We start from the raw sequence: 107,224 nt of genomic DNA, 5'->3' as shown, positions 1-107,224 counted from the left end.
ATTTTCAACGAAATTTGAATGTGAAAGGCATGAATTAGTATCCCGTTACCTACGCTACCTATTGATTGAGCTAAATTCTAAATACATTTTGATATTTTCCCTTTAAACCTTAAGTGAATTAAGTTATATTAGGGATATTTCTTACCAGCATAAGAAATGTATGAAATAAAACGATGAAATATAAACGATAGAACTGAGCTCACCTTCTAAATGTTTTCCAGTTCTTCTTCATTAGTTTTACTCTCCCACTCATCCGAGTCTTGTGTCTACCGATGAAGCTGTGTCCGTGTCTGAATCGGCTTCACCAAGTCTAATTATCAGTTCATCTACACGCTCGTCCATAAGTCCACCTCTTTCAAAGTAAGAATCTTGCAGCCAAGAGTAAAGAGCATGAACATTTCAATGCTTTAGAAAAGAACACAGGCAAGCGTGTTATCAGATTGCCTTCCCGTGGTGATTGTTGTACGATAAACAAACAAACCACCACACCACTCGGTTAAAAAAACTGGACACTGCTCGATGTCGCATTCAGAAAATGAAGTCATTCGCCCTGTAGTTTCTCTTAGTTATAAACCTTAACGCACGTGCGTAATACTACAGTTTACGATCGGCACACCGCACGCATTTTCAAAGGCCGGATTAAATAAAATGAACCACTGATATAATAGGAGCCTGCATGCACCGTCACGCTAAACAATGAAAATTGTTTGTCATATTTGTTTTAGCTTAATTTTGCTGAGTTGGCACCACTGGTACTCTCAACGCCAGACCAGTGAGTAGAAGAGTGGTGGGGAGGATGACGTAATACGAAGTGCTCCGCAGTGATCTGCGCATATCGGGACTTAACTTGTAGGCTATAGAACTGATCTCCAGGGAGGGAGGGGGGGCTTTGTAAACCAAGTCCATATTTCGTCGGGGGTCATTAAGTTAATTTAAAATATAAAATTTAGAAATATCATACAAATACTAGTTTTGACACACCATCCCTTACTACACACTTCATACTGTTTTTCAGGATACAAATATTTATAATGTACAATATTCACTTCAATCATAGGCACTACTGTACTCCGGCCAAAGCAATAAAACTCTTCTTCATTTCCAAAACTTTGGATCTGTTGACATTTGAGGCAGATGTGGAAGGAATGTGCATGATGACATCAAAGTCACAGATTTCTGTCATACGGGAAGCTGCAGCAGGAGCAGTGAAGGTACAGATAAAGAAGGCCCCATATGGAAGAACTTTCTAAAGTCTAGATAATATTGTAAACACTTGCCGCTACTTAGACTTCTGCTCATAAACAAGATGAACAAACGAAGTTGTGAACAAAATAATATATGCTGTCTACATTTACACTCTTCACCTCAAACAAAGTAGAATGCAAACTAGTTTTACCTAATGTCAAAGGGGCTGGCGGCAGTGCCAGAGGGGGGGGGGGGGCTGGTGCCCCCTGCCTGGCTCAGGCTGGGATTCGAACCCGGGACTCCTGGCGTTGTAGTGTGATGTACTACCTACTCCACCACGAGGGCAGGCTAGAGATAACACGAAACATTACGTGCATGGTTTTTGGTCACCCCATCAAATACCAATCAACTTTTAGTAGGCTGCTCTCATAGGTGCCGCCCGGAATTTTGGCAGCAGAAAAGGGGGAGGGGGGTAAAATCATGGAAAAGAAGGTGTGTTTCATTTACAACACACTAAACACAAAGCTAAATATTTTGAACGCATTATAAAAGCATGAACAATTACCACCAAGATTTACATGACAATGCTCCTTCATATGATATAGTCAAATGCTGGGTACAAGAATTAAAGTGGAGCAGGGAGACTGTTGAAGATGAGTGGAGGTCCTGGAGACCAGCAACTGCCACTACCAAAGAAAACATTGACCTTGTTCTGGACATGATCATACAAGATCGCCGATTGTCAACACATAAAGTAGTGGACAGATTGGGCATCTCACAGGAACAAACCGATTGCATTTTGAAGAAAGAGTTTGGCTTCTCAAAAGTTTCTACTCGATGGGTCCCACGTCTTTAGACTCCTGAGTTGAAGCATACTGAGCACAAGATGTCAAGGGACAATTTTCTTGCTAGATTCGTGACTATGGATGAATGTTTGGTCCACCAATATCAGTCTGTAAGAGAATAACAATAGAAGCAATGGAAGCATGCATCTACTACACTGAAGAACGCCAAGATCACTCTGTCAGCCCATAAGGCAATGGCATTTGGGTTATTTGGGATTCCCGAGGTGTTATGCTAAATGATTGCCTTGAAAGGGATCACACCATCAGTGGAAAGTATTACTCTGACCTACTAAAATGTCTCAGAATACATGTGTGAGAAAAGAGGCCAGGTATGCTAATCAGAGGAGTCCTCTTCCACCAAGACAATGCTCCCGCACACAACTCAGCGATTGCCATGGCTGCAGATTCTAACTTGTTTCTCACCCCCCTATTCGCAGGACCTTGCCCCTTCAGACTTACATCTGTTCACAAACGACTAACCTTTTACCCACAATACTCCAATTTCCGCATTTTCAACAAATCCCTGAACTTTCTTCACTTAAGATCCTGCAATAAAAAAACTAAAACGTTTCAAACATAAACATGAGACATCACACTAATGAAGAATGGTACATTATCAAAAATATAATTTGGTTTTGCCTAGCTACCTGTTTTCTGTACTATGCTCAAAACTTTTCAGTCACCCCTCGTGTTTCACATATTTCTACGAGTGTTCAACATCCAGAGGGTGACCATCATGAGGACAAACCTCACCTTTACCCTTCACAAGACTTGGTGCATCTTACGACTTCATACATTGAGTAGTCTTGAGAGGAGGGGGTGTTAGCAACAACAAAATATACTTACAGGGGGGTCTGTGGTAGCATAAAAAATTAAGAAGTATGGTAGAAAATGACAATGATCAGTACAAGACTGCTAATTATTGTCACTCCAACTTCAGTATTCAACACCGCACACTACACAAATGCTCTGATGTAAGGCTTAACACTAATAACCCTCTTCCAATTGTAATACTCAATGCACCCATCAGAATTTCTATGTTAATTTTAGGCTTACTGTAGATATTCCAGAGCTGGATATTGCCTTCTCAAATCACACACCAGATTCCTTCATGTAGGAAGTGAGGAACTTCCTTAAGTTAATTTAAGTTCCAATTCTGTACTTTTTAGGAGTTTAACGTGTTATAAAATTTGAGCACAGTGTACATACATTCACTACTGTCAATAGTGAGCTGCTATTGCTTGCTCGAGCTGCCACCCAAAGACAATGCAGCCTTTGCTACCACTGAGATGGGTGATGAGTGAAAGGGACAGTGCAGGGGAGGAGGGAAGGTTGTGCAGTTAAAACGTTCAGCAAGGAAGCAGGAAGAGTTTTATGCATCAGCGATGTCAACCCTCGGAAAATGGTGCTAAACCTAGCACAATTTGATCTTAGTTGATACCTAGCACTCTGCTTTTGCCATAATGGTAATAGCATAATCTGCAAACGCGAGTCACTGGGAGAGGGAATACAAATTCAAAGGAATATGAGGAAATAAAAATAGTATGTCTAAATCTTATTTCTACTTCACCAGTGGAAATGTTCCAAACAAAAGGAAATATGCTGACACAGCAATAAGCTTTTTACAACCATGCCCGAGCCTGATTAAGTTCATGAGGACATTTTATGGCAGGAAATCAGTAGAAAGTTGGGATAGAGGGTCACAAATAAATCAAGTGGGCCATTGTTCTTAACCGTTGAATTCTCATATCTTTTCAAGTTCTATGTTGAACCCATTTCGTTTGTTCAGCCATTTTGTCGGGAAAATTAAAAATAGTACATAACTGTAGTGAATAATAAGTAACAAGTTCAAAACTCCAAAGCATATGTAAAATATAATTGAACTTAAAACTACAGTTATCCGAAAATAAAAAAAAAATATTATTAATAATAACAAATCCCAGCACAGTTTAGAAGCAGTTCAAGCACTTTTTATTATTGAGAGGGTGACGACAGGCAAGGCGGACAAAATCGAAATTCTTGCAAAATTTGAAATATCGTCAAGGTTATTTTCGTAGGTGTTTATAGGTTCACATTTAAATATTTCATGGGTTTACTATAACTTCCTACACCCCCAAAAAGCCACGAGTCACCACTGCTCCACAATATTCTTCTCATATTACACTTGTAGACAATTTTCTGTGGGGATACACTATGGACAAAGAGTACAGTTCACCAGTTCCACATACTGAAACATTGAAGGCGAAGATAACAGAAGTGTTAGAAACGGTGAGTAAGGATATGTTGTCTAGCACATGGAGAAAAATTGAGTATTGTTAACACATTCTCCATGAAGCAAATGGTGCATGTGTTGAAGTTTATGAATAAAACAATTAATTCATAATTGGGAAAAGAGAGACGTGGTAGTATATAAATAAGGAGAAACTAGTACTCACTTTTATCTGCGAAGCTGTCTTTTCTTTTTCAATTAATTTCAGTGGCCACTGCCACCATCCTCGTTGGAACTTGCTGTACTGTTGCTTGGCATGCGTCAAAAAAGAAAAAACAGCTTCGCGGATAAAAGTCAGTACTAGTTTCTCCGTATTTAAAATAATTAACTTGTGATTTGGGGAACATTTAGAAAACACATGTCTGGGCCTAACGTAACAAAACTTTTGAGTTTTGGTGTCATTTCTAAAAAAAAAACAAAAAAACATGTCTCTAGCTAGCGTACTTTTTGTGTAATAAATGTCTGAAATCAGGGAAAGACTCAACCTGTATATTCATTGGAAATTTACCGATCCAAAATAAAATTGCCACGTTTCGATGAAGAATATAAATGGCTAATTTAAACCAAGTGACTGCAATGACTATATTTAAATAGAAAATAAGTACTTAGACCAATGGTTCCCAAAGTGTGTGCTGCCCATGGCTGGCGTACAGGGGCACTGCAAAACGTTCCAATATTTTCACTGAAATTCAATCAATGATATGATTGTTCCAAATTTGTGCTTATTTAGTACTTTTTACACACAAAATGTTTCTGATTTAAAAATATATATATATATATATATATATATATATATGTTTATTTTATAACTTAAGGCAAGCAACCTAACTGCACTGAGCATTGCAAGGTTAGATAGACCTTCATTCCGAATGGGGTGCCGTGGAAAAAACTTGAAACACTAAGGGTGCCATGAAATGAAAAATTTTGAGAACTCATGACACATACATTTGTTCATAATATTCATAAAAATACTAACAAAATAGCAGAGATTTACGCTGTTACAGACCATTTATGGATATATCAGATTGGTAAGGTTAAACTTATATAGGTTCGTTATTCTGAAAATTGGACCTGGTTTACTGCAACAATTCTTATTTACTGTATGCCAGATGGTCCAGAAGTCCAGGAACGGTCACATATCGTGAGAAATACACATCGAATCGGAAAACGAAAAAATACGTGTTGAAGAAGTGAAAGAAAGCTATTCAATGATATCACACTTGATTCCCCACCCCCGCCCCCTGGGGGTGAGGTGGGGGCAACTGTGAAATTTTAAATGGAAACCCCCATTTTGTATTGTAGAATTTGAAAGAGAACTTCATTCCAAGTCCAACGAGCTATCAACCATCCTCCTAGCTCAATTAGGAACGGAGCAAAAATAATAATAATAATAACAATCAAAGGGACGTATCTCCGTTCCTAATTGAGCTAAGAGGATGGTTGATAGCTCGTTGGACTCGGAATGAAGTCCTCTTTCCGAATCTACAATACAAAATGGGGGTTTCCATTTAAATTTTTACACTTGCCCCCTGCCCCACCCCCAGGGGGCAGGGGTGGGGAATCAAGTGTGATATCATTGAATAGCTTTCTTTCACTTATTAAACACTTATTTTTTCGTTTTCCGATGTGTATTTTCCACGATATGTGACCGTTCCGGAACTTTTGGACCACCTGGTATATTTATTACATAGTAATGATATACAATAGAAATAAAACACCAATGTTGGCATGTAAGTAAAACAGAAACAGCAGTCCAACAACTTAAAACTTTTTCTGCAATTTCTATATATATGGGGAAAAAAACAGATAACATGGAAGAATATGCCACTGATAGAGCACCAAGCAATGAGCAGACTCATCCTTGTTAGGATGTTCATTACAGACTTTGGCAAATATAATATTTCATTGTTCATTAATTATAATCTGTTTTAAAAATAGATAGAATACAATAAATAAATTACAAATTGCTTTTCATTTCAACTTTATATATTTTTAAAAAAATATACAGCATTTTGGTATTTACAAAAAAATAAATACAAAATACAACCATAATTTTCAACATTACAATATCGTACAAAATGTAACAAAAATAATTTGTACAAATACAATGTTCAAAATTACACAATTGACATTACAATTTCAAGGAACATAATATCTTCACAGGGATCAAGACCTGTAAATAAAAAAAAGAAAATTATTTGCATAAAATAGAACAACAATTTATGCTATTTATAGTTATAAATGTTAGAATATCAATATTATATTGCAACTATTCATCAAAATACTAAGAGTTTGGTCCAGAACTATTCATAATTTCAGTAATGAGATAATCAAAATATAAAAATAACTAATTCAATCATGGAATTAGGATGGAATTAATGCTCACACAATGCCTGGAATTCTGTGATTCAATTTAAACCAAATACTTTAACAAGCAGCACATTTTATACCTTTTAAAAAAAATACTAAAAATTAAAAAAATATTAGGTATACTTTTTGTGTAACTTTACAACAGGCAATTAATGTACCACAGACAATCCATACATGTGCAAAAGCATACAATAACAATCAAAACAACAAAAGGCCTGAAAGAGAATTTTATTGTTATCTTTCCTTTTATGCAAAATTTCCTACATGTTAATACAAAATGTACAGAAATGTTTCACTTTTGTACATTTTTTCATCAGGTGTCTGAAGAGTTCGAATGAATGTTGATTTGATGTGGGATGGGACAGATTAATCGGTATACTCTGCCAGTATCCCAATATAGGCAATATTACCAATTCTTTTTATCTTAACACCTTAACACTTCACAAATACATGCAAACTGGACACCAGCTATCTGGATATTGAAACACTGACGCGTCCAGTTGCGAGTCAGCATACAGCTGTGGTCCAAATGCTGTCAGTTGGCCTCGCTCATCAAACAGCATGCTGGCTGCCCCTCTGCAGACAAGTCACCCATGAGACTCACTGTGTTTAACAAGTACTTCAAGGTTCAAAGCATAAGCCACACGTCCCATTTTTAAAACTCTTATTTTCATATTTAACCCTGCAACACTAGGATGGGTGAAAATTCACCCAGTAATATTTTATAATGGATGCCACTAGATAGCAGCACTTCACTTCTGCTTTCAGGTATTCTCAAAAGGTTCAGGGCAGAGCAAGCATATGTGAAAAAAATCAGTGTTGTAGTGTTGGCTGTGCTTGGTGTTGGTGGGTGAATTTTCACCCATCCTAGTAATAGTGCAAGTAATATGGCACTTAGCACATTTATTGAATTACATTTCAAATAATTTTCTTTCATAGCTTTTGATTATCATATATAAATATAGTAAATTTAATTACATAAAACATATTGACGCATTCTTCAATGATTAATGAAAATGTTAAAATGATGAAAAGTGTCCTAAAAAGAAGTTGATAATAAAAATACATTTTGACAGTAAAATGTTGTAATTTTACCCTGACAAAAAATTGTGTGATATAAAACTGTTTCTCAAATGCCTACAATTTTTAAAAAAAAGTTTTAGAGTTCAAATACACTAAAAAAAATCACACAGGTGAAAATTCACCCATTCTAGTAATAGTAGGCAATTAACACATCCTAGTGTTCAAGGGTTAAGGTTGTTTCTGACAAAATATATCACTTCATGTTGGATAAGACATGGGCCTTGAAAGATTTTTTTTTTCGAAAAGGACACCTGCAGATGGGGGCAGTGATACAATTGGTATCTGTTTACACCAATAGACTAATCTACAGAGCATTCCCTGACATTCGCTATGAGACTCGGCAGCAAGCGGCCCAGCATCAGTGCTTGTCTTTCCTGGTGAACGGGTCCGTGACAGTCGGTAGAGTCAGCTATTAAAATTACAGTTTTCATATTGTGTACTAACCTTGACTACAGAAGGTGTTGAAAATGATGTCACTCTTCTGGAACACATTCCTGGCATCTCCAAAGGAAATTGCCATTTACACGTGCAAGTTCCTCTATTGTAATTCTCCCGATTTCTCGTACAATACTCTCTTTTAACTCACGGATGGTGTGAGGATTGTCTTTGTATACTTTATTTTTTAGATTTCCCCATTTTTCTTTCCACTTTTATTCAGAACTGACACTGTTACTCTAAACTTTTTTACGAGGTTTAATATAGTGGTCCTATGTGGAACGGGAACACTAGGAAATTTCATTGCAAAACGTCGTCGCACTTCTCCACAATTCCTCTTTCCGAAGTAACACTCGACAAGATAAATCCTTTGTTGTAATGTAAACTTTTGTGCTGCCATATTAAGCTACAATCTTCAATCTTCAAAACACGGACACGACAGAACACAACTTCCGAGGGAAGATTATATTGGCGTCAGTCTGCAACGTCAACAGAAAGGGAAAGAGAGCGAAAAAAAACAGGCTGTAGCGTATGACTGTCACGGACCCGTTCACCGGGAAAGACAAGCGCTGATGCCGGGCCGCTTGCCGCCGAGTCTCGTAGCGAATGTCAGGGAATGCTCTGTAGTATTTACTAAAAAAAACTAGACAGAACCTTGCTCTTGCACCATTAAAATACACTTGTCCATACACATGTATAGACACCGACAATAAAAATGGGACACACAGATCCTGAAATATTCACTTCATTGCCAGCCACTATGTGTCTTGCCTAACTCTACAGTGTGGTAGAACTTGCCATTGAAAATTTACTATTAAAATGCATATGTTGGCTGCAGAATTAGGCAACATATAACGCATTGTGAGGAAGAGAGTTTTTCAGGATATAGGTTTCCCATTTTTATTGGCGGTGACTCTACCTGCTCATGAAGTGATACCCTTGCAATAATAAGTGTCATTTGCAAAGCATTAGCAAAATCCAAAACTTTTACTTTGAGGCTGTAAGAACTTTTGTTTTCTTTGCCTGTGAATACAGGCATTGGATCAGGGTGGCTACTCTAGGATCATGATAAAATTCAAGTATAATTCCTGGTTTTCAAGGCAAACTTTCCAAAAATTCAAGCAGATGTTTTCTCTATTTCAACTTTACCGCCACTCAACATCCACACACAAATATCTTAATAATACAGCGTGTCCGGCTTAAAAGTATAATAAAAGAAAAATTAATAACTTGAGAAGAAATTGAGATATTTATTGGTGGTTTGCTTCTACAAGTATGTTAACTCAAAATGTTTTTTTTACGTATGCTTGCGGCAGTTGGTATCGCGTGCGCATGCGCGTAACTGCTTTGTTCACGTAAACGCGCACGTTAGTAGAGTAGCCATGTGGACTCAACAGCAGAAGGTGTTTGTTCTGTGTGCTTTCTCTCGCGGAACTAAGGTCTGTTACACTGGTACACCGTCGTTTTCGGTGTGAATATGGACTGCGACCAACCGACAATGTTCCCAGTTACATTTCAATCAAGAAGTGGGACAAGCAGCTTCGGAAAACTGGAAGTTTGCTTTCGATGTCGGGCCACCATACCAAGCATGCAGTTTCAGAGGCTACTGTAGAATTAATCCGAGCGACCTTCCAGCAGAGCCCTCGTAAGTCAATCCGACAAACAAGTAGGCAGGTACAGTTACCTCGTTGGACAGTACACGATGTTGTCCATAAAAGGTTGCACCTACGGCCGTACAAAATGCAGCTTCGTCACAAAATCAAGCCCAAGGACAGGTCACGACGGAAGAACTTCGCGGAGACAATTCTGGAAAAAATTGATGAAAACGAGGCATTCCTCGATTTCATGTTTCTCGGACGAGGCTACATTTCACACTTCCGGCAAGGTAAACACGCACAATTGCAGCATATGGGGAAGTGAGAACCCCCACGTAGTGATGGAGTGGGAACGTGACTCTCCGAAAGTGACTGTGTGGTGTGGATTGTTGAAGGACAGGGTTATGGGCCCATTCTTCTTCGCGGAGCCTACAGTTCATGCAAGAACGTACATCGACATGTTGGAGCTGTATGTTGTGCCACAACTTCCTCGTGAAGTGAACTTTCAACAAGATGGCGCACCATGCCATTTTGCAAACATTGTGAGGGATTTCTTGGATCATGAGTTCCCAGATCGCTGGATTGGGAGATGAAGTCCATGGATTGCTTGGCCCCCTAGAAGCCCAGACATTACTCCACTTGATTTTTTTCTGTGGGGGTTTATCAAGAATCAAGTGTACCAGACACCAGTTCGTGATCTACCAGATCTACATCATCGCATTCGTGCAGCTATCGCTAATGTTATGCCTGCAATGCTGCAAAACACTTGGAGAGAAGTGGAATACAGATTAGATGTCTGTCGCGCCACTAATGGTGCACATATCAAGGTGTATTAGGTATGTAAAAAAACATTTTGAGTTAACATACTTGTAGAAGCACTGCCAATAAATATCCCAATTACTTCTCAATATTAATTTTTCTTTTATTATACTTTTAAGCTGGACACCCTGTATAAAGGGTCTATGTGATTCAAACATTCAAAAAAATCTATTTCAATTTAAGGTGCTGAGTTTCTATTTACAATCAGAGGCGCAACCACGAATTTTTGTTTGGGCGGTGGGGGGCAAGTGCCAGGATAAATGTACTAATAATATAACAGTGTTAATAATAATGTCATTATTATAACATCATTATAATTACCGATTTGTTTTATTTTACTTCACTTCTTGTGCCACTTTTGGCTAATTTGCGAAGATGGGGATAAGTGATATGATAAAATTGATGAATGGACACTCACAAACATCCATGCCCAAGCTGGGATTTGAACCTGGGACCAACATTGTTATTATTATTATTAGTAGTAGTAGTAGTAGTAGTAGTAGTATCAAAGACGTTATTATCCTCGTAAATTATGCAAAAAAGGGGTAGAAGTTGGTGCTAAAGCATTCGTGTTCGAACAACCGATTTGAATTATTTTTTCAACACGTTCAATTTCACATTAATAATGGAAAACAAGCACACAAACTATTTTTGAGACTGAAAATGCTTGATAAATGCATTCCAAATATAATTATTTTTTACATTTACATGTATAAATTTCATGTACGATATACGTTTCACATATATGCAACATGGAGCGACGTGGACACAAAATCGTGTACGTATTCAAAGTTTCTTTAATACATATTATTTAAATACATTACACAACCAATTCATCCATCTCACAATAAACCAACAGCAAAAACTACATAAACTGTCTCTCAAATGTGCACACTCCCTTTCCTCAAGACAATTGTTCATGCATTTAAAACAAAATCAATTTAAGACAAGTCTTATTCCTCGGTCTGATAATTTATAATACAATACATTACGGAGAACAATGTAAGAATGCGAGTGAAGCGAGCATAAAATTTTTGGATCTAATTTATTGCAGGCTGAAAATAATATTGATGCATTCTCTCTTTTACCACTCTTTTGCCTCCCTGATAGTGTAGTGGTAACATCGTTGCCTTGTGATCAAGGGGTCCCAGGTTCCATACCCGGTCGGTGAAGGTACATGTCACAATGGTTCAGGTCCAACTTTAAACTGTAGGTCCAGTCCCGATTAGCCTTTCTGTGCATAAAGTGGACTCAAAACCGCAAATCAATAAATCAATTTTTGCAATTTTTTCATTTAGATCGTTTGGTGCCCAGGCCCAACTCCCGCCGCTATCTAGCTACAGTTATAAACTTGATAAGACTAAGAATAGTATGAATTGTGATTGAAGCGAGCAAGAAAATTTTACGAAAATAATTTTTATTTGCATAAAATGTGAAGTTGTGGGTGGTAATTGCCCCCCCCCCCCCCCTTTGCAGCTACACTTGGCTGTCAATGTTTGTCCCCTTTGAACCCCTAAAACTCATTTCCGTCCAAGGTTGGGTGGCAATGCTCCCTAACCCCCCCCCCCCCTGTGGTTGTGCCACTGTTTACAATTTCACATAATCAGACTTGAAATGCCTCAGGGCATTTATAAATACATGTATAATATCAATAGGATTTGGATTAACAAAAGTTGTAATTTTTCACGTCTACGGAGAAAAATTCAAGTAGAATTCATGCATAATTCCCGGAGCCAATAATTCACGCATAATTCCCGGAATTCAAGTAATTCCCGGTGAGTAGCCACCCTGTGGATACATTTAGCACATTTTACCACCCAAACTTTTCATTCCATATCTTAAATTTCAAGAGTTTAGTGACAAGCAAGCAAAATATAAAAATAAAAACATACCTGGATAAATATTCATATACAGCCTTTATAAAAACAGTCACGTGGTCTTGTCACTAGTAACCTCCTATCTTCGTATAAGGTACACATGTTGCTCGTGAAATTACAAGTACAAAAAAGCATTAGTGTACAACATAATTGCAATTCTGTTGCATAGTTAACACTAATTAAATTGGAAATTGAGACGTATAACAAATACGTTAGAGACAGGCTATTGAATTAAGTCTTGAAGCTTTCCTGGCGACAAATGAGAGAAAATTTTTCATCAGGCTATTGAATGTTTTGATGAATTTTCACCTTTGAAAAACAAAAACAGTACATTATAAATCACCCCTATTCATCCTGTGATCCACAACTTCTCCAAGGCAGAACTATGAATAAGAAAATGTTCAACAAATACAATGTTGAATTACACAACAATAATAAAATACTACAGAGCATTCCCTGACATTCGCTACGAGACTCGGCGGCAAGCGGCCCGGCATCTGCGCTTATCTATCCTGGTGAACGGTCGCATGCTACAGTCAGTTTCTTTCGCTCTCCCTGCCTTCGCTTTCTTTCCCTTTCTGTTGACGTTGCAGACTGATGCCAGTATAATCCTCCCTCGGAAGTTGTGTTGTGTCGTGTCCGTGTGTTGAAGATTGAAGATTGTGGCTTAATATGGCACCACAAAAGTTTACATTACAACAAAGGATTTATCTTGTCGAGTGTTACTTCGGAAAGAGGAATTGTGGAGAAGTTCGACGATGTTTTGCAACGAAATTTCCTGGTGTTCCAGTTCCACATAGGACCACTATATTAAACCTCGTAAAAAAGTTTAGAGTAACAGGGTCAGTTCTGAATAAAAATGAAAAGAAAAACCCACGTGTACTTACCGAGGAAATACTCGATGAGATAGGACAAAGGTTAGAACAGTCTCCTCGGAAATGTATCCACCGCCTCTAACAAGAAACGGGTGTTTCAAAAACCACAGCATTTAGAGCCGCTAAAATTCTTAATCGGGAGAATTACAGTACACGAACTTGCACGTGTAAATGTCAATTTCCTTCGGAGATGCCAGGAATGTGTTCCAGCAGAGGGACATCATTTTCAACACCTTCTGTAGTCAAGGTTAGTACACAATATGAAAACTGTAATTTTAATAGCAGACTCTAGCAACTGTCGCGGACCCCATTCAACGGGAAAGACAAGTGCTGATGTCGGGCTGCTTGCCACCGAGTCTCGTTCGAATGTCAGGGAATGCTCTGTATTATTATTCAATTATATAATAATAGTAAATTATCCAGCATCTAGCTTAAATTACATTTAAGGTTTGTGGAGTTAGAAACATGATTAAGATTTTCTTGAATGTTTGCATAACCACCATTCCAAAATAATAATAAAAAAAAAAAATTCCCAAACTTCCTACTTTCACCTTTCCCTTCTTGTTTTAACCCATTTGGGGTCTTTTTCTTTTTGTTTTAAACGACTGGGAATACCTGAAGAATGCCATGGAAATTAGACTGAAACGCCAAATGAAATTGTGAACAGGAACCACTTGTATCCTTTTCATTCTATAAATTATATTTATTACCCCAAAAAATATGCAATGCAAAATATTTCTAGAAAATGTGGGCAGCTTGTTACTGGTAGAAATGTCACTGTAGGTTAAAAACTGGACATACACCCGCCGCAAAATGACTTCGGACCTCATAACAAAAGAACAAAAAATACAGAAAATTCATGTGAAAAGCTATTATTTCAGATTCCGTAAAAAAAAATCATTCCATGTCCAATATTTAGGCTTCGTTTCCATGGAAACCTTTCTAACAATGGAAAGTTCAATCTCACTTTTAGCCATTGTTGTTGTTTCCATGGAGATGATTTGAAATAAACAATTACCTAATATCAAACGCACATATCTCCGTTGCTAATTAAAATAGAGAAATGATTTTACGTGCAATGGATTCAGCTCGATGCCTTCTATCAGATTCCTTAGAAAATTTCATTCCATGTCCAATATTTAGGCTTCGTTTCCATGGAAACCTTTCTAACAATGAAAAGTTGAATCTCATTTTTAGCCATAGTTGTTGTTTCCATGGAGATGATTTGAAATAAACAATTACCTAATATCAAACGCCCGTATCTCCGTTACTAATTAACATAGAGAAATGATTTTACGTACAATGGACTCAGCTCGATGCCTTCTATCGGATTCCATAGAAAATTTCATTCCATGTCCAATATTTAGGCTTCGTTTCCATGGAAACCTTTCTAACAATGGAAAGTTGAATCTCATTTTCAGCCATTGTTGTTGTTTCCATGGAGATGATTTGAAATAAACAATTACCTAATATCAAACGCCCATATCTCCGTTGATAATTAACATAGAGAAATGATTTTACGTACAATGGATTCAGCTCGATGCCTTCTATCGGATTCCGTAGAAAATTTCATTCCATGTCCAATATTTAGGCTTCGTTTCCATGGAAACCTAACAATGGGAAGTTGAATCTCATTTTTAGGACTCTAATTACTTCCGAAGTCTTAGTGATTCCATGCCCAAGCGCATACAAATGGTTCTCAAAACTAAAAGCAACATGGCTCCGTATGAATTTTTGCTGTATCTAATAGCTTAATAATAGCTTTTCACATGAATTTTCTGTATTTTTTGTGCTTTTTTTATGAGGTCCGAAGTCATTTTGCAGCTGGTGTATATATATATAATTAATTATCTTAACCTGAAAGATATTGCTTGTTTAAATCAGCTCTAAAAACAGAAACAAAAAGTAAAAGCTCTGTTGGCCATTCCACTGCTTCCCATAGGATGAGCATGATGCTATAATGCAAGTGTAATGTCAATAGACAGGCATAAGATGTGAGTCACTCATCATGCAATTTTCTCTTCTGCACAGAATCTTCATTTTGATTCTAAAAAAATCATAAAGATAAATATAGTCCATGTTAATTTGATGCACACCTGAAGAAGAAGAATCATGTCAAAATTTAAAACACAAGCGTATAATTTACCTGAAGGCATTTTAGTGAGATTTCAGGCCGAAGCAACATTCGGCACATGCAGGTCAAGAACAAACAAACCAACAGCAACACTTCACACCATATCTGCATGTCAGGCCACACAAGACTATTTGTTTGGTGAAATCAAGTGACACCTGTCACTTCAGTGAGAAACCTCCCATAAACTTTCGTCAACAGTGCAAAAAAAAGTTCTATGGCTTTATCCAAACATGCAAAACACGAAAGGAAACAGGTTATATCATAACCATAAAAGTGCTTGAGGGGAGAGAGGTTGAAAGGTATGTTAACTTTAAAGTTTCCCATGCACATACCAGGTGTAGAAGTATGAAACCAGAATTTGTTTGCAAGAAGTAAACGGCTGGTGTTTGCAACTGAGAAACAATATTTTATTCAAAGTAAGCTCCATTGCTAGTTACACATTTCTCCCACCTTTCTGGCAGGTTATGAATGCCACGCCAAAAAAAACGTTCTTCTTTTGAAGCGAACCAGTCCGCGAGCCATGTTCGTACATCTTCATACGACTTGAAGCGCTGTTCTGCAAGAGCGTGTCCCAGTGAGGCAAATAGATGATAATCTGAAGGAGCTCAGTCGGGAGAATATGCCGCATGCCCTAGTATCTCCCATTTGAACGCCTCGATCGTTTCCCGGACCCGTTTTGCTGTGTGTGGTGAGGCATTGTCATGGAGCAGGATGACCTTGTGTTGCCTTGATTCATATTCCAGCCGTTTGTCACGTAATGCTCGATGTAAATTGATCATTTGCTGTTGGTAGCGATCTACGTTAACGGTTTCACCGGGTTTTAGCAGCTCATAATAGATGACGCCCCGCTGATCCCACCAAACACAGAGCAGTGTCTTTTTTCCAAAGCGATTTGGTCTTGCAGTGGATGTCGATGGTTCACCTGCATTCACCCACGATTTACGACGCTTAAGATTCTCCAAATATATCCATTTCTCATCGCCGGTCACTATGCGATGGAGAAACGACTTACTTTTGTATCTGGCGAGCAGCATTTGACAAGTGGTCTTGCGGGATCCTTGCTGTTTTTCATTCAGTTCATGCGGAATCCATTTGCCCGCTTTCTGCACCTTTCCCATAGCTTTCAACCGAAGAGAAATGCCTTTCTGCGTCACATTCAATTGTTCCGCGAGCTCCTGCTGCGTTTGGCTATCATCTTCATCCAATAAGGCTTGCAATTCGTTGTCTTCAAACTTTTTCGGAGGTTTCCCACGTTCCTCGTTTCGCAAGTCAAAATCACCACTTTTGAATTTCTTGAACCATTCGAAACACCATTCGAGCATGTTCGCCGTAAGCTTTGACGAGCATTCGATGCGATTCTGCGGCGGTTTTCTTCACATGATAACAGAACACCAATGCTGTCCGCAAATCGTAGTTCGTAGGCACAAAACTTGACATTTCCAGGTGTGCAACACCTTCCTCTGTCTGGCACTCGGGTTACTGTGTTCCGATATAACGTCCTCGGGAGTGGTGGGCAGCAGCTGGCGCTGCTTACGCGATCTTCCGTGCCCTCCATTGCCGGCTAGCACCATCTATCGGCCAATTCCGGTTTCATACTTCTACACCTGGTAAAACCATGCCATGAAGGCACATGGGGGGGATTGTTAAGGTAGGATCCCACACATTCTCAATCACGGCCATTTTTTCAAGGTGATGTGATCAGCACCACACTTTGGCATCCCTTACCCTCAGGTACCCAATTATTTGAGGATGGGTCAACCCCAAAGCTGCTTTATGCAGGGACAAGACCATACATATTACAAGCTTAGATCACCCATCCTGGGAATCGAACCTAGGTTCTATGTCCTACCAACTAGGCCACTAGACAGGATGAATCTAGTGATAGAATTAAATCTCAAAGAAAAAGAATGTTCAGAATTATCACACATTTACACTATATGCCCATTGGAGGTCTCTTAATCAGCTAGACATTCTTCTACTGCTTATAAGGAATGGGGGATTGGGTATACAGGGAGGAGCACACACATTGGGACGATTTAAATTTGACACCATATCAACATCTTTGTAGGTGGCGTGGTGATGAAACGCACATTCCTACATAGAGAGGTTTAAAGCCTTCAGTTGTCATGCAGTGTTGGTCTGGAGAGCATCAGCGTTTGCTGTGGAACGTTCTTTAGAAACAATGACTGCTACTGAAACACAGGGTGTTTTCAACTACATTTTGATATTTGAAGGAACTGAAGGTTTTAACACTTCAGAACTACTGAGTCCATTGTCAGCAAGAAGCCTCCTGGTCTCCATCCTTTCCAATGTCAAAATGTCTTCGAAATACATGCTGCATTACAGTAGCAGTGATTGTTTCTGAAGAATATTTCCACAGCAAACATTCGATACTCTTCCGACCAACGCTGCATGACAACTGAAGGCTTTAAACTGCTCTACTCAGGAATGTGTGTTTCACCACGACAGAGCAGAGAATCCCATTTGAAAGCATTTACCATTTTGCAGTCACTTTGCAAGAATCTTACAGCAACAAGATGGGGAAAATATTAATTTGATTAATTTGCTTCATATTACTTCGCTTTTTGTGCCAATTTTGGCTAATTTGCAAAGATGGGGATGAGTGATGATATGATAAAATTGATGAATGGATACTCACAAGCATCCGTGGCCAGGCTGGGATTCAAACTCGGGACCCCTGGCGTAGTAGCGTGATGTGCTAACAACTATGCCACGGGGGCTAGCAAGAAGGCTGGGGGAAGTTTCCATGGGTCATAAGGTTTTAAAAACTCTTCCCTCGTGAAATCTTAATCAGTATATTTTAATTCTTTTTAACACAGTGAAACCTAGATTTTTACGTTTTCATAACATTTTGCACTATTAAGACCATGAGGATTGAGTGTACAAATGTAAAATTGGGTTTCCACTGTATCATTGGGCCCTTCCAGTACGTTCAACCTTGGATAATTGATCAGAGAGTTCACAAAAAACATATCAATCTCGCTGAAAAATGGGTAAAGTGCATGTGCAAAATACACTGCTCAAAATAATAATGGCAGAGTGGAAAGCGAGAGGTCACAGGTTCAATCCCTAGTTAAGGTACAGCAGAGATGATTGGTTCATTTTCCTTTGCATTTCTGCCACTTTTGGATAATCGCGAAGACGAGGATGGGTGATAATATGATGAAACTGACGGAGGGACACTCACAAAGCCATTCATGCCTAGGCAAGGATTTGAACCTGTGACCAGATGTTTGTTTTTTTCCGTAAAATAAACATACTAGGGCTGAGCCGATACCTCTTTGAACCGATGCCCACCAATACCTGATACTTGAAAACTGCAATAATTAAAAATTTGGTCAAAATATTGCTGTGCAAATATTCTTCTGCAATTATATGTATCCAATCTTGCTGTGTAAATATTCTTCTGAAATTAAATTATCAAATTACCAAGAAATTTGCTTTAGAATATTCAAGAATTACATCAGAATATGAAAATAGATATTATGTGATATGTACCATTACAATTATAGTTTTCGTGCAAAATTGGTGCAAAATAAATAGAAAGTTTGAATTTTGCATAATTTTCGGGACAGTGCTTGGTGCCAGCTCTGAAAATCAGCCGCCAGGAAACCACCTACTAGTAATTGTGCATACTATAAGAAGCTGAGCATTACCATATTCAAAACATCGCTAAATCGTGTGAGAATCTGGAAAATCGGGGGTTGGGGGACAAAGAGTAAGAAATTGTTACTGATTCTATGGAATGTTCACAATGTTGATAAAAAAAACATTTGTTAATTTACGCTGTACTGCAATTTGAACTTAGCATCTTCAAAATTTTGTACATGCAAAATTGAAAAACGACAATATTATAGCAAAAGATCACAGTCGCCAGGCTGAAATTTTTAGTCGCCATGGCGACCTGGCAACCGGGATTTTTTGAGCCCTGTTTCAGGATAATTAAATTCCGTGAAAGTGTCACGCAGAATTTTTGCAGACCTGTGAAAGACCAATATACCGGAAAAGTATTGGCTGGTATCGGCCAATGCAGTCAGCTCAGCCCTAAAAAATACCAAAAATAGAAAGATAGAAATGGAAGAAAGTGGAAAGAGAATGTAGTTCTTGCAATTAAAAACAGTGCAGAACCATAAGGGAAAAAATTATTGCAGTAACAAAAGAAGGGAAACGCACACATAAAAATGAATTCATTCTCACTTACAACACAGGAGAATATGAAGCATTCAAGGCAGTGACATCCGGTTATTTTTTCTCATTCACTGCCCTTTTTTCTTTTAAGCAGTGTATATAATCTACTACTAACGTAACATTGAAAATACTGACCTAGTCAATTGTAGTCTTCATTTTTGAGGCCACTTCCAGTTCACCATAATAAAAATTAAATCATCACTTCGGAAGGGAAAACATATATGTACACACAACGAAAGATAGAATAGAAAGCATCACATACTTAATAAAAGTAAAAGGAACAACAAATTCATGCTACATCGTCACAAACTAGGAAAGAAAATAAGCTCTTGCACAGACTTAAGCAGAATTCAAAAGAAATCTTTAAAAAAAAGAATAAAAGAAAACATGCATTCTTTCAACTCCTTACATAGAAACAGACATAAGAAAACTTGAAATAAGAAACTGAGATCAAGAAATGATCAACATGAGTTAATGAACATAAAGTAGTTTTCATATACAGTAATTGACTAAGAATGGTGTAGAAACTCAATTGCCAATAATATATTACATTTGGGATATTCCACTTAATCCTTCAACTACTACTTCAAAATGACCTGTTCGATTACTCTATCTTCCTTAACAATTTCAGATGTGTTTTAAAGTTGCCAATTTATACCACCAAATAAACTCTCTATATTATTAGTAGCTAATATATTAGGCTATTAGCAAGGTATAACAGAATTATATATCTTATTCATAAAATAATAATATCAACACATGAAGACTACGTAGAATGATGTTGAAAAAAAAGTGCATTGTTCATTAATGTTATAACATATTACCTTATAAAATCTTTTACCTCTTGACACACTTCAGTTCGTCAAATATACCACCATCCTCTTTTTCACATATAAGGAAAAACTCTTTCCGAGTCCAAACTCAGCATGAATAACTTTATTTACTTTTCACATGCATGTATGTATGCATGTTATTTATTACTCTTAAATAGAGTTCGAGTATTAATTCACTTTCCTTCTTGTACGAACTAGTATTTAAAGATCTGAAGATAGAAATACAAAAGAAGTGCATGATCACATTTATTTAGAATGAACAGGTTCATCAACATGATACTATTTTAATAATTCCTGGAAAATTATTTTCAATTATTGAAAATCTCAAGGAACATATTCAGTAGTATATAGGAAGTGAAATATTGGATAGCCATCAGCATATATTCTTGAGCATGAATAAAGAAATTTCAAGATATATTTAGTACAACATTGGCAGATTCTTTGATTAAATTGCTATTTCATTCAGAGAACACCTAGTTTGCTTGTTAATGGTTTGGGTTGATCGTTTCAGTCGAATATAAATCTTATTACAAAACCTTTTGTTATGAGCAGAAATGATGATGTACATTTGGTTTTAATGTATTGACTTTTTTTTTTGGCACCGCTTCTCTGCCACTATCGAAACGATGAGTGATATGATGAAATTGGCGATGGGACACTCACAAAGAACATGCATGCTCAGACCAGGATTTGAACCTGGGACTCCTGGCACCGTAGTGCGCTGTGCTAACCACTCTGCCACAGGTGTCACTAAGGCTTTGTGTGTTTAAGCATAATAAACCCCACATCGACCACACAATATTGCATTACTTGAAATTTGATGCGTGTGAAAGTGATATATCTGTCATTCAATTTGAAATAGCTAGGCCTACAGGGTATATAGCATTTTTATTTGGTTATGGTTACTCTTAGGCAATTCATGATAATGAGCATGTACAGTGATTAGATGACAATGATGCAGGGACGAACACACACACCCACAGAGGATTATACTGGTTGTGGGTCCTGGCACCAGAACCTGGTTTGCCTACAAGAATGCAGTTTTCAGGGTGAAAGGGTTAGTGTGAAATAGACATATATATATGAAATTCTGACTCAAGTGACCCACATGATCATAATGAGCACATCACCATAGATGCTACTGATGGTCTGACAATATGCTTATATATTTGATGAGAAAAAGAATAGTTGTGAAAAGTGGAATACAAATAAAAGATGAATAAGAACAGCGATGGAGTAAAAGACACTCACTAATGAGAAAAGGCACCTTCATACTTTTAACTGACCTCACAAGAGCAGTCAATATACAACCAGTAAAATTGACAATGCTGTACCAAGACCAAGGAAAATATTTGTTGCTCCTTCCTGATACAAAAGCTCTGAGAATAGTCTCCACACAAAGGAAAATCCTGTTACTAATATGATGTGATAGCTAAAATTATACAAAAAATTATATTTCGTGACTGAGCAACACTGAATCAAATCATCATTATGTATGAAACGTTAGTAGAAGAAAAAAATAACACCAAATTTATCCATAAAAGTAGGCAACGAAAATATCAGAAAAGTGGATTATAACCAAGGCTTGGCTGATACTAACGTTCATGTGTCGGTTGGAAATTATTTACCGATACTAGCCAGTAATTTTCCAGGATTTTGGTCCTTCATAAGGTCCAAAAAAAAGCCATGCGATGCTTTTGCAGAGCCCAGATATCCTAAAAATTATGCAAAATTTAAGGTTTCAACTTATTTTACACCAGCATTGTGATAAAATGGATTTTGTGATTACATAACATGTACATATAAAAGCAAAACTCTGGTAAATTGGCGTATATACTCACACTAACTACCCTTTCATTGGGTATTACATGGAGTTTTATTAATAAGTACCGCTGGATGAATGAAAATGAGCCAGAATAATGCATGATGCAAAAATGATCTATATGGAAGATCATGACATGCACAACTGCAAGTTTTACATTTAAGATGAATAATCAACAATCAAAAATATGTGTATCACATTCCATGAAATATTACACATTAATTTCAAAACTTACTATTTATAAATCCCCTTAAAGCACTGCAAATATGCACACTCATATCTTGTGATATCATGGTAGTAAAATAAACATTATGCATATGACAAATACAAGACAAAGTTATTCATGCTGTTTAAAACGCTATTACTACTTCTATTATTTCTGGATTTTCTGGTGTCAGGCTATAATGTAATCACCTCTAATTTAAACACATAATTTTTTTGAATAAAATAACAACAATCAAATTTTTTGTTATTTTTGCATAGAGGTAATTCTACTCTTTAAAATAGTAATGTCTATAAAAATGTGTAAACTCTGAATTTCATCCAAAGTATTAATTCATAAGTTACACAGTTAAAAGGAAAACTGAATTTCCTCCACTAAGATATTTTTAAAAAGTAAGTCATTGATTTTTACATACTAGTTCATTACATTATTAAATCAAGAAAATTTCACATATTTTTGGTCTATGTTAATCAACAATTAGTATATAAAATCACATATATAAAATCATTAGGGCAAAAGTTAAGGCACTGATGTTTCGTTACTATAATCAAATTACTTCTTTTCTTCATATTCAACACTGTAATTTAAAAATTATGTAATTATAGTTAATGCTTACGGATTATTTTCTCATTCGTATACTTACACACTGTATTGTAATTGAAAAAAAGGCTTGTTGAAGGATTAAGTTTACCTGTACCCTGCTTCTCATAGCAAAATTATATTATTTTAAGGCACAGGAAAGAGATATTTGCTAATTCTAGCATGAACTTACTTGTAAATTCAAGTATGGCAATTAAAAATTCACAACACACTTGAAGTAAGTCTTTTTCCAAAAGTGTAATTTTTGGGCTTTTTCTACGTAATTTATCACATTATTGTATTTCCAATAAGGAATTTTAACAATAATTGAGCTAAGTATGTAAATACCAGGTGGTTATAATTAAAGTGACGGTGTTCAGAGTGTTACAGCACGGACTGTAATGAGAGTAGCAGTCTGAAACTTCGTAGATATGCTAATGAAGCAATGCGCTCGCGAATCATGCAAGAAAAAAAAATAGTTCCAATTCTCACCACCAGGATAAAAAATGGCGCTGTAAGCAGTCAAAACGTGGAATTTTCCGTAACTCTGACGTCAAAGTCGGTGACATTGCCTAACCATTGTGTGAGCTCCCTGGTTGTTCTTGGTGACGCTTGTTGCTTTTTCCTTTAGTAGTGTTCATGTAATTCGAATAGTGAAATTGTAGCGATATTTGATTACAAAGAGTATTGTTTTCTGCGATTTATAGTGTTTTTCCTGTAACTATGCCAAGTTTTGACTGCTTACAGTGCCATTTTTTACCCTGGTGGCGAGAATTGGAACTTTTCTTTTTTTGCATAATTCGCGAGCGCATTGCTACATTAGCATATCTACGAAGTTTCAGACTGCTACTCTCATTACAGCCCGTGCTGTACCACTCTGAACACCGTCACTTTAATTAAAACCACCTGGTATATAATAATAATGTACACAGCCTAATAAATGTGACAGCCACATTAGTTTGTTCGATAACAAATTTTTCAAAACCACCCTGAGAGTATACTGGCGATCAGCAGCTTTAAAAATAATAATAATAATAAAATACAAATTTAAAATGGGCAGATGAATGATGTATTATCTATTAGTTTTCCACAGTCACATAACCATTATTGGTTTCACATATTTCTACTTGAAAATATCGTAAAAATGTTAATTTTCTTATTTTTCTTTTCGTAGCAATATTTTATTCTTTCTTATTAATTCTTTAAGTGGTTTGTATGAAAATAAAAATATATGCAAGTCATATAATTGGTTTCTACTATATTTTCTCCATTATATGATCATTGTTGATTTTGTACTTAATTTGACTAGACATCTCAATCACAATTTTCACTTCTACCTTTGATTTTTCGGTTTGAATTTGTTTCCTCAACTGCAGACAGATGTCACTAGCAGTAGCTAATGACAATAGGAAGCTGCACTGTATCTATTATTAGCAAAAACTTATGTAGAGATCTTCACTGAGGCAATTGCCATGAGGTAAATAGGTTGACTTAGTAACAAGCTAGTACATTGCTGGGAGTACAGTAAGAGTATGAAGTTCGAGCCTCGTACATACATTTCTAATGGTGATCACATTAAAAAAAATACTTGTTTGATCGAAAGAATAGCTTTTAGTACGTCTATAAAGGCAAATGCTTTACAAAAGTAAAACTCTGGTTGATATTAGTAAACGTTAATGGCTAAAATGAAGAACTCACAATATAACTTGAGAGCAATTTGCAATACAACTAAAATAGTTTGCTAAAACCAAACAATGCATATTTAAGGACTAAAATATTTTAATATATGTATAATTAAAATATCAGATGAAGACGGCACACCAAGCAGAAAATAAATGATGATTAATCACGCAATAATTGCAGTCACCATTAATATAAAACTGTTAATAGTATTTTAATTGCCATACCTCACATTTGCACTTATACCTTATAAAATCCAAGTTATGTAAAGTCTGGAATAGTACATCTTGTAAAATATTAGTTCAGAAGTTCATGATACAAAATTGACTAGTATAAATACCCATACTTAAATGTAATGGTACAAAATTTGTAAAAAAAAAAGAGGAGTTTAGCATAATAATGTTTTATAAGGAGCATTCCTCTTACATATGAAAACATGATTCATAATTATATAATTTATTATTCCATCTGTAGATAACACTAGTTTTATATATATGTATATCTATAGTATATATATTTGTGTAAATAATGTGATGGCTCTACAATGGCTCATCACATAAGTGTTATAATTATTTCACTTTATAACTTCAAACTTATCTTCACGTAAATTCTATCTGAATAGTCTCTAAATCAACAGCTTCATTTTTATTTGTACCAGATGTACAAACCAGCAGGTACGACAAGAAATTCATTAATTGTTAATAAAAAATAAATTTGGTCAACTGAAAAAAAAATGGGGATATCTATAGTTGGCTGATTGAAATATAGTGATATGTTTGTTGATTACGCAAATGTCCAATGTAGTTCTGTGACACTTCACTTTTCTGGTCATGTCATTTTCGCAATTTCTTTAATCACATATTATTCTGAAACTCCTCCAAAAGTATCAAGTTGAACCAATATCATATTTCTTATGCATACTAGTGAATAACTTAAATAAGAAAAGGAACAGTTGTGTTCACGTATTATAAGAATTGGAGAAAAAAGTAGTGGGTCTATTATAATGCAGATGATTACTATGGCGTAAATCAGAGTTTTCAAATTCATTCCAATATCTTTATCATTCCCCGGCTGCCAAATTTTCAATTAAAAAAAAACTATTTCTAGGAACAATTTGTATTTGCTTTATGAGTAAAATTTTGAAGTTTTGTAGGAATAGCAACAAACATGCAAAGTTATTATATTTACCACTACTTGTGAAGTAAAATGATTCTAACAAAACATATCCAATTATTGTGCTGACAAGTAGAAATGATTGTTCATGATACTTTCTAAATAAAGAATTAGGTTTTTGTATACAAAATAGACCAGTTTTGATTTCATGAAGAACAGATTTTAGGCAATAATATGAAGAATAACCATGACACAATGTAAAAATCACACCTCAAAAATCCCTGATTAAAACTGCAGGATGATGACATATATCAATTATTTGCATCTCCTGCTTTCTCAATTTTTAAGACTTACGATTAACGAAGATCAATTGCAAAATCAATACTCCAGAATTGTATAAAGACTAGGCCTAATTTTCAAAATGATTTCCTGCATTAAATGCACAAAGCAGGTCAACATTAATTACAACAAATTAATTTATGAATCTGCCCATATACCTGCTGCCTATAGACAAAAACAAAGGGGGAAAGATACAGACATCTATGGTTGTCAAAAATGGTCATAAACAATCTATTGTTTTGTCGCACATCTGCTGGTTTGTCAATTCAATGTGTCTTACAGGACACCTGTTTTTGAATTTTTACATAATATGTATGCATCATATTTGTATGGTAAATGTAAAGAATACATTCAAGATGTGTGTGCATATGCATGTTCAATGAAAACACAAGTGTCACCCTTGTGTAAAACAGATATGAAGATACATTTATAGATGTTCAGAAAGTGCATTTTCTGCTCTTTTTGCACTATTTCAAGCATTCAGCATCATATAATTCTAAAACACTAATCCTCAATTACAACAGTAATTCCAGCCATTTATCTTCTAAACAATTCTTCGCGGTAGCATTTCAAAATTATATCGATCTCTTGCATCTTGAATGTTCCATTACTGCCTCTGCTCAACCGCAATGATCTCGGGCTGAACATAGTTTTCATGACTAATGACTTTGTCATTACTGACATATTCTGGAATCATCTCTGCAAACACAGTCATTACCCAATAAACAAAACCATCTTCCTTCACTGGGTAACGTATTTGACAGATATCATGGACAAATCTACAATCTTCCGTTGATATCGCTGGTAAAATGCTGCTGCAGTGTTGGTATTGGTGAACTTTACTATGGCTCGACGTTGATTTGTAATCATCTGAAAGCTCTGAAATGATAATGGTGACACCATTAATCTCGGAAAAATAACAAATGCAAAAAAAAAAACATGCAGTGTATGCTAAAATACTAGCTGCAGGCACAAGAGTATTCACACAAGCATGTGTATATTAATTCCATACACTGTATTAAGTGAAGATGTAATAATTCAAACTTGATTTTACATTTTTTCAGGGAACTCTGCTTATATAATTTGTTTTTAAAGTTACATTAGAAAGTTGTAATAAAATATCGAAATAAAACATACACAAACATGTGGATGTAGAAATGTAATATATGTTTAATCCATATTTTTCTTTGCGGAAAGTTTTAAAAAAAAAGAAAAAGCAAGACGTCCTCTTTTTTGCTTTACAAAGTTTGGTAACCTTGAATCAAGGGTCCCCAGGATCGATGGCAGGTGGAAGCACATAGCAGCTTGGATCCCACTTCCACTCAAGTCTCGATTAGTCTATTTGTGCATAACGTGGACCTAGACTCAATAATATTTGGAGCTGGCCAGATTGAAAAGTAGACATTTCTGTGCATTTTGGTATTGAATGGCCCATACTACGACTTTCATGCATATGCATTTGTATTATTCTTGTTTTACATGCAGATATGTAATCTGGTGGAGGCACATATTGGTTCAGATAACACTTTAAACTGTAGATCCAGTCCCGATTAGACTTCATGCATAAAGTGGACTTAAAAACAAAACTCAACTTATTTTACATAACTTCCCTCCCTCTTTAAGATATTTATGATGATAAGGTAAAGCTATCCGCTGTGTATTGCACCATCCCATGAAGGTACATGGGTGTGGATGCAGGGTTCTGCACATTTTCGAGCTTGGCCACAGTGGGGGATGGGGGTGTACTCTGCACCATGCTCCAACAGAATTTACTCATAGGTATCCATCCGCTGATTAGAGAGTCTAGGGGAACACCAGAGCAATTTTATGCAGAGACAATGTCATTAATCGTGACGACGAAGATGAGTAATTCATCGTGTGAGAACCAGAGGGACTTAACTCCAATTTACCACTTACAGGAGAGAGTAAATAATGTATTCTTACTAATATATCTGACTTAAAAAGAGTCAGTACATTGAAGATACGTGACTCCAAACCGAGAGTTAAACAAAACCGAAAAAAATCTTTTTGGAAGTTACGTTCCTCTGGTTCTCATACAACGAATTATAGTGTGTTTAGGAGTCCTGCAGGATTCTAAAAACTTACAACTTTTAAAGTAATAGGTTTATTACAATAAAATATTGTTTGTTACACAGAGGAAACTTTAAAATTAATGTTTCATGTGGTTTTCATCACCAGATCTTCAGCTGGGGACCATTCACATTCAAACACACTTGTAATCTTCATTAGAATCCGAGAATGTGTTCTGACGGTGCTCATCCCGAATATTGTGAATCATATCACGTATCTTGAACTTCAGGTCGTCAAGATCTTTCGGTTTCTGTGCATACACCTGGGTCTTGACATGTCTTCACAGCCAGCAATCACACGGTGCAAGGTCTGGTGAACTTGCAGGCCAAGGTGTGGGCTTTTTCCTGCATTGATGCCATCTTGTAAACATGTGATTACATGATCACCTGCACCCACGCAATTCAGCAGTGTGGGCAGAACAAAATTTTAAAATTTCCTCTGTGTAATAAACCTATTACTTTAAAGTTATAGTTTTTTATAATCCTGTAGGACTATTAAAACACACTGTAAGATAAAAATGGTGAAAGGATTCTCACAAAGGAACACAAATGGTCAGTCCGGGATTCAAACAAGGAACCTTTGGTAGCAGAATTGTGGGAAAACCTCTTGATGCAAGTATAGGCAAAAGAAAGAAAGCATTTCTGAAAAAAAAAATGCAAGGTTAGGTAGAAACACTTACCAGGTAAAAGCATGTCTAAGAATTGCAGCAGGAGTTTGGGTATAAAACAAGCAAGAAACATCACCCAATAAAAAAAAATGCATGCACATATTCAGTCAAAAGAAAAAGCAAGTTCACGACTGCCACAACCACTGATTAAGCAGCAACAGAAAGAATTCATTGCATGCAGCAAATTGCAACCATGCACTTGTCAAAACGTCACCATCCGGTATGCACTCACTTCGACTGGGCCAACTCCTTGACACATTTTCCGCAGCTGAGATTCAGACGTACTTGCAGCTAGGTTCTCTATCACTATTGTGTTCGACTTGGGCACATTTAGTGCTGCACACTGTCCCGACGACGCACCTTGGTATCCACTATTCACTGCAGTAGCAACAACTTTCCGGACCACTTGCTGAGTCTGGGAGAATATTATTACAATTAATGTGATACAATTCAATATAATAATAAAAAATAACTATGACAGTGGAATCCCGATTTTACATATTCCCATTTCAAGTTTTCTCACCTGGTCCTTAAAGTGGACTTAAAACACCAAATCAATCAATCAATCAACCTGGGCCTGTGAAAATTGTAAAGTCGAGGTTCCAATGCACTGTTCTTTTCTTAGAGTACAATGAGCATAGCAGCCCACTCTTACTGACAATTGGTACAAATAGCAGTAGACAATCGTAGAGATGATACAAAAATAAGCAGTACTATACAGCGATTTTGCAAAACTGGACAGAACCAGTTATTATGAAATGGGGTAATGCAACTCCTGCCATTTCACAGCCTAGACTTTGCATTAAGTTGTATTGGAGTTACGGAACAGTGTGTGAGGGGACATTTGCTGTGAAAGGTAATTATAAAAACAAGGACAGTTATGTGTGCATTTAGTGGGGTTTCACCTGCATTTCACAATTCCATCAAATTATCCATAGCCTTCCAACCATGCAATGCTAATGGAATTTTCATGGAAAGGGTTCTACAGGGTGTCATATATCAATATGGCTACACGTTTGAAGTGAATGTAGTGTGTTACTGTACATTGTCGAGGGAAATGGTGAATGGAATATTAAACTTGAAACTTCATTTTATCATTTTAGATAAGTGTCACACACCTGAGATTATGTAATTAGCCAAGATGGCACTGAACATGCAGCAGCAAGTTACATTTGCAGCATGGGCAATTCTATACCAGAATAATCATGAGGTTGGCGAGACGTGATTTTAACATAACATTGTTGGCATCGACTGTGGGAAAGTGGAGAAAACGACTGCTTACATTCAATGGTTGTTTAGTTTAAGTCCATTGCTGTGCTCACAGCTCCCATGATCATTCTGGTATGCAATTGCCCAATGCTGCAACTGTAACTTGCTGCTGCATGTTCAGCGCCATCTTGGCTAATGACGTAAGCTCGGGCACGAGACTTATCTGAAATGAACTAATGAAGTTTCAAGTTTAATGTACCATTCACCATTTTCCTCTACATTGTACAGTAACACACTATATATACTTCAAACATGCAGCCATATTTCTGGCCCATCCTGTATATTGGAGAAAAGAGGTGTTAATATACAAAGTGTGATTACATCAGAAACATTGCCAGGGAAGTTTTTCAAATAAATCCTTGTCTTTCAGTGCACAGCATTACTTGGCATTCCTGATTATACTGTGCAGAGAAATATTTCTCATACCACAGCAATGTATTCTTTGTCAATGTGCTTTCCATCAAGAATAAAAAAATAGTACAAAATTCATTACACGTTCTAATTACAGGCCATCCTCTGTAGTTCTACAGTATCATCATCATCCTTTGCAGTTTCCTGCCTCTGGCTGGGTCGGCGTAGAAGTCAAGCTTCTCCATTTTTTCCTGGTCTTCCACCACTCCTCTCTTTCCACATAGTTCCAATCTTGTCCTCTTCTCCTAACACTCTCTGCTATCTGCTCTTTCCACCGACATCTTGGTCTCCCCTTGGCCTTATTCCCACTCCTTGTGCATTGTAAGCTCTTCCTGGTAGTCTTTCTGCATCCACCCTCTTCATGTGTCCGAACCATCTCATCTGTGCCTGATCTATCCTGTCCTGAAGCCTCACCACACCCACTGTCTGTCGGATCTCCTCATTCCTTATTCTATCCCTTCTAGTCTTCCCCAATATACTCCTTAAAAAGTTTCATCTCCACTGCTTGCATCTTTCTTTTGTCTCTCTCCGTCATTGTCCAAGTCTCTGCTCTGTACGTAATTATTGGCACATAGTATGTGTTCTATATTACCTTCTTGCACTTCATAGGTACATCCCTGTTCCATATTAATCTTCGAACACTTTGATATAGTCCACCACCCATTTATCCTCTTCTGTTTACCTCTTCACCTATTCTTCCACTTCTCTCAATTATGCTTCCTAGATATTTGAAGCTCTCCACTACCCTCAACTCTTCTGTGTCCATCTTTATTCTTGGTTCATTTCTAGCTCTGTTTCTTGTTGCTATTAGCACCTCGCTCTTTTCTGTACTGAATTTCATTCCTGCTCTTCTGATTTCCTCATTCCGACTATCAAGCTGTCTCTGTACTTCTTCCCTGTTCTCCACCTCTTTGTTAATTGCATCCATTGTAATTATGAAGAGCAGTGGAGAAAGAGCACTTCCCCGTTTAAGTCCATTACTTATACTGAACCACACTGTTCTTCCCACTGGTGTCTTCACACAGCTCTGGTTCGCCTTGTATGTGCTCTGCACTTTGCACTATCTCTTCCTTGACTCCTTTCTCTCTTAGAGCCTTCCAAATGTTTGTTCTGTCCATGCTATTGTATGCCCTTTCTATATCTACGAATGACAAACTAACTAACTCTCTAGCCTTCTTAAACACGAAGGTTCATGGCTGCAGCAACACAGGCCTTCCACCTGTCCCTATCTTGAGCAAGATCTATATACTCTTTTCCATCTCTACTGATTTATTTTAGGTCCATCTCAACGTTATCCCTCCATCTTCGTCTTGGTCTCTTACCATCAGGTTTCCCAACAAAAATCCTGTAAACTCTTCTCTCCTCTCCCATTCGTGCCACATGGCCTGCCCATGTCTTCTTGATTTAATCATTCTAATAATATTTGGACATGAATACAAATTATGTAGTTCTAAATTATGTAACCTTCTCCACTCACCTGTCTCCTCATCCCTTTTAGGTCCAAAGATTTTCCTAAGGATCTTATTTTCAAATACTCTCAATTTATGTCCTCTTTCAATGTAAGGGACCAAGTTTCACATCCATATGATACTACAGGCAAAATTACTGTTTTGTATATTTTAACTTTTAGTTTCTTACATATTAAGCGAGAAGACAAAAGTTTATGAAAAGAAAAGTAACGCATTTCCTGAATTAAGCCTGGTTTTTATTTCCTCTTTAATATCATTTTCATTTGTTAGTATTACTCCTATCTACGAATGTCATAATCAAATCATTTCCATACTCGTAGTGCCTTCCCTGTAATTGCCTTATGGTGAATATCAGACCTACTGTTCATCTTTCTCTTCTAAATCCATACTACTCCTCTCTTATGTTCAGCTCTGTCACTTCCCTTATCCTATTCTCTAATATTTTCTCATACACGCTCGCTGAGTGGCATATTACTGTTATTCTTCTATAGTTTTTACATTCCTTTCTGTCACCCTTCTTGAATATGGCACTTCTCTCTCTTGCCACTCTGTTTTCAACACTCTGTATAGCCACTGCACACCAATCACACCTGCTCCTAGTAATTTTCACTTCACTTCTCTTCAGTGCTTCCTCCACTTCTTTCCATGCGAGATTCATTTCTTGCTTTGCTTGTTCATTTCCTTTTTTCCCGTTCAGCAACTTCTCGAAATGATTTCTCCACATTTTCCTTACTTCTTCATCCTCTTCTACAACGTTTCCCCTTTCATCCCTTAGCTTACAGCTCTCCCCTTTTTCTCTTCTTCTTTCTCTCGCTAATACATACAATGATTTCTGGTTTCCATCTACATCTTCTAGCACTTTGGCTCATTCTTCAATCCACCTTCTTCACTCCTCCTTTACTACTGTTCTTGCCTCTTTCTTATTTTGCATGTCCTCTTTTCGTGCATTTTGTGATTTAACTTTAAACCATTTTCTAAATGCATCATTTTTATTTTTCACTGCCTCTCTAGTTCTTTCATTCCACCATGCTGTATCTTTCTTCTTTCTTTGGCATGAAGCCCACAAAGTCTTCATGTGTGGCCCTCGAATAACTTTATTTAATTTCTTAGTTTGCTGCCAAAGATATTGATTTTGCAGTCCTCAATGAATATAAAAGGTAAAAAAGGTAAAGTGTTCCCCTGTGCTTAGCACCATGCCATGAAGGCGTATAGGGGGTGTGGGGGTAACGCCCCACACTTTCCTGATCCGGTCATGAGTGGGGGTGATGTGATCAGCATCACGCCCCTGACTGCCTTTACCCCCCAGGTTCTCCCCCAGGTACCCATGTTATCCGACGCTGGGTGGGCGCTGGAGCCGCTTCCAACGTTAGAAAAGTTCCCGTATTTGAACCGGCCGGGGATCGAACCCGGGACCTTGAGCATGGTAGTCAGACGCGTTACCGACTGAGCCACCGTGGCCTCAATGAATATAACAATCAATAATTAAACATTATCATATTATGTTCCATCTTTTTTAACAGTAGTTTATTATAATAAGTGTAATCTTGGAGAGGGACAAGGCCAGGCCTTTGCAATTTTTAAGTTGTATGCTGCAGCTCCATAGCACAAGGAAGTTGGCAACACTGACCTATATCACCCCAGGGGAAAAGACAAAGTCCCTCTCCCCTTTTCAACCTACACATCTTTCCTATACAGGATACCTGAAGTACAGGTTTCAGTAAACACCAAAAATAAGATCCTGGATACAATACTAACTATCAATGTACACGCGAACCACGTATAACACATGGTTTCACACACATTACACTTAAAATGGCTAAATTAATACTTACCGCATGTTGTTGAGGCCTAACGATAACTTTCTTTACTGTGCCATCTGGCAATTTTATTAGCCTTGTAGCTTGTTTTACTATTCTTTGTGGGTTCTGACCAGCAACTGTTTTCGCAACGCTTGTAGATGAGACGGTGATTGTCCGATTCTTTGAAATATTACTTGGTGCCACTTCCACAACTTGTCTATTGACAACAGTAGCAGCATTCTGAGTTGTTACCACTCGCCGAACCGGTGTCTGCAATGGAAAAATAGGTAATTTGTGTATTGGTAAAATTACAAATATTTTTGCCAATATGATTTATCTATAAATAGCTTTTGATTTATTAAAAAATTATACAATATGGTTATATTTTTATGATCATAAATGTATAACTATGTAGTTTCATTTGATTTGGTGTTTAAGTCCACTCTATGCACAGTAAGGCTAATCGGGACTGGACCTACAGTTTAAAGTGGGATCTGAACCACTATGTGCCTCCACCAGGTATCGAACCCAGGACCCCTTGATTACAAGGCGATGACGCTACCACTGCACCATCGGAGAGGCCACAAACTATGTAGTTCTTCTTTCAAAGAGAAAACTCGTTGCAGTCACTGGTTACGTAGATTAATTAACCATTATCTTTAAGTAACATTTACAAATTTTACATCACGTAGGAAGAATAATGATGATAAGTATTTCTGTACTTGATTGAAGCCAAAAATTTTACATGCGGCTATCCCTACTATGCATTAAGAGCAATCACTTATTTTATTCTTGGCTTCATAACTATTACAAGCACAATAACAAAACAAATTATAACATTTCTTGAAGCTTCCTGGTAGCAAATGATGATGAGGTTTTCTCTGGATATCAACCAGGTGATAAGATAAGAGAACTTTCCTTGCATACATTTGTACTTTGGAGGGTGGATAATGGATATTTTTGGATGCACCCAAAAATTTAAACTCATCATCACATTTGAGATCAAATTTTCCTATCTTCAACTATAATTTCACAACTTGAAATGTAACTTACAAAAGTTACATGGAAAGTGAGTTATAAAACAAAACACACGCACACATAAAAAAAAAACACAAATAGAACATGTACATGAAAGACAATAACTTCCTTACCAGCATATTGCCAGCTCCAGCTTGCACAACTGCTGTTCTTTGACCCTGAACTTGGGTTAGAGGCTTCACCACTCGTTTTGCAACAAAGGTTTGTCCGGAACTTCCCAAGACAGCCTTAACAGATAAAAAACAATTCACAAGGTTACATAATAGGTTAATAAAATTTACAAATACAAGGTTACAAGTACAAGGTTAATTTTACAAATTCAAATACAATATGTATTTCTATTTCTCTCTCTCTCTCAAGAGAATTAAGAATTAATAATAAAGTAAAGTGCTCCCCTGTGCTTTGCACCACGCCATGAAGGTGTATAGGGGATGTATAGTTAGGGCCCCACACTTTCTTGATCACAGCCTGAAGTGATCAGCACCATGCACCTGGTTACCTTTATCCCCTGGAGTTTCCTCCAGGTACCCACTTTATAAGACACTGAGTGGGTGCCGGAGCCGCATGACAGATGGAAAAAAAATCCCAGTTCTCCCCTCCAGGGATTGAACCCAGGTGTCTCGCATGGTAGTCAGACGTCTTAGCGACTGAGCTAATGCAGTTCTTAATAAGATAAATTACTATTAGTTTACAAAACAAACATGTTCCAGAAACAATAAAAAAATAAGTGGATACTAATTACTTTTATTATTAATAATGCTGGCACATGATGTAAGCTATGTTTTAAATGAAAGGGATATTGTTTTGCTTGGTTGGGGAATGTTATTGTATAGAGTTAGCAACACTCCTTACCTTCCTCTGTACTGTGTTGAACTTCCCTGCTTGGCATGCTTGAACTTGCTGTTGCGGAACAACCAGATTGAGACACTGGATGTATTCCTGCTGCGGGGGTTCGCCAAGCAGCGAGCCCTGACCTGGTACAGGTAACCTTGCAGCAAAGGGAGGTCTGCCGAGGATAGATTCCTGATTTTGCACTTTTTGAGCGAACAGTCTTTTCTTTACCGGCACTCTAGGTTTTTGCTGTCCTAGCTGGTGGTTTCCATGCTGCTGAAACACCTGCTTCACAGGTCTATGAGTTGGTTGCACTGTGTTTCTATTAACAATTGTTGCTATGGCATTTCCTTGCTGGTGCTCACTGCCAACATCCCCAACTGGTGCATCACCTTGAATACATTTGGGAGATATAATATGGAAAAGAATTATTGCATAATTACTAGGGGCATGCATATTTCGATTTTAACGAAAACATGAAACGTGAAATAACAGATTGTAATGCTAATTTTTAATGTTTCTGAAAGGTGTGAAGTGCATTTTCCTACCCTGTTTTGTCATGAAATGTTGCAAATTGAACTGCAAAATGCTGAATAGACTCTTAAACACGAAATTTAGAGTTTATTTACCAGTTTGAATTATCCTCTGAGTTATGCAATTCACGGAAAATTAATTAATTCTGCTGCAAATACTTGAGATGTAAGAATGGACCCCTTTACACAGGAACAAACCTAATACTCTGGTAACTACAGAAATGTGCTATTAGAAGTGTTATGTTTATTTTGTAATAAGTGCACTTTTTAAATCAAATTTTTGATTATGTTCACAATTTTAAAACCAAAATGTAATTTTATATACTGCTTTGATCAGTTTCTTCACCACTATAACACAGAAATGTTATTTACCAAAAATATGTGCCTCTAATAATTATATATGTAAAATAATTCCAATGTAATTTAAGGATACGTGTATACACAAGGTCCGCCAGTGAATCTGACAATTTGGCAAGTGTTCTCTACTTTTAGGAAGGGAACAATGAAGAAACAAGGCCAGGTGATGTGGCCTTGAATAGCATTTAGTTTGAAATGGAGTCGTGGACTGGTGCACAGCATCCATTTGCCACAAAAGCGTTTTATAAGAACAATGATAGCTACGTTGCCACCCAACGTGAATTTACAAAAGTAGAGTGCCGTCAGTTCATGCTTTAAAATGTGCGTAAACAACTTTGAAGCTTTGAGGAGACTGGCTCAAATGTTAACAAGAAATGTGGTAGTGTTAAAACTGTTCGCACCCCACAGATGTTACGAAGGACTATGAGTAGTGTTCTCAATCAGCTTGCTGAGGGAGGGCATCTTGAGGATGTAATATTTAAGGAATATTTTCAGTGGAAGGATGTGTTATGTTTTGTTTCTGCAAATGCTAACGCATGTACTTCCTAATAAATGTAACTGTATCATGATATCCAATACATTTAATTTTGTGTTAACACTTAAAAATCACCCGATTCACTGGCGGACCCTCTATATATAGGGTTGAGCTCATATTCATGGCAATGTATTAATATTGGCCGATACAAGTGGTATCCATATCAGGAACGGTTGGATTTTATTTGCCGATACCTTTCTGACTTGATAATCGTTCACAGGATTCACAAAAATGCAGTATGACACTTTTGCAGTCTAATTATACTGAAAGTTATGCAACACTCAAAGCTTCCATTGATTACACTAGGGAACAAATTTCAGCTCTTTTTCTGTATCCTGGATGAAATAACATGTTCTTTACTAATTTTGGTGCGAGGAATTCAGAGAAAGTCTCAAAATTTGTGTATCATGTCACATTTCCGAGATATACAGGGTGTCCCAAAAGTCACACCACCGAGACTGAACGTACTTAACTTTTGTACAAAAAACGATAGAGACATGAACCTTGTATTAGTTATTAACTTTATCTATAAACATATTCCTTAAACATTAAACATGAAAATAATTTTCTGTATGAACGTTCAGTATGGAATAAAAGCTTGTAAGGTGTAAAAAAAAAAAAATTGTACGAAGGAAAGAAAAACATGGGTAAAAGACAGATATGGAGACCCTTGCAATAATTTTCGGTGTGTGTCGATGGTCTCAATGGATATTTATAGAATTCATAAAAGAATGATACATTTTCATGCATGCTATGCATAAAAGTTTAAAAAAAGGCAAAGTTCACTATGCATATAGCACCATGCCATGAAGGCACATTAGTGGGTATCAGAGTAATTCTATGCATTGCAGACGATTTATGGAGTTAATCATGCCATATTCATAAAAAAGTAAGTATTTTTAAAATTACGAAGTGCACTGGCTACATTAGTTGTGTCAGAATGCAGTACCAGGTGCACCGACATCTGGAGATGTTATTCAATTAATTTCCAGATGAAATAGAAGATTTGAAATTTATTGTGCAAAAAATAACCTATATTTTATCTTTTATATTCAAAAGAACGTTCCTGGTCACGAGAAATGTTCAGTTCCACTATAGGGAATGGTGATTTATTTAGGAATTGGGAATCCCTCACTATGAGGTACCGACTAATCTCCGGAGGGCACATATGCATATGCTTTTACTCTTCAAGAAATAGCCACGCATTATGGTGCAGCACAAATAACAATCTGCTATGTGGCCCCTTGGTTCAAGCCATATCATACACACATCAAAATGCATTGAGTGAATACCATTCAACCATTCTCCTAGTTCGGTTCACAATCTTTACACAATCTGTGATGTCTTTACATTGCAATTTTGAAGTGCATTATTCAGAAATGTAGCAGAATGTGTTAGGATGATATACACAGCTAAGGGGTTCCATCAGTCGAATTAGTTTATCACAGCACAGTATGACCAATCAAGGATTGGCCATACATTCCCAAATACAAACAAAACACCACACTACTCCATTCAAGTGCAAGGCTCAATGCTACCATGCTAAAATATCATGGGAAGCCATTTTGTGTAGTATCAATATTAGCGGAAATTAAGAGTAATGCCTAAAAACCCTAATAAACAGCTTAAAATCATGTTAAAGCCACAATCCAGAACAAAATAAGTTGTTATCAACATACTTAAGCCATTTTGCATACAAAGCACCATGTCCTATAACTTGTATATCATACAAAATTTTTATTTACTCACGTATTTTCAAGCGAACATTTGTGTAGGTTCAGAATAACCCCCTTTCCTTGAAAATACCATTCATTTACCCCAGTTATAATAACTGTGCTTAAAAAACATCGATGTTTTTTGGAATCAGACAATCAAACAGTTGAAAAACTCCATCCTAGTCTGACACCTGGTGGCCAGACTTGGAACTGCTTGAACCAAGCTACCCATGACTTGAGACAGCCAATGACGTTATGGCCTGGATGGAAAACTTCCTTTATTATGAGTGTAGGAAGCCATCTTAGATAATATTCTGTACCAGTTTTCAAGGAATAAAGATCGTGTCCAAGTAGCGTGTTGTGTAGAAGCATAGTGAGTGAGCACAATGACCCTGAAATAATTGGGAACCCGATATAGTGATTCAGAGTCCCTCAAAAGCCTAGTATGGGCTCAAATGGCAGATAACAGCCAGAAAAGTTATCCATGCCAATAGTCGGGATTTGGGCATGCTAAAAAGTGATAGAAACGGAAAATGCTGATTTTCCTTGTCACGAACATTTCGCGCGTGGCCACGTGGCTGTATAAGATGAACAATCAGATACATAGAGACAGGAATCCATCTCAATCGGAGAATGGAATAACCATCCATCATCACCAGTACCCTCAATAGCTTGAAGAGGCTACAGGAAGCATGGGATTGTGTGTTTTTGTGCCAACAAATTAGGTTTCCCCCCAAGAAATAGAGCCATTATAGTTCAAAAGTGTGTGTGTAACAAAGGGCCCCAAGTCTACTAAAACGTGCTTGTCCATGCCAAAGATGAGTTCCAGATATTGTAAGTAGAATGTTATCTTATCCAAGTGCTGTGAGTGTGAACATGTACATAAATGTTTGTTTTTGCCTGTGATAATTCAAGATACTTGTCCTAAGGCCAAATGACCAATACATTTGTCATTCCAACGAGTTGTATCTAATTTCATCCCTGAGTGTGAAATACTGCGAGTGCTCCTCTAATAACCGTTTAAATTTTAGGCTGAAAGTTCCTACAGATACCAACGAGTCTTCTTCCGAACACTCGCTGCTAACTGGGAACACCACACATCGCACATGGGAGATGTGTGGCTGCGTAGAGTAGCTTAGGGAGATATATTTCTAGGTTCATTTGTACCCTTCTTGCTATTGAAGATAAGTAGATAACCAAATCAACTTCAAAATCTAGAAGTATAGCTCCTGACCCCATTGTAACAGTCCACTGTGTCACTGCACAAATCAAATGCTGTAAATTGCATTTTGTTGATGATGCACCTCAAAATGTATCTCTGAAAATTATCCCAGCCATTGTGCATTAAAAAAAAAAGCCATGGAACCAATGCTGTACATGCAGTATTTGATGGAAATACCAATTAGTAGTCATGGACTCTTATGTCTCATGACTCTGAATGGATCGTTACAACTTAGAAGTGTCTGTGACTGTACAGAATATGTACCAACCTGTAAAACAAGTGTTGTCTTCCTTTAATATTTTAAATCATGGGGTCCCGGAATTGATATCCAGTGGAGGCACATGGCACAGTGATTCAGATCACACTTTGAACTATAGGTCACGTCCCGATTAGCCTCTCTGTGTATAAAGTGGACTTAAAACAACAATTCGATCATGTTTTAAACTTCTTGGAAAGTATGAAGACCTGGATTTTTTTTTATTGTTGTTTTAAGTAAACTTTAAGTATGGATCCAAACCACTGTACAATGTGCTTCCACCAGAATATCAAACTCAGAACCCCTTGATTACATGACAACGACGTTACCACTATTCCATCAGGAAGGCCCTAAGACCTTTAAATTGAGATTGACACAGTATATTACAATGTTAAGTACCTTTGGTATCAGTTCGTTATATCGGAGACACTTTAAAATCGGATATTTTGTGTTTCGTATGGTTCGTACTTACCAATTGTGTATTGCGGAACATATTTGAAGGTGCCATTAAGGTTTTCACATGATTAGAAACATTTTTTACACTAAAATAAGCCATTTCTCGAAGTGTTACGGAACGCACATCATGGTGTGAGCCCCACAAACCATTCACGGATAGCCCCATAAACCATTCAAGCATAGCCCCAAAAACCATTTAGGATCGTATAACCATCCACGAATAGCCCCAAAAACCATTCCCGGATAGCCCCACGGACCATTCACAGAAGGTTAGGTTAGGTTCAGTTAGGTTAGGCAAACATAGTTAAAAAATGGCGTGGTAACATTTTCGCTTAAATTGAAGCAACGGGAATTGATTTCCGGCTGAAATAGATTGAAAGATGAAAGAAAATACCTCAAAGAACTTCAACAATACTACAGAAACTGATTTCCGTAAGTAGTTTCTCGTGTAAATTTGAAGAAAAGTGTCTCCGATATAACGAACTGTTACCGTACCTTTTAACATATTTTTCTTAGAATTTTTGCTATTTTATAATAAATATTCTCACTTCCCAGGAAAGTAAGCCCCTCCCCTATAAAAAAAATGGCCCCTACATTTACCTCCACCCTGGAAAGCCACAGAAGTATCAGTCTTCTTCTGCTGCAATTCTCTCTGCTTCTTCATTGCAGCCAATTTCCTTCTCTGCTCTTTCTGCTGAAGTATTTTCTCTCTCAACCTCTTTTGCTCTTCGATACGTTTCCTGTATTCTCTTGTCTCATCATCCTCGTCCTCAGCCTAAAAAGGGGGGATCATAAAAGACAATGACTTTGAAATTACGAAACAGATGTTTTCACGGAGAAGTATGCATGCTCAGAGAAAAGGGTAAAGAATTCATACATAAAAATACATTAAAAAGGACCTTTATGGTAATACACACAACAAAATAATAATAATAATGATAATTAAAATCCATACAAGACATCCCACCTAAATTAATAAAACTAATAACAAACTAAATCAAGCTGTCTACAATTTTGTAGAAACAAAATTCCCTGACTTTTACAAGTTTTTCCAGATCATGTCATTAGGACAACTCATGTATTTAAACACGTGCATAAAAAGGTACTACTTTTTAACTGAACACCAGACTTAGAATTCCACTTAAGCAAGTTCTTAGAATATTTACTTCATATATTAAAAGTAATAACAAGATGGGAAACTTGAACAGAACATTATTTCCTTATAAGCAAATCATTTCAGTACGTAACAAGTACAATGAAACATCGAGTTTATGTTTTTCAGGGGACCAAGCTGAAAAAACTGAAAATGTAAAATCGAGGAAAACTTTATAACATTTGCTATGTTGGGATTACAAGTATTGAAGGTATAATGCGGGAAATGTAAAATCGGGGTTCCACTGTAGTAGTGTTGTAATGAGGCAAGAAATTTACAGATTTTGATGTACTGGCTGATAACTTTTTGAATACATTCTCATGAAAATATTTAATTGATTCCAAATTGTATTATTACAGTGAACCTGTGGTAGCTCAGTCGTTAGGGCATCTGACTACCATGTGAGAGACCTGGGTTCAATCCCTAGTGGGGGGAGAACCGGTATTTTTGTCACCTATTTAAGCAGGTCCAGCACCCACCCAGCATTGTGTAAAGTGGGTACCTGGAAGAAACTCTGGGGGGCATGGACGTCCGCAGGGAGGGGCAAGGAAGGTATTTTTTTCCAGGGGGGGGGGCAAACGAAGGCAAAATTTCCCCCAAAATAGTGTTGTTCCCTAAAAAACATTGCTTAAATTTGAATTTATGGTGTTCATGCAATAATTAACACAAATTATTGTGGCTAAAATGAAATTATACGTGTGAAATACATATTTTTTGGTTGACTTTCATTTTCCAAGGGGGCCATAGCCCCCCCTTGCCCCCCTTCCGGACGCCCATGCTGGGGGGTAAAGGCAACCTTGTATTTGTATCTTTGTATTTTTATGTCCCTTTTATACCACTTTTGCTTCATTGCAATGATGAAGGTGAGTAAAGATTAGATGAAATTGGTGAAAGATACAAAGAATACTCATGCTGATGTCACAACCCAAACTTCGGAACTTTGGTGGCTAGATTGAAAGACGAGCACTTAACATGCTTGGACACGGAACAAAGGTTTGTGTGTCAATTAACAGTCATATTCTTAAATTTTTAAGTTGTAAACAACCTTTATAGCCAGCCTACACAATGCAATTAACAGCATATTTCTGTGACTCAATAAAACACATGTACCTACCTCAGGTTTTGTGTTCCCATCTGTTGTTGTGTCTGGTAGTGTATCTACAGGTATTACCTCATGGAGATTACTATGAACAGGTTGCTGTTTCCACTGTGAAACAGAAAAAAAAATTGAGCAAGCTTTGTTCATTAAGGACATCAGAACAAGTGCAGTTGGCACATGCACACTTCTGTCCATGGTTTCGGCTAAGGCAGCCGTACTGTACCTCTATAAAAAATAAAAATACCCACAAAATGGTAGACTTTTGCAATAAGTTGTATATCATTTACAGGCATATCAGATCGGTAAAATCACTGAAAATTGTATTGATCCGATACCCTGATAGCCTACATGGAACGATACAGGTAAGTTTTGATTAATCTGTTTCATCTCTAATTTCATGTATTTTTTTTATGGTTTGGTTTGAGTTGGTGTTTTAAGTCCACTTTATGCACAGACAGGCTAATTGGGACTGGACCTACTGTTTGAAGTGGGATCCGAACCACTTTGTGCCTCCACAAGATATCGAACCCGGGACCTCTTGATTACAAGGCGACAAGGATACCACTGCACCATCAGGGAGGCCCTTTTATGGGTGGCAGCCTTTTTCTTCTATTGTGCGTGTCAGTTTTTAGATATTTCAGAAGATGTATGTACAGGCTGCACACATTTTGTACCATTTGAGGAAATTTTGGATTTTTTTTTTAATAACAAAAGTTGAAACAATTTACGAATCTCCTGGAGTTGATACATGTTCGATTGCTGCAAGACAGCACAATATGAAGGCTTCTCGTGGTGAATTTAAGATTGTTTGATTTGCTTTATTTTACTTCGCTCTTTGTGCCACTTTTGGCTAATTTGCAAAGATAAGTGATAACATGATAAATGGACACTCACAAACATCTATGGCTAGGCTAGGATTCGAACCTGGGACCCCTGGCATCGTAGTGCGATGTGCGCTAACCACTCCGCCACGGGGGCCAGTGGTGAATTTAAGAGAATTTAAGGCTGGGCAAGGGAATTAGAGGACATGATCTTGAAATTATGAATCTCAATGGCAAGGCAACTTCCTGAAAGAACAGGAAATATCATTAGGACACAAATGAAGATATTGACTACACCAGTATTTTTTACAAGGCAGGAACAGCCAAATAAGAATAAATTTTTTACAAGGCAGGAACAGCCAAATAAGAATAAATTCTTTCAAAATTAGTTGTTTCGAATATATGCCACACTCGATTTTACTCTAATTTTAGGTTTAAAAAAAATTGCCTATACACACATAAATACAGTAAGGAATTTCAATTTCACCTTTGTTTTCCAGAGGGTTACTCCCTCTGTAATTTTAACATTTGGAGAGACATTTACCAAGACCTAAAAAAAAAGCATGTTTCTTTCACAAATTCTCTAACCACACACCAGAGATAGAAATGTGCACAATTAAATTAATTATTCTGAAGAACTGCACACAAAGGTGACTTTACAATTCCTGAATCATCTACATTTCTGAGAAAAGGAGTTTTCAATTTATTACAGTACAGCAAAAATTTATATATTCTATGTGATCAAAAGTATCCGGACACACTGCAAAATGTGTTTATCATAGAGGGCAAGAAAGGACTGTCATCTACCACGTGGAACACATGGTCAGCGATCTCAGTAGTCTGCAGACAGCACGAGACAGCAGAATGGGATGGTCGGAGGAACTCACGGATTTCCAACGTTGGATGCCACTTGTGTAAGAAGGCTGTGCGTGAGATTTCCACCCTCCTAAACATCCCTAGGTCCACTGTTTTCGATCTTATAGTGAAGTGGAAACATGATGGGATGTGCACAACCCAAAAGCGTGCAGACTGACCTCCAGAAACTGTCAAGAGTGTTGAAGAGGGTTGTACAGCGTAATCGTCAATCATCCATCGCCACCATCACACGGGAATTCCATGTGGCAAATGCCTGGTAAATGACAAGGCTTGACCCCCTTGTTGCTTTTCGTGGCAATGTCACGGCCCAAGCTTACGTTGACATTTTAACTGCTTTCATGCTGCTTACCGTTGAAGACCAGTTCTGGGATAACCTATGTGTCTTTCAACACGACCGAGCACCCGTCCATACTGCAGGGCTCGTGGGGGAATAGTTTGACGACAAGAACGTCCCACTAATGGTCTGGCCTGAGCAGTCCTGATTTGAATACCATAGAACATCTCTGGGATGTTTTGGTTGATTGATTGATATGGTATTTTAAGTCCGCTTTATGCACAGTAAGGCTAATTGGAACTGGACCTACAGTTTAAAGTGGAATTCGAACCACTATGTGCCTCCACCGAGTATCGAAGCCGGGACCCCTTGGGATGTTTTGGAACACCGACTTCGTGCTACATCAAACCGACACCTAGAGTGCTGCAATGAGCGTTTTTCGCTCGAGCTGCAACACTAGATGGCACACAGAATTGATGGTTCTTCTGCTTGAAAGAAATACACTCGAACTCTCGAACCCTATCAGTAGATGTATTACCGTAATTTGTCTATAGTAGTGGGCCCTCAAATATGATCATGAAGTAAAAGACTAAGTGAAATTGAAAAATAAGTTAACATAGTCATCATCTTCATGATAAAATGCAGTTTTGTATATCTTACCGAGATATGTGAAAATGAAATAGATGATTATGGGCTGAAACTACCTAGACTGACATTTTATGTTTCTACGATTATTTTCACTTTGAAATGATGTTTGATTGAACGTTATAGCTGGATTTTATAATTTCGCAGACTATGAAGATCCTTTTCGGTAAGTGAACAATGATGTCCACATACTTCTTGCACTGTGATACGATATTTGAAATTGCTTCGACAGGTCTGTGAGCATTTGTATCAATTTTACGTTTCGGTCTGTAGATATTGCATACTTTCATATATATTGTATATTGTATTTGAGTCTTACATAATAATATATGGAATTATTATTGAGAATTGTAATTGCATAGTGTGGATTCCTTCCATGTATGGGTTTCATTTTGACAGTACTGCTTATTAGGCTCTGAAATACGGGACCAATCATTCCACTATGAGTGTGGTACGTTCGAGTGTAGCATGCTCGAGCGTAGGAAATTTGAACAAGTTTGAGTGAGCGAAAGTGGTCCGATGCAGTACTCTACCGACACCTCTTCTCATTTCGGCACTCCATGAGGATTGGGCTGCCATTCCCCAGGAAACCTTCCGCCATCTGACTGAAAGTATGCCTGCGAGAGTGAAGGCTGTCATCAAGGCTAAGGGTGGGCCAACACCGTATTGACTGCCAGTGTTCCCGATGGAGAGCAGCCCAAACTTGTGCTTCATTTTCAGGTGGGTGTACGGATACTTCTGATCACATACAGTACATATGCTAATTAACAAATGAATTCTTTAAGAATATCAATAAGACCCATTACCAAAGCGATAAGAGAAATTGAAAATTTAGTAAAATTTTATTCTGGTTTTCAATTATTTTTTTTACACACACACATACCAATTTCTTCCTCTTCCCACCATCCAAACGATTCATCCTGTTTCCTTGAGCATTCCCTTGGTTTTCAAAAGGTCTCTTTGGCCTAAAACCCCTTTGCTGCTGATGCATGTCCCCAGGAGAACCTTTCCTTTGACCAGGTCCTAGCTGTTGCCTCATGCCTGGGACATTATGCCTGACTGTTCGCTGCATTGGACCTGCAAAGGAACATTAAGAAGATTATACTTGATATTGGGAATGGACCACTATACAATACTTGCTGATACCTATAAGTAGAGGCATGCATATTTCGTATGACGAAAACACGAAATGTGAAACAACACATTGTATTGATAATTTTTCACGTTTCTGAGAGGTATGAGGTGCATTTTCCTACCTTGTTTTGTCACGAAATGATGCGAAATGAACTGCAAAATGCGAAATAGACTCTTTCTGAAGTCTGAAGTATCCTGTGAGTTATGCAATTCACGGAAAATTGATTAATTCTGCTGCAAACATTTGAGAAGCAAAAATGGACCCCTTTATACAGGATTTGGTGTTTTAAGTCCACTTTATGCACAGTAAGGCTAATCGGGTCTGGACCTACAGTTTAAAGTGGGATCCGAACCACTATGTGCCTCAACAGGGTATCGAACCCGGGACCCCTTGATTACAAGGCGATGATGCTACCCTTTATATAGGAATAAACATAATATTCTGGTAATGATTTAATGTGCTATTAGAAGGGATATGTTTATTTTGTGTAATAAGTGCAATTTTAAAATCAAATTTGAGATTATATTCACATCTTTAAAACCAAAATGTCATTTTATATGTCACTTTTTCATCGCTATAACAGTGAAATTTCATTTCATTTACAGCTTTTGAACCCGAAATTGACTCTGTTTTTGTACCGAAATTTTGCTTTTTTATTTACCAAAAATCCGCGATGGCTCAGTCGGTAACGCGTCTAACTACCATACTAAAGGTCCGGGTTCGATCCCTGGCCGGTTCAAATCTGGGAACTTTTCTAACGTTGGAAGCGGCCCCGGTGCCCACCCAGCGTCGAATAACATGGGTACCTGGGGGAAACCCTGGGGGGTAAAGGTGGTCAGGGGCATGGTGCTGATCACATCACCCCCACTAACAACCGAATCAAGAAAGTGTGGGGCGTTACCTCCGCACCCCCTATACGCCTTCATGGCATGGTGCTAAACACAGGAGAACACTTTTACTTTACCAAAAATATGTGGCTCTACCGATAAGATACGATTTACCAATATTGAGTTGCTTCACCACTTGATGTAATGGTAACACCATTGCTTTGCAATCGATACCTGGTGGAGGCACATAGTGGTTCAGATTCCACTTTAAACTGTAGGTCCAGTCCCAATTAGTTCTGTGCATAAAGTGTATATTAAACAAAAACTCAATAACCAATATTCTAGAATTCTGATAAATGTTGCTTGAAGAACATGAACAGTCCATTAACCTTCTTCATGAAGATATTTACTCTGCAAAACCATGATATGAATTATATGTTTATTGATTTGACTGATTTACTTTATTTTACTTTTCATTTTTACCACTTATAGCTATTCGTGAAGGTGAGGATGAATTGTGATACGATGAATGGATGAAAGGACAATTACAAACACAAATTGACAGCACACAACACAAGTCCCACACAGAATTATACTGGTTGTGGATCCCGATGCCAGAGCCTTATCGGTCTGCAGTATCACAGTTACTGGGTGTACTGAAGTAATTATATGTTTATATTTGTAAAAATAAAAACTATATATTGGCTTTGCTGCCTGATACTGATAGGGTACTGATTAATTTTCTCCTTTCCCTACTTTTCAGAAGGGCATGCAGAAAAGTAATGCCTCCTATATTTTGGTTACAGTGTAAACACATTTTGGATTTTCAGCAACCATGCATTGGACTCATCACTTTCCTGCTTCCCCATTGAAGGTTTCAAACTTCAATCACCAGGGGGTACTGAACTATAGCGAGGAAAATTGCAGCATGTAATCATACTGTCATTGTGCCTGAAGCAGAGTGTGGTGATAGAGTTTCTAACCACAGAAAATGTCCCTCCATTGACATTCATTAGAGAATGAAGGCTTTTTATGGGGACGAATGTGTAGACGTAAGTACTACATGACACTGGGCTGTTATTGCTTGTAATGAAAACCCCAGAAGAAGAATTCTCAACACGTGTGACAAAGAACGAAGTGGGATGCCACATAATACATCTGATGAAGGTAATCGGAACAGTGTCGATGAACTCATTACAGACAACAGTCGCATAACCCAGGCACAACTTGCATTTTAAGTGTGGCTTATCACGGGAGCAACTACAGGTGATAATCGCAGATCTGGGATACCGAAAACTTTGTGCACGTTGTGTGCCTTGGAAGCACACTCCTGACATAAAACAAAAGAGACTGGACATTAGCCGACAGTTGCTTCAGCGCTACGAACTTGAAGATGAAGCATTCTTAAACAACACTTGAGAGGAGTTCACTTTGATTCTGATGATGTAGTGCAAACAGAAGTGAAGCTGTGGCTCCTTGAGATCAACAATTCTACGGTGACGGCATTAAGAAACTGGTCTCTCATTTGCAGACATACACTGGTCACCAGGGTGATTATGTGGAAAAGTAATTGTATGGACAACAAAAGTTCTAGAAAGTTTTCTGCATTTCTTTTATTCACATAAATTCAACTGTTTTCCAATAAAAAAAATAGGAGACATCACTTTTCAGCACACCCTTGTATAATGTGACAGATTACTTGTTTTATTGACAATTTTATCTCGATTCAGCAGAGAACTAACTATCTTTATAATGACAATGTGATTGTGATGCATAACAAATGTGACGAGTATGAGGACATGCAACAACAATGAGTTATTAATGAATTGTTATGGTATACATGGGTATCCCAATTCATCTCTTTGTACATACCTAACATTCCCCTGATGGAAATTATGTCATTAACACAGGAAATATTTTGAAAATCAACTTACATGAAAATGGTGGCATCTGTCCAAAATTTTGAGGAACGGGAGGACGGTTAAACCTTCCTGGTCCACCTTGATGCGGAAACATTGGCTGTTGAGGAAAAAGTCAGTTTACATATCTAATAATCCATCAATGGAAAATTTATAAATCCACAATCAAACTTTTTAAAAAGTTTTGCCTCATATATAAAGTTAATAGAAACAGTATTAAGACTGAAAGTTGAGCACATCTACTGACTTAGAAACTTAAGGCCCTTTGTAAAAGAAAAATTAAAATATACTCAACCTTGGTTTACATAAAAAATAATGTGCAATTCACAATGTGAAATCATTGTTGAAAACAATTACCTGTGGATGCCCAACTTCTTGTGCTCTGATTTCCGATCGATATGGTGGAGGAAAATTCTGCTGCGGTGGGGGAAGCTGCATGTTGCCACCACCAGGGGGCTGCTGCCAGGGAGCTATCTATAGTAGGGGAAAAAATAAACACCATGAAAAAATGTTAATTACTGAGAAAGTATCATGAGTCAGGAATTAAAAACACACACATTTCCATGTAGTGTAGGATCAAGATTAAATATAGATTAGGAAAGATGTGATTTACAGGCCAATATAAATAAATTACCAATACAATGGGACGTTTCTCAGGGGACCAAGACCAAAAAACGTAAAATGCAGGAAAATGGAAAATCTAGGAAAATTTTATAACATTTTGGGACCATCAAGATTGAATGTATAATGCGGGAAAATGTAAAATCCGGGACATAAAATTGGGGTTCCACTGTATTAAGTTTCAGCAGACGGAGCCTTGCATGAGTGGATAGCCCCTCCAGACAGGGAACTTTTTCAAGCACATACTTTTCAAACTTGCCGCAATGTACAAAAAACATTGTAGCTCAAGACATAATAGTATCATTTTCTTTCCTGAAATTTCAGTGCTTTTAGCAGAGGTGAAATTTAAGCATTGTACCTCTCAATAATAAAAGTTAAAGGTAAAAAGAAGAAAATCGATAGTTTTCAAAAAGTGAATGAAAAAATGTACCTAGTCTGGCCATAAATACTGTTACAAACTTTCAGCTTCGACTGTACATCCGGTAGTCATGCTCATGAACCATGCTTGTGCTGAAGTTCACTCCTGACCATTGTGTGTTCAGCTTGAAAGAGAAAGCGTGTATCTTCTTCTGCTTAGCATGGAGTGGGGCGAATATGAAAACAGAGTAGCCATAATTGCTCTGCATGTGGTTGGGAAGTCACTCACTGAGATTTTCCAGTCCCTAAAAATCCTGAAGATCAGCAAAAGGTTTGTGTATCAGACAATCCAGAGATTCACTGATACTGGTAGCATGAAAGATCGCCCAAGAGTTGGTCGACTTCACACCGTATGAACAGCAGTGGCTGTTAAAGCAGTGGTGGGTCGCATCCACCGAAATCCCATCCGGAAGCAAGTGATAATGGCACAGGAGCTGAACATTTCACAACAATCAATGTTCAGGGTACTTAAGGAAGACCTTGGAATTGGAGCTTACCAGTGGAGTACTGGAAATTTCCTGACGACTCAAGTGTAGAAGCAGAGGGAACTGAAATCGAGATGGCTCCTGCAGCGGTACGTTGCCACAATGGGCATTGCAGGATTCTCTTCACTGACAAGAAATTGTTCACCACTGAATGAAGTTTTAACCACCAAAATGAAAGGGTGTATGCTTCAAACTTTTGAGAAGTTTGTGAGAGAGTTCCCAGAAATCAGAGATGCCACCAGCCCTCCTCAGTCATGGTTTGGTGGGAGGTGAGCTAAGAGTGTTCCACCAGGCCTCATTTTTTGAGAAAAGGGCTTAAAAGTCGTTCGAAAGTGTACGTGAAAAGTGTCCTGGACCCTCTCGTGACACTGTTGAACCAAACAATGTTTCACAATGAATCCTGGATGTTCAAGAAATATTCTGTCCCAGCTCATAAGGCAAGGATGACACGACGGTGACTGGAGACCAGTGTACTCGATTTCATTTCCACTTTTGATTGGCCATCTGAAAGCCATGATCTCAGTACCTTGGACTACAAACTGTGCCCAGAGCTAGAGGGCACAGTCTGCAAGAAGATGCACCCTATAATTGAAAGTTTACAGCGCTCCTTGATAACAGCAGGGGCGGACTTTCCCATCAAGACCATGCATGCTACAATAGATGTCTGGCCAGGGAGACTTCGAGCCTGTGTGATGGCAAAAAGAGGGCATTTTGAAAACTGATTGGTGCTATTTGCATGTAATATATGTAAGTGTAACATACTAAAATAATATTTCAAAATCTGAAACCATATTCAATTTATTCACAAAATAGTGTGTAACAGTATTTATGGCCAGACTAGGTAGTATGTAGCAGTGGTACATTCCCACAACCAGGCAAAGTTTCGTTCAAAATACACTGATACTTCTTGGGGGAAAAAGAGAATAATGTATAAGATTGGCAGTGTTGCAGGCTTAAGAAAAGAATTTCCGGATTTTTGTTTTTAGCATCAGCCCTATGGAAACTGGATGAATCAATTTTGTTCATTTTCAAAACCTATGTTATACATCTAAGGGACTTTTTTTAACTCCCCTTGTTAATAATAGTAACAATGGATATATTATTTTGTAATTCGAGCACGACATACCTTCAAATGTACACAAATGAACAAAAAGGACAGAATTGAAATATCATGTGTAGTTTTCAAGAAGTGGTGCATTAATTGTTGCCACATGTTGCTGGGAAGTCTGCTAAAATCTGAAGGTTTTATTTAATGATACCAATAACCAATATAATACTGATCGATTTGAAATATCTTGTGAACAATCTCAAGAGTTTATTCCCTCACTGGTAGAGCACAAATTAATCTATTTCATCTCCAATGTAAATAATCTCCAGGATCTTTAAAACAATAGCATATTTAAACAATGACAAATCATACCTGTCTCGGCATGTGTGGTTCCTGCATAAGTGGAGATATTGGGTTCATGGGTGGCCCCATCGAATGGGGTTGGAAATGTGAACCAGGCATGCGTGGCCGTGGCCCTTGGTGCATCGGATGATGGCCCATCATCGGTGGGTTTCCTGACATCTGCTGGTGCGGCGGCTGCTGATGGAATGGTGGTCTTGGACCTTGGGAGAACACGGGAGACTGATTAGGACCTGACCCACCATACATCGGGGGCTCCTGATTTTCCCACTGATCATGGTGTGCTGGATACTGATCCTAGTTAAGAGGGGGAAACAGTTACTAGTTAAGAACAGCATTAATTCTAGAAATACTCATGACAATAACAACATAAGGAGGTAACTGGATACAGGAGAAACAAAACAAGGTGTGATTTGAATTTAAAGCACTAGTAGGATTAACCCTTCAACAATGGAGCACGTTTGCCAGTGAACCCGTGAACTACAGACGTGTATTCAGCAGGAAATATAAACTTCCAGATGCTATAAAATAAAATTATATATCTCTGGAACTAAACATGCTACAGTTACAAATTATGACTCGTTTTGTTCAGTACACATTGGGCTATAAACCTGTAGCAGAAAAAACAAATTTTCCATAATCAGTTGGAAGAATAATAACAAAAACTACTTTTTCATGAAATTTTAAATTCATTGGCCCCCCAACGCAGGCAATGCCGGGACGTGAAAGTACAAAATGGTAACTGACTATTACCTGATTGGTTTCCCATTACTGTGGAAAAAAATTGTGCACTTATTGCATTCTCTTGGTAAAAGTGTGTTTCGCAAAACCAGAATTAAGAAAAGAGAAATGTTGGCAAAAACAAAAGAAAGAAAAAATTGCACATAATTCTGATGACCCCCCCCTTTCCTGCCTCAAAATATAGCAAGAATGAAATTAAACTTCAATTAAACATTGTAGTGTTAGTTTTCCATGTTTTTGAAAGGTGTAAGATGCATTTTGCTACCATGTTTTGTCACGAAATAATGCGAAATGAACTGCAAAATGCGAAATAAACTCTTAAACATGAAATTTAGGGTTTATTTTCTGACGCGACATCTTCTGGGATCTGAATTATCCTGTGTGTTATGCAATTCACGAAAAATGGATTAATTCTGCTGTTAATATTGTAGAAGCAAAAATGGACTCCTTTACACAGAAATAAACTTAATACTCCGATAACTACATAAATGTGCTTTTAGAAGTAAAATGTTAATTTTGTGTAATAAGTATAGTTTTTAAATCAAATTTAGGATTATATTCACAATTTTAAAACCAAAATGTATTTTTTTATACAACTTTTCATCCAATTTTTCACCGCTATAACACAGATTTTTTATTTTATTTACCACTTTTGAACCTGAAATTGACTACGTTTTTGTACTGAAATTTTGCTTTTTTATTTACCAAAATTATGTGCCTCTACTAATTATATATCTCAAGACTCATGCAGAACTCAAAACATTTATCTCCGACCATTATCCGAGTCACAGTATTATATTACACATTATTTTGTAAAAATATCCTATGGTTTCATTAAACACCAATAATCCAACAATGTTGTAGAGTTGAGTTGGTGTTTTAAGTCCACTTTATGCACAGTAAGGCTAATCGGGACTGGACTAACAGTTTAAAGTGGGATCCGAACCTCAATGTGCCTCCACCGGGTATCAAACCCAGGAGCCCTTGATTACAAGGCGACGACGCTGCCACTATGTCATCCGCGAGGCCCTCCCAACAATGTTGTGGTCACTTATTTACACACATAAGGAAAGCTGCCATTTCAGGGAGAACTGGCATGCATTACCTCATATCGGTCTTGATGGAACTCTTGTGGAGGTCCTCTGAATTCACCATTGGGTGGCGACATCATCTGATACTGTGGATGTGGCGGTCTCTGTGGAGGTTCACTGAAGTTCTGGTACAGTGGAGGAAATTGCTGACTAGAATCTGGAAAGGTAAAAACAACATGAAATCTGTGACCACCTTTCTCACTGCAATATGTGAAAAAGATTGCTCGCAATTTTCTAGGCACCTGTTGGGAGAATTTTAGTTATGTAGAGAATCCTGTGACTGGCTGGTGGGGCCTTTACATTATGACTCTCCTTCAGGATTCCCACTAATTTTGCTTAACCAAATTTCCTGACTTTGCCAGATTTTCTACGTATTTTCAGATAACTTCTTCCGTGACAATTGAAAAATTGACTTTCAATCTTTTCCAGGTTTCAAGTCCTGACACGGACCTGCTTGTTACTTATGAGGGTCCCATCTACATCCCATCTAATCATCAATTATCCTGATCATCATGATCAGGTAACAGATTTATATGTAAATACATATTTATGTATGAAGCTGAAATCAGTTATATTTTGTATCATCTTTGCGCATCATGGCATGTAGATTTGAAAACTTCAGTTTATGTCATGGAAACGGTAAACGTGGTTTGAGAATTACTTACTTAATGGTTATTTCAGATGAATTTCGAAGACTCTGTCTTCATTCACTAAAGGTACGGATAAGAAGAAGCCGTACCCTTAGTGAATGAAGACAGATAGTCATCGAAATTATCTGAAATAACCATTAAATTGTGCAACATGGAAATACGAAATTCACGTTAAGTAATTCATAGGGGCATGCATATTTCGTTTTTGCCGAAAAAACAAAAAGTGTCAAAAAACACATTGTAGTGTTAATTTTTCATGGTTGTGAAAGGTGAGAGTTGCATTTTGCTACCGTGTTTTGTCACGAAATAATGCGAAATGAACTGCAAAATGCGAAATAAACTTTTAAACTACAAAATGTAGGGTTTATTCACCGACGCGACACCTTCTGAGGTCTGAATTATCCTGCGAGTTATGCAATTCACGGAAAATTGATTAATTCTGCTGTTAATATTAGAGAAGCTAAAATGTACTCATTTACACAGGAATAAACTTAATACTCTGATAATTACATAAATGTGCTATTAGAAGTGAAATGTTAATTTTGCGTAATAAGTGTAGTTTTTAAATCAAATTTAGGATTATATTCACAATTTTAAAATCAAAATGTCTTTTTATATACCACTTTTCACCGCAATAACACCAAAATTTTATTTTATTTACCGCTTTTAAACCTGAAATTGACTCTGTTTTTGTACCGAAATTTTTGCTTTCTTATTTACCAAAATTATGTTATGTACCTCTAGTAATTAATTTTTTATTTTCCATATTTTTACATATTTCAGAACATTTCTCAAAATATACTCCATATCCGTGCAATAACTACACGTCCCCATGTGACTGAAAGAGTTTGGTGCATTACTTGCAAATAACTGACAACCGTCTGAAGCGACGTTAACAAACTAAAGTTTACAACCCTTTTTTATACCCTCCAATTGCTTAATTACAAGTATTCTGTCATCTGAATAATAAAGCTATTTTTACACACACACACACACACCTCCTAACTGATTGTTTTTGCTATTATAAAAATTCAAATTCCTGTTAATTTACAATTGGTGTCAGGAATAGAGAATGAAGGCTCAAGCATTCACTCCTTGTTCTTACAAACAATATTTTGGCAATGTTGGAAGAGTCTCCCAAATTGAGCAGCCCATTACTAACCCTACCTTCGCTACTAGTTGCATGCCCAACAGCAGCACCAGAAACAACGATTTGTGACACACATACAGGATTAGCTTTTGGTTTCTTTTCAAGACAGTCAAGCCAAGACTGTATTTTATGTAGGTCATGTAGTGTGTCATATTATTAAAAAGGTAAAATTTTAGAACTAAGTCCATGTTAAACTCCATATTTTGGTGAAAATAACAAATATATATTTACATATTTAGCAGTTTTACTACATATAAATCTGTTCCCTGCTCATGATTTACCAAAGTGGCAGAAACGAGACTTAATATCATACAAATACATACAAATTTATCATTAAATATCTAAGAATATCATAAAAAACAGCTAAATTTCATGTTCACTGAGATTGCAAATAGTAAATTGATATATTTTTGCTGTGGTTCGTTTATGAAGCAACTGTATATTTTGCACTTTCATCAGATATCTGCGAACAAAAAAACATTGGGGTCTTATCTTCAATATTTATCACCTGAATTAAATGTCAAACTTAAAAGGTCACTACTCACATCCTGAGAAATTAAACATCCCCATTCTCATACATAAACTGTAGCAATAATAAACCAACTTACATTCAGGGTGCTGTGGTGCCGATCCACGAAAATGTGGGTTGATGAGAATCTTCTGTGGAGAGTTTGGTTCTCTTGCAGGAGCAACTGGTGGTCCACGAGGAAACTGGGGAAACACTCTTGCGATTGACCCTTGGTTCCGACCTCTGCCGCCACCTTGACCACCTCGTCCTCCAATGCCTTGGGGACCTCCACGACCACCCCTGCCTCCCCTTCCTCCACGTTTACCCTGCTTCTCAAAAGTGGGCTTTGGTACCTTTTCTGGGGCAATCACCTTATCTGAAAAATATTGAAAGTCTTGATGAAGGAACGAAAACCGTATCCCAGAACAATTATAGACAAAAGAACATTATACTTATCGCAGGCCCCTCCTGTCCCTCGATCATCTTCGAGGGTGTGTGCCTCCATGGCTGTCAAGAACCTCAGTTGTGAAGTAAAAGCTGTAGGTGTAACATCACTATTCCATTTCAATGTTGCCAAGCGTACGTCTCTTTATGTCAGTTGTTTTTATTAGCTTGTAATGTTTGGGTGTTTTGTGTACTAATTTTCTGTGCTTTGTGAAGTAATGTACAATTTTTATCCAGTAAAGGAGATGATCAACTCTATTCCCAATCTACAGTACGATTGGCAACATACTGTGTATCCGATGCTCATTTGTTTCATCCCACCAGCAACTTTCAGTGCTTTGCGACATGTCAGTCGAAGAGAATTCAACTGATACCCGATTTGATGTTACCCAGTCGCCAGTTGGAAATACGACCAGTAGAGATACAAAAAAATAAAAACTATCAGAAATACACAGCAGCGAGTTTTATGTATTTGTTTTTCTTGTATGTATGCATTGCTTGCATTATAGAATTATTTTCTTGTAGTTTACTGTTATTACAAGCATAAGAAAAACTGTTTTCTTATGCTTGTAATAACCGTAAACTACAAGAAAATAATTTGATGTATTTGGCCACCAAAAACAGAGTAAATATATCGTTAAGGCACACAGGTAATGGTTAACTTTGACATGTACTTCTACTTCCGTCAAGCTTTAGTTGCCAACATATGACACAACATATCAAGTTTTTATATCTTATATCCCATCTTAACCATGTTTTAACTTTTTCCTATGCTTCATTCTTTCTTCCATCCCTGGTGAAGGATGATGAATCTGAAAATTAGCACGACAAAGCAAGATATATATATGCTTGCCTCAGTAGTTTCTAATACGTTGACAGCACATGGTGTGAAATACTGCCTAAAAAAAAATGTTTCAAAACTTGTTCAGACTTCTGACGAAGCAATGCAATGTGGTGAAAGCCACAGGGAAGTTGATATGAGTGCCGAAAGTAGCCATTACTTGGGTAAAATGGTGGCATGTGATGTGAATTATGCCTATGCAAATTCCATGCACGGTCTGAATGATTACTGGTAATTAACTTATTTTGTGAGAAAGCAAACCACATATGAAATTTACAAAACTAGGTAGAGAAATTCAACACTTATAACCATATATAGGTAAAATTACCATTAAAATATGTACTGATAATTCTCCCCCATCTTCATTATAATTTAAACATTAGATGACACTAGGGATGGTACCGATTAATCGGTACTCTATCGGTATTGGTCGATATAGGCATATCAGTGTATCGGTTTATCGGTAAATTTACCGATTATTTTACCGATCCGATATATCGAAAAATATCTCATAATTTAGTGCAAAATTATGCCATTTTGTTGTAATTTATATGGATAATCTCGATGCCCTACTTTCTAAAAAAAAAGTAATTGTCTAAATATTCAACTTCTTTTGCACTGCAGTCACCTCGAAACACACATTTATTAAGGAGATCAATGATCATTTCAGGTTCTTCAAGGACCATTTCTAATTTTATATTGGATCGGTAGAATATCGGTTATCGGTATCCGTAAATTTTATATCGGTACTTTATCGGTATCAGCCAAAATTTGATATCGGCCCATCCCTAGATGACACATTAACTACATTAACATTATAATTCAACGTAAGCCACAAAAGAAAACACTTAAGTTTCAACAAAATAACTCAAACTATACAACACTGATGCTAAACAAAAAATAGTGACACATTACAATGACAGTATTACCACTGCACACATTTGTGGCCTGCGGTTCAATTTACAGACCTGATTTTACACAGGTAAAAACATTTTATGATAATATGAAACCAAATTAAAGGGAAATGTCCTTTTTTGGCAATATGGCCACAGATTATTATTATATCAAGAAAACTTGGTCAAAATGGAAGAGGGTTATGACACCTAACCAACCCATCCCTCCTGTGTATGTCACTGACATAGCTCATGAAATAAGCAAGCAGTATAAAACAATGCCACCATTACCTAAAGTATCTGGGATGTTTCCATAAAGCTTCGTTGGTTTCAGAGAAATTATATTCGGCCTTTCTGTCTTGAAGCGGTCCCTGCTTCCTTCCTGATCGTCATCATCTTCTTCAGATTCGTCATTCTTTATGGCTGATGTGTCTAGAATAAGGGTGCTGCTGCTGCCATGAGAAGTATCCGGCTCTGAAATAGCATAACCACAAGAATGTCAGTACATTGCAAATCACAATAGAATCGCATGATAATGGTATAGATCAACCACAAGGAATAGAACCTTCGGCTAAAAGTCACTGTGCACCTTTCCCTCCATCAGTTCAACTCAGTCCATGAGGAAGCATGCTTCACTCTGACCCTCCCCTACATGCAGGAGTACGATGCACAGGAGTAGAAGGTCAGCACAGGTTCTTTTGCCTGTGGTTCTACTATACATATGTCCAGGGCTCGAAAAATCAGAGTCGCCATGGCCACTGAAAATTTCAGCCTGGCGACTTTGATGTTTTGCTGTAATATTGCCATTTTTAAATATGTATGTACGAAAATTTTGATAATTCTAATTTCAAATTGCAGTACATTGGAAGGTAACAAATGATTTCTTATTTAATCAATGTTGTACACATCATGTAGAATCAATAACAATTTCTTACTCTTTGCCCCCAACCCCCCCTTCCTGCTTTCACATGGCAAGCACTTCGTAATAAAAGCTCACGTGATTTGTGTATTTTACTGACAAAACTACAAGGCATGTGTATGGCCACAAGAGAAACATTGCCGTTGTGTAGAAAGGGGTTCACAAATGTGACATTGGGGAATCCACTTGACTGCACGTGATCTGTGACTTTTTGTAAATAGTGAAATTGTAAATGACTTGTATATACAGTTGGGATCAACATTTTCTTTACACTATGTGCTGTGAATATATCAGCGTGACTCCATGTGTGCTCAAGAAAAAAAATGATAAATTGAGCATATTTCTTCACCAAACGTTAGTGGAGAGCCTCTCAACCCAAAGGTAAGTTTACATCTTTTTAATTGCAATTTAAAGCTAAAAACATGTACGCATGTACATGATGCATTTGTATTTTCATTAGCCATTGATTTTTTTTTTCTGGCGCCTGATTTTCAGAGCTGGCGCCTGTCTCTGAAAATGATTTTTCGAGCACTGCATATGTCATTCAAATGCAGGAAACTGAAATGCAATAACAAAAAGCCAGGAATGTATTTCTTAAGGTTAATTGAGATGAGGATGTAAATAAATGAATGGATACAGCCAAGAAAGATACATAGAAAGGAGATTGGGGATTGAGCATGATGGAGTAGAAATTTACTGGGGGAGGGCAAGATCAAGATGTGTCAGTTGTTGACCTGAAAAAAAATGACAGCTGATAGACAAACATTATTATGGTGATAAAAGAAAATGTGTTATTTTAACCATTTTTTAACCATTTGCTAAGATGAGGATGAGTGATGATATGATGGTATTGATGAAGGTTGGTTGATTGATTTGGTTTATTTTAGTTCGCTTTCCTGCCACTTTTGGCTAATCGTGAAGATGAGGATGATATGATGAAATTGATCAAGGGGCACTCATAAAGAACACCCATGTCCAAGTTGGGATTCAAACACCCAGGCCCAATGGCATCATAGCATGCTGTGCTAACCACTCTGCCACAGGGGTCAGCAACAATGATGAAGGGTTACTCACAAAGAACACTCATGCCCAGGGAAGGATTCAAACCTGGGACCTATGGTGGCTTACCGTGCTGTGCTAACCACTGCACCGCAGAAGTTTGCAGTTCAGTATTATGTTAACTTCTCCACTGACCTATTGTTTCACCTTGTTTAGGTTAAAAACCCTTGTTTCTCCTTCTTGCACGGAAAAGTGCAAAATTTTGCAACTATACTTCACACTGAATATATATTATACGCGAAGAATGAGCAGTCTTTAACACAATTTTAAAATTAATTTTCAAGTACTTACGTTGCAAGAATTAAACAACACAACTCAACTTACTAAATATTATTTCACTTTAAATCATTCGATACAAACTCATTTTGCTATTTTTGACACAAGACACTTTAAGTCAATCTTCTTACATATAACAAAAACGAATCTAAATCAACAACTTAAAACAAATAAAAACATTGATACAGCGTTCTTAATCTGAATGGTTCCCTGTTAATTTTATAAACTTGTACACAATAGAAATGAAGTAAATATTAGTGACTTGTGAATGCAGAAGACAGCCACAATTTTAATCTTGCATTTGGGTAATTGAAATATTTTAGCCTTTCCAAAAAAGAACCACTTGTAATACTCTTTCGTTCTTGTTGAGATCAGTGCTTATTCACGAAAGTATGGTGACCTTCCATATGTCGTAAAAGTGTTAAACTAAGAGAAGAATCAAATCATACCTTCCTGATATGTTGCTTCATTCCTTGAGTCTGTTTTATCAACTTTCAAAACTGCTGTTCTCTGTGAAACTGTGTCTGGTGTTTTAAACTGGCGGGTTTCAATTTTCAAGTCACTCTGAAAAAAATTTAATACTCACATGTATACTTGAAAACAAGTGTATCAAAGCTGTAGCAACAACTCTACTCAGAACATTATCAAAATATATTCTGTAGCACATATAAAGATTGCCTCAAAAAAAAAAAAAAAGGGGGCAAGGAATTTTGTAAGACACGGTCAAATTTGGATTTTTTTCTCCAGATATTCTTGTTGATTGGATTTCAGAAATTCGATAATAGTTTTAAAACAATACAAAAGTTTTAAGTGTGAAATTTCAGTTTCACTAAGAAAGCTTCAAGAGCTTAAACGAGTTTTTACAATTATCATGATGAAAGTTTCATAAATAAAGATGAAATGTCATTACTTAATACTGACTAAAATTATGAAAATACCAAAAAAACCTACCAAATACTGACTAATTTAAAAACAGACAAACGAATTAGATTTTTAAAAGTGAAAATTGGATTCCATTTGAAAAATTATTAGCTGGCATGCCCATAACAGGGTTTACTGATTCTAAAACTAATATTCCTGTGAAAATAATAATATTTTAGTGTTTCACTATAAAAAAAATTAAGATTAATGCATAGAACATAATGACCTTGTGATTAACATAGGGAGGAAGCAAAAAAGAAAACACAGCCTTGAATAGTGATATTTAAACTTTTTCAGCAATTAAGGGAAGCCACTGTTCAAGAGGCCTCCCATGTAGTCAAATATTCAGCACTCTCGACTTCTGTGCAATCAGTATTTCAGTGTTGGCCCAGAAACTTGAGGAGCTACTTGAAAAGAACAAGTAGCAAGCTCCAGTCTCAAAAGCCACTGAGCAGGCCAAGGCTATCATAGGCCTGATGCTCAATGCTCGAAGAAACATTTTCACAATGTAATAGTCGTTACAAGATTAGTAATTACTGACCATTTTTCATCCTAAATGAGATAGAATACCCTGCACCGTAGTCGTGCAGTCTAAGGTGTAATGCTTTGGGTTGTGGCTACTGGTTTGCGTCTCCTGGGTGAAAGCATAACAACTTTTCTCCTGAGATTTTCATCTGTGTATGGGACCGGTGGCTACCTACTATTGTGAGAGAATTGGGGAGCTAGGAATGAGTAGTGTAACACGGTCATGGAAACATACAACAACAACTGGGGGTTTGTCGTGCTGACCACACATCACCCCGTAACTGGTTGAGGTCAGCAGTCAGTATCTAGGCCCTGGCCCTCACAGGTTATTTATTATTATCGTATCAATCCCTGAGATTATATGTTTATTTTATTAAGTCTCTCTGAACGCTTCACGTTGACCAGGGCATTCACTTGTTTTTCTAATAATTGTCGCTGAAGGCGCCTAGTTAATATTGGGCTACATTTAAATTTGGGGGCGGAACTTGCAGTTGGACCGCTGACATCTAAATTAAAACTTGTAGTTCCACCTACTGCTCTGCTAAACATCTCTTCTCTCAACTCCAATCCCAAAAGTCAGTCCCCTCTCAGCTTGTCTCACCTCTATATCACTAGGCCATCGAGCTCTTCCTCTATGCCGAATCGTGTTATTAATTGCCACTATGCAAACCGCTGACTCCATAAACAGAAGGAACTACCTGTTTTCCTGAATGCTCAGGAGGTTTGCATAGCGCAACACTGTGCATTATAAACATGCCTCAGAGGCTTGAGACAACTGAGAAACGAATTTTAAAGTTTGTGGGATTTTATGAGTATTTAGAATGTTAAATAATTAATTAATGGGTGATGTATGTTATTTATTATTTATTTTTTGATGAGAGCATTTGTTTTTAATTGTATGATGAGTTAATGTTTGGCTATGCGAAAGGTATAAAATTATATTAAGGAATTAAATTATAGAAAAGATAATGGTTATTTGTTGGGTTTTGTGAATTGTTGAATTTGAATTATGGTTGGGTGTTAGGATAATTATTTGTTTATTTGAAGTATTAAGTTGAATAGAATATGCGAAGTTTTTTGTTAGTTTTTTTAATTTGTTGATTAAAGTGTAGTTTTATTTTTGATTTATTGTTTTACTAAATATTTTTTTTTTAATTTTAATTTTAAAAGTTAGTTTTTTTTAGTTTGTTTTATTTTTATATTATTAGGCTATTGAGGTTTTTTTATGTTGAATTGTGTTATTAATTGCTACTATGCAAATTGTTGATTTTATAAATAGAAGGAATTTTTTTTTTGACGCAATCTAGATTTATCCACCCCGACATTCTCGAAACTATCCAGTTTCAAGGTAACATTCACGAGGATGTATTAAAATTCATTGATAAATTTGAAAGTTTAGCTATTCTTAATGAGTGGAATGACTTAAAGAAAAGGCAAATGCTACCGGCACTTTTGGGTGATTCAGCATTGGAATGGTTCAATACTTGGAGTTGAACTCAGGAAGCACAGGATATAGATTTTGTAACTTTAAAAACTAAAATTGTGGAAGAAATTACGGAACCGGGGGACATTTTTCAATTAGAAGAACAAATCAGATTACGCTTCCATCAGGAAAATGAACCTGTTTCAAAATATGTAAGAGAAAAACAGTTATTGTTATTAAAATTAGATCCTGCCATGGACATTAGTGAGCAAATTAAGCAAATAAGCGGGGGTTTACAACCTAACTTTATGAAAGAAGTTTATAACAGGGAATATGATTCAGTGCATGAAATGTTACGAGACCTGAAACATGTTGAACAATTCAAATATCTTGTGCAAAAACGTAAAATTCTAGAAACTGAATGTGAGACAATGAAAGCTCTGTCGTGTTCTGAATCGAGTCGAGCCTACATGCCGAGTCAGCAAGCTATCACGTTGCAGCGCACAGTCAATGGACATGTTGACATAAGTTATTCTCAGGCTAATCGGGAGATCGAGGAAAGATTAAATGCACTACAACAAGACCTTGATCAATTACAGTCGAACACGGGACTCCAGTCTCATGAGTCAGATTTAGTTTCACAATTTCAGAATCTTGAGGCTAAAGTAAATGCACTTGCAGAACATCGGAAAAAACATTCATTCACTGAGTCATCATTCTCATATCCAGTTAGAGAATATGAACATAGAGACAGAAACAATAGGAGAACCTATTATCATAATAGTAATCATAGAGCTCAGAATAGAAATACTTGGCATAACAACCACAATAATCATCTCGACACACAGTCGCAACGTTCGCATAGGGGGCGATGGTGCAATGGCGATAACCCTCGATTTCAGCGTTCGCACTTTTCATCTTCATCGCCGCGAACATTTTTGGAGCAACAACAGGGGCGCGAAGATCCAAATAACCATACTAATCAGGTTGTAAATACAAATCATTCTACTTTTCATCATAACAGAAGCAATTTTAAACGAGTAAGACCTGCAAATGATGGGGACCTAGGTGCAGGGCCTACGGGGAAAACTCTAACGGTCTCTACTTTTCCTTCTGAAGATCTGATTTACATCAATGTGAAAGTAGATGGGGAAATTCGACAGTTCATCCTGGATAGTGGAAGTCAAATTTCGGTAACGGGAGATAAGAACATACCAGTCAATGCCAAGCGATTTAATATAAATACTGCGATTAGAGGGGTCACTAATAGTCAACTGACGGTTAAGGAAATTGTGTTACTACAATTTTCTATACATAACCAAACATTTGTTCATCCATTTAGAATCGTTAAGGATTTTAATCAAGTTATTATATTAGGAAATGATTTCTTGATGGGACAAAAGGCTAAGTTAGATTTTGAGGAAAATAAGCTTACATTGCATAGATTTGGCACACCTCCTAGAAACCAAATTAAAAATGAGAATAAGAAAGCTTTTGACGTGTCAATCAAAGTTTCCCATTTGTTACAGCATGTTTTGCAACCAGAATTTGTAGCTGCTAAAAAGATAAAAGTGAAACCTAGGACACATTTATGCATTCCACTGAAATTGGCTAATTCATATGACAAAGATAGGACACTCTTGGAACCGGACCTACAGTTTCAAGAGAAAACGGGATTGATGGTTGCCAGAGCAATTATTAATGCAGATTCGAATCTTATTTGGATCACAAATCCTTTAAATTATAATGTTACAATGCAATGTTGACATTGCAGCAATAAATTCGTTACTTCTTACTGATTAACTTCATGTTAATTTTAGTACAGTAGGTAATAACTAGCAATTTGTATTTCTATTTTAAAATATTGCATAACTATTCTCGATCTATTTTGTTTAGACAAACCTACGGGATTGACGCACCGAGTTGTTAAATTTCTTTTGTTTAAAGAAAATTTGGAATTGAGAAAGTTTTTTGTGTTTAAAATTTGAATTTCACTTTTTTAATTCCCTGATGCTATATTTGTTACCACCTGGAGTATCAACGAAAGTCAGAAGTAGCATTTACTGAATTTTTTGTTTTACATTGCCACGGCAAATTGCACTGGCCTATCATTTATTAGGAGGCCATTAGAGGCTTGCCAAAGCAATCTCTTAGGACACTAATAGCTTGCTTTGCGCAACTCAAATTTTATATATAGATTTTTTTTAAGGGTTCACAACATAATAATTTTTTTACATTTAAACAGAATTTAGAACATGCTTGCAACACTTACTTTTGTTTATTAATTCTACATTTTGTAATTTTGAAGTGAAATCTATTACTGACAATAAATTATTTCAGTTTATGAGAACACGTAATGGTATTTTAATATCAGGCTCAGGTCAATTTATTGTCATTCAGAACTTGAATAATAATTTGAACACCCAAAGATCAATTCAGATTAACGAGGAGCAATCTATATTTTTTAACTATCAGGATTTTTCTCAGATTATTGTGGATCAACAAATTTTACATACAAGAATTTTAGCTTTTGAACAGGTAAAAATGAAGGAAGTTGAATTACCACTTAATATTCCCAAGAATTTATCTGATTTCACTATTCCCCAATGGACTCCGCTTGAACTTGCCTTAAGGCAACTTAATCAATCTGTTAGTAAGGGCATTTCATTTCAGGAATTAGTTTTAAACCCTTTGCCCATGTGTATATTAGTATTTATTATTTGAAATTTATTACTAACATCAGTATTAGGGTATTATTTTTATAAGCACCGTCAACTTGCAAGACAGGTTCATTCAGAGCAGCACAGTAATAATTAATAATTTAAGGCAACACACCAATCATGGACATTAATATTTTAATTACGGTTGTATATTTTATTTAAATTTTCCTTATTTATTTTCAAAGAGTTATGGCAATTATTTAATTAATTTATTTTAATTTTATTTTATCTTGATGAGGCAATTTAATTTAATTTTAAGAAAAGGCAATGGAATAAGTTTGGTTTTGTGCGTTTACCAGAATTAAATAAACCTCTCCTATGCAGTTTCCTTTCATTTTTATAATTTTCCTTTTATTTTAACCTAACCTGTCTATACGGAACGACGTGGACAAGCAATGCCTACACCAATCATGGGCATTTTGTATGAAGGACCTCTGCAGAAGCTACCATGCAGAAAGACTCATCACCATACTACAAGGAAGCATGCAGACATTTTCTACTACAAGAGGACTACATTTTTCCCGGAAAGCCTGTATTCAACCAGGAATTTTCCTGTTTAGTGTTACAGACTATCAACGACACCTAGTAAAGGAACCAGATAAAATTTCCCCCTACACTGTTTCCAGTTGGGACAATTTTTCCCCATCTCCCAAGTTTTATGGCTAATTTACCGCACCCTTTACATTGCCCCAAATTCAGTCAAGACGATAAGCAATACGAAGAAGAAGGGCAGTAGAGAGAACATATATTCTACAAGCAGCAGTTTCGGTCACAACAATAAGTACAGAATTATTGTTCAAATTGTGCTACAGTGTTTTCCCACACATACACATGCAAGCTTATATCATGTGTATTCATGTGGATATTTACCGTGCATTATGGAAAACAACACTTTTCCATAGCCCTTCTACACATCTTCAGTTCCGTACCATGCATTATAGTTTACATTACACTACAAGGAGGCGACAAGCGCCAGTTGTGTCAATTATCCAGCGATAGCAACAATTAGTGTGTAAATTTTTTTTAAGAAGAAATTATCGCAACGGATAACCAACCGTACATGCAAGCAATAACAAGCATAACTACAGCACTTTTGAACATTTCAAGAAGTATGCTTTAGTGCCAAAGTTTTATGCAAATGTTTTTTTTCAAGCAGTTATTTTTGTTTCACCAACATGGAACATAGTAAGCAACACATTTTTGACACCAGACATTTTCTGATGTTTAATATCAGAGCAGACAGTTGGTGGATACTTGCAAGATTTTTTGTGTGCAGTTACACACCAGTATGTACAAGGCTATATAAATACAAAGCTAGATATACACTGCAGTGTACATAACATAGGCAAGGAAATCGAACATTATATTTAGGTTTTTTGCCTGCGACAGTTATTCAGTGTTAATGATTATGTGTATCGAACATTTCATACTCATATATAGGAATAACCAGGATAGCCATTGAAAGTTCATATTTTTAACGAGAATGGCAGATTTGAGACAAACAGTGCATACCAATATTTTTCTTTCATTTTGTTATAAGTGAAGTGGCTATACATTTAGCAAACATATTACATTTTGGTTTACTCAGGCTTTTACAATGAGATGTGTCTACCCTACGAATTCAATGCTACGTATTATGTCCATTTTTTCATATATGTTTTACATGCCTATTTACGATTTCACTCACATATGGGACAATCTACGTTTTGTGTACGTACTTATAAACCTTTTTTAGTTTTTACTAGTTCTTTGAACGGTCCACGTAGGGTTCCAATGTACAGAAACATTGTGAACTACGGTTCTCTTTACGAAAACATTTCAGCCATTTGCTTGGCGATGGAGCACAGACTAATGACCACACACTTGCGATTTGTAGGCATGAGCAATTCTACATCAAAACAACTTACACATGCACAATTGCGTTACATCGCGAGTTATATCACTTAATGACATAATTTTTTGTAATTACTAGTCATATAATCATACATAATATTGTTTTTATATCATATCGACGTGCGTACTTGTTTTTATTGATTGTAATGTTTTAGGGAATGGATTTTTTTTTTTGGGTTAGGAAATCAAAAGAAGGCTATGTTTTGTTGTTTTTTATATTTTGTATGTTTGTTTTTCTAAGAAAATACATGGAATTGGCGAACCTGGGTCATGTCAAGCTTTGCGCTTTGACTTTTAAATTTTCAACATGGAAAATTTTTTACACCGCGGCAGAACGTATCAATCCCTAAGATTATATGTTTATTTTATTAAGTCTCTCTGAACGCTTCACGTTGACCAGGGCATTCACTTGTTTTTCTCAGTTGTCTCAACCCTCTGAGGCATGTTTATAATGCACAGTGTTGCGCTATGCAAACCTCCTGAGCATTCAGGAAAACAGGTAGTTCCTTCTGTTTATGGAGTCAGCGGTTTGCATAGTGGCAATTAATAACACGATTCGGCATAGAGGAAGAGCTCGATGGCTTAGTGATATAGAGATGAGACAAGCTGACTGACTGACTGACTTTGGGGATTGGAGTTGAGAGAAGAGGTGTTTAGCAGAGCAGTAGGTCAGAAGTGGAACAACGCTTTGGTCGACGAATTGGAGAAGCTAACAGAGGACTTTGCATATTCTATTCAGCCTAATACTTCAGATAGACAGGTAATTATCCTAACACCCAGCCATGATTCAGGTTCAACGGTTCACAAAACCCAACGAGTGACCATTGTCTTTTCTGTAGTTTAGTTCCTTAGTGTGATTTTGTACCTTTCGCATAGCCAAGCGTTAACTCGTCATGCCAATGACGAGTGCTCTCATCAGAGGATGAATGATGAGTAACATACATCACCCATTGATTAATTGTTTAACATTCTAGGTACTCGTAAGATCCCACAAACTTTAAGGTTCGTTACTTTATTATTATTAAATGAGATAAAGTCAAATTCTGCAAGAGTTTAGTGGTACATAAAGATCAGAAAACGAAACTTACAACTCGTGCTCTTTGATTATTTTCCCTCTCTACAAAATGAATGGTTTCTCCTTGAATTTCTGAATCAAGATCATCGATGACTTCATTCACATTGAGCTCTAACACATCCTCCTCAGTTTCCCTGTAAAATATAAACAAAACATATTTTAGAGAATTAATATAAGCCTGGGTAGCGCTACTTTTATGCCCTCACAAGCAGGGCTCTGCCACAATGTATTTTGCAGGGGGATTTTTTGGTATTTTACGTACATTCTCCACTACATTTTGCTAATTTCAATGATGAGGATGAATGGTGATTTGATGAAATTGATGAAGGTACACTCACAAACACCATAAGCAGACAAGGACTCAAACCACAAACCTTGGTGGTAACGAGATCATAAGAAAAATTAACTCAAAGTACAGTAGCATGCATAAGTATTACCAAGCAAGTAGTCCATCACCATATTTTTTCTCTTTGAGAGCTTCAAGGATTGGAACAAAATGCCAAACAAGAAGCTGGGAATCACTGTACCAGAGGACGAAAGAGTCCGTTGCTAGTCTGGGTCTACTCAAGTCCATTCTTTGGCTGGGCGGACTTTACAGTGTAGTGGAATCGGAACCACTGTGCAACATGCCTCGTCTAGGGATGAAACCTGGCACCCCTTCATTACAAGGCCACAGTGTAATCCAGATGCTATCAAGGAAGTCCATGGGGTGGAAATAAAATGGACAAGAAATTGGCTAGTAGGAGTGATGGAGGACGTTATTAAAATAGGCACCTATTTGTTCTTAGAATTTATTCAATCTTCCAATGGGTGTGCCTTGACAGCTATTTTTCCACCAATGCACACTATAGCCAGCTCTAAGGTTCATGCTGCTTCTTATCAACAGTCACCTGTAGGTAAAGGCAGTTGGACAATGGTGCTGACCACACCACTGATAGTCTTATGTGCCTTCGTGACATGCATAATGGACAAAGAATAAAAATACTTTTTGAAAGAAAGTCAATACATTAATTTCAATTAGGCAGCTGCTGCCACACTGAACCGATAGCAATGCTAAAACTCTTACTGATTCTCACTGATAGAGGTATTGAAAATTGTATTACATCAGAGGTTTTCAAACGGCACAGTGGGATGCACATGTATTGCTTGGTTAAATTGCCCATGACTAATTTCATTAATTTTTTTCTGCATTCCACGTATGTTTAAGGACTAGATTTTAAAGTATGTTAGTGAAGAGGCTGTCAGCAGCTTGTGTGCCATTACGTGAAACTCTCATTGGCTAAAACAAAGAGAAAAAAATGATGATGTACTTTCATAAGTGTCATAAGATATGTGTATAAATTTCACAGCTGCCGGATAATTAGTTCGTGAGATATAGCATTGTGAGTGAAGCAGCTTTTGTTATTGTGAAAAAATGGATAAAAAAGAATTTTGTGTGTTAATAAAGCATTGCTTTTTGGCGAAAAAAAATACTGTTGAAGCCAAGGCTTGGCTTGGCTTGATAAACATTATTCGGACTCTGCACCAGGAAAATCAACCGTTGAGAAGTGGTTTGCTAAATTTAAACGAGGTGAAATGAGCATCGAAGACGATGCACGGAGTTGATGCCCCAAAGAGGCTGTTACCGACGAAAACATCAAAAAAGTCCACAAAATAATTTTAAATGATCGTAAAGTGAAGTTGATCGAGATAGCTGAGATTATTACATAGCGTTGTTGGAGCGTTTAAAGGATGAAATCACAAAAAAACGGCCCCATTTGAAGAAGAAAAAAGTGCTGTTTCATCAAGACAATGCACCGTGTCACAAATCAATGAAAACGATGGCAAAATTATATGAATTAGACTACAAATTGCTTCCCCATCCACCATATTCTCCAGATCTGGCCCCCAGTGACTTTTTCCTGTTTGCAGACCTTAAAAGAATGCTCGCTGGAAAGAAATTTAGCACTGATGAAGAGGTAATCGCCGAAACTGAGGCCTATTTTGAGGCTAAAGAGAAATCGTACTATAAAAATGGCATCGAAAAATTGTATGACCACTATAATCGTTGTATCGCCCTCAAAGGCAACTATATTAAATAATAAAATCGAATTTTGTCAAAAAAATATTTTTTACTATGTTAGCCTACGAACTTTTCAGCCCAACTTTTATATCTCCATTACTCAATGAATATTAGAGAAATAACACAAATATTGAATTTCATGCAATTATACATAGCATGAAATACATGTACGGTATTCCTAGCAATGTATCTCACACATTTGTCATTTTTGGGTAAAATCTGTAATTATGAGAACCCGGTCCCCACTGATAAGAAAGATACACCATTTTATGTATTTGGGAGGTACTGCAAAAGCAATTGAAATGATCACACAATGATGTTCTAAGCAACACACATCCAATTTTACAGAAACTGTAAAAAAAACAGCCACTTTGCTTTCTCTTACATACCAAATAATAATTTGAGGGTGTAGAAAAGGCTTCCATCTCTTCATATTATCACTACCATATTCTTGAAGGTATGAACAACGTCCTTTTCATCTTTATATCTCTACCTATGAAAATGTTGCTTACAATGTTCATGTGATCACTTCAATTATAGAAAGTCTAATTTTTTACAACACTTACTCAAATACAACTTCTGAATCATCGCCTTCTTGAATGTAGTATGTTGTTCCAATATCAGTTGAACTTCCATCAGCCTCTATGTATTGAACACTTTGTTTCTGGTTCTGATCCTGGAAAATTGAAGCAAAGAAATACATAAATACTGTAATTTTCTTATCCAAAATCGAAATTCCTCCTGAGTAATATATTTACAGAATCAAAGAACATTTCTCCTGTGAAAAATGTAATTACTGTGATACGCCTTGTTTATTTTTACCATACGTAATGCTTTACTTGTTTATTTTCAACATGAATATGTTTTATTTGTTTGTGTTAATATTATCAAATGTATAGTTTTCTTTTATTTATGTGTAATTAAAAGTGACATCGGAAGCGGAAGTCATTTCCGGTTTAAAAACATTTTTAGAACTGTCCAATATTTTATTGAATCCATTGCCAGGACAACAGTGCGTGAAAAGATGAAAAGTAAGTTGAGTTTCGCTAGATGATGTGAATCTTGTGAAAAACGTTGACATAAAAGAAAAGCTGCAGCTTAATGTAATGTGATTGGATTTGTGAGTATAGATGTGTTATTTTGCAGTGAATGTTTAAAGTAATAAGATTTTATTAAACTTGTACAATGGCAAGAAGTTAGTTTTTTTTTTTTCTAATTGCACGTCCTGAGAATGCTGTGCAGCGATAACATTAAGGAGAGTCTCATAACTCTGCCGCACACAGGGATTGGGCAACTACTGTGATGCAGTAATCCAGTGTTGTGCACCAAAGAGAACATCACAACTGTACGGCATCATGACAGTTCTTAAACATATGCTCTGTCCCAGTTACCTCTGGAGCAGGCGAACGAAAATATAGTAGGGATGCAACACAGCTCCACCAATGAACATGTCAGAGGGAATGGGATTGTGTGGAGGGGAGAAAGCGGCTGCAGTTTCCAGCCCTCACAGCAGCATGTACTGCTTTGCTCTGTCCACTCTGTTTCCTCCCCTTCTCTGACACTATGCATGGCCTTGATCCATAGATAGCTGGGACAGGGTACCAGGTGGTTATAATGAAAGTGACGGCGTTCAGAGTGGTACAGCATGGGCTGTAATGAGAGTAGCAGTCTGAAACTTCGTAGATATGCTAATGAAGCAATGCGCTCGCGAATTATGAAAAAAAAAAAATGGTTCCAATTCTCGCCACCAGCGTAAAAATGGCACTGTAAGCAGTCAAAATGTGGTAGTTACAGGAAAAAGGCAGGAAAGATCAAACACGTGAGAACAATGGTTCTGGCATGTTTATTAAGAACTATGGTTACAAGAACTCTTCAATATGGCCTCCCAATTCAGCAACATGTTGCATTCGTAACATGGCATGGTCGACGGTTGCTCGCAGCATGTCTGGTGAAATATAAATGACGTGTCGTTGTATGCTAGCCTTCAGATCAGGCAGAGACCGGACATGTCCCTGATAGACACGATCTTTTAAATATCCCCACAGCCAGAAGTCACATGGATTAAGGTCGGGGGATCTGGAAGGCCATGCATCTGGAAACTGCCTAGAGATGATGCGGTCATTAGTGAAGGTTTCTCGCAGCAAATCTTTCACGTGGCAAGCGACATGTGGTGTTGCCCCATCTTGCAGGAAAATGGTGGTGTGTTCACACTTCCGTTCTTGCAAAGCTGGAATCACGTGTTGCACAAGGAGGTCCCTATAACGTGCAGATGTCACTGTACACCTAACAGGCCCTCGAGGTGTCATCTCCTCAAAGAAAAAATGGACCAAGAATGAAGGAGCTAGTGAACCCACACTAAGCAGTCACGTAAACTGAGTGCAATGGTTGTTCCTGCACAACATGTGGACGAGTGGATCCCCATATGCGACAATTCTGAGTATTCACTGCACCATCCACAGAATATTCCCCGGCCAGATATCATCCACTTCCATGCATGCCAAAAACCGATGAGCAAACTCACGGCGTTGTGGAATATCTTGGGGTTTCAATTGGTGCACAGTTTGAATCTTGTAGGGATAGCAGTGTAAAATGCACCACAAAACCTTGCGAACTGTTGACCAGGGGAGTGACAATTCACATGCCACATCTCTAGCACTGGTTGCAGAAGTTGAGGCATGTGCTGCACGGTCAGCTACAGCTACAGCAACTTCGTCCACAACTTCCACGGGGATGGGCCACCTTCCTCTCCCTGGTGCAACAGCCAATTCACCTGTTTCCTATAATTTCTTCATCATCTTCTTCAGCCCATTAATTGACATGGGCCCTCTTTTCAGCCCTTTCTGTTGCGATATTTCTGCAGTGCAGCGTTGCTATTGCTCCCATTCTGGTAAAACAACTTCACTAGCAGTCTTTCTTCACAATAGCCATTGCTTTTTACATGGAAAAATTCGAAATTATTAATGGCGAACATTCACACCACTAAAGGGGAAAAAAAAAAAGCAACAAGCATCACCAACAACAACCAGGGAGCTCACACAATGGTTAGGCAATGTCACCGACTTTGACGTCAGTTACGAAAAATTCCACGTTTTGACTGCTTACAGTGCCATTTTTTACCCTGGTGGTGAGAATCGGAACCTTTTTTTGCATAATTCGCAAGCGCATTGCTTCATTAGCATGTCTACAAAGTTTCATACTGCTACTCTCATTACAGCCTGTGCTGTACCACTCTGAACACCGTTACTTTAATTATAACCACCTGGTATAACACCTAATTGTACACTCACGACACTTTTGGGTTGTAACAATCCCATTGACTTTCAATGGAATTGTTACAACCTAGAATTGTCCATGACTGTACCATGCTTGAGGGCACCTGGAAGGAGTATATGACAGTCCCACCCAAAGGAAAATGTTAACCTAGACCGTTAATTACAAGCAGGGCTAGTACAGGTTGTTGCTGGAACATGAGAACTTCAAACAGAAGCAATGTTGTGGGGGAGAAAAATATCATACTCACTGCCTTGTGGGAAAAAAGGGTATTCACAACAATGTTAAGTATTAAGAATAGGTAAATAATTGTTTCCATTTACTTTGATTTGGTTCTGGAACTGTTTTCTAAACAAAATAAATCCACCGTTTCAAACACAAGCTTGATGAATTTAGGTTTGAACCTGTGGAAATTTTGTATGTAAAAACAATAAGAAAAGTGGAAACTACACTCCCAGTATCTTGAAGACTAATCACATGTTCAATTTACATTATGGTGTACAGTGGCGTAGCGTGATTCTATGAAAGGTGTAAGGCTTCCTTAGATAAACCTTACCTGAATATTGGATAAAGAAAACCCAAAAACATTTTAACTAAATAGAATCTATTTGAATCTAAGTCATGTATGGGCATACTCAATTTCAAACACAAAATGCACACACTCTATGTTAACAATAATAGCATATGTATTACTTAATGAAAATTCTGAACACCTCAATCACGTCGTCGTAGAATCGGGAGTTTCTGGTCAATGTCTTTGGCAGCTCCTTTTCAATGGATATCAGTCCAAAGTCCGATTTCCTTGCCTAAGTCTGTGTGCTGCGTTGAAATGTATGAATCCCCCTTCAGTGCAGAAAACGACCTTTCCACCGATGAGCTTGAGGCAGGATCAGTGAGGAACAATTCTGTTAGTTTGTACACTTGTTCAACAGCTTCATTCAAATGGGTAGTACGCAAGTACTCCTGAAGTTCAAACACACTGTTTACTCGATATTCGGCTTCAGAACAAATTACCTGTAGCTGAACTTTCAACTGGTAGCAATTGAAAAATTTTGCATACAGTTTAGTTAAGGACAAAAACTCTTTTTCTGGAAAGGTCATGTCATATTTTTATTCTTATTATTCTTTTTCTTTCACAAAAAAAGGCATTCGGGTGACATATTACACGCATGCTTTAACATTACGGGCAACTGGGATGCACGCGCCAAACTTTGCGGGCGCTGCCGGATCTAGGATTGCCAGACATTCCTCTTTTATCGTTAACTTCGCTGCTTCTAATGGAGGTAATATCCAACATTAAACCATCTCGTTTGTGAACTTAATAGTTAATTTACACATTAAAAATGACACCCGCTTTGTTACACCTCCCGTCAAGCATTGCTGAAACAACACGGGAGTAGAATTTCTTTCTGCTCTTCCGACCGTGGCAAGCATATGAGTCATACTCAGCGGCAACCATGCCAGCGTAAGCTTCGCCTGCCTCGGGACAGAAATTCTCTCCAGTTTAGCACCCACTGGTAATGCGCCTTACATCTGGCTCAGAATCGGGGTGCCCTGTCATTGGTTGAGAAGATACTACGTCAGCAAACACACCCGCCATGGGCGAGTCCAAATCATTTCTTCCATTCACCTACACGTAAGTCCTCTGAAGAAGCCTTACAGAGAAACAACTCGAATCAAAACAAGTCCTCAATTGTTTCGTTAAAAGTTCTACTTGCAGTCTGATATTTCTGTGTGTGTTCAAGCGATAAATACGGGAATGAAAAAGTTTTCTTCAATAATTTCAACTTGTAAGGTAGACTTACAAGCCTTACGTGGGCACTACGCCGCTGATGGTGTAGGATATCCACTTCCATACCAGTGTGTGTCATAACTAGGGAAGGGATTTTAAGGTGCAAAATTATGTTTGGGAAAGGGCAAAACTGTGCAAAAAAAAAAAGGTGCTGATGAAATGTTTTTATTCAATTCTCTTTTTCTGCACCTTCTGTATATAATGCGCGCAGACCGCATAGAGATCCGTGGTTCTGTTGGAATAGGTTTTGTTGAAGTTTGTGTTTTCTCTCGTGGGTTTTGCTACATTATCTTGAGAACTATTGAGGCCGCAATGATTATATTATACCATTTTATAGCTCTCGTTCTGCTCTACAAAATGAGACTATAGGATTTTTTTGTAGCTGCTCAAGAGTGAAAATCATTTATTTTCCTGTCAATTTCTTTAACAAAACATGAAAGAAAAGGAAAGAAAAGGGTGCTGAAGCATCAAAGAAGGGGTAAAAAAGGGATATATGTACTAATCTCACGAAAAGGTGCAAAAATGTGCAACAAAGTGTGTTCATATTACTTGATTTCATGTCCAAAAATACATGTCTCAAACGATCGGTGTGAAAACAGCTATATTTTTGGAAAGATGCTGCACCTTAAAATCCACTCCCTAATAATAACTTTCCAGCATTTTGTGGGACAGGTTGATGGGCTTCCAAACAGGTGGTTAAATGTGCAATAGAGCAGACTCGGTACTAGTCATCCATCTGTGTTATCAGACAGGTAACCATGTGCGGAGGTCAATGCTCTTGGGATTTTAACTCGGGACAAGAATGTTTGATGAGAGGCTTTCCACATCACTTAATGCTACAGTCACAGCAACGGATATTATACCATAAAAGGTAAAGAGACAGTGCACACTGGAACACAAGGAAAAAGATTCCAATGCATCCGATCTGGAGATGTGCTAGTCTTGTTGCCAAGCCCACGTGTGGACAACCAGTAGCCACCAATACAGAAACCTTACTCTACATATATTTCAAACCGAAATTGTTTGTCATCTGAGATTGGTTTTCACTCCAGGTAACCTCGAATACTTTCCCATAAGTTGACCCTGGACCAAGATCAAGAAATTGCAACCGTTTGTCATGAACTGCTAAAATATCCACACACTAATGGGTTTTCGCAGATAATTAAAACAGATGAGAAGTGGGTGCTTCTCTGTTCTCCCAAGACTGGACCCTTGTGGTTCTGCCCTCACAGCAGCATGTACTGCTTTGCTCTGTCCACTCTGTTTCCTTCCCTTCTCTTGACGCTATTCAACGCCTTGCTCCGAGATAGTTGGGAAGTAGAACCTCGCAGAATAAAATAAATGCTACGAATTTATGACACCCTGGTACAGTCCAGCCAAGGATGATGAAACTACATGGAAAAGAAAATTTCAAATGCGAGAGGGGAAGCAGGGAGAAGCACTTCCCAAAACCACCCTGTGCTACTTCGCTTGTTGTGTTTATTACTGATAGCTGTGTTGTGTGTTTATGATTTGTGATGGCTCTTGCAATTCGCAAGAAACAGTTTCAAAGTGGAATAAAGAAAATTGGGACGTTTTGACCCTGTTGCACATTCTACAAAATACCTTCGATACACTAGAAAATGTCACAAAGCATTCAGTTACTACATTTCTATTTTTAATACTATTACAATAATACTATTATTAGTGAATACTCTCCTGATTAATGCTGTGTACATTTGTGCTAATTATAATGACCAATTTAATTGAGTGATCTAAAATAAAGCTACTGGTTTACAAACAAGTTTTTCTACTGTGACGTGATGAATACTTTCCTGATATGTTCTGTTTGCTAATATAGTATATGGATTGATTTTGTTCTGAACACTTACATAATTCTAAAACATCTCTCTATGTATTTTGGCGGCAATGTTACTACGTTGACACTTCACTGTTGCTTCCACAGCAGACGATTTACAAGGAACCCGCTTCCTCCCCAAAGTACCGTCACCCCTATTTAGCCACTGAACACGTCCGGTTGACGCATGCGAACTTCCGTCCATGGTCTCGGCTAAGGCAGCCAGACAGTATTTCAATAACTTTGGTTCGGTTTGTTTTCTAAGTTTCCTTCATGCTCAGAATGTTCTCAAAAGCATTCTGGCAATGGGATTCGATGCAACGATCAAAAGTCACCCAATGAAAAAGCTGTCTTGCTGTACAGTTTATGCTCAACAAGGTTAATTGGGATTGGACTTACAGTGGGAACCAAACCACTATGTGCCTCCACCGGTTATTGAACCTGAGACCCCTTCATTACAAGGTGACGTTAGGAGGACCTGCACAGCAAATCTTGCTAGAGGTCTTGATTATTTTGACCCTTCTACGTTAAGATACAAAACTTTCATTTGGCTACAAACCAAAAAAAGACTGGATATATCACAAAACAGGAACAGGCCCATGATAGTAAGAATATAAATAATGGTATCAACAAAAGTTATACTAAAATTTTCTTATAACAGTACCTGTTCAAGATCACTGTCATCTGCCAGCAATGCCTCCTCTTCTTCATTTCCCAAATCATATTCATCCGGCTGAAAATCAACATCTTCATCCAACAATGTCTCGTCACTGCACAAGAAAAACAACACAATATAAACAAAATATAATATTCACATACATGATTTTGGTTTATTCTATTTTACTTCTTGTGCCACTTTTAGTTAATTTGCGAAGATTTGGATGAGTGATGATATGATGAAATTGATGAATGGACTCACACAAACATCCACGCCCAGGCCAGGATTCGAACCCGGGATTCCTGGCATCGTAGTGCAATGTGCTTACCACTCTACCACAGGGGCCGGCTATTCACATACATGAACAAAATAAAGCTACTACACAATACAAAACTCCAATACCACTTTGTGCATTAGGTTTTCACAAAAAAACTAAAATTCAAAATGTTATTTCTCAAAATGAAAACCAATTTTAGGAAATTCCACTTTTCAAAGGACAGTCATTAATTTGAATTTTAAATTTTGGAAACACTACGTTGCTGAGCAAGGCAGTTTATTAAGATATAAAAATGCTTAACATGTAACATTTCAACCCTGTGGGGTGTGTGAGCACTTAGGCTATTTGAACTCGTCACGTAATGCGGGGTCCAGCCTCTTACCATAACAAATAACGTAACCGTAATGTAGCATAACTAAAATCTTAAAATATTCTGTTAAAAGCTGAGGCCGTAAAGGGGCACTCATCACACATAAGGACAAAATTATACTGGAAATAGGGCCAGTCGCCAGAGCCACCTTAGTCTGCAAAAAACAGTCCAGGGTGTACTATGAGGAAGTGAGGTTGACAATTGGGTGTACTACGTGGAAAGTCACCCCTTACACCCCACAGTCATTAAGTTTCCTGAAAAAAACAATTTGGACAACAGTACAGTAATTTGCACCAATACTGAAGCCGATACTCAGTGGCGGTAAGGGGGGCAGTTGCCCCCCCCCCCACTTTTTGCAACTTTTGCTCCCGCACTATGCTAAACCTTATCCCCTAGTTTTGGCACTTTGCCCCCCCCCCCCATTTTGGAGCCAATCACTCCCCACTGCTGATACCCATAGCTATACTTGAACAATAGTGACATATGCTGATCTGAGCAATCTCGCTATAATGTAAAATTCAATTTGAAAAAAAATATATGCTCGGCAGGGGAATGGGATCTTATGAAATTACCTTCTGAAACCATAACACAATAAAAAAAAAAAATTCAAAATACAAAATAAGTTTGCAACTGTCTCGCAGAGTCTTTTTATGTAGAAAACATTTTATACACATGCAATAGATGAAGGAATGTACTACAATAGCAAGGCAGGGTAAAGGACCTGAAAGTTTAATGAACACATTTAGCGACGAAATATCACTTCGCACCTCATGCACGTGAAGCAGATGGCAGCAGCAGTCTGTATCCAAGATGACAGGACATGGATGATTGCACAAAACAAAGAATCGTGTAGGAGTGCTGTAAGTAATCATATGACATATGCGGAAACAGACATAATTAGAAAATAAACCATGCAAAAAATACGTGTGAACCATGATAAATTCCGAAAGAAACAATAGGAACTTGAACCACGAGGCAGTATTGGCCTAATAGTTTCCAATGGTCAAATAGAAACACAATAAGCATGTAAACCCCGTGACTCGACAGGCCTTGAAGGGCCTAGGCATAACTCCCGACTGCCAGTCTCCCTCCCACATTCCTATCTAGAGATGTGGAGATCTTCAACTGGTAATGGAGTGACGTGGGGTCAGCACGTCGAACCCCCAGTCGTTATAGGAAATTTCTGAGACCGGGTTATGTTACTCACTCGTACCTCCCCATTTTCCTCACACTGGTGGGTAGACCAAAGCACAGCACCTTAGACCGCACAGCCTTGGAGGAGGACACAATAAGCATGTAGGAGTGTAATTATAATGCTTAAGAGGAACAAAACCGACAAGCCTGACCTACTCAGGTAAGAATATAGAAGAGGATAGTGGCAACCTCTGTGGTGGAATGGTTAGCACAGCATGCTATGATGCTTGGGGTCCCAGGTTTGAATCCCAGTGTGGGCATGGGTTCATCAATCTGCCTTGGAGGTTGGAAGCACTATTCAAACATACATGTTATTAATTATTCATCAGTCACACTATAAATGAGTGTTTCCATTCTGAAACAAAAGCTGGCAGCAATTAATACATTACAGCATTAAACTTTAGTTCGCTTCAGGTAAGTGAATATATATTCCTCCTGAATTAATTTGATGGTTACCACGTGATGCAACTGAGTTAGATTTTTTAAAAAAATTATGTCTCTGCAAACGAAATAGTGATACAGGGAAAAAAGTCCTCCATCTTACTTTGTATCCTGCAGAACGCCAAACCCCCTGGCACAGTGGTTAGCATATCGTGCTATGATGCTAGAGGTCCAGGGTTCAAATGCCGGCCTGGGCATGGAATTTTGTGAGTGTCCATTCATCAGTTTCAACATATCATCACTCATCCCCATCTTTGCAAATAAGCCAAGAGTGGCACAAAGATCGAAGTAAAATAAAGCAAATCAATCAATCAATGTATCCTGCAGAACACAAGTCATCCTGTGACCATTAAAAATACAGTAAAAACCTTGTCAATCCGGACTAATGAAGGGGGATAAGTTGACCGGTTTAACGAAAGTCCGGATTAACTGAAATAACCTAAAAGAACAGTAGAAAGTGCATTAAAACTCAGTTTATAGCAACAAAACATGTTTTTTATGGTGTAGTTAAAGGGCATAGACCTAAATACACTATACAGTACAGTACAAAGTCTGCGGAAAACAGAATTTCATCAGTGGTTGACTGCCTTTTCTTTGGGAAGTTCTTTTGTTGACTTCTAGCCACATTTAAAACCTTGCATTGTTTTTTTTTTGTTTTTTTGCCTGCCTGGACTAAGCAGCTTATCGGGGTCCGAATTAACGAGATTTTACTGTACACATTTTCAAGTCCTAAAAAAATATTAAAACACTAACTATACAGAAATTATATAACATTTCAAATATTATCTTTACCATTTTAGGTAATAGTGTCATAATTGGTACAAAAAATAATTGTAATTATTTTACTGTTTCTTTTCTACTCCTCTGCATTAAGTGTGAAGAGAAAGATGTTTGGTGCAGACCCATATCAGGTTCAGCTTCTGATCATGTAATTCCATCATCATGATCAGAATAATTCGTTATCTATTAATAGCAACATGGATAAAATCCCATTCCATCCATACTTCTCCATACATAGAAAAATACAGGTCGCCATGGTGTCTTAATTTTTAAATTAAGTTCTGCTTCTCTTTTTAATAATTATAGTTGGCTTACGGAAATATACATTGTCTTTTTTTCTTTTAACAACAAGTACAGTATGTGCTTCTTAACATTTGTGTGCTCTCTGTATCATGGATATTCCGCATTGCGTGTGTGACATGGTTGGTTGGTTGATTTGTTGTTTTAAGTCCACTTTATGCACAGTACGGCTAATCGGGACTGGACCTACAGTTTAAAGAGGGATCCGAACCACTATGTGCCTCCACCGGGTGTGTGACATGTGCATGGATTCAGACTGTAAGGGGCTTCAACGAATACATCCCCCCCTTAGCAGATCGAAGATCTAACACTAAATAAAAACAAAATTGTGATGTAAAAGAGGAGGCTTAGAAAATAAGCTAGACAGAGGGAGGGTCTTGACAAAAAAATGGATAAATGACATCAAAACCACAAACCCGGAACTAGAGACCGCGACTAATGCTAGGTTAACAAACAAAATTTAAGCTTGTAAACATCAGATTGGACTAAAATATTCATAATGAACAGACTTCACATAATTATGAGTACTTTGTGGTGTCTGCTAAGAAGTGAAAAATCTTGAGTACAATGGCATAGGGTGAATGCATGAAAAGCATTAACAAAACTGCATTATGTGTGTGACGCTTTAAAATGTATTTTTGCCTTCATTTGTCTGTGAAGCATACAGGTACTCCTTCCTAACTTTTATTGGTGAAGTGTGTAAATTATATGCATTCACAAACATCTAAACTTTAAGGCAAAGACTGAGAGATGGGCACCAGGTATGAGTTTTCTTTCAATATCGAAGAATTGGCATGGCTATTAAAAAAAAAACAGTATGGGAGAGTATGAATTTCTCCCTAAGTTGCAAGTAGAAGCAGTTTTTAAAATTGATTATTAAGGTAAAAAACATACATACAAGGTAAAAAACATGATGAACAATTATTTATAGACTCCCATGTAATCTTTATGGACAAACAACTTTAAATTATAGCTAATTAAATGGAAGTTTTGAAATTTTCCTAACGCAAAAAAAAAAAATGGGTAAAACTGTAGAAGCCGGGAATCGGATTTCTTCAAATTTACAGGAGAAAGTACTTACGGAATTGAGTTTCTGTGTAATTTCGGAAGGTCGTAGAAATGTTTTCTCGCATTTTTCAATGTATGTGGCCGCTAACTAATGTATTTTTCTATAATAATGTCCGTCCGATGCACGAAATCTGTTGCTTGCATTTCCATCCATGTACTTGAACTGAATGTTGCGAGTATCTGATGACGTAATCTCCGGTAAGTGTTTCCAAACACACAGTTTTTTCACTATATTGCCCAACCTAAAGCAACCTAATCTTACTGTGATGGTGCGTGGGGCTATTTGTGAATGGTTATACGACCCAGAATGGTTTTGGGGGCTATGCATGAACAGTTTTGGGGGCTATGCGGGAATGGTTTTCAGGGCTATGTGGTTAAGAAGGTTAAAATACTGCTTTGCCGTTTGAAACACAACACTAGTCAAGATTTACCTGCCATTTTGCGTGTTCAGGAAACAAGAAAAGAACGAACAAGAATTACTCGATATGTCGACAATAGGTACTAATTTCGTTAAAAAAAGCCAAATCCCTTGATAAACAATCTTTCGCAATGCAGAATAAGTAAGTATGAATGTCAACAATTACAGATTAAATGAGTTACAGCCAATTCCCGGCTTTCACAGTTTTACCAAAAAATGTTCAACCTGTCCTGATCTCATTAAAGTCATTCCATGTGAAATCACCCAATTTTAAATCAATTGGTTGCTTGAACATTTTGTTAATTTTTTATATTTTCACCATAGGTGGTCTTGCTAGTGACCTGCTCAAAAATATTTTTTTTTTTTAAAATCTTCCGCCATCTTGGATTTCTGCTCATTTTTCATCACTGCGGGAAGCAAAAATGAGCGTTTACAAGGGTTTTGAAAAAAGGTTGCTGTGAGATTTCTATTACAGATGGAATGTTCTAGTTTTCACTGCCTGAAAGTAGAGATTCTGGCCTTTCAGAAAATGTATATATATGTAAGGTAAGAATTAAGTAACTGGGACTTTAATGGGTTTCAATATAACCATCGTAACGGGAAATTTTGCCAATTTTAAAGGTCTGTAAAATCAAAAGGGCTTGAAACCACAGGATGGAATTATTTTTGCAAGAACTATGAGTGGAAGGCTTTTCAGCCATGGTGAAACAAATCCGGTGTTGTAAGCCCTTCTGTCCGATTTTTAGTTCCGAAATAAGAAAATTTCCAAAATTTGTGCATTTCAAGGTCAAATATCTCTAAAGGGGGACCTGCCAAAAATTAGGAATTAGAAATACTAGTACTTAGTAAAACCTGTGAATTTCATTTTCGGGTTCACACCGATGTTCATGTTACAGGCTGTCAAATATCTCTAAAAATGACATCGTGAAAACATAATAATAAATAGGCTTAAAGTGACCTGATTTCCATTGTTTTATAATCTAGTTATTTTATAAGGGTAAACAGAAATTAAAATAGATAAACTAGTTAGTTACTAGTTGATATATTTCAATATATACCTAGTGTGCTTTTGTTAATAAAAATCAAATCAAATCAAAATCACTTTTTGGATTGAGAAGACAAATGTTAGTAAACAAACAAGAGTACTATTATGTCAGTAAGTATATACAAGTTGCATGCACATGTTTCTTAAAGGTTTATGAATATCCCATACTATCAAACCTTACTCAATACATCCACTCTGGTACATAACAATTGTATGCGAAATATAACATAATATATACAACAATTGTCTGCGAAATATAACATAAGCTACCTGTAAAATATGACAAGCATTTAAACGCTTGAGAATATACGTATTCAAGTTCTTCCTCTATTTTTTGTATCCCAGTTACATATACCACTATGATATACACAGTTTGCAATTCAATATATTACATCACAATGACATTTACAATTCCATATATCACTACACATAATACAACATTACATCAATATATATATACACTATCTACACATGGACATCAAAGTTACAGGGGATCTTGTCTGTCTCTCAATCCATGGAGCCATGAAAAAAAGAAAAAAATATCTGACTGGTGCATGGTCCCGAAAACACTGATTGGCGGAGATGATAGATCAACGGACTATTTCTTCTTATGTGCTTGTAACTTTAGTGACAGTTCTGTGTTTTTCTGTTGAGTAAAATGATGTATGTTCTCTCAGTAACAGTGGTGAAGTCACATGGTGTCAGAACATCAATTATATTGTTCAACTTCACCCAAGCAACATCATTTCTTTGTAAAGTAAAGCTCGTTGATGGTCCACCAGGATTGAAGAACATCACTTTAACATCATTGTTTTCTTTTGACATTTCAATTACTTTACCTACATACCACCTGTTATTGTAAATGCAAACGACATTGTCATTTTCAATTATTTCATTAAAATGAAATATTCGTGGTGAGTCATCAATTCTGAACTCTACATGATTAATTTGAAATGATGCAGATATTCTACTGATGAGAAGAGTTGAAGAGTCCTTGGGTATGTAGCAGTGGTGATCTCTTGTTCCTTCAAATCTATGAGCTTCATTGAAGGGGTCATTCAGAAACCCTTGCTCATTTTTTGTCGCTTTCAGTCAGCATGATGAAGTTTATCCTTTAATATTTTCCACACAAAACTCATACATGTCCTTTGGTGTAAGAATTTGTCCCTCAGTTGGTCGCTGCAGACTTGCCTTTGCCACAAGTCTTTTTACCGTCCCACCAATCCCATCACAAGGACCCTTGCCATGGCTTGTGGCAAAAAAATGCCACTTAGCAGCCACACCGAAGTCCTGTTTATGCTTACATAAGTTAGAAAAATTCTTTCTGTTCTTATATTGGGCTCCTGAGCTATCTGAGAAATAATAAATTTTCTTTAGATTTGGGATGAACGTTTGAACAAATGGAATCAGCTGCTTTTGGAAAGCGTAAACAGCAGTTGTGTTGTGTACAATGCAGTCACTTATAATACAAAGACGTTTGATGCATAGATCATCTGAAGAATTAGTCTTAAAGTAGACACAAAAGGGGTGGACAGTAGCTTGAGCATTAATCCAGTGGTAACTCTGGATTTCATCTTGTACAACAAATGTGAAGTTTTCAGAGAAATCACTAATCACAACACATTCATCCGGAGAAAGACTTTCTTTCGTTCTTTTGCAAAATTCTGATTGACTCTGAGCAATAATGTGGTGACTTTTTAATTGCAGTAACTTCGAAGCTAATTTTCTTTAAACTCTGAAATTGTTTCTACAACAGTGATCAAATTGCAACGATCTGTTGTTATCCATTGTTTGTAAGTAATTTTTTTCTCATCATCATCAGAATTGTTCAAAATCAGGATTCAGTTCATGTAATTTTAAGTCTTGTGTAATTGTAATTGTAAACTGTGTATATGTGACTGGGATACAAAAAATAGAGGAAGAACTTGAATACGTATATTCTCAAGCGTTTAAATGCTTGTCATATTTTACAGGTAGCTTATGTTATATTTCGCAGACAATTGTTGTATATATTATGTTATATTTCGCATACAATTGTTATGTACCAGAGTGGATGTATTGAGTAAGGTTTGATAGTATGGGATATTCATAAACCTTTAAGAAACATGTGCATGCAACTTGTATATACTTACTGACATAATAGTACTCTTGTTTGTTTACTAACATTTGTCTTCTCAATCCAAAAAGTGATTTTGATTTGATTTGATTTTTATTAACAAAAGCACACTAAGTATATATTGAAATATATCAACTAGTAACTAACTAGTTTATAAAACAATGGAAATCAGATCACTTTAGGCCTATTTATTATTATGTTTTCACGATGTCATTTTTAGAGATATTTGACAGCCTGTAACATGAACATTGGTGTGAACCCGAAAATGAAATTCACAGGTTTTACTAAGTACTAGTATTTCTAATTTTTTGCAGGCCCCCTTTAGAGATATTTGACCTTGAAATTCACAAATTTTGGAAATTTTCGGATTTCGGAACTAAAAATCGGACAGAAGGGCTTACAACCCCGGATTTGTTTCACCATGGCTGAAAAGCCTTCCACTCATAGTTCTTGCAAAAATAATTCCATCCTGTGGTTTCAAGCCCTTTTGATTTTACAGACCTTTAAAATTGGCAAAATTTCCCGTTACGATGGTTATATTGAAACCCATTAAAGTCCCAGTTACTTAATTCTTACCTTACATATATATACATTTTCTGAAAGGCCAGAATCTCTACTTTCAGGCAGTGAAAACTAGAACATTCCATCTGTAATAGAAATCTCACAGCAACCTTTTTTCAAAACCCTTGTAAACGCTCATTTTTGCTTCCCGCAGTGATGAAAAATGAGCAGAAATCCAAGATGGCGGAAGATTTTAAAAAAATATATATTTTTGAGCAGGTCACTAGTAAGACCACCTATGGTGAAAATATAAAAAAATAACAAAATGGTCAAGCAACCACCTCTGGGTGATTTGACATGGAACGACTCATTAATGTGTTTTTCTACACCATTGGAAGTTTGACATTCCCAAGAGAACAAGTAAAAATAATACTCCCATAAGGGTAATGCTAAGTTTTCTCCTCCTACAACCATCCAGCACCCAGACCTCTCTTTCCCCAGCTTGTCAAAGGGGAAAGTCGGTGGTGGGAGGAGCAGTTTCAGGTCCCCACATCTGGCTGGACATGGGAACTGTTCCACATTCCCTTAATGCAATTAAAAACAATAATAATTTCCATATTAATTCATTTTATTAAACATGGAGTAGGAACAATTTTCCTGGAATGCCCCATCATGTGCATCATTAAATCAGAAAAATAAGCATGCCATTACAAATTTTTCGCATTGTTTCTAACTAAATATTAAAATCTGCAGTGAGCAATATGGTAGAGTCAGCCAGATGTTAGAATGTACTGTATAGTCATTCATGCTGTTGCCACTCCGGTGCAAGAATTAATTATTTTTAATCCAATCCTGAATCAATAATTAATATATTAAATGTTTTAAGATTACATTTCATAGCATATCTTAGTTGGAATCATAGCTTCCTTATGATGTATTTGCAAAAAAAAAAAAAAAAAAAATCTGTTTCCTAATCAGAATTATTTTTAGTTTTGTCTACCTCTGATCATGATTCTTATAGAAATTCTATACATGTGTACAAGCACAAAAACAGATTTTCTGACTTTTTATGGCATTTTGTGTGCAAAATGATTATTTCATCCAACTCCTGTATGCTTACATTAGAAGGTTAGGCAGGTAAGGTTCCATTCTCTTTCCATTACATTTTGTCCTGCTTGGTCCTGGTTTGCAAGGTATTAGCATAATTTGAAACACGGGCACGAAAGTAGGTATTTTTCGGTGAACAAGGTTGCAACACTGCATAAATTGACAAAACACTCGCACAACGTGCGATGAACCAGTACGCCATAATGTGTGTTACAGAATCGAAATAACGAATAACAAACAGTAAGTACTCGTAAATGTAAGAAATGGACATAATTTTCATTACAAATTCATTATTTCACCTAAAGAAATGTTCCACAATGCAGAATAGTATGTTAGCAATGTAAAAAAGTGTGAAATAAATGATTTATAGGTGTCACACCCATACGAAAGTAGTACCATACATTTTAAGGTGGGCAGCATTCTTAAGATTTGGTTGCTTAGAATTTTCACAGATATTTCAATCTCCTGCACATGTCCACATGAAAGGAATGTAGCAAAAAAGGCCAACTTACAAGTGTGGTGATTTGAGGAACCTAAAAAAATGAATTCCCTGGTGCAACAGCCCTCGAAAAGCCTGGGTCTGTCACAGCAGCTCTTCATCTACTTTCCACAATATAATTTCTCCCATTTCAGCCCAAGATCCGATTGCTTAATTTTGAAATAATCATGGTACACATGAATTATAACATGGTAACATTAATATTTATGTATTTTAGCACATAGCTACTTCAGAGCATTAGTGATTACGTACAGCATGCTTTTTCGAGAATATTATTTTATCTTTTGTATACTCCTAAAAGATCATTTGGGTACCAGTTTCATAGATCGGAGACACATTAAAATCTGATATTTTGTGTTTTGCATGGTTCGTACTTACCAATTGTGTATTGCGGAACATAGTTCAATGTGACCTTATGATTTTTACAAGAAAACAAACCTTTTCTACTAAAATAACACATTTTTCTAAGTGCTACCAAACGCACGTAACGGTGCGATATCGCTTACTTTGCGAATGATATCACTTCTTTTGTCTTCGAATATCAGTGTTTCCAACCTTCTTCACTGAAAAATACCTACTATCGTGTTAATCACGTGTGCAAATTGTACACTATGCACAGGTAGCTGACGGATAGCCCCACGAACCATTCCGACAAGGTTAGGTTAGGTAAGCATAGTTTTAAAAAAAGGGTGGTTGGAAACATTGACAGGGGGGTTATCCAACGTATGGAGCATCCGGTTCACGTAGGAAAGCTATGGCAATTGTCCGTCGGTGAGATATTTCTATTGAAAAATACATGATTTCCCGGTCAAATAGATTCCACGATGAAAGAAAATACCTCGACTAACGTTGGAAACCTTAGAGAAACTCATTTCTGTAAGTAGTTTCTTCTGTAAAAATGAAGAAATGTGTCTCCGATGTATGAAACTGTTACCGATCATTTGTTTGCAAGCAGACATTCACTTATTGTTATCTTGAATGCAGAATACTGCTGCTACCTACTTCACGTGTCTCGGTTATGTAGAGATATGTCAATAAATACTTTCGGGATGAGGTTAGGCAGGTCAGGTTTAGGACTCTTATCATGGTAACAGTTAAGATATAGTGAAAACACATTTCTTCAAATTTACAGGAGAAATGATGGGAAAGTACTTACGGAATTGAGTTCCTGTGGATTTTTGGAAGCTGGGAATAGAGTTTTTTTCCATTCGTGCAACTTATTCGGCCAGTAAATAATGTCATTTTCGACATTAATGCATCTCCGTTGAACGATGGCTCGTGCCACAATTACCGTCTACTACGTGAATCAAATGTTCCGTGCGTTCAAATATGTAACCCCCTGTCAGTGTAGCAACCACGCGGTAATTTTACCAGATGACGTGTGAGAGTTTCTTTTTTTAAATTTAATTTTCTGTTTGCCTAACCTAACTGAACCTAACCTTAAATGAATGGTTTGTAGATCAATGTTAGCCTAAAAACCATCATTTTTCGGTTAATAAGTGTTAGTGTAGCAACCACATGGTAGTTTTACAAGATGATTTTCTATGTTTGCCTAACCTAACCTTCTGTGAATGGTTTGTGGACCAATTTTCGCTTAAAAACCTTTTGTGAATAGTGTGTGCGAAATTTTTTGGTTCATAAGTTTGGAAACACTGCATATCAGCTGACGATAGACAACGTGAGTCAAGATTTGCCCATCATATAGCAACGACCAATAAATACTTGTAATGTGAAAAATTACGCTTTTTTCAGTGAAAAAAACATAATCCCAAGTTCAAAAATGTTCCGCTATACATATAAGGTAAGTACAATGTAAATAATTCGGAAATAAAACGAGTTAAATGTGTCTTCACTATATCTAACTGGTACTAAATAATGTATTGAAATGCTTCAATTCATTGATTTGCTTTATTATTAATTATGCCACTTTTGGCTAATTTGCGAAGATGGAGGCGAGTTATGTGATGAATGGATACTCGCAAACATCCATGTCAGTCCGTGATTCGAACCCAGTACACCTGGCGTCATAGTTCAATGTGCTAACCACTCCGCCATGGGAGCCAGCTTAAATGCTTCAAACACCTGATCGCATAATATCTGGCCTCAAGTACAAAAACCCCTTCGCTTTGGTAAATAATACTCAGTGAAGCTTTCTAACTGTGTCCATAAGTTTCCCCAAGTTTCGAACTGCCTTCCACAATATTCGTGAATGTAGTTTTGATCCATTTTAATGCAAATACATGTTGTTTTCTGCGAAAATCTCTGTCCGACACCGTGTCTGCTGCCGCCATTTGCTTTCTGCACGAGAGCACAATGTTTAGATGACATAACCCCATAGTTGTTTCAAACTCGCCATGTTTTCACTAGAACATGACGTGTCGAGTATTTTTTTAATTTTTTTTAACTATGCTTGCCTAACCTAACTTAACCTAACCTTACCTTGCAGAAAATGGTTTTTGGGGCTAACGTGAATGGTTTTTGGGGCTAACGTCAATGGTTTGTGGGGCCAACGTCAACGGTTTGTGAAGTATTAGCATAATTTCAAATCCGGGCACGAAAGTAGGAATTTTCCAGTGAACGAGGTTGCAATACTGCATAAATCGACAAAACACTCTCACAACGCGCCCTGAACCAGTACGCTATCGCCCGCCATAATGTGTTACAGAGTCGAAATAACAAGTAACAGTAAGTACTCGTAAATGTAAGAAATAGACATTATCTTAGTTAGAAATGCATTATTTCACCTTAGGAAATGTTCCGCATTCCAAAATAGTACATTAGCAATGTAAAATAGTACATTAGCAATGTAAAAAAGTGCGAAATATATGATTTATAGGTGTCACCCCCATACTATAATAGTACCGTTTTTTTTTTGTATTCTTAAGGACTTCCCAACCCTCTTATAAAGCTTGCAAAAAATTCGGAAGTTACATTGCTCCCAAGTTTATGTTTTTCGCATCTTTCATTCTCCGAACCTTCACAAGCATTATACAATCGGCACCGTGACCGAATGGTGAATTAACAAAATAAGAGGTACCAATACAATGTACTCGTGCATTACCCAGGTTCCCAATGAAGGGTTTAGTGACGTGCAACGTTAACCACCCCGCTACTAAGGATGGAATATATCCTGTAACTACATTCTCAAGTACAGACTACGTACGTTTGTATACAACGGAAGGGTACAAACATGGAATTTTAGAAATTAAATAAATAAATATCGCTCCGCACAAATACAAACATCCTCCATTTATAGGCACTACTGACTCGAACTGTTCCATAATAATCCGAAAGTTATCTCGGAGAATAACATTCATGTATTTACATTATCACGTTGCTGAAGTTGAATACTAATTCCAATTTTACCATATTAACATGACGTCTATATACCTCTCAAACTATATAACAATTAGATAAGTATTACGAACGAAAATACGTTCTCCCACAACATTTAATCACCCTCCAAAAATTAATTTTTCTTTCTTACTTGGCGTCTGACATTCTTCAGCCTATTCTACCATAGAGATTTTACCGAGCCAAACCAAGTATTTAGTAATCTGTGCAACTTTGCAAAAACATGTTCGATCACAGATTACTATACCGCGTTCTAAGGTGACTTGCTTATGATGCGAACTTCGTCCGCCATGATAGGGCCGTCCTTTCCGTCATTGAGTAACCAACTCTCGGATATGGATATAGTAAAATATTGTCCTGACTAGTCAAGAAGAAGCCATATTCATGGACGTCCGCAGGATTTTTTCCAGGGAGGGGCAAGGAAGGTATTTTTTCCAGAGGGGGGCCAAACAAGGCACATTTTCTCCAAAAAGTGTTGTTCTCTAAAAACACATTGCTTAAATTTGAATTTATGATGTTCGTGCAATAATTAACACACATATTATTGTGGCTAAAATGAAATTATATGTGTGAAATACATCATTTTAGGTTGACTTTCATTTTCCAGGGGGGGCCACGGCCCCCCCTTGCCCCAACTTCCGGACGCCCATGGCCATATTAATCACATATTTACGATAGGACACGAGCCCTCAACTTCAGTAATGGCAACTTAAGTAAAGGGGTGGACTTAATCATTACTCTCTACCCCTTTTAGGGGCGCCGACTTGTAAAAATTATTGGGGTAGCTCTGATCACTGAAATAAATTAATAAATGACCCACTCCCTCCCTTTTTTAAAAATAAAAATTACGTCTTCGTATAGCAGTTCTTAAGCAGCTATTATATTCGTCATGCAAATTAAATGTAACATGAAAAACGTGTGTCTGCTCATTTGTTTTTTAGATAACAATTAACATTTTTATTTAAAAGTAGGCTATGTATTTACATTAAGAGGCCAACATAACAGTTTTATGCCGGCCTCGGTAGCCGAGCGTGTTGGGTGGTCGTCTCAACTCGCTTTGATCCAGAGGTCTCGGGTTAGAGTCCCGGCGAGGGCATGGGTGTGTTTTAATGTCTGCAACAGACTTGTAAAGAAAGTACATGTGACGGGTGCAAAGAACCTTAGTGTTGACGTACCCATAAAAAATAGCGAATATTTACAATATTTAACAGTTTTATTTTATTATTTACATAAATGCTAACACAAATCGTAGGCAAATAGTTTTACTTTTTTGTTCTTGCTACAATATTTTACTTTTTAAATTTAATTTTGCAATAATAAATAAACACATAGCACACCGTGGTTTAGCAATAATGCCTTTGATCATAACCGTTCCCGCTTTTGCAATACAGACTTTTCATAAGCTTTCCTTGCATACTTTACTTATTCTTTGAACTAGAGGAAGAGATTTCGAGGATAACTAAATATCGTACATATCAATATTGCCTGAAAGTCGTGTTTTCGACCTCAAATTGTTCAGAATTCACTAAACAACATACTGGCATAATTGTCATATCACCTCGTTATTTTGAAACTCTTTTTAGTAAAAATGTTAACAATACTCATAATTATATACCTAGTATATAGTAATAAGTCATGTGTTTTTCTGTCTCCGTTCATAGCCCCCCCGCCCCCAAAGTTGATGGTTTAGCAGTCTCAGCCCCTCAAATTAGATGATCCAGAACATTTCAAATGTGTATTTCAAGTTAAGTTCATGTGGCACAATTCAGAGTAAACTTTACAACAGAAGCATAATAATACATTAGATCCTCTTAAGCAAAATTATTTGGGGGGCTCTGCCCCCACATCATTAGCATTGGGGGGGCTCGAGATCCCCAAGCCCCATGGAGTCGACGCCTATGACCCCTTGTTGACCTAAGCAATTCAATAATAAATGCCATTTTCGTCCAAATATGTATTTTTGTATATTTTTTAGCGATATTAAATTTAAACCAAATTTTACGTTCCCCTCCACACACACACTTTTCTATTAGAAAATGGACCTTCTGGTAATCTTCTTGTTAACAAAAGTGATAATGAAGATTTGAGAAACCTTGCAATAGTGATCATATTATAAACTTGCATTACATTTGTAAGATTATTATTTTGTTAGCAAACAATAACAAATACACTTGAGTATTTCTGCTTTGTGTGGGGGAAGAGGGGATGCTCCTTGCTTAATTGTTTCGGCTTTCCAATTAAAGAACCCCTGCTTCTCTTTATAACAATAACACCTCTTACTGAGGAAGTTGATGGTGCATCTAAAATAAGTCGATCTTTGGTGCTACTGATATTAATCAGAAATGTACGAGTAGTTCTGATGGTTCGACTAACATTAGTTGAATGACTACTTTGGCTAATATTAGTTGAATGACTACTTTACCATTAGTCATTGGTTTTCATAATTGACCAATGCCCATCACTACAGGTACATAGCTAGTACCACACTGTAGTATAATAGGATCACATTAGAAGTATTTTGGATAGGGAGGTAATGTAGACAATAGCAACTTTTCTGCATTTAGCTACTTAGAAGAAGAATCTATGAGGTGGGGGTTCAATTTGGATTTGATCATGCACCAGTGAAGGTACATTATCTGCTTGCAAACCAGCAAGTGGGCCATTCCAGGGAGAATTATTATTGAAAGGCAATTTGGACATTCCGAACTTACAAGGTTGTGATGGGAGGGGCACCTTTCGAGTGTTCATCATGGAAAATGGACTGCTTTTGCCACTCAATACATATATTCTCTCCTGCCATGCATTCTACTGATTCTATCAAGAAGTGTATAGGGGTGATTCACCATTGTTTACCAACTTCAATGGTACCTGCTAGTTGAAGGTGATGTCAAGCTCGGATTGTCTAGCAAAATAAACTAGTAGATAGCAAGTGATGACAATTCGCATGAAAATAAAATAGTACATCTAGGTTTGATTCCTGAGGTAAGTGAGCTTGGAAGGAAATTTTCCTGACAATACCTTTGCATTGTGACCTAGGCCTCAGCCAGAGCATGATGCTGATTACATCACCTCCCCTTTGACAAATATTTGGAATATGTGGGGACTTACCTCCACAATCCCTATGCACCTTCACAGAATGGTGCAATTAATAGACAGGTCTTCCCATGGCATAGTGGAAATGCTGTTACCTTGTAATCAATGGGTCTCGATTAGTTACCTGGCACATAGTGGTTTGGACTAGGGATGGCCAGATCCGGATCCTAGCGGATCCGAAATCCGGATCCTAAAATTTTTCAGATCCGGATCCGGTACTTTCGGTTCCGGATCCAGAACTTTCGGGTCCGGAATTTTCAGATCCGGATCGAGAACTTTCGGATCCGGTACTTTCAGATCCGGATCAGGTTCTTTCGGATCCGGTACTTTTGGATCCGGATCCCTTTTGCCATCCCCCATGCGCTTCTTTGGAAAGTAAGAATGTGCTTATAACATATTGTTACCTGCTAATATACATATATATATAATATACATACACACATACACTACCGACAAAAAGTTTAAGACCACCATGAAAAACGACCAAAAAATCAGTATGGAGTGTTGTATGGAACCAACGGTTCCTGTCCCAGAAAGACGTGACGATGATACACATGGAAAATGCAATGTAGTCTAGTTTGAACCTCGCAAGATGCAAAACCAATTTTTTTCCGAATATGTAGCATGTGGTTGGCAAAATGGAAAGTGACAAAAATGTTGCTGAAGCTGGCAAAATTGCAGCTGTGTGCGCGAGACCGGTCAGTAAGGTAGCCAGCCTCATGCGCATCCTTATCAGTGGCTCAGGGTCAGTTGTTGTTGATGCAGGCGACATTGCGGCCCATTATTGTGTGTGAGGTGTGCAAGGTAAGTGGGGTTGTGTGAAATGGTCCGTCATCATGGGGAACAGGCGATTTCAGTTGAATAGCGTGCTGTGATATGTGCACTGAAAAAATGAAGGTTATTCGGAACGTGAAATAGCAAGAAAACTGAATATTTGCAAGACTGGTGTTCATTGTGCATTGGACAGATACCGTAAAACCAACAGTCATGTTGACCGTGCACGTAGTGGAAGAGCTCGTGTAACGTCTGCAGCTGACGATAGATATATTGCAGTAACTAGCAAACGGAACAGGCACCTAACAGCACCAGTCATCGCTGCTTCCCTGAATAACAGCAGAGTGACGCCTGTGTCTGTGTCAACGGTGAAGAATAGGTTTCGTGAAGAAGGGCTGCATGGCAGAGTAGCTGCTAGAAAGCCATTGTTATGACGTGTGAACAAGACGAAACGATTGGCCTGGGCTAAAATGCAACAAGGTTGGACTGTGGATAACTGGAAATGGGTACTCTGGACCGACGAATCCAAATATGAATTACGTATTTGGCAGCAATAGGCGAACCTTTGTGCGTCGAAAGGTCGGTGTGAGAATGAAAGAAGAGTGCCTTGTTCCCACAGTGAAACGTGGGGGTGGAAGTGTAATTGTGTGGGGATGTTTTGCCGGAAACCAGATGCGGGATCTTCATAAAATTCAGGGAACATTGGTAAAAGAAGGGTATCATCAGATATTGGTGCACCATGGCATCCCCTCTGGTCGTCGTCTTGTTGGTAATGGGTATATTTTTCAACAAGATAATGATCCCAAACATACATCCAAATTGTGCACGCGGTATTTGGAACGCAAGGTAACAGAGGGGACATTAGTTCTCATGACGTGGCCACCACAGTCTGCTGATCTTTCAGCAATTGAACTGCTATGGGACCAAATCGATAGGGACATCAGGAAGAAGTTACCCAGCAACACTCAACAGCTATGGGAATTCATCAACGATGCCTGGCATAACATTCAACCATCCTATCTGGAAAAACTATTGGAGCGCATGCCACGTGTTTGGGCTGCTGTCATTAAGGCCCATGGCGGACATATTAATGAAAGCAAAATATGAGGTGACATTAGTATGTATAGTGGCTGTACCTATGTTTGTACATTGCCAAGCAGAATCTTACATCTGTTTCTTGTACATTAATTACAAAATACATTCATTTCTACTGATTTTTGGCACTTTCTGCTGGTGGTCTTAAACTTTTTGTCGGTAGTGTATATATATATGTAGTGTGTGTGTGCACGCGTGAGCGATTTGTAATTAATTAATACACTTACTAGGGAGGTCTAAGTCTCCCCCTCCAATTTCCATGAAACTTGGCAGGTGTATAGAGCCCCCCTCAAATGTCAAGATGAGGAGAAATTGAAGTGGGGATCTGACCCCGAAACCACGTAAATATGGCATAGGAAGAAACAGGGGGGTATAGGGTCTCTCTATACACCTGTCAAATTTCATGGGAATTGGAGGGGGACACAGGGGTCAGATGATTCCCATGTCAATTTGTCCTCATCTTGACATTTGAGGCAGGTTTTGCCCCCTAAAACAGTCTTTTAGCCGAAACAAAAAAACACGTATTTCTTCCTTTGGGCCCCTCTATACACCTGCCAAGTTTCATGGAAATCGGAGGGGGACACAGGGGTCAGATCCTCACTTCAATTTGTCCTCATATTGACATTTGAGGGGGTTGCCCCCTAAAACATTTTTTTAGCCGAAACAAAAAAAACATGTAATTCTTCATTTGGGCCCGTTTATACACACACCTACCAAGTATCATGGAAATCGGAGGGGGACACAGGGGTCCGATCCACACTTCAATTTGTCCTCATCTTGACATTTGAGGGGGTTTTGCCCCCTAAAACAGTTTTTTATCTGAAACAAAAAAAAAAACACGTATTTCTTCCATTGGGCCCCACTATACACCTGCCAAGTTTCATGGAAATGGGAGGGACACAGGGGTCAGATCCTCACTTCAATTTGTCCTCATCTTGACATTTCAGGGGGTTTTGCCCCCTAAAACAGTTTTTTAGCTGAAACAAAAAAACACCTAATTCTTCCTTTGGGCCCCACTATACTGCCAAGTTTCATGGAAATCGGAGGGGGACACTTAGATAACCTCCCTTGTTAGTCTTACACTTTGTAATTATTTAACACTGCATATAAAGGGTGAGGCAGAAATAGTTAGACGATGTTTTTTTGCAAAATTATTACTTTATTGAACTTTTATTTAAAAAAAACACATTTATATGCCAAGAATTTACATACAAAAGCATTACATATGGTAATTACTTCTTGAAAATTATTTCACTGAGGTGTGCACCATGGGTAGTCAAACAGATCTCTGAACGTCGCCTCAGCGCACTCACAGCTCGTTGCACCATGTTGAGCGGGGTTTGTTGGATTGCAAGTTGAATAGAGTCACGCAAATCCTGTAATGTTGCAGGTTTATTTGCATACACTACTTGCTTCAAGTAACCCCATAGGAAGAAGTCACACGTCGATAGATCCGGCGAGCGTGCGGGCCAAGGAACATTGCCGCGACGAGAGATAACTCTTCCAGGAAACATCCTCCCAAGAATGTTGATTGAAGCATTTGCTGTGTGTGACGTGGCTCCGTCTTGTTGAAACCACACCCGTGTAAGGCGACACCGTCTCAGTTCTGGGAGAACGAAGTTTTCGAGCATGGCCACATATCGAGCGCACGTGACAGTTACAGTGTCACCATCCTCGTTCTCGAAAAAGTATGGTCCAATAATTCCATCAAAAGAGACACCACACCATACTGTTACTTTAGGGCTATGAAGGGGCACTTCATGCAGCAACCTTGGATTTTTGTTTGCCCAGTAATGGCAATTATGATTATTCACACAACCAATAATGTGGAAATGAGCCTCGTCTGACATGATTAACCTGTGCAGAAAATTAGGGTTCTCATTAGTCATTTGTAATCCCAATTACAGAAGTGAACGCGTTCATTGAAATCTTGAGGGAGTAACTTGTGAATCATCTGAATTTTGAATGGGTGGAAGTGTAGGGCCTGGTGTAATATTCGCCGCACACTCCTATCTGAAATGCCAAGTGACACAGCATGCCTACGAGCTGAACGCCTCGGACTTTGTTCCAATGCCTCTCGAACCATCTCTATGTTTCCTGGTGTCCTCACTGTACGATGACGACCTGGGGATTTCTTTGATGTTGCAGACGCCGAAGCTCGGAAATTCTTCACCCAATTAAGAATAGTTTGTCGTGTCGGTACTTGTCCATTTCTACCAATGTTAAAATGACGCCCGAACTTATGCTGCGTAATTGTTGCAGAGTCTTTGTTCTTCAAAAAACACTCCACAGCGAAAGCGCGATGTTCGTTCGGCCAACGCTCCATGTCTACTGACGGAAGGATTACGTAATACTTAAAATACGGCGCATGCGCAATGAACATTCGACCAAAACTACATGCATACAAAATGCTTTGAACCACTTTACAAAACAAAACCAACAATGAACACTTTATTTATCGGTATACGTTTCTATGTTCATTTTACATCGTCTAACTATTTCTGCCGCACCCTTTATTATAATGTTTTATTTTAATTTGTAAAACTGTAACTGTAGAACAATTGTATAATTTTTGTATAACATTTCTATCTTGTTATATGTGTTAAAGGTTTCATCCTGGAATGGAATGTCTCACATTTATGTGTGTTTTCATTTCTAATACATTCGAATGAATACATATTCGTTTGAATGGCATTTACAAAATCACCTCGGACATTTGTGCAGGAGAGTGTTAGCCGATGCGTAGCAAAATATTTTAGGAACAACACTTGAAAAAAATTCTTGTAGGACTAACGAAAAATTTCTTTGTAATCGAAGATCATAATACCTTTTAAGGTGTGGTAATATTATAATGGGATTGAGATACAAAACTCTCGGATCCGAAACTTTCGGAACCGGATCCAGATCCGAAACTTTCAGACCCGGATCTGGAACTTTCGGACCCGGATCTGAACCTGGGATCCGGATCCAGATCCGTAACTTTTGGATCCGGATCTGGATTTTTCGGATCCGGATCCGTTTGGCCATCCCTAGTTTGGACCTTACTTTCAACTGTAAGCCCAGTTACAGTTAGCATACTTGTGCATAAAGTGTACTATTTCAATGCATAGGAGATACAGGGTTGCTACGCGACTGGAAAACCTGGAAAACAGGGAAAAGTCAGGGAATTTGGTTGGTCAGGGAAAAGTCAGGGAATAGTCAGGGAATTTTGCATATTTTCTGGAATTTACGCTCATTTTGGAGTTGCAGGAGAACCAGTTACAAAATGAACGAACGGTTCATTTCCACTTCCGGATTCGGTTCTTGTGATTCCAGTTCCCCCAAAAGATTCAGTTCAGAAACTTGTTCCTCTCGTCATTATGACTTCTAGTCTGTTACATACAAAATTATGGTTCCTTTGCATTTCAATTCTATATTTATTCACTCTTGGTTCTAGGTTCTTGGATCCGTTCATTTTGTGACTCGTTCTTGTGAACCTGTTCAAGAACGGAATTTGGAGAGGCCTGAGATTTTTCCTTAGAGAACAAGCTATTCAAGACGAAACCTACGCACCAGCCATCCTCAGAATTTCTTGCGGAGAAAATGTTGCTTTAGCTTTGTGTGTGGTGATTAAATTTCCTTTCTGCAAGAACACACCCGTTCGGAACCTGTTCTCTTTTGATATGTGAAGCAGAGCAGGTTGGTGTTCAGACAGTTCATTGGTTTTGGATCTGCAATAACTGTATACTCCTTGAACCAAAGACAATGTAATACTTTCTGCCTTGAAGAGCAGAATTTCACGTAAACTGGTTGTGGTTGACGTCACACTGGACGGGTGGGGATGCCTAGTAAAATCAAAGGGACTCACTATTTCGTTCCCCCCGTGAACCCATTCTATGATTTTGAGTTCTTCGTTTGCGACTCGTTCAGAAGCAACCTGATCAACTAGTTCATTTGCTGCTCGTTGTCGTAGTTTTTACATTGCAGAGATGTTACACCTGAGAAATTAGTGATTTTATGCAGTATCAGTGATGTCATTATTCGAATATGCACATGTTTTGTGCATGTAGAATGAATTTATTTTTTAAAAAAACTGGTGCGAAATAGAGGAATTAAACGTACGCTGGTCACACATCGTTGTTAGGTTAGGAATGTTGGTTTGCTGCCGATAGTAATTTTACGTATTTTTTGCGTGTAGAATGAAATTATGCGAAAAGTGGTGAAAATGGGCCCAAGTTCCTTGTGTTTTATTACGATTTCATCATACTAATATGCAACTTTTACATGGTTCGATTTAGATTTAGTATGTCTGTTAACCTTTTGGATCCCAAGCACCTCAATCGAGATACCAAAATGTAACCCTCGCGGTCCCAAGCATCTCGATTGAGACGCTGTGTCAAGGTCGTAGTTTTTACGTTATAACTTTTCTATTTTTTGCTAGAATTTCGATTTATATATATATATATATTGTTCCTAACAAATGTATTTAACAGAAATGTTTCTTGCACTTCTTTTTCTTCATGAAAATGGAGGGGAAAAGGCAGGAAAAGGAACTACTTCTCTTTTGTGTCTCTTTTCAAGGGAAAATTTTTGCCGGCAAAGGAAGACTGGCTCTGTTGTTCTAAAGCAATGCTTTTCACTCCCGCCTGGTAACTGCATTCGAAGGAAGCATGTTTATCAGTATCCAATGTCAAAATGAAAGTTTTCCGTGCGAGCGCAAGCAGGGGTTGAGGGTGGGGGAGGGGGAAGACTGGTTGTTGAATCTGCGTTGTGAGAATGTAATTTCGAGGCACAATGAAGGAAACCTTTGTTTTTGAGCACAAGTGTTCCACAAGTTGCAACACAGGTAACCCTGCATTGTCTAAAAATAGAATTTCAAGCAGCTGCAAGAATCGGCGCTCATTTTTCACTGCATTCTAGCTTTTCGTCCGTGAAAGTTGTGCGTAGGTGTGTGTCGTTTTGTGCGTACAGTGGCATACAAGCCTTTTGTTTCAGGGGTACAACTCGCGTTACATTGGTCATATGACAATTGACAATGATGAAAATATTTTTCTGTTTCTTACATGCCAGCGATAATTTCTATGTGCATTTTGAACTATTCATATCCTTTTTTTGGGGGGGCGGGGGGACAAACCCCAATTTTTTTTAAAAAAAAGTATTTTTCAGGGTATTTCCCCCCTTTCCCCCTCTATATGTACGCCGAATGTGCATAAATTATATATCGTCTGAATCTGTGATTCATTCTGCGTACAACGGTATATCGTTCATATCTCCAGGGCAAATAGTCTCTGAGCTAAAGTCATTTCAAGGTACCGCTGCATTTTGAAGCTTGAATCAGTGTACCATTCCTTTTGAGGGTACAACTCAAGTTACATTGGTCATATGATAATAATGCAAATATTTTTGTGTTCCTTACATGTCAGCGATCATTTCTATGTGGATGTCGACACTGTCATGTACCTTTTCTTGGGGGAGGGTGGGGGTACCCCATTTTTTCCCCGAAATTTTGGAATTTTGAGAGATAGCCCCCTCCTCCCCACCACATATACGCCGAATTTGCAAAAAATTCATATAGTCTGTATCTCTGGTTCATTCCGCGTACAACGGTATATCACTCATCTCTCTAGGGCAGGCATGTCAAACACGCGGCCCGCGGGCCGCATGCGGCCCTCGATATATTTTTGTGCGGCCCCTTTCCTATTACCTGTTTTTAAACAGTAGAGCCTTCAGATGTAGTTGCTAAAATATCTGTCTTTTTATAAAAGACGATGTGAAATTTCACACGTTTTCCTCTTGGACAGGATATACACGTCGGTAGGTGAAAAAAGGTGGTCGTGTTGCATTATTGGGGTGGTTGACGAATGTAGTGATTACCAGTTGTTCAGAGTCCAAGGCTAAGTCGTCTGCCTGCGCAGTTTTCCCTCCGGAATCTAGAATGAGGGGAGGGTTGAAGGGAAAGGGGAACAAGCTGCCTTCGCCCGAAAACCTACTAAAGTAGCTCAAGAAAGCGAAGCTGCGGTACGCGCAAGCTACGCATTGTCGGAGTTGATAGCTAAACAGTCAAAACCTTTTGCCGAAGGCGAGTTTATTAAACGGTGCTTGGTAAAAGCTGCTGAAATAGTTAATCCCGAAAGTGTAAAAGCTTTTCAAGGCATTTCACTATCCCGCAACACGGTTGCTGAAAGAGTAACCGAACTGGCCTGTGGTTTGAGTGATCCATCGCTTGTGATGAGAGTACAGACATCGGTGGTGTAGCTCACTTAGCTGTGTTTCTTCGTGCTTGTGATGAGGAGCTATTAGACATTGCACCGTTGCATGACACTACTACCGGTGAGGATATATTTATTGCTGTTCGTGAACTTTTGCGGAAGTATGATTTACCTCTGTCAAAGTTATCCTGTGTAGCTACGGATGGTGCCCCTTCAATGACGGGAAAAAACAATGGTTTTGTGACAAAACTGCAAAACGAATTTCGTGAAACCTGCGATAAACACATGTTCCATCATGTGTATTGCATCATTCACCAAGAGGTCTTGTGTTCAAAAGTAATCAACATGGAAAGTATGATGAAGCCTGTGAAAAAAGCTATCAACTTCATAAGATCTCGTGGCTTAAACCAGCGACAATTTTCTGCTTTCTTAACAGATTTAGAAAGCGAATATTCTGAAGTGCCCTACTACACAGAAGTGCGCTTGGCTATCGTGTTCTATGTATGGTTCTTGAAAGATTCTGTAACTTGAAAGATGAAATATGCCAATTTTTGGAAAGGAAAGAACAAGACACCGGCCTTTTTTCGCAACCAACGTGGTTACAAGATCTTTCCTTTCTTGTTGATATAACGAAACACTTGTGAGATTTAAATTTGAAACTGCAAGGAAAAGATCAATTAATCACCAACATGAATGATCAAGTCAAAACATTCGAGCGTAAGTTATTGCTTTGGGAAAAAACATTTAAGAAACATAGACTTGACGCACTTTCCAACTTGTTCTAAATACAGATCAAGTTCAAAGGACCCTGTTTTGTACAAAAAGTACGCCGAAAAAAATCAGGTTTTGAATACTGAATTCGGGAAAAGGTTCCACGATGTTCGTTCTTTCGAAGACAAGATCTCCCTGTTTTCAGCCCTGTTTACGACTGACGTAGAAAAAGATGCAGCACATTTGCAGATGGGAGTAATTGAAATTCAGTGCGACTCAACTTTGAAACAAAAGTACAGCGAAAGTACTTGTAAAAGTACTTGTAAAAGTCAAGGATACCCACTTTGCTGTACTTTTGTTTCAAAGTTGAGTACTTGCCTGCACGTTTTCCAGAAACCCGCAAATTTGCGTGTGAAATAATTTCCATGTTCGGTAGCACTTACCAGTGTGAAAACGTGAAAGGAAACAAGTCACCAACGAGATCCATATTTTCAGACGTTCATCTTAGCTGTGTTCTGAAAGTAGCTGCTTTGAATAAGATGTCTCCTGATATTGATAAGTTGCTGGCGGAAAAAAGATGCCAGCTGTCAGGCAAGAAGCAATGATCAAGTTTCAATGAATGTTCAATATACTTTATTAAGTGTTATGTTAGTCATTCTTTAAAATAAAGTATTAAAGATAATTTATTTTTTTCCTTGCGGCCTGCCCTATCTAACACTACTGACTATTTGGCCCAGTTCATATTTTGAGTTTGACATGCCTGCTCTAGGGCAATTAGTCTCCGATCTACACTCATTTAATTGAAACTCTGCATTTTGCTCAAAATCGGCTCGGGACAAAGGAGGTTACTTGTGAAAATGGCCTTGGGACTCAAAAGGTTAACACATACTGCAGAGTTTTAGCGATTACTTAAGATTTTGTCAATATATGCTTTTGTGGTTAGGTTAGGAAGGTCAGATTTGGTTGTCTTAGAATTAAAATAAAGACCCTGAATGCACTCTACTAAGGTTCCGATTTATTTCTACATTCATTTCCACTAGTTTACGATACTTACTGTCGTTTGTCAACCAGAGAATTACCTTGTCCCCTTGTCCGTGGGAAGTGTGTATGATTGCGTAAGGTCATTTTGAAGTTTTCTTTTCAACATAAATAACTTTTTTCGAATCCAAACAGTGCTCATTATTTTAAGGAAGGTTAAAATTTTGTGTCACAATGATTCCCAAAATTCTATGGTAATTAGTCTTCCTTCTAGGAAAATTTGAAAAAATCATAAAACATTCGGAACTGTTACCTTTTAATAGACAGATTTCTAGGTTTTCCGTAATATAAAATTGGTTCCAGCATGTGGAAAACTCAAGTAATGGAGATATTTGATTCCAAAGTATGGCCCACGTATATATTTTTTTTAGGTGTATGGTGGGTCACCAGCCCCATTCACGTTCTGAATTTCCGAAATATGTACTATTTTCAATAAATTTAAAAATATAATCATTACATTTATTGCATATTTTCTAAAGGTACATGACCTAATTTTCTGTTGTTTCTCATTTGTATTGATATAATTGAGGTTGTATACAGGTTACATTGTACAGTTTTTTTATATTCCACATTTTTTTATTGATTTTTTTTTACACCACTTTAATTGTAATTACTTAGTGAAAATGCGGAAGTACAATAGTTTTTATTTTTTCATTGAATAGCATTGTATTAATCACTTGGTCAATTTTCAGCTAATAACTGTGTATAGTCATATTCATAATAATTAACGTGCCTGCATATTTTATTCAAAAACAGGAGGTTCAAAAGCAAAAATCATGACTGCAAACATGTCTGGAAAAATTTCATTTCTGGTCTGGAAAACCTGGAAAAGTCAGGGAATTTCATAATCAAAAAATCGTAGCTACCCTGAGATAGAAAAACACACAAAAATGAAGTTATGAAAAGTTTATTGAACTGCATGCTTCTAATTACATTATTGTAAAAAATACATGTTACTGGTCCCATGAGAAACAGACAAACCATCAACAGTCTCTTACCGATTCTCTCAATACTCACATTCTCATTATTATTTGTGAAATACAGCTCCATGACTAAATTAATATCACTGAATGACAAAAGTATGGCTATTTCCTTATATCAGGAATTTGCCAGTTGACATAACAAAGGACCCAATTTTGAGGAAATAACATTGGAAAACTGTTGACATACTTCATTCCACAGTAAGTTGAATTCTAAAATAAGCTTTCACACACATTCATTCAAATTCCTTAATGTTAGCAAAAATAGACTGTTCCAGTCCCCATTAGTATATGAGGAACAAGTGTTGTTACAAAAACATATTTACAAATATGTGAAAAGAACATGTTCAACAATCATATTTAACATTCTTGACTTTGCCCCATTTTTTAATTATTTTAAAAATTTGATGACTCTTCCATGATCATCAGATGCTTGGAAACCCTCTATTTGCATATGATGATCCCACTGTAATGTTTATATTAAATAGGAAACTACAACTTCTGTAAAAAATT

At 37.5% G+C, this 107,224-nt stretch overlaps 1 protein-coding gene across 3 annotated transcripts; it reads right to left on the bottom strand.

The window, feature by feature from the left end:
• Nucleotides 1–24,069: 24,069 nt before the first annotated feature.
• Nucleotides 24,070–93,020, bottom strand: LOC145981252 (uncharacterized). 3 transcript variants are annotated; one of them, XM_083114404.1, is made up of 19 exons: nucleotides 92,966–93,020; nucleotides 79,369–79,474; nucleotides 72,372–72,481; nucleotides 69,757–69,877; nucleotides 61,636–61,750; nucleotides 59,224–59,406; nucleotides 56,855–57,130; nucleotides 54,461–54,603; nucleotides 52,627–52,911; nucleotides 50,041–50,157; nucleotides 49,699–49,783; nucleotides 46,686–46,879; nucleotides 43,202–43,294; nucleotides 41,535–41,709; nucleotides 35,882–36,252; nucleotides 35,143–35,256; nucleotides 34,025–34,261; nucleotides 29,276–29,458; nucleotides 24,070–27,164 (listed from the first exon to the last, which is right to left on the bottom strand). In XM_083114404.1, the coding sequence occupies exons 1-19, from the start codon at nucleotides 92,977–92,979 to the stop codon at nucleotides 27,027–27,029; spliced, it is 3,060 nt and encodes a 1,019-aa protein (XP_082970530.1). In that variant the 5' UTR covers nucleotides 92,980–93,020; the 3' UTR covers nucleotides 24,070–27,026. The 3 variants fall into 3 exon arrangements, 2 of the variants coding, with proteins under 2 accessions (XP_082970530.1, XP_082970531.1); XR_014440943.1 differs by having other exon boundaries at nucleotides 27,074–27,164; nucleotides 29,056–29,458; XM_083114405.1 differs by lacking the exon at nucleotides 29,276–29,458.
• Nucleotides 93,021–107,224: the final 14,204 nt, after the last annotated feature.

This window comes from Lepisma saccharinum, chromosome 29, assembly GCF_977018435.1.
Source record: "Lepisma saccharinum chromosome 29, izLepSacc3.1, whole genome shotgun sequence".
In the NCBI taxonomy this organism is placed as follows: Eukaryota; Metazoa; Arthropoda; class Insecta; order Zygentoma; family Lepismatidae; genus Lepisma; species Lepisma saccharinum.
This window is presented reverse-complemented; position numbering and strand designations above follow the sequence as displayed.

Bases quoted from the DNA above. Each gene is read 5' to 3' on its own strand.
- LOC145981252 (XM_083114404.1), bottom strand. The intron at 52,912-54,460 runs GTAATGCATGCC...CCTCTTAACTAG, and splicing joins TCCATCAAGACCGATATGAG to GATCAGTATCCAGCACACCA. The intron at 50,158-52,626 runs GTATGATTTGTC...CCCCTACTATAG, and splicing joins AACCACACATGCCGAGACAG to ATAGCTCCCTGGCAGCAGCC.